This window comes from Eucyclogobius newberryi, unplaced genomic scaffold (assembly GCF_026437365.1).
Source record: "Eucyclogobius newberryi isolate DKJ021-1_F unplaced genomic scaffold, fEucNew1.0.hap1 SCAF_3, whole genome shotgun sequence".
Lineage (NCBI taxonomy): Eukaryota > Metazoa > Chordata > Actinopteri > Gobiiformes > Gobiidae > Eucyclogobius > Eucyclogobius newberryi.
The window spans coordinates 17,013,825-17,158,003 of record NW_027315945.1 but is presented as its reverse complement, the minus strand read 5'-3'; the positions used below and the strand labels follow the sequence as shown (position 1 = coordinate 17,158,003).

The 144,179-nt window shown below is 39.8% G+C and overlaps 4 protein-coding genes across 4 annotated transcripts; 2 read left to right on the top strand and 2 right to left on the bottom strand.

Annotated features, from left to right (window-relative positions):
* Positions 1-11,091: 11,091 nt before the first annotated feature.
* pomgnt2 (protein O-linked mannose N-acetylglucosaminyltransferase 2 (beta 1,4-)) lies at positions 11,092-30,001 on the bottom strand. The gene is made up of 2 exons (XM_072460823.1): positions 29,687-30,001; positions 11,092-13,716 (listed from the first exon to the last, which is right to left on the bottom strand). Exon 2 carries the CDS (start codon positions 13,626-13,628, stop codon positions 11,835-11,837), a length of 1,794 nt encoding a protein of 597 aa, XP_072316924.1. The 5' UTR covers positions 13,629-13,716; positions 29,687-30,001; the 3' UTR covers positions 11,092-11,834.
* A 3,768-nt stretch (positions 30,002-33,769) lies between these two features.
* snrka (SNF related kinase a) lies at positions 33,770-80,285 on the top strand. Its single transcript, XM_072459975.1, has 8 exons — positions 33,770-34,032; positions 35,960-36,673; positions 60,907-61,048; positions 67,982-68,194; positions 73,759-73,893; positions 76,463-76,655; positions 76,744-76,844; positions 76,971-80,285. Exons 2-8 carry the CDS (start codon positions 35,995-35,997, stop codon positions 77,995-77,997), a joined length of 2,490 nt encoding a protein of 829 aa, XP_072316076.1. The 5' UTR covers positions 33,770-34,032; positions 35,960-35,994; the 3' UTR covers positions 77,998-80,285.
* Positions 80,286-84,899: 4,614 nt separating this feature from the next.
* On the bottom strand, positions 84,900-111,990 carry ano10a (anoctamin 10a). Its single transcript, XM_072460101.1, has 14 exons — positions 111,925-111,990; positions 110,124-110,258; positions 109,852-110,049; positions 109,227-109,361; positions 108,465-108,584; positions 108,024-108,208; positions 107,056-107,440; positions 106,641-106,696; positions 106,482-106,556; positions 106,219-106,404; positions 105,580-105,771; positions 104,948-105,076; positions 93,198-93,314; positions 84,900-85,214 (listed from the first exon to the last, which is right to left on the bottom strand). The coding sequence occupies exons 2-14, from the start codon at positions 110,236-110,238 to the stop codon at positions 85,173-85,175; spliced, it is 1,935 nt and encodes a 644-aa protein (XP_072316202.1). The 5' UTR covers positions 110,239-110,258; positions 111,925-111,990; the 3' UTR covers positions 84,900-85,172.
* A 121-nt stretch (positions 111,991-112,111) lies between these two features.
* abhd5a (abhydrolase domain containing 5, lysophosphatidic acid acyltransferase a) lies at positions 112,112-123,503 on the top strand. The gene is made up of 8 exons (XM_072460102.1): positions 112,112-112,204; positions 113,765-113,845; positions 114,667-114,752; positions 116,259-116,634; positions 119,811-119,965; positions 120,568-120,679; positions 122,417-122,603; positions 123,046-123,503. Exons 1-8 carry the CDS (start codon positions 112,173-112,175, stop codon positions 123,133-123,135), a joined length of 1,119 nt encoding a protein of 372 aa, XP_072316203.1. The 5' UTR covers positions 112,112-112,172; the 3' UTR covers positions 123,136-123,503.
* The last annotated feature ends 20,676 nt before the right edge of the window (positions 123,504-144,179 follow it).

The following is a 144,179-nucleotide window of genomic DNA, read 5'->3' as shown; positions in this document are numbered from 1 at the left end:
GAGCCTCCATTTAAGCTTGAGAATTTGTTAATACATGTTTCAGTAATTATATTTTGCCTATAATACGTAACAGTGGGAATTCTTTGTACTGTTCTAAGCAAACTGCCTCCGTAAAAGTTAGTGTGTGACCCTGCTGTGAACCAGATTTAACAGCAGTGCACAAGAATCAAAGTCCTTTTAAAAGCGTCCAAAGATTAATTATTCACTCTGGCTTTATTTTATTACAGCATTTATTTGCTGTGAGCCCAACCTTGCACCATTGTATTGTAAACAGGAGATGCGCATGCCTACGGGTCCATTTAAAAGCATTCATTGCAACTCCACAGTCTGTAACTTTCCATTTATAAAAATAGACATATGAGGAAATGGAACATCACAAATGCATTGGCAGTATCAACAGTAATAACAATCATTTTCCTTTGCTCCAAACAAAACAGTGTTCTGTAGAAGTTTCTCCGATGAATCTGCCTTTCTGGCTTTAATTTTATTTTAAGTGGGGAAATATATACAACTGTGATGCTTCCTCCTAACTCAGAAAACGCCCAGTCTGCCGGAAATGAAACACACACACAAAAATCGGACAAAACTTTGCAGCAGGGTTTCAGTTCTGTTCGCATTTCTCATGGACATATTCAGCCTTTATCATGTAAACTAAAGCAGTGGGCTATTTCCAAAAGCCAGAGTGCACCAGCTCTGAGAGTGCACAGCTTCACTTTTTAATTTAACTTCACGATGCGGTTGACAATCAAGGGGAGAAAGCATGTTGGCTTTATAGATTTATAAAGAACAATGGGGAGTAGAGAGAAGAGAAATGAAGGAGGAGCAGAGGATGAGCAGAGGGAAAGGAGGATGAGTGGAGGAAAAGAGAGGAAAGGAGGATTGGAGGAGGAGACACACACTGTACACACCCTATGCAGCTGCTGCTTGATTTGGCACAGAGGCCCTCGCAGCTGGATTGAGGGCCCTACTGCTACTGAGGGATTTATAAGACACTCGCACACTCTGAGGTGATTGGTTTCAGTTGTGAGAGTGGAAGGGGATGGGGTGAGGGCGTTGACACGGGGTCTTCTACAGTATAATAGAATAGATGCAAACTCTGAACACATCCACATCTCACCACGACGTTATCTCTTAAATATTTAGTTCAATTATGCTATTTTATACTGTATATGTGCTATTGTTGCGCCCTCTGCTCCGACAGTTTGGGAGAGGTACGTGGTGCTTTTTAAATGGGAAAAGTGAAAGACAGAGACGATCACGTCTTTACTCTTCCGTTTTATTTCAGGAAAGAACACTGAAAACTTTGCGCAGGCGCATATTACACATTTCCGCCAGCCAATAGAAATAAACATTTTAACAGGTTATATGTACATTTTTATCATTTACACTTTTTGTACTGAACACAGTCTTGACCACAATAATTAACTTAAAGGTGAAAATAGTGTCTTATGACAAATTTCAAATCTGTGACTCGCTTTTTAACCTGTCACATACTCCCCCTCAAAATAGATGTTGTCCCCAACATAAGCATCTGAACAAAAAATGAATGGGCACATACCACAATCATAACCAATATCAGAATTTCAATCAAGTGCATACTCCCAATTCCAATATTTTGGTTGATCAGAAAATCAAGTCTTTTAAAGTGTCCATCTCACATAAGGTGCCATTGTTTATATACCTGGTATATAAAGAAAACAAAAACACAGTACTTGTGGCGAATCACAGCCTATACCTGAAGAATAACCAATTACAGTCTCAATTCAATAATGAAGAATAAACCCAAAATCAATATGAGTAAAATGTAGACACATCAACCCAAACTCTAGTTAATTAACCCAATCAATGTATTAACATTGTCCATAAAACTCTTGAAAACAATAGGGATGTACACCGTACAACCATGGCATATTCTGCTCTGCACGAAAAGGAAATGTCATAATGTTGTGACAAGTTGGTGTACCAAGTCTATCATAGGTGAATATCTTTGGTTTCCTGTGTTCTCTTCTTGGTCGCTGAATCTCTCTATCAGTATCACTGTAGGTAGGAGAAGGTAGTAGTTGAGGTTCCTCCTCAGGTGGATCTTCCACCAAGACAACTTCAGGCAGATGACATTCTTCTTCAGCTTCCAGCCCGTGCTCTGGCAGTGCATCTGCAGGCTGGTTATTGTCATGAGACAATTCTGTGGTCCCCTCTTGAGTATTTGGATAGTGTGGCACTAGATAATACTCATCTTCCTCATCATCATCCTCTTCTGACTGGATACTTTCTGGTGTTGTCTCGGATTGTCTTGCAGTTGTCTTCCTTTTTGATTGTAATGATGTCTCTAACGGCAAGTGGTCACATGGCAAAAGGAGATTACGATGTAATGTTCTGGACCTGCCCTTTCCTCTCTCAGGTTTCAGTTCATAAACAGGAATGTCCTTGTTTACTTGACGAACCACTGTATGCACAATGTCTTCCCAGTGACTTCTCAATTTGCCTGGACCCCCGCGTGGAGTCAAATTCCTAACTAAAACTCGATCTCCAGGTAACAGAGTAGAATACCTCAGTTTGTTGTCATACAGTCTCTTGCTCCTAACAGCAGCTTTGTTTGTATTTTCTCGTGTGACCTCATAAGCATCTTTCATACCCTGTTTCCACTTGAACATGTAACTCTGATGATCACAGTCACTCTGGTCTTGGTTTGGGGTTAAACTAAACAACATGTCCACTGGTAACCGTGGTGATCGTCCATAAAGTAAATAGAAGGGAGAAAACCCTGTCACCTCACTTTTAGTACAGTTGTAGGCATAGATCAGTTTGTTTAGTGAGTCCTTCCAATTGCTCTTTTGTTTCTCTGTGAGCGTCTTTAACATCTGAATCAAAGTCCGGTTGAACCTCTCGGCCTGGCCATTACCCTGGGGATGGTAAGGAGTTGTCCTAGAGCCAGCAACCCCACAGTACTCTTTCAATTGGGCAAAAAGATGGTTCTCAAATTCACCACCCTGATCATGGTGAAGCCTCAGTGGAAACCCAAACTTTAAAGCATAGTCATTAAAGATTTTGTCTGCAGCGGTTTTACCAGACTTGGACGTGGTGGCATAAGCCTGGGCAAAACGCGTAAAATGGTCAACAACAACAAGAATGTACTCATAACCACCCTTACATTTGTCCAAGTGTAAAAAGTCAACAGAAACAAGTTCAAAAGGCTGCGTTGTGACTATATTAGTGAGCGGAGCTCTAGTTTCACGACTGGGTCTTTTTGTTTTAAGGCACACACATTTCCTCAAAACATAATCCTCAATGTCTTTTTGCATGAAGGGCCAGTAAAAACGGTCCCGTACCAAAGAAATAGTCCTTTCAACACCATGATGGCCCATCTCATCATGAAGTTCTTTTAACACCATTGACCTGTGTTTTTCAGGGAGAACCAGTTGTGTTCTGTTTGTTGTTTTTCTGTACAAAACACCTCTGTCATTAAACTGTAGCTTATCCCACTCTCTCAGGAAACACAAAATATGTGGACTAAGCTGTTTGAGTTCTGACCCTGACGGTTTTGTTTCTGCTAGTTTAAGTCTAATGATATGTCCAACAATGGGATCAGTCTCTTGATCTTGTTTGATCTGTCCAACAGTAAGTGGAGCTATAGGCACACTCATTGACACTGTAGCACATTTTGCTGAAATACCCATAGACCAGGCGGCACTAGCCTCACTCTGATGGTCGACTGCCTGTGTAGCTGCACTCACAGCATCATATGACATTTCTTTTGAACATGCCTCCATGTAAGTCTCCATATCTAAAGGCATCCTAGATAAACTGTCCGCATCTATGTTCTCTCTGCCTGGGCGATACTTCACAGAAAAATGGAAATCGGCAAGTTCTGCAACCCATCGGCTTCCTGTTGCATTCAATTTAGCGGTTGACAGTACATAAGTAAGCGGATTATTATCACTATACACTGTGAAGAATGGTGCATAGTACAAGTAATCACGAAACTTGTCTGTGATTGCCCATTTTAGAGCCAAGAATTCTAGCTTGCCTGAGTGTAAGTTATAGTTTTTCTCTGCTGCAGTTAGGGTTCTTGATCCATAAGCTATTACACGGAGTTTTCCATTTTGCCTCTGATACAATACAGCGCCTAGTCCTTGGTTAGAAGCGTCTGTGTGTAAAACAAACGGTTGAGTAAAGTCAGGGAAACCTAAAACAGGAGGTTGTACTAAACATTCAATTAGCTGCTCCAACACTGACTGATGCACACTAGTCCAATGAATAGGTGTACTGGAAGGGACACAGTTAGTTTTTCTCATTGTCACTTTTTTTCTTGTGTTCGGCTGAGTCTCTGTGTTCGACGGGGCTTTGAGCAAATCATACAAAGGACTAGCAACACAAGAGAAACCTTTGATATATTGCCTATAGTAGCTTAACAGTCCTAATATTGCTCTTAGCTCACCTACAGTACCTGGCTTCTTGTTTTTCAGTGCTCTCACAGCAGCTGTGTCTGCTGGGTCCATTTTACTTCCTTCAGCAGAAACAATCCTGCCCAGATATCTAACTTCTGGTTTGAAAAGGTCACACTTTCTTGGTTTTAGTTTTATCCCATTGTCTCTGAGGCGTCGCAATACTTTCCTGACATCCTCAACATGGTCATCAAAAGTCCTGCTGAATACAAGGACGTCATCCAGATAAGGAATGCATATCTCGTCCCGCAGTCCTTCTAGACATTGTTCCATACACCGCTGAAACGCAGCCGGGGCATTCATGAGGCCAAATGGAATTCGAATCCATTCATAAAGGCCCCAGGGGGTCACAAATGCGGTCATATGTCTACTGTCTTTGGACATGAACCCCTGGTGATACGCCTTACCCTGGTCCAGTAGTGAAAAGGTTGTGTTCCCTCCCAGGCTGTCCATCACATCCTGTACCCGGGGAATGGGGTGTCGATCTGGGTGTGTTTTGCGGTTCAGTTCTCTGTAATCAATACACAAACGCAGTGTGCCGTCTTTTTTTCTTACACAGACTACAGGGGACGAGTAAGAGGAAATAGACTTTTCCACCCACCCCTGAGCTATCAAGTCCTGTAAATAATCCTTCATCTCCCTGTACAGTGGTTTTGGTACAGACAGATATGTTTTAGTAACTGGATCTGTGTCCTTTAACATAATGTCCATCTGCAGATTTGTCACACGCCCTATGTCATCATCAGTTTTCGAAAATGATGGAGACTCTTCCCTTAACATTTGCTGAACAATTTTACTTTGACTTTCATTCAAATGAGACAGGTCAACAGGAGGGTCCCATTGCTCGCTGGTGTGGGGGCATTCTGCGGCTTCACAAATGTGGACTTCATTAATGACAGTAGGTAGATCTTTTTTGAAGATGTTGGCCGGATAAACAGACCCCACTGACTGCACAGTACCAATAGTAGTTCTACCAGATAAAGTGATGTCATGGTTGGTTGGGTTCTGTACACTGACAACTATCTTGGGAATAGACCCTGCTTTCACTGAAACTAAAGTGTCACAAAACTCTAGTCCGTCAGGCCATTGTGGATTTTCTCCAGGTTCAAAAATCAATGTAACGTCTTCTCTGAACGTCTTAGCCTGCACCCTACACTCAATAAAAAGTGAGCTATGACTGGGTACAGTCATTCTCTCATTTGTTGTTCTCACATTGTTCTCGGGTGTTTGTCCCACACTTACGGCTTTTATGAAAGTATCAGCTTTGTTTTTCCTGAGATGTGGAAAAGCCAGTTTAACTGCCCTCAGAAGTTTGTCTTTCCCCCCTGAGTCAGTCCCACACTTTAAACTGTCTAAGACCAAGTGCTCGATGACGTTAAACCCAATAATCGGACATAGCTGCTGGTTACCTTTAAGTACTAAAATTGGTATGAGTAACTCAGAGTCATCATCAGTAAGTCTGAATGGGACCTCTAGCCAGCCCATGTATGGCATATCTGTGCCATTGGCTGCCACAAGGTGTAGGGGTACATTAGGGTCAATAAACTCGTTCACATCTTTTAGTGGTACCTCGGGTAAGTTAGTGTCTCTCCAAACTTCATCTACAGCACAAACCTGTGAGCCAGAGTCCCAAAGTGCTTCAAACTTTTTGTTTCCTAAAAAACACCTAATGAGACACTTTCTCCCAACTAACTCTCTGACAGAAGGTATTCTATCTTCAGAATGTTTCTTGTTGTTTGGTCTTTTAGAGGACATCCTACCCCTAACACTACCACAGATGTAGGGTTTACATTTACTTTTGTGCATGGACCAGTGCTCCTCTTGGCACTCTTTGGAACAGTAAAGGGCACTTTTACACACTGAACAACATTTTAAACTTTGAATTTCCCTATTAGCACAACCGTAACAACACTGGGATCTGTCTGTCTCTGTGGTCACCCCATGTCCCGTTGGAGTGACCCGTGCTAGTTTAAAGCACTAACTCTAGCCTGTCTCACTGGCCTCTGTACTCTACAGCCCGCCCTGAAATGCTCATTGCTCCCACATCTAAAACAGTGCTGACAAAACTCCTCCCCTGCCTGAATGCAAGAGTAACACCTGGGCTGTGGGCGGGGCATGTGGTACCGCTGAGGGGCAAAGCGCTGCTGGAACTGGGTATTCCCTCTCGTTGGTCCCAGGCCTGGTGCTGGGTGGTACTGCTGAAGAGCTGCTTGGGAATGCTGAGGGTAGAAGGTCCCAGCAGATGGGTCGAGCTGGTTCGGCGGTCGTGGCTCCTGGAACGGTGGACGCGGCTGGAAGGTTGGTGCCGAGTAGTGGTCCCCTGGTCCTCCGCTGAAGGGTGCTGCAACAGCTGTCGACTTCTGCATGGTCTCTCTGATTTGGCAAACCTCAGCCTTTAAGTCATTTAAAAGCACCATCTCAGAGCGCATCTTTTTAATCTCTGACAGGAGCTCCGGTGGCAAAGCGGCAGTGCTTTGTTTTTGGACTGTCTTTTTCTCTGCTGGGGCTGGGGTGTCGCTGGGCTGAACGACATTAACTGAAGTCGCTCTTTGGGTAACAGCATGTTTCTTTTTGTCTTGTCGTTCCTTTTCATTTGCACACGCCACATTAACTTTCTCTAACAAGACTTCATCAGATGTGGTTTCCTGGAGAAGGTAGGGCTGCATGTCACTCTTGATACTGTCACTTTGCAAGCCAGTCAGGATGGTATGCATGAATAAACTCTGGACCAAAGCCGGATTATATTTCAGACCTGACTCTGCTTCTTGGGATGCAAAGAGAATCTTCTGCCGAAGGTCCATGGCCCTCAGAAGGAAGTTTTGTGGAGTCTCCTTACTGCTTTGCACCTCAGAGGAGAGCTGCTTGTACAGTTCAGTAGCACCTTTCTCCAGATAGTGAGACCTGAGGATCCTCCGCAGAGCAGGAAGAGTGAGGTCCCCTTTACCTTCTAGGTAGCTCCTCAACTGCAAACCTGGTGTGATGGCACGGATCACTGCATCTATTATCTCGTCTTCTTGGTAGCCTTTACTGAGCCCACTTTCAATTTGCCTGGCCAAACTAGAGAATGTGAGCTTGTCTTTTTGTCCGGGCTCACCAATTTGGCCTGCTATCTTAAAGTCTTTGCGCCACATAGGGTTATCTTGAAGCGTTGGGGCTCGTCTTTGCACTGGCAGGGGTTGTGGGGTCAGTTTTTTTGTAATCTGCTGCATAGCTTCTTCTTTTTCTTGAATCCTGGTTCGTAAATCATTTAACTCTTTTTGTAAATCTTCTCTTTCTTGGTCTTCACCTTGTCGGGCAAAATCCGACTCTGGCATTTTTGCATTTTCAATAGTGTCTTTAATACTGAGCAACTCAGACATTCCCTCGTCTTCTAGCTCAGCTAATTCAGCTCTTTCAACATGGCTTGTGATCAGTGCAATAAGTTGGCCACGACTTTTGTCTGTGAGTTGCTCTTTTCTCTGTCCAGATATTAGTGTCAAACACACGTTTATCAGTTGTTCAACATTCAGTTCATATAATGCACCTTTAATTTCAAGCTGCAAAGTTTCTAGCTCCGACTCCATTTTGATCAGATACGTGGACAAAGCAGATCAACGAGGGCTTATTCAACTTCGTGGTCTTGCGGTGCCCTCTAGTGGTGGTTGTGCGCATTTGAGATACGACCTGTTGCACGTGTTGACAAAGCCACGTTGTTTGCGGTGCCTCGCTGCTGATGCTAGGTTCCGATGCTAGGGTTCGAAGAAGGATATTCGGGTCGAGCTTCCACTCACGGCTGGTGGATAAAACTCTAGCCAAACATCCCAGCGGTGCCTCCAAATGTTGCGCCCTCTGCTCCGACAGTTTGGGAGAGGTACGTGGTGCTTTTTAAATGGGAAAAGTGAAAGACAGAGACGATCACGTCTTTACTCTTCCGTTTTATTTCAGGAAAGAACACTGAAAACTTTGCGCAGGCGCATATTACACATTTCCGCCAGCCAATAGAAATAAACATTTTAACAGGTTATATGTACATTTTTATCATTTACACTTTTTGTACTGAACACAGTCTTGACCACAATAATTAACTTAAAGGTGAAAATAGTGTCTTATGACAAATTTCAAATCTGTGACTCGCTTTTTAACCTGTCACACTATGGCCTGATTGTGGTTTTACAACCTTCAGACGTATCCCTGACGGACATACTCGATGTAAATTGTGAAAATCGCCAGTGCCGCTGCTCCCATTATGCACATTATGTGCAAGACGTAGGGCATGAAGTGTTCCAAGGGGCACCAGCCTGACCAAACAGTTTGGATTGAATGACGTGGGCTATTTGTGCTGCAGCTGCACTGTTCTTTTTGCAATTAAACAGGGAGCTTACAGTAGGCCTATTCTGTCTTTAGCTCTTTATAAATTGAATTCAGCTCTCTCTCGCTCTCTCCATAGCAAGTGTGAGATGCGCAGCTCCACAAGCTACAGTTTAAACCAGTAGTTCTTAACCTGTGGGGAATTGCGGAGTTGCCAAGTGGGGAATGATCGGTCAGACAGAAGAACCACTGCTTCAAAATTTCACTAATTTCAATTTTTCGAATTTTTCAACAAAATTTCAAATCACGACTATTTACAGACTGTTTTAATAACAAAAACAACTGCAGCAAAGGCTGTTTTTGCGGAGAAAAGCCTGAACGTATTCTGGGTCACTATGCATGGTTCGTATCCTCACGTTGCTGTGGCGGCGCTCACATTACTGGTTGCATTTCCCTCCACGTACCTGGACAAGTCGGCGTTTTCGAGCATGCTTGAGATCAAAACCAAATCGCGAAACCGCCTGACTGACCTTGAATCTGATTTGCGCTGCGCCATTTCAAAAGTGGAACAGAACAATAAAGTCTCATTAACCTGTGCGTTTAGTGTTGCATTTTTTTGTATGTTTTTTATGGGCCAAATAAATTGAGAAAAAAACATAACGAATTTTCTCATATGTATTTTATTGCCATGTGATAACTTTTAGTAAAAAATATAATATATGCAGTGGTGGGAAATGGAGAGTTGGCTCACTAAAAAGTGGGGAATTGGAGAAAAAAGGTTAAGAACTCCTGGTTTAAACAGATGCAGACAGATCAGGGGCACAGCTGGGAACAGGTTTGACCCCCCAGAAGTTTTCTAGGAAATACAGTCTTTAGATTATGAAATATGCACCATGTTCAATTAGAAATCATGAAAAAGAGTGAATGAAACAAGACAAGCGATGCGTCCACCTGGCGCGGCGAACTGTAAAGGAAAGCGTCAATAGATTGCAGCCTGTAGTGTTTTCTAGAGCCTGGATTTCATCTGCATAAGAGCAGGAGAAGAGCTCCGGGTGACGAATGTAGGGACTGTGGGTGACCCTCATAATAAACTGAACGAGTTGTTAATAATATTGCTAAAATGCACCAGAATACAGAAAATCAAATGAAAATGTATTTTCAAAAATAATTTGGCAATGTCAAACCCCTACATATTTCTACAAGTTGAAAGTGGGTTGGGGGCATGGGGGCAACGCTGAGCATTAGCTTAGGGCAATTAAATGGCTAGCAACGGTCCTCGGTGATGCAGCCTCTTTGTCAACACAGGGAAGAACAAAGAGATGGTGGTGGACTTCTGCAGATGCTGGTCATCTTTCTCTTCCCCGGTGAACATGCAGGGAAAGGACATTGAGACAGTGAACTTGTGTTAAACCATAGACATAAAGAAGTAGATGCAGCAGTCGATGCTTATGCTACTGTATTAATCATCGAGCAACTTGGCTAGTCTGTTAAGAAGCCGTTAGCATCAGCCCGCAAAAAACGCAAGTTCTGAATAATCCAGATCGTTTTAGCTGGTATCTACCCATTGAGCACTATAATAATATATATAATATAATGGGGATTGGTTTCATCATTCATCCAATGTGAAGGGACGATCAATTTGACGCAACTCCGACCAACATCGGCTAGACAAGTAATAGACTCTGAGCGACGAAAAGAGAATTTAGCCTCTATGAATGTCTCTGATATAACCTGGGTGTTTGTTAGCTTAGATGTTCAATTACACAGGATGGAAATGTATGTAGCTATATGTGATAAGGAGGATGATTTGTCCTTCCCAATGACATCGTTTTGATGGATTGGGTAGGATTCCTCTTGCCGTGAGGCAAGAGTGTTGTTTGAGTACACACTGATATAACAGACACAGCAGAGACAAAAGTGTAAGAAATAGTCTTTATTCAGTCACAGTCAATGAAAAACAAACTCCTCACTATACACTAAAAAACCCAAACTTGCATTCTCTCATTCAAGACATAAAGTTAATCTGCTCTATGTGGATGACGGGGGGAATCTAACCAACATTTCATCAAATACATGGCTAAGTCACATCACAGTCTCAACATGGACCAAAATAACAATAATAATCTCTTAAATGTGCATTAAGTTAACAGCATGCCAAGCACAAACATAACAATGGCAACGGGTAAAAACCACCAAAAACGAAATTATTGACAATAAATACATATTTTATGCCATGTAAACAAAAATTGTTTGATTTTTTTTAATTAAAAAAATAATAATAATCTTGTTCCAACTTTCTCTCATACAGTAAGTTTTTGCATTCCAGTGTCAATAACAAAAATACATGTATTAACGTAATACTATACTAAGAAATAATGTTTACCGTATCATTAAAATGTTCAACAACATTACAACACCCATATGTAGAGAAAGCCAACTGAAGCTCATAGGAACAGAAATCTGCAACACTAATTACAATCGAGTGAAACTGCCTCTTTCCACATGAAATTATAATTATGAGGTGTTTTAATTAGCGGCAATTTGAATATCTTGAATAAATAATTTGTGCAGAAAAGCAGATTTGTTTTGACTGGGCAGGACAAGCGCAGCACACAATAATTAGCAGTGTCGCTGTAGATAACAGTTGAAATGGAGGACGGAATAATTCACCGATTAATTTCTGACAGTCTATAATTCGAAAGACTATCTATCAAGAACATTTATTTTATAGTTTACACACTGGAGTAACAGGACATAGCATAGAACATGATAGGCAGAACTCAAAAACGGTACTTTGGTTTCGGCTGGACTCTGATGAGATTAACCACAATCATTCACAGTCAAACACGCCAAAAAACGTATAAAATCTATGCTAAAGTCTTTCTTACCATTGACAGAAAAGCTACATTGCATACTGTAAAAGTTTAAGAATCAGTGTTTTGTCTACCACAAAAACAACTTCATTTTGCACATAAATAGATCTCTTAAAATCTTGTGTCATTCCCTTATTTGAAGAAGTCTGCCTTCTTGAGGAAACATCTACAACCTGTGGAAAAGTCACTGAATGAAGTAAAAAAATTGAGGTTTCCAGTTGTACGTTACATACTATGTCCTGCACATCAGCACATCTGCAAAAGGTCCAAGTAGATTTTTGTTGAAGATACATCGAACCCAAACCAGGTAAGTTGTGAATGGTTTTATATTTTCTGAAAAGGTATAGTTTTGCTGTGGAAGAATGTAAGGCATGTAGGTATTTTCTCCCTGTTCTTGAATCCAAACTTCATATTTCACTTCTCGTACTTTCAAAAACTTTAAATTCCACGGTATCTGCCAAGAGACTGTGAGTTTGGCTTCGTTCGATGTTTGAACTGAAGTCTGACATTGGGGTTCTCTTACTCTTCCTGGGTGTACCAAAGTTGCCGTTTTTGACTTCTTCAAAATCGGTTTAGTTTTCATGCCTTCCTTCAGCGTATCCAAAAATGAGGGTATATCCACCAAGGTGTCCTGGTAGATTCGGAAAAGCCATTCAGGATTCCGACAACACAAGTGTCTCGGAACATCTTTGCTTGCTAGTATCCTTTCCTGTTCTGCCTTTTCCAGGTGGCTGATGCCTCCTTGCTCCCACGGTCTATCGGGATACGTGACAGTATTTTCCTCGATGTTGTTTCTCCATGAAATATAGTGCAAGTCCATACCAGGTAGGGACGCCAAAGTCTTATAAGGAGTGTATTGTTCAGGGTTAACTGCGAATGGGAACAACTCGACAACTACGGCACCTATTGGTAAAAATAGTGACGTGATTAACTGTGCTCCATGCATGCTAACCAACATAAACGCCCCACTTATGACTTGAACTATGCTAGGGTAAGACTGGTCTTCCAAGGACACAGTAACCACCCGCATTTCAAACTCTTGCGCAAGTGCCATGATCAATTCGGCTTCATTCAAAATGAGACGGGTTGTTGAACGGCTAAAAACTATAATGTAATCTTCCTTTTTGTCTTTTTCATCTTCAGCGCTAACATCAGTTTCTTCTTGCCTTGAAATGTTCATTTTGTCCATCAGAGCTTTGGCAAACTGCCGAACTTCATTTCCTGATACCAAAATGTTGGCTTTAGGGCCTTGTGGTTGCACAAAACCATATTGGTACCACGTCGTCATCTTTGACAAGCCAATATACGATTTTGTAAAACACATTAGCTTGCCAAAGTTCTTTAGTTGTTCTTTCAATAGAGGTTGCTTACTGCTAAGAAGTCTGTATAGATCAAAATGAGGCCCCTCACTCCAGCCTTCCATGAAAACTAATCTAGCTTCCTCATCCAAGTCTGAATACTGCTTCATGGTGTAGTACGCAGGCAAGAGGTCGTCATGGAAAACGTGCATTAAATTATCCGGATTGAAACGATTTAAGATAAGGGTCACATCAGGCACAAATACTGGCTTGGGCATAATTTTCAACGCTGCGACTGGCAACTCTAAAAAGTTAAAATATTGCGTGTTATGATCTTCAACGGATGACAAATCCAGCAAGGCAGGTTGAAAGCGTCTGGATCCTAAATTGGGCAACATTACAGACGAATTAGAGTGGAAAAAGACAAACTCTTCTGCGTCCGAGCAGTAACAGAGATAGTCGAATCTGCATATGCGATCTGTATGCATCTTCCCAGTACAAACCATCTGCGTCCCATGTTGTTGTAAAGATTCGAGGGCGACGTGGTAGTCTATTCGCGCTTGGGACAACTCTTGGGATTGCCGGGTCATGTGGAGCTCTTCCTCCAGTAAATCAGCATGCTCACTGAGTTTGGAGTATTTCCAAAGCAGGGCAGCGACCACAGACACTAGCAGCCCGTTGAGGAGGGTGCCGAGGGTCATTCTACACCCAGCCACTGAAGCCCTCATCACAACAGCTGCTCAGGGCCCACCTTCCAACTCCAACCAGGCTCCACCCGAACTGTGAGGGTGCGAGACATCTGCCAACCAGCAAGGCCTGTGAGAGACAAAAGAGAAAAAGGACATATTAGCAAAGGAAGAAGTTATGTCATTCATAAAATGCAATGAAATTAAGATCCAGTTGTTTCAAATCGTTTTTTATCAAGAGGTATAACAGCCAATCCTCTTTTTGGACTATTTTCTGTGTTAAATGGAGCGTTGTTGAGGAATTAAAATCATTTTTAAACATACTGAAACCAGCAGCCTATAGGAAGAGGGATTACAGCTTTTCAAGAATCAATGCAATCTGGAGGAGAACAGAGGAAATCGTCAAGCAGAAGGAATGGACCAACTCTTCCTCCTCAGCTTCTGCCACACATTAGCGAACCTATTTTAGAGATAATGGGTGAATTGTGTCTAAGGCACATTTACCATTGAACTCGAAATCAATTGTGAGACAGCCAATGTCTTGATCTACGTCTATAACTCTGCTAGTTCTTGAGGCACCACCGAAAACAGAGAAATGATGTGTAATTATGACATGAAAAGAGTGCCCTCTAATGCTTTGTTTCGGTCCATCTGAGCTACACAATGTGATGATTCACCAAGGCAAGTCTTAAACTCCCACCGTCACTAGAACCATTTGTTTACCATGGCAAATAAATTTGACTTTTTTCTTGAGCTAACCTTCTCTGGATATGTCAGGACAAATTACACCGGGAGAAAAGAACAACCCGGCACGGCTCTCGACCGGCTCATCTGCATACCCACAGAACAAGTGAGTCATTGAGAGACTAAATCAAACCAGGGGCTAATGGATAGCAGCTGCCAGCCAACACGAGGCAGCCAGCATGCTAAACAACTATCTGAAGAATTCACCTGGATTCATCTGCGGCCAGGGAAAGTTTTTTTTTTTTTTTTTTTTACAAAGGAATCCTTTCATGACTTAAATAATGAATGTAGAAACTCAATGTTCTAAGTTACAGAGCAAGGTTTTTTTCAGAAAATACATACAATTATGTATTTCAGTGAATTAAAAATTCAAAAAGTTAAAATATTGTAAGTAATAATATATGATATTATTATGAATGTTTCAATGCAATTCAGCATGTTTGAAAACTGCATTAGAACAAAATTCAAACGTGGTCAAGTCATTTCTTTCCAGTGAGAAGCATGGACATTCCTTACAATCTATACGTTAATGTATATGTAGTTACCATAAAACATAGTTTCAATAAACTTCTGCAATATTAAAAGATCTATTTCCATCCAGTGGTGCATTCTTTTTCACCATTTGATCTTGTATTGATGATGTGAGAGAGTGACAGGCAGTGTATTTTATCTACTACAGATAAAATACACTGCCTGTCACTGTTCATGAAGCTGCCATACACTCAGAGCCGGACCAATACTAATAATAATCATCACAGGGATGAGATCATTATTACCGTACATTTTTTTTCTCTCAGCTTATTCTAGTGCAATATTTCACACAATATCACCTCATATGCAACAGTGAATCCAACTGTCACAGCACACATGCTTTTTTTAAATTCTCTCACCTACCAATAATATAATGAGGAATAATAATTGTAACTGGTTACGTCTCATCTTGTACCTTCAGTTTGTCTTTTCCCACTTCCTGTTTTTTTCACACTAGAAACACCTTTTGCCTTTTCTTCCCACAAGTGTCAGGGATGTCTCTCAAGCGTTGTAATCATTTGTACAAGTTTCTAAGGTCCCTGGAATGTTTTAAATACCACAAGTACAATATTTAGGAGGGAAGTGAGAAGATGTAATTAAATTAAAAAGACAGAAATGATTCAATCAGTGATGCAAGATCGATCCTAAGAAATTGTATTAAGAAGCTGCTGTGCTGAATACAATGGGTTTACATTCATTGCCCTTAAAGTTACAGTGAGTGAACTAAATGCTACCTTTGCTGACAGGAAGAGTTCAAGCTGAGAGTGACGGGAGGTGAAGCTCGGGCTACATTTGAAATAAGAAAAAGGGATAATGGAATGTCTGTTTTGCCCAAGGTTAAACTGCAAGCATATTAGGAGGATTTCAAAAGTAAGCTTATATATATATTGTCTCGTGTCCTTGGAAAGATGCTTACATTAGTGTTCTACTAACACCAGTCACACTAATTTAGTTTTATTATTGATGGGTTTCAGATGACATCACAGCATTCTATTCATGGGTTTCAGCCAAAGGATTCTTTGATTTTGTGAGGACCTTTCCCCATTCAAGTCAAGTCAAGACGGAATCCTTTACCAAATGAATGTTGTTAATTTGCAGATTGTTGTTGTAATATCGCAGGTTCTAGGATCTTGTCACTTCAGGAAAATGCCATGTGATCAATACAAAAAGCAAATTGCAGCGACTAATCGTGACAAGTCAACCACCAAAAAAATAATCGTAATATGGATTATACAGACTCTAAAATACATACAAGAATGTTTACAGCATTATTAAATCAAAATGTCAAAAGAGAATAAACTATTTCTGATCATCAACAATACACTATTTTACATGTAGTGTTCATTTAGTTAGTTAGTAGATTAGTTGACTACTAAAATAATCATTGCATCCCTAATAGTAATGGTAAATAAAATGCTACATTTTTGCGAGAACATTATATAAAATGTTACCGTTTATACTATTTTGGGGCTTCCAAAGGGGGAAAAAAGGCATTGGTATGAATCATAAATGCTACACGAGTTCTGTCCTGTAGCTCTGGGTAAAATGGCCCACTTCCCGACACAGCGGTGCAGCACAGGCATCCATACATCAAACCCAACAGGCAGCTCTCTCCGGTTACAGCAAGGAAGGGTTTAGCCATACTTCCTTTTACTTCTGGCTTTGAGGACTTTGTACTGCTGTTAAACCACTCAGGAGGACACAAAATGGTTCCCATTTATTTTGCAGAGACTATTGTGCAAAATATGTGTTGTATGTAAAATCCAAAACACCAGTTGAGACTTGCTTTTTACAGCTTTTAATGCCATTGTCTTCCAAAATGTAATGCAATGTGTCGAATTGTTATAAGACAAATCTATAAAGGGGAACATTTAAATAAGGGTGAAAGTAACTCCACCAAATGACCATGTTATTTACCAAAAAAGTTTAAATCAATGTGCAGCCCTTCCATTTACGATAATGTCTTATATGCAAATCTCAAAACCTATTCAACTTTTTAAGAGATGGTTGAGCAAAAGATAAAGAAAGCAGTTCACCCACAAGTCTCACGGCACAAAAACCATCCATATTTATTATTCTCTGATTGAATGTTATTTGTTCTGTCCCCACAGTCTTTTGGCTTGTGCTAATTTTAACCTCCAAATGGAAAGGTTAGGCCTTTTTTTCCACATTCAATTTACTGGAAATGATGAGGCTTTCAAGATTCAGAAACATTCAGCAGGTAAATTCAACAAGACAAAGACCAGCTCTTGATCGGCTGTTAAATGCTAGCATATTTGAACGATAACACAAAATGGCAAAAAACGTGTGTGTTAAAAAGCATAAAGTATCATTACATTACAATAATGTACAAACATCTCACTGCGACAAAAACTAAAATATGTTAAGAAGTCGGAGGATCATACAAAAACAACTCTATACAACCCAAAAAAGATTGAGTTTTGATTTTGGGTCTGGTCATTGCGAGATAGGACCAGGGCCTGCTTTTGAGTGCTTCACTTTCATATAATTTATTTGGAATATTGTGTATCTTTGATACATTTGCCTCAACTTAAAGACGGTATGGACGATTTTTCGGCGATTTGAGAACGCAGGTGGAAGTGCGCATGCGCACTCCCCCGTGCAGACTGATACAACACACACGTGCGTTTGTTTATTAGCGCGACGGAGCGCATCGCATCTCTCGTCTCCCGTAGATTTCTGTCCACTTCTGCGTCAGCTCGAACTGTCTTTCTCCGTCTTCATTTTGCCCCGTACACTGAGGGAACTATATTATGATAGATCCATGCGCTTAGGCACGCGGAAACGTGGGCACGAGCCTGACGCGGCTGCAGGTGAGCGGTAGGTGCGTTTTATGATTGATACGTGGCAGAACTAATCGGCAGTCCACGCCACGAGGAAATATGATAAAAATTTGCTGAAAAAATCGTCCATACCACCTTTGATTCTGTCTAAAATGTTAAACCTGATACCTAATATGATTCATCAATTTGTCTTTGACCTTATAGTCCACGATTGTTTTAAACTATGTCCCCAATGCCCACTACACAAAGCCTGGTGACATTGAAATGACCACAACAAGCGCTTTTCAATTTCCCCATGTGGGACAATAAAGGAATATCTTATCTTATCTTATTTCAAATCTGGGCCAGGGTTGACAGGACAACTGTGGGCTAGATCTGATGTGTATTTGAAGACTAATACAAAAAATGATGTTGACAATGGGCAGTTGGAAAGGGGGCCAAACTAAGGATATTCATAGTTTATATGCAAATAACTATTCTAAAAATATCAAAAGACAAGTGGGGCCCACCAAAAACAATGCTCTTCACTGCCTTAAAAAACATTGCTGCATAATAAGCACATAAATAAAGGTTAATGTTATTTTCTGTGACAAGATGTCATCCCCAGTCAGAAGAGATTTAAATCAAAGAGTTGCTACAGTACAGTGGGCTCACTGCATATGCAACAGCCAAAAACACAAATGAAATCCAATGCAAGGAGGAAGCTACTGTATGCTGGAACAGCATTGTGTTAGTAGCCTGTATTTGGTGGGTAAGGAGTAAAAAAAGACACTGCAAATTTATTCAAAATATGCCAAAAACAAACGACGTTCAACAGTAATTTAATAGAGGACCAAAATAGCAGCAGAAACATCTTTGCAGAAAAATGTTGCACATTCTAACAAAAATCCAAATAATAAAGTAGAAAGATAAACACATACATACATACAAACATAATAAGCTAAAACTACTAAGTACTTTATGGATGCATTTTAAAAGTTGTGTTGATTTAGACATTTAGTCTCATCAAAACCACTGCAATGCAACAATGGAACCAGCTTCAAAACTGATCGAAAACTGCAGAACTGTGAGCGGATTTTCACATGCAGGTTTTATTTTTGAAATACCTATATCACATTTATGAAACCTTTGTGTATGGCCTGGAGTCCATTTTTTCAACAAAGTTGTGTGAAGATAGGGGGTCGTTGAACAAGGACCTTTTATCACTCAAGGCTCAAAGAATCAGGACAATTCGAGATTACTCAAACATGGCCACAGCTTCAGTATGATCTGAGAATGTAAAACATATACAATCGATATGTTTTTGTACAAACTAAACCAAAAAGATCATTATTCTGACATTGTTCATCATTTCACAATTACAGCCAAATTAAAAAGCCTATTCTCTGCTGTGAGGGAGATAGTTTCCAAACCAAAGCCAAAGGGACCACATTAACGCTGGATCAAACTAGCCTCATAGCGTTTCTCACAGCTCATTGCCCCGCGGTGAAAATACTGCTTTATATTAACACTAGCCACATTTGCATTATGACATCCAACTGGCTCCTTGTGTAGACAATGACAAGGTCGCTTTGTGCAGAGCCAGGAGCAGCAGCAGCTCCTCTCTCCTCCTCCTCCTCCTCCTCCTCTCTCCTCCTCCTCTCTCCTCCTCCGCCTCTCCTCCTCCTCCTCTCTCCTCCTCCTCTCTCCTCCTCCGCCTCTCCTCCTCCTCCTCACTCCTCCTCACTCCTCCTCCTCCTCCTCCTCTCTCCTCCTCTCTCCTCCTCTCTCCTCCTCACTCCTCCTCCGCCTCTCCGCCTCTCCTCCTCTCCTCCTCCTCCTCACTCCTCCTCTCTCCTCCTCTCTCCTCCTCTCTCCTCCTCTCTCCTCCTCCGCCTCTCCTCCTCTCCTCCTCCTCCTCACTCCTCCTCACTCCTCCTCACTCCTCCTCCTCACTCCTCCTCATTCCTCCTCCTCCTCCTCTCCTCCTCCGCCTCTCCTCCTCCTCCTCACTCCTCCTCACTCCTCCTCCTCCTCTCTCCTCCTCTCTCCTCCTCTCTCCTCCTCTCTCCTCCTCTCTCCTCCTCACTCCTCCTCCGCCTCTCCGCCTCTCCTCCTCTCCTCCTCTCCTCCTCCTCCTCACTCCTCCTCTCTCCTCCTCTCTCCTCCTCTCCTCCTCCTCCTCCTCCTCACTCCTCCTCACTCCTCCTCACTCCTCCTCATTCCTCCTCATTCCTCCTCCTCCGCCTCTCCTCCTCCGCCTCTCCTCCTCCGCCTCTCCTCCTCCTCCTCTCCACACATCTCCACACATCTCCCTGTGGGACACACCAAATGCCCTTTGCAGTTTGTCCGCGCCAACAACCCCAGCTCCAGCAAATGTCACTACTGCCGCTGCACCAAGACCAAAAAGAAGAAAGAACAATGCTCCATTTACATCTCCACATGCCCTCCTACTGAAAACAGCTATAAGGACAGAGGGCTGTTTACTAAAGGTTCCACTATTTACAACATGCAGGGGTAGTAGACAAAAGAGAGCATACGAGCCACTTCAGATTCAAATGCTCAAAAGGTTTTGAAAAGGGGATGGGATTGGACTGACCCTGAAGTGACTTCAGACTCTTAAGAACTGAAAACTGGAGCGACAAAGGTCAAAGTGGTTTCTTATGCAAAAGATTGAGCAAACTATTGCAGCAAAATACAGATGATTTATTGACAATCCATGTTGAAAAAAATATGTCATTTGCGCCTTCTTAATACCACCAACTACGCAATTAACCAACAGCAAACATGCATGGGCTCCTTCTTGGCAAATTATTCTGCCATGCTTAAAGAGATCCTAGAACAGGTATAATGAAGGAGAACATCTTCCCCCCACACAAAGGTTGTTTGAAGAAATCAGGTTGCACCAATTATCAGGGACCACACTGTAAAAACATGCCAAATATTCATAGAAATCACAAACCGCAATTTGTAAAGAGGTGAGGAACAAAGTTAATAGTATAGGACAGATAGTGTAGTGATGCGCAACGAATGGAAGAGTTTAACTTTGTCAAAATGGGGCGTACAACCAATGCAGGCTTGTGTTCCATCCAAAACCAAGGCTCTACACCGGGTTTGACCGTGTCTTTATGTAAAGCAGTGAGTTTGGCTGAATTTAGATGCTTCAGAACTGGAAATATATTGTTTTCAATCTTGAAGCGAGCGCCCTTTATCAATAAATGTGAAAAACAGCTGCTGCTAATGTGCACTAGCTTGACTTTTGCCATTTTGTTTTAGACCGAGTCAGTGTTTTCTCATGTCCAATCATTGTGCAGACCTGGCGCCTAAGAGGGCAAGACCCCTCCGGGAGGTTTAACGGACCGGTTCTGGTTTGTCAGACCAGGTCCTGTTCTTTGCTCCGCCTCCACCATTCCAGACCCGCCCCCCTCATCAGCTGCACCCTCCCAGCTATAGATTGGCTCAGGTGTAAAAGGATGAGCCAGCACCAAATCTAGGGCCAGAGGGTCCTCGCTGCAGCGTTGCTTTGTTGATTTATATTAGTTAATTATTTTTGTAGCACATTTATATATTTCTGTAAATACTGGCCCCTGATTTGGTGCTGGCTCGTCCTTTTACACCCGAGCCAATCTATAGCTGGGAGGGTGTAGCTGATGAGGGGAGCGGGGTCTGGAATGGTGGAGGCCTGGGTCCATAACATAGACAAATCAATAGTCAACCATACATTTAATCATTTTGTGTGTAAAAATATCCAGGCACAACAAAGTAAACATGATACACCAAATATATGCAAAGTGATAAGGTTCTTTTTGACAACTGACATAAATTCATCCTACTTGTGAAAAATCTTATGTCAATGTATTAACAATTTAAATTCAAGAGGAGGAGTGACTGACACTCCTCTTTTGATACAACTGTTTCATGATCCGTCGGTAGTGACGGAGCAGAGGAAGTGTTAGCTCCTCACATCTGGGCCCGGCCTGTTTGAATCTCCTCATGTTAAAATGGGAGCTGTCACCAGCCCCCCGGGGCAGCCCTTCAGGTGCTCTGTTAAATCTGTAGCGCCAACACTCGCACTGCTGTTGCTTCTCATACACAATTTTGGTGCAGTGCTCGGCTCTTTCCCCTTTATTTTGTTTGTTTGTCTCATTGTGCAGTCTTCGTCCAACACAATGGTCCACATAGGCCTGAGTCTTGTTGTCTTTAATGAGGAAAGACCATTACAAGATTCTACAACCTGTGGAGAGCTGCAGGAGTGGAGCAAATTGGGCAAGTGACAAGAAGAAAAGCTGAGGGCATGTGTACACAATAGTTCAACAACCTGTACATTTTTACCAACAGTTGTTTAAGTGTAATGAAGAAGCCAGGCACACTGTAAGACGGGAGTTATCTTTCCTCTGTGATTCCATTATTGTCTGTTAATTAGCTCCTCTCTTCACTGGATGTGCCCCACTGCTGAGAAAATCACTGCTTTGGTTTGACCCTCACATTTGCAGCCAACTCCGACCCTGCTGCTGTTTGGTACAGGGCCAATACATTTTATTATAGGCCGTTACAAAATAATAGACTTCTTCAAACCACAACTGATACAACCAGAAGGCTAAATCACGTACTACATTTACTCAGACGTCTACTAACCTGTGTTTCCTGACGTAATGAGAGTTTGAAATGGTGAGAAACTGTTCACAAAGCTGTCCTGATTAAAGTAGTAATTATTTTTAAAAGACTGTCCATAAGATGTGCAATACTCACAATTGGCATGCGTCATTGAAGGTGCACTATGTATCATTTCTGGTAGCTAATTGCTCGTCTGCTCGTCTCCATGTCTCCATTGGTAATGCAAACAAGTGTAAATAATTATTAGCTATTGTCATCTCCCAGACATTGATCTGTCCTAAATAAATTGTAGGTTTTGGACACATGAGCTTGTTGTAGAGGAATTTTAATAACCTTTAGGCGCTAAATTATAAATGGATAACAATGATTCCTTTTTAGTTCATGGATTTGTGCGTTGGTTAGAGTTTACTTCCATTTTGAGCTTTTGATGCAGCTTTTCTTGGGTTATTTGTAGCACACTCCCACATGAAAACAACTCCTACAGCATGAAGCGGTAACTCTGCAACTATTTTTGACTAATATTCCAGCACATTTACAGTAACATTCAAATATTTATCCCAAAGTCTCTGTGATGCCAGCTCAAACACAGTGTGCTGCAGAAGAGTTGAGGGGAGAAGCTCTTGTGCATCTTGACCTTGTAAACCCTGAGGCACGACGCCCACAGACAAGTTCTAGAGTTATTAAAAAAAGAAAGCAAGGAAAAAAACAATCAAAGAAAATATGAACTGCGGATTTGAAGTTATTCAGCAAGCCCCAACAAGGTCAGAGCTGACATAGTGAGAGCCAAGGGATTGTACATTAAAATCAATATGCATTCCAGTATTTTAGTCCCTTTACAGTGATTTTCTAAACAATAAAAGAAAAGAAAAATCATACAGGAATGCTTATAATACAAAATGCAGTATATATAGTAATAGTTATAATCATTGTGAGAAGAAACATCACAATTTTAGAATCATTGACACCATGGCCAAACAGGGAAACCCTTAATTTTCTTTCCATCACAATAATCGAGTTCCACTCCTTCAGTATGTGACCAGGTTTACAAAATCAAACTCATCACTACTACAGAAATAGACTTGCACGAAGTTGTCATACATTAGAGCAGGGCGGGTCCCTTGAGTCTTCCTTTATTTAAAAAACTATCTTGCCTCCACAGTATATTTCAACAACAGAAACAGGGTCAGAATCTAACCTCTAACGACCCGATTTACTAAAAATAAATCTCAAAGTTTGCGCGTGGCCAAAATATTCAGCCTTCAGCGTAGCAATCCCTTCATACTCCCAATTTAAAAAAAAGATCCTTACAGTTTTTGGACCGAGATCTATGTTGCCTTTATTCTCGCAAATAAAAAAGGCAAGCGTTTTTCTTTCTTCCTCAAAACCGTCAGTGGCTGGAGTTTAGCCGGCGTTAGCGGATAGCATCTGCGTTTACTCTGGAGACGATGAGCGCCCCGATGATGTGAGCAGAGAAAGCGGCGCGGCCAGGGCAGCCTAATGCATTTTAATGAGAATCCTTGAAAGTGGAGGTGCTGAAGACGGGAGAAAATAACAACATCACCCCCCCTCCAGCGCTGTTTGTTGTCCCCGGATCAACATATTTTTGCCATTTACAACAAGCTTTTCTGTCTCGTGTTTGCCTTTTCCGAGCTCGTGTTTCCTTCACCTTTCACATCACCTTGCCGAGCCTTGACAAGCGTTGCATTAGGCCTAGAGAAGCGCCCTATCTCCTCTCTCCCGCGTCCCTCCGTTCTCTGCAGCAATTCGATACCATTTGGCCGTCACGGAGCGTCCTCATTGGCTGTCATCTTTATGCCTGAACTAAATGTGGCGTGTCAGTTCACATCAAGCGCTGCGGAGCTCACAGTGGCACGCGGGAGAATCAACGTCCCGGCGGCCATTATCGGGCTGCACAAAGACAACCTTCCCTCGAATCGCATCTACGCTCCGTCAACGAGTTCGGACTAAACATGGCATCTGCAGCGAAGACAGGAGAGCGTTAACCCATATTGTGTTATGGACGCACATACGTTTTTAGGCCCCAATATGTAAAGCAAAAGGTATTTGCAACATGAATCAGCTCAGGTCGGTCCAATGTTAAAGAAATAGCGTGAAAATAGTAAGATGCTGTCAATGTTGTGGTATATTTCATGCAAGAAATAAAGTTGGTATCAGTAAAAATGTACTGAGAAGTGTGGGTCCATCATTTAATCACCCGCACAGAGAGCTGTTGCTTCATAAATGCGGAGCGATGCCATCATCCAGTTTGGAGGTGAGAAAATAGACTTGGTGCTTCACAATGACGACAGTGTCAGAAATGGCCTCAGTCGGAGCCCTTATTTTTGATCATAGATTCACAGGGTGTTTTAAAACCTATTTTCCATCTGAAGGAGGTGGGAGATGTCATGAAAAAGTCGTTTTGGAGAAATGCAAAACCAGAATATTGAGTGTAGTCTGTACTAAAGGTAATGAAAAGGCCTACAAAAGGAGCTGATATAGACACATTTTAGCTTTCTTGATGGACTGCCATGATCTGGACATTGTCATTGGCTTATTATGAATATATGGATTCCAGATATTCATTGTGACGGTGACATCTAGAATATCACCATCATTATTAAGACAATAAACAATTCAGTTTTAGGGCACTGTCACATCAGTCATTATTCGCTCCTAAATTGAGCGCATTTTAATCCTGAAAGTGGATTTGGTTTGGTCCTGTTCTAGTCCTTGTTTAGCCCTACTTTAGTCCAGTTTTAGTTTTGAGTAGAGCCCTTGTCTAGTCCCAATTTTGATGTGGTGAATGTGGAAGTGTGAACGCACCCTAGTCCTTGGTGTTATAAGATTAGTAGACATTTGTATTCCTGTTTTAGGCTTAGCTCTATTTCTGTATTGAATTTGAAGAACTCATGTGACCCTTAGTGAAAAACGGAACGATGCGCAACTCCGGCTCTCCATCATACGTCAATGACACTGCCCTAACCGTCCTTGTGTAAAATGCAGGAGTTTTTAAGACATGCTTATCCGCTGTGAGCTGGCACTGGTCCCAACGGAGTCCAGGCAGAGGCGGTGCTGATGAGGAAGTGACAGACGGACAAAGAGGAACAAAGCGAATAGGACACGAGCGAAAAGGAGAACGCTGCGATTCAGCATTGCCCTGGGACATGAGAGAGATGCACAAAGAGGACACGAACAGACGCTAAAGGGAGGAATGCTCATATTTGAAAAGGTCATTTAAGTGCAAGCTGTACACAACTCATAATGCGAACAATGACAATGTTATACAAGGTCATTTTCACATTTTTCTCCATTTGAAATTCCACATTCGAGGTTTGATTAGGTCACATAACCCGTCTTTGCCAATACTGTTATAAACTGATATTAAACCTATGCCAAGGCCCGCAAATTGAAGTAAAGTTTTAGAAAAGTTCACATCAATTAACTTTTCACTTTTGTCAAAACAATCAAAACAACTTCTGGGTTATGAAACCATTTGTTAAACTTGTGATTCGTTCTTGTTTAAGCATAAAGCCCATCTCCCTAGCTTCAAACGTTCACCTGTTTCTACAAGAAATAGAAAAAATATGTATCAGCAAAAGAAATCCCCTGATATCACCAATATGTATATTAGCACAGATATCCCCAGGCTAGACCGCATTTCTTTCAGTTATAAATCCTAACCTCCACATAAAATTAAAGCAAATACATCTCCATTTCAAATATTGATTTATTCTTTATGATTGAAGTTACTCGTGCTAACTGGGAATCTAGATTAATAATGATGACAATAACATTTGAAACAAAGATCAAATAAAGCTACAATTTCTACCTACAAACTAACAACAGAAACCTGCAGTATTGTCATTTTGTATTATTTAGAACATAAGCATGAATCTAAAAACAGTCGTGCTGTGTATTCTTATCTTATAAAAGAAAAGAAAAAAGGTAATGCAACCAAGGTCTGCTTTCACTGTTTATAACATGATTCTTGAATAAAAGCAAAAAGAATGAGATTTCCCTGTGAGAGATGAAAAGAAAACCGTCACTAAAGTCAGACGAAGTGTACATGTGGTTTGTGTTTCAATCACACAGTACGGCAGTCAGAAAACGCTGAATGAGCTCGTCCTTGGCCTCTGTCCTGACCTCACATCAGTTTTCAATAAGGTGTGATCAAATAGAGAACTCTCACCGCTCTTAGTACACATGAAAGAACGGCCACTAATTGGTTTTCTGAACATTAATAAATAAATACAAATATAATCGCATTTATATGTTCTAACGCTGTAATTTTCATGAAGCCACTTGCATATACTGTACTGCAAGTAAATAATTGACAGGCTTTTGTATATCTAGTAGTTATTATTATCCACTGCAATGCAAATTACTAGAATTTTCGGCAAATGTTGTACTTCATCGATAAACAAAAAGAGGATTTTTCATATGACGAAGAACAAGAAGACTGTCCTTTCTTGATGTAGTATTGACAATGATCTTTTGGGAGGAAACCATAAAGCTGCATATCAGATTGAACCCTGCAGCAACAAATGTGACGATGGTGACTGATTTGAAACGACTTCCATCGCCACAGCTCAACTCACGCACACACTAGGGATGGGACGACAATGATTAATAATATCTTAATGCGATAAATGGTAGAAATAATCATTTGTGCTACATTTTGTATAATCGTGATGATCGCTAACGACAAATATAATCGTCACCAGGTTGTGCAGAAAAAAGCTGCTCATCAATGATGTTGTTCTCTTCTAGATTGTTGTTTTTACTATTCTATAATGATTGTTTGAACGTGGAAATTATTCATAAAAGGTTAAATTATAAATATTAATATCCATAACATTCTAAAACCGTCACCCATTTCAAGAATGATTGTGATATTATTCTTACGTTTGGCCATGATAATTGTGTCACAAATTATCAATATGTTCCCATACCTAGAACACACTCGTACACGGGCATGAAGGGTGAAGGGTCTCGCCCAAGGACACATCATTAATATGCTCCGAGACAAGATCAAACCGTCGACCTACGGCCACCAGAACTCTGCAGTCATGGCTTCTTGCATTTGTTAGACAAAAGATCATTTGCAAAGGGCGCTGGAATACTACAGTTGAATAAAATGTCACAAATGTATTTATATTTTACTATCATCACAGGCACAGCTATATTTTCCCAAAGAGGCTTAAACCCAGCTTTCGTTGCCGAGACGATTATTAGAGTTGCAAAAGCCCGCTCTGAAACTGTGTCTAATATGTTTACAAAAGAACTGTAGTGCATCAGCCGTGAAACTTTGAAAATCAACTCAAATCTGCTCAACCGAAAAGACTGGTGTTACAAATATATACAGCAGTGATTTGGGGGGAGAAAGAGGAGAGCGAAAGAGAGAGAGATGGAGAGATTGTGAGCACATTTCCTTGTTGAACATGTAGTATTCACAGCCGATCCAAACTTGTGTTTTATTTGAGCAAGTCAGCGTTTTGTGAGCTGTGGCGAAGAATAGCTTTGAATTATTCTCAAAGACAAGGGCAGAGATTTAGATGAAAGACGAGGAATAAATGGGAGAGCGAAAGGCAGACGGGGAAATAAAATGTTACATGTGTACTTTAAAAGGCCTCGCAAAACAGAAGCAATCCAAATACAAACAATTATGGATGTCTTAAGAATAATGGTATTGTTACAACCCCTGGCATGATAAAATGATTCTTATAAATAATTCAGCTGGCAAAATAGAGGGCAAGACCTACATTTGCAAAGCACAGCTACTTTCCATCATTTAAAATCATCTGGGTGCGTGCGTATTGTATACGTGTATTGAAAAAATTCACAACTGAATAGTACAAATTATAATAATTATTATATCGTACACTTTTGTTTATTTCAGGCAGATTTAGTATTTGTTCAGTGCTAAATATTGCGCTGGGTTTTGCCTTTTTTAGTCCTGTTGTCGTCCTGAAAACGTATAATGTTTAGCTACATTTAATGACCGATTTTTGCCAGCAAGACATTTCTGGGGGAGAGTCCGCCATCCGCTTGTCTCTAAAGTCATTGTAAAGTAGGTCTTGCCCTCTCTGCTTTGCCTGGAATGTTCCACAGTATGGCCTGAAAACATGTCCATCTTCACAGGTGATATCACACGACAAAGTTACTAATCAGATCTGTGGAGATGTTTGATAGTCGACTGTGAAATATTCCAGACCAAACTACACGGCAGGCGCTACAGGAAAAAAACAAACAGACTCTCTAATATTTAGTTGAAGCGCCTTTAACTTTACACTCATTCATAACAAACAATTAGATTAGTTTCCGTTTCTCCTTAAATGTTTTCTCTTTTTTTGACCCTTCTCAAACACTCTGACATCTTTTTCATGACCACGGGATTTGTCTTTCCACATGGTTGTTTCTGAAATGAGAAGTCATTGCATCAGTTGGATATAAATACCGTGTTGCAGCAGAAAGATCATCATCACCTGCAGCATTTATCCAGCTGGAGGCTCGTATCTACTGTATTTGCTTAGTTGAATCCAAGTGGTGACTTTTTGTTGATTTATTTGGTCAGGTAGTGAATAACCTCAGCATGAAGCGCAAGTGACGGTCCCTCCAACAGAACTGTCCAAGCTAAAGCATCTGGGAGCTGCTGGAATCCTGCCATAGCACTATTACAAATATAGCAAATGCCTGGCACTTAAAATACCAAGACTATTAGAGAAGCAAAATGTGCATGGATTGAACTCAATTACCTCTCTTCAAACAGCATTGGCTCAATAAATAATTCTCCCTTTTATGCAAGATTATTTTGAGCAGTGCTATTTAGACATAGACACAACAAAGCAAAACTAGAATTCCACTAAACGATTGTCAACTTCAGTACACAGCTGCTGTAAAACAACATCAAAAAACGATAGCCTTTGTAATGGATTGTTGAGTGCAAATTTGTCATGACACCCACTTTACTACGTAGACTGAAAGCCTCCAATCATTTAAGGTCAAATAAGAGTCTACAGGTAGTGCAGATTTAATTCAGTGATGAAAACCTAGAAAAACAACAAAAACAAACTAGATCTGTTGTATTTAGATGTTTTTTCCCCGGCAAACTCATACATTGTGTGGATTTTGACACATCAGCAAAGTGTACATTCAACTATATTGTTTGCATGTCACTACTTGTAAAAACAAAGTCAGTAAATACACTTTAATAGCACTTTTACAGCCAACACTCTCTGGATCTCGTGGGTTAGATGTCATCTATGTCTCTACTCGCATCTTGAACAATTACAGTCCGTCAGGTGGAAAGCTTTCACATCACCTACTCTCATCAATAACTCTCAGTTACAGTGACCCCTGCGAACACAGAGACGCGCTGTCACAGGGAAACACATCAGCATTTCATCAGCAAACATCCAGGATTCTTACCTTCAATCAAAACGTGATGAATAGATGACAGGTTAGCTCATTTATTTAGGCAGCAACAGCCTCAGTCCCATTCATTTGCCCGACGATCTGAGCATGGAGATGAAGTCATCTAAAGAGGGAGGGAAAAGACAAATGTCTCCGATCGAAGTGGACTCTTTCCGCTGAAATAACCTCGTGTTAACTCATTAAATGTTGCTCCACGTAACAGCAGCTTTAGGCGTTGTTTACAGCTAGCCTAGCAGTCAGAGAGGCAGCGAGAGCAGCCGCTTTTGGAAAGACTTCACTCGGCTGCGCTCAGGCTCCACCCACTGCCGGGGGAAGTCTCGTGTCAAGTCTCGCGAGAACATCATACTTTCAACATGATCAGCGATGGGCTTTCTCGTCTTCATCGCAGATGGTTTATCTTGTTTATTTTGCTTGGTCTTGTAAAGTGACGAGTCTCATTCTGAAACTTTGTCCACAATTGCTCTAAGGTCTAAAACAATGGCAAAAAAACAAAAACTCTACAATCGACTCGGCAAATGTGAAGGGTATTTTAAAACTATGGTAAAATAAAAATGAATGAAAAATAATAAATATTATATTAAAAATATATATATTAAAATACCATGCAATGGCAACAAGCCATTGTGAGTGACTGCGTAATGCATGGCTGTATCTTGTACAGTTTACGTGACGATGATGTCAGGCCTTTGAAATGATGTCACTGACAATGATGTCACCAATCACCAACATTCTGCGATTCTGAGAAAACAACAAGACCGAGGGATACCGAAGTAACTCCGACACCAAAGAAGAAGAAAGTAACTCAGAGATTCGGCCTCGCTCTCTCTTATTCCCTCTCTTTCTTTCTGTTCTCCTGTTGTTTCCTGTTCAGTTGGCGGCCAACAGCCAATAAAAGCAGCACAACTTAAAGTCAGTCAGAGATTAAGACTTTTTTTTTTTTTTACAGTATAGCGTAAAACACATACTTTGAAGACACACAACTACAGCAGGGGCAGTAATGTAACACTTGGATACCAGCTGCAATAAAACGCCAAAGAATAAGAAGAAAAAGATTCAGACTTAGATTATCTACAAAAAGAAAAACGGACAAAGGGTACAACCTGTGATACGTTCTGAAACACGGGTTGGTATAATAAGAAATAAGAAAATATAACAAAAATAAAGATTTACAAGAACTGTTAGTGACTGTGTCATTACACAGTAAATGCAATCAAATAAAATAGAAACAGTACAAGCCTAGTAACTAACAACAGGTGAGTTTGGTCTTTGTACCCGGAGTGAGAGTAATATGTTGCATTCTATAATGGATATTGTTTACGTATACAACTACACAATTGGCATTTTATGTACTACTGCATATTTTATATACAAACATGCAACCAGATGTTACACAAATTGTGCTCCATGGATTTAAGAGGGGTTATTAAAACAAATAATATTAGAGCAGGCGGTGGACGTGATAAAGGGGTGATGGCTCATTATCGGCCAATTTACTGTATCTCAAACAAAACCTCTGTGGAGTTCTAACGATTGCCCTCATTAAACCAGCCCTTGCGCGCCCAGGGGCTAAATACTGTACAACACCGCCATCTACAGTTAGTAAATTGAAACACAGCTATCCAATCCAATCCATTTTATTTATATAGCACCAGAGGGTTCCAAAGTGCTTCACAGCAAGGTAAAACACTACAGAGGCATAACTAGGATAAAAGTAATAAAATAAGATATAAAAACAAAATCAAATAGAAAATTAAATCAAACAAACACACTAAAATCAATGGAATGAAAATAAATAGAATAAATGTGTTGGGTGCTGCCCTCCCAACACATATAAAACATACAATCAACATACTACATGGTGTTAAAAGCCAGAGAAAACAGATGGGTTTTAAGAAGCGATTTAAAAAGAGGCAGTGAGGAGGCTTTTCTTATGAGGAGTGGCAGTTTGTTTCACAGTTTTGGAGCTGCCACTGCAAAGGCTCGTTCACCTCTGAGCTTTAGCCTAGCTTGTGGCACTGTTCAGCTATTGTGAACCTATTCCACGTTTACCTGTAGTTAATATTATCCAACCCTATTATGGCCTCTTATATTATAATATAACATGTATTATATTGTCATGCAACTTTCTAACTAGAGGAGAAAATGTCCTCTATCCAAGTCTCATGCAAGTAGGATAGATAGAAGTTGGAATTATGTAAATTCAGCTTTAAAGAAAAGCATACAAAATAGTCTTATTGTAGTGGCGGATGTTGAATAAAGTTCTTAAAAATAATCAGATGTTTTATCCGACTTATTTTTTGCCTCACAACATTCCATGTAACAAGTCACTTCACATACAATTAAAAAGCCTAATGGAATATTCCTTTTGGCCTATTTTCACCAACATCTAGATGGCGATATAAATACATTGAATAGTGTGCTGGCCTATATGAAGACATTGATACAAAATTAAATATAGCCCTGAACTCAATTATCTATCAAATGCCTCAATATAGTCTATTTTTAACAAACCAAAATGCAATTTCGCTGATTTAAATTTACACAAGGTTCATCTACAAACGATAATTCATCCAGCCACTGCTATTCACAATAAATGTTTTGATAAATGTGTTATTAGCCTTCTGGTTTCTGGACATTTATGTTGAAACTATATTGCAGTCCTCTAGATGGCGCTGCAAACTATTTAATGACCCAAATAAGTGCGAATGACATTCAAGTGAACTCTGCCGTGAAAATTGCTATTGTACATTTTAGTTACACAAGTTATCACATGTTAAAGCATATACACATGTTGTTGATCATGGTAAACGTGTAGATTTGTAGCGAAAACAAATAATTTCTTACTGTGGAACTTGTTTAGTCACAATCAGTGTAATATATGCATTATTACCCATATCTTATCTTATCTTAGCCTTTCCTGCAGGTTTATGTTTCATGAGGTCAATGTTTGTGCAGTTTGTTTGAATCGATCCCTTCGTATTTTCCCATTCACACAGAGCCTGTGACGTCAGAGCTCAATGCGGTCCGCGATGCTCTTATGGTGCATTCAGGGAAACCATGGAATTTCTAGACATCCATGTTGGAAAATCGATTTAATTGATCAAGGCATTCAATTAGGATGACATTTTCTCTTAATAAAAACATTATTCTCTTGCCCTCTGCACTTAAACTGTACATGCATTCAACATATGATGATGAAGATGATTATTATCAGTTGTATTATTCCCCCCAGAATGTTTACAATCTAAACTACCAGCGTGCATAGACTGACCCAGAGCCGCTGTCATAAGTGATGAAAAGTGTGTAGGTAACACTAGGTAGTGGACCGAGGCTGCATGCAATTGTTGTTTATTGGTGCCTGGGGATTAAACCCATGGAAGTATAATAAGAACATATCAATTGTATATACAGCGCTAATTAAACTCCCAACCTCTTTGTTCACTGCCAGTTGTTCTGACTCTGTGCCAATCCACCCTTTAAACGATCTCATCATATCACAGTAAGTACAACAATTCATAAACTAATATATATCTTGTTTTGTCCAAAGTCAATTAGTCAATGGATTTTAGCTATTAAAGATTAGGATCCTTGCCATTGCAATTAACAATTCAAAACAAAATAGTAAACCTTTTGAATGATAAATAGTCCTCACAGTTGTGCCAATAACAGGAAGCTGATACTCACAAGTAAGTAAATGTATTGCCTTGGTTATTCACACACATTTTTTCCCTCAGTAAATTCTCTCATTATATTTCTCCAGCCAAGACGTTCAAGATATTTTCATTGTCAGCATTAGTGTATATATTTTTTAATTCACTTTGTTTTATTATTTATATACAGTCAAATATATGTTTTATATACTGTTTTAACATTCCAAAGGACCCTACCTAGCATGAGCAGCCTTCATTGCATTTCATATACTGCATCATTGAAACTGAGCATATGTTTTATTATTATTACGTTGTCATTAAAACCTGTGATGAACGTGGTGGTGCTCGTTGATTGTAGAGTGAATTCCGCCCGCTTGTCTGGTCCCTGATGCGGCGTAGTTCTGCGGGGCTGGGGCTGCTGGGAGGAGGAGGAGGAGGAGGAGGAGGAGGAGGAGGATACAACAATTCCGATTAGGTTCTGCCGCGACCAACGATGCAATGCCTCGTTTTACGGATGAGCCATGGGCATAAGCGCCTCCTGAGTCGTCCAATCACCCCGACAAGAGCCCACCACACCGCTTACCACAAGGATTTACCACTGGACCAAAGGGATCGCTACCAGACGACCTGAAGTACCCGGAGGACAGCGCGCTCCCCGGGCTGAATGTTTACCGAAGTGCAGCTGGAGCGGTGAGCCTAGCCAGCCTGCCGTAGTAACTTTAGCCCGCTACATGCTAACTGCTAACTCCTGCTAACTCCGGGCTTTTTACGCAACACCTGCTAAATGGCATTAGCCAAATGAGCCCAGTCGAGGGTAATTTAGTTCATAATAATGTAAATGTGGCTGTTTGATCCTGAGAAGAAATAAGTCTGTCATGCTCAACGCTAATGTTAATCAATGAACAACGAGGGCTAACTACATCCTGGCACCGTCAAGCTAATGTTATGACACTGGCCGTGTGTTGCTCATTTGCACCGGTCACTTCAACTCTCATGCCGGCTGGTTATAAACACCCACATGTTAAACGTTGAGTTAGTGTGTTTTTAGCTCAGGGTGTTTTAAGAGTGTCGTAAAACGGATGCATTTAGGCGTTAACTTTAGTGCAGCTGAATCCTGTCAAAACAAGACGCTCAGCCGTAACCTGCCACAGTAGTGACTTTTCACTTTGGTCTGGATTTGCGGATTGTGCGGAGTTTATGAATGAAATAACGTTTTTTTTTAGATATGTATGGGTGAAAATCAACATGATCGTCGCTATATCAGAAGTTTTGCACACGATCTAGTTCAAAATAGAGTGTGAACATGTGTTTGTCTTTCTATGCAAATGGAAAGGTCCAAGACTATTTGTTACATCTGATTGTTTAGCAAATGACAAATTCCTGTGAATGGTTTTATTTGTGTTTGTTACGGTAGACAAGGTTTCAAATGTAGTCAAATGTTTTGTCATTTCAATATTTTCTACCATGGACCGCTCCTGGACAAATGAAGGATTGCATCGACTAACTTTCTGTTATCGTACTTGCGCATTAAAATAGTGGCTGCTGGCATTAATGAGGTTGTAATTAGGGATGTCACGATTATTCAGGTCACAATATAACCGTAAGAACTAAAAATGAATAGTGATTACAATTTTAGAAGCAAAAGTATTTTTAGTTCAACTTAGCGTCCAGAAAATAGATAAATGTAAAACACTTTTTTATCTGGCTGTTTTTTTCACATTTAACCTTATTTTGTCTTTCAGAAAGTCAAATTTGATAAAAAAAAAAAAAAAAACGGTCACAATTTTGAGGAATAAGTAACATGTTAGCTAATGGAAATGAAAGAAAATGAAAGATTTCACTGTTTAGTCTCAATCATTGGGAATAATCGTTAAATTGTGATGTTTTTTCCTCACAATAATCGTTACACTATAATTTTATATCATGACATCCCCGGGTAGAGACATAGATGACATCTAACCCACGAGATCCAGAGAGTGTTGGCTGTAAAAGTGCTATTACTGTGCTATTAAGTGTATTTACTGACTTTGTTTTTACAAGTAGTGACATGCAAACAATATAGTTGAATGTACACTTTGCTGATGTGTCATAATCCACACAATGTATGAGTTTGCCGGGGGGAAAAACATCTAAATACAACAGATCTAGTTGTTTTCTAGGTTTTCATCACTGAATTTAATCTGCACTACCTGTAGACTCGTATTTGACGAGGCTTTCAGTCTACGTAGTAAAGTGGGTGTCAGGACAAAGCTCGACAAAGTAAATCTGTTTTTAAATGTTAATACTCAAATTAATGCCTAGTTTCAATTCTAGTTGTAATATTGTACAGGATTTTCGATACTTCCAGACAATCCCAGTTTTGTATGGTTTAGGGACAATGGTAGTACATTTTGTATGAGTGTATCTTGTGTTGAAGTGAATAGAGCAGACTCAGATGGTTTGGACACTTTGTCAGCTGGTATAGACAAAGGGGGTATTTAGATGTTGTGAAAGACGACATGAAACAAGAAGCCAGTTTGTGAGACAGTAGAGCGCGTAGAGGATATTCTTTTATTCACACAGAAGTTTTGATTGTACATTTCTAACAATAGCATAACCTAATCCTACTGTTTTTCAGGAAGCTGTGGCCATGGGTTGCTCCTTCAGCCCACGATGAACTCCAATAAGCTGGATCCACAGGTCCCAACCAGCGCGCCCCTGCCCTCCGTGGGGCTCCCTCTCTCCCTGTCCCCTTCCCCAGCCATGGCAGGCCTCAAGCGGGGCTACGACGGCAAGATCGCTGGGCTTTACGACCTCGACAAGACGCTCGGAAGGGGCCATTTTGCAGTGGTGAAACTAGCCCGCCATGTCTTCACCGGGGAGAAGGTAGCGGTGAAGGTGATCGACAAGACTAAATTGGACACAGTAGCCACGGGACATCTCTTCCAGGAGGTGAGATGTATGAAGCTAGTCCAACACCCCAATATTGTCCGCCTGTATGAAGTCATAGACACACAGACTAAGCTTTATCTCATCCTTGAGCTTGGAGATGGCGGAGATATGTTCGACTACATCATGAAACACGAAGACGGTCTCACGGAAGAACTGGCAAAAAAATACTTTGCCCAAATTGTCCATGCGATATCCTACTGTCACCGGCTACATGTGGTGCACAGAGACCTCAAACCAGAAAATGTAGTCTTCTTTGAAAAGCAAGGATTGGTAAAGCTCACCGACTTCGGATTTAGCAACAAGTTTCAGCCCGGAAAAAAGTTAACAACTAGCTGTGGATCGTTGGCTTATTCAGCGCCGGAGATACTACTTGGAGATGAGTATGATGCTCCTGCAGTAGGTATGTAAATATTTTAGATTTGTAGACTCAAAATATAGTGAGTTTTATAGGTGTGTTTTTCTTTGCTTTGGGTTGATACTTTAACGCAATATGTACGGTAAGTTTCTCAAGTTTAAACATGACAATTGTGGTAGAGTGTTCCACTGCAGCTTGGTAATGAAATGGTTCTGAGGAAAATCAATTGCATTTTTATTTGTGGTTTGCATCTTGAACTCTTTTTGTTTCTAATGGCAAGAACAATTGCATAGAGTCAATTCTCTTAATTCTTCTCTGACCAAAGTGGCGTGCGTTTACACTATTGACTTTTCAAGCTGAGTCATAGCTAACCGCAGAGTTGAAAGATCTGCTTTTAATTCAGCCTCATCAAGTTTCTCGTGATATTTTTATGTCCTACCGTGCCGGCATGTATGTATGTAGTATTTGCATATAGTCGCATCATTACCATCTTTGCCTCAGGAAACTCGTATGCCTCATTCACTGTGTTTAGGTATATTTAATCCAACATTTACAGACTTTGCGGGGCATATTATTCATCAAGCACACAGCACAAAGGTTGCAAACTGTGTGTTGTAAACATAGTAATTTAAATGATTACTGGTAAGTATAATGTGCAGAGCGTAGTAGGTGAAAATATCTGGAATACCCAGCAACGGTTTTGATGAATGGAAGGAACTGGCATATAGAATCGCATAGAGTGGCCTACGCCTTCAGTGTTTTTACGTATATTTCTGGACCGCTACCTCGGATGTTTTTATTTGGCATCACCATCAAGAAACAAACATCATTTAACTTCTGTATTCTTGTTGTAATGTAGAGACCGTCACCTGTGGCGTTTGTTTCATCACACTTTGACATTACAACTTTCTTTCTGATGCTGAGGTGAACTGTGCATGTTTTTTTCCAGGTCTTGTCAATAGCCTCCTCCATTTAAGTTACTACACTCTTCTTTGCGTTCCCATTGCTGTTTTGACAAGCTGCCTTTGGGCCCTTACAGTGAGGTCAGTGCTGTTACTACTCTCCCTAATGGGCTCCCAGAGGTGTCCCGTAGCTCTAAATGAACTGTCCCATTGATTGTGTGTGAAGCTGACAAAGTGCAGAGCGACAGGCTGTGTGCCCTGGACTGGCGCGGTTGATATCATAGTCGTCCCATCAGGTGGTTTGAGAAAGGCACACGAGTCCTGCTGCTGTGGGACTGGATAATACTGTAGCGTGTGTATTGAGGAAAGCCTGATTGTTAGCAATCCTCAGAGACTAGTCTTGAATAAGTCAAATGCAGAGAACTAGTTCAAATGTTCTGCAATTTAGCTTAAGAAGATCATCATTACACATTTGTTCATTGTAAACCTCAATATCGATCTAGAACGGCTTAGTGTAGAAACATAGAAACAGTTCCATTGACTTCCCGTTCAAAACAGATAATCTTTCACGTGTCATAGTTGCATTTCGCTGTAACAAGCAGCAGATTCTCATTTAAATGCTTTTAGTGTTGAACATTTTCTTAATTTTTGACTCTCAATTTTTCATGTAGGTGAGGATAGGTGGTAGAAGAAAACAGGAATTTTCTGAGCAGTCAAGCCTCTGTTACAGGACCACACAGGATTTCTCAAACATACCTGTATCAATCAAAATACTACTTTTACAGAACTAATGACACGATCAAAAGTTCATTAAAGTAGATTATTTAGCATAATATGTCCCATTTCAGTGGCGTATAATATTATCATAGAAGGCTCTGCCACTATGCATTTTGATGATACTCAGCCCCTGAGTACTTTACAATGACGATACGAGCATCACGAAACAACTAATTGTGATGCTACATGCTGTTGTTAAGGAGCATTTTAAAATACACACAGGATTGGTTTTAACAGTAAATGTGCATGGCTTTTGAAATCAATAGCTGTTTTGTTATTTTTCTTATATTACTGTCTTGTCTTTGGAGCTGTGAGGAATCAGTCTTTTTGTTGTTTTGTCTTTGAACTTCGCACAGTCAAACTCGGTGTTTGTCAGTGCAGTGAAGATTAAAGGGAGAAACGTGGCGCCGCAGCTGTTGATTTGTCCCCATCAGCAGCAGCAGTAGTTGTTGTTGATGTTTTCCAGAGAGGGGCCATTACATGAGTCAGCTACATCACAGTCATCAGAGCCAAAGAGCCAGAAACACAGCAAATACAGTGTAATGGAGTCTTTTACTCAAATGCTTTCAAAACATTTGTTATATAATTATTAGAGAAAGTTTATGTGTAATTATAATGATGTGTCTTTCGGGCGAGAGTATGCTCCATTCAACAGACAAATGTGCTCAAATGACATATCTATCATTGGCCTGTCATTTTGGTGTACAAAATTATAGCACCTCAAATCATATTATAAGTGAGCATATTCATCGATATAACATCTTATGGTAGTATTATTGTGTTGTGCCAAAGTGTAAGGAGTAAGTAAGACTGAGGCTCTGCTATTGATGATAAAATATTGTGAAGCCATGGCCAGGATACACTGCATATTCTGTCCCAATTCTTCTGCCTTGATGAAAATTAACCAAAACATGAAAGATTTAATACATTTTACAAAAAAAGTTGATCACCACACTGTTTGAAAGCGTTAACTTGTAACATACCTTGTTGCTGTTGACATAGGGATGGGGAAAGAGCTTCTTATGTGTTTTAATCTCAGCACATTTCCATAATATGGAAATGTGTCTCTCCCGAATCTTATACTGTCAACTATTGCAAATAACTTTATTAATAAGCGCAGAGACTGTATGTGCAGAGTGTTGGACCAATCCGCCTCCGTCACCAGTTGATGCTTTTAGCCACAGGTTTGTAAACTCTCCAGAGAGAACGTCCCACTGGGAGCTCTACGGAGAAATGCTCTTCTCCTTTTCTGGTCTGCATGTTCAACCTCGCTCATGCTGTCAGAATACTGTGTGTTGTTTTACCTGTTAACTTTCAAGTAAGGCTTATATATTTTGTATTCAAGACAGCAATTCTCCGTTGCTTTGAAGAATCTTTATGTAAGTTTATACTCTAATGGCAGTTGTGTTTAATCCTTGACTTTAACAAAATGAACATGAATAAAACCAGCTTCCAGCTCAGTGTTTCACTTAATGGAACACTTGACTTATCCGCTAACAAAACAGGCTTGAGAGTCAGACGACTGTTTAAATTTGCTTGAAATCTGTATTTCAGTAGTTAAGATCTAAACTTGATCAACTGCAAATGTTTTATACTGTAGAAAATAAAATACATTTCTACATATCGTCGTCGTCGTCAGCAAGTTGCACAACAGTATATTTCTTCTTGAATTTAATGGTCCACTTTATCCCATAAATATTTAACATTTGTTGTTATTCCAAGATCCAAAAATCACAAAGCGTTATTTTAGTTTCTGGTGAAGTAGTGGGTGGATTTAAGGCCAACACTAAAGCCATTATCTGCCTGAACCTTTTGGCCTGTGCCCATTCTTCACCACATCTGGTTCAGTAGTTGTTAGTGGTGCTGTCCTTTCTGCCAAGTGCCCACTGTGTGACAAACTTAGCCCATGTCGTAGTGGTGGCGTAGTTGGCATCTTTGGCCGTGGTCCGGGACACTCCGCTGACCACACGCCTGTTATATGAGAGCACTTCTGAGGGCAGTCCTGAGCATTTGGAGAGGGAGTCAGTATTTAGTGGCCTGTGGCGCGGTGGTCAGGGCTATTAGGGCTGTATGTTTTTCTGAAAGCGAGAGGAATGATGTGGGGCTCTTGAGTGCTACTTTAGCCATCTGTGTGTTTGCTAACTGTCTCTCTTTGAGACCAAGGCATCACCTATTAACCCTAACCCTATTTCGGCTTATGTGGACAAACTTAAATTACTTGATGCTTTATGTGTTTTGTACTTGAAACTAGAAATTAGAAATTGGACAGTTTTCTATTGATTTTTTTTAAAACTGTTTTGTGGGTTTAAAATGTACCAAATCAATCATAGTTGTATTAAAAGTTTACATTCCCTAAAAGAGAGAACTATTGCACTATGCTTTGGTTGGAATGCGCTATTTTATCAGGGATTAAACTTGCATTCATTTACAAGAGTTTCAAAGCTAGAATACCTTAAAACATGCACCTATAACTTAGCTTTGTGGCCAGATCTGTGACAAGTTCATCACTTAATCACAACTAATACATTTTTGAACTCTAAGTAATCAAGTAATAGTTAACTGGTCCACACATAGGTTCCAAAACATGCCATGAGCTGAGAAAATATGTTTTATAACTCAAATTGAGCCAAAAGAAAATGTGTACATTTTAGTATAGTGTATTTGATGAAAACACTATTTTGCCCATAAATGTGTAAACATCTTTCCATTGCATTTACCGTAATCAAAAGTATAATCACTTCACTGGACTTGAAGCAGTCTCCATGGAGATGGATACGTTTAATCCCATATTGTACAACATTCCAGGCAAAGCAATAACATCAACCACAAACAAATATTTATTCACTTCAGCGCCGCCAATACGGACATGCCATACATCATTTTAAATCTTAGCAAATGTTTAATCCAATCGTTGAGTTTGTTTGACTATTCACAATATTTTTAACATCACTAGACAAAAGCATAAACGCAATTTTATCAAAGTTTTCTAGCCAAATTCAGTAGTTGTTCATTCATTTTAATTGGCATTTCCGGAGCCCCTCAACATTTGGATCAGGCTCGGATCCAGAAAATCCATATCAGTAGAGCCGTAATCTCCAAGCAGGTAGCATACAAAAAGTATGCTTTACAACCACACAAAATACACTGTTTTTTTACAAATTCCTGATTTTTTTTCTGCGTGCTTCCAAGTGTTGCCCATCCCTTTTGCAAAGCCCTTGGACTCGCACTCGTTTTGACCCGTTTATCAGTTGTAGTCGTCTGCTCTTTGGCCCCATCGCAGTGTCCCTGGAGCTTCCTGGAGAAACGTCTCTTAATTGCTGTCCACTGGTGCCAGAGGATGGGGGAACAGTAAATCCCGGCTTTTGTTTGGATCAAGCTCAGGGGACCACTATGAGATTAGGCTAGCTTTGATTAGCGCTGGTTCATGGGGGTCCCACCCCTGGGCAAATGCAGCCCTCTTCAGATTGGATCACTGTTAGAAACTGTTGGGCAGGTGGGTTCTTGGCAAACGCTCAGGTGGCGCTGCTCCTGTGATCATGGTGGGTTTGTTTATACGCCAATTTGAGATATTACTAGTTCTGTTTTGGATTTAAGGGAAGGGATTGAGCCAGACTATTATGTCATGGTTTTATGTATTTTCAGTGTACTCTTCTATTCTGACTCTGCAGCAGTTTGTATAATCCTGTGCTCCTGCAAGTTTGCAAGCAAAATACTAGCTGATGGTCAAAAACATTATCTTATTGTGATCTACACACAGAGATTAATTCTGCTTTCTTTTGAGCCGTCAATAGTCTGTGGGAAAATGGGTATAGTTTTTTGTGCAGCAAAGAATTGTAACTGCATGCATGCATTTCTGAGAATTCTCTCAGTAAGGTGGGGTCAGAGTGATAAAGACTCACAAGAGAATTGTGACCAAACAGGTTAATCAGGGACCCAGTATCGCAGTTTGTTTAACACTGTCACTTTAGCTCAACAAACTATTTGTACCTACTAGCCTTCTGAACATTATTACCTGTCAAGTACTAAAGCTCCCAGAAACTCCTTGAAGAGCCTTGAATCTAAACTTCAAAGATCTTCTTGTTCAGGGGTACATATTTGGGTAATTTAAGCTTGGAGCCATCACATCCTTAAAATAATTAGCAGGATTTTGGCAAAGTTGACATAAAACTCCACAAACTATAAAGTTGGCACAGAAATACAGATATTTTTCTAAAGTATGATGCAAGTTTGATATATTTCCACTACTTCTTTTAACTAACAATTCAAATTCTGGAAAATGTCAAACTCAAATGAATCAAGATCATCAACATTGATCTTTTCAGGGTTTTCTGTACATTTGCAGGTCGAGCAATTTGCCTCAGAGTATTTGGGTCATTGATTATGCAACAAAACTAAATATTGCAAAAATGCGAAAACTTCAAACTTGCCATATATTCCCATATGGAAAATAATTCAAATGTAGCACCTTTATTTAATACTTCTAAACTATGCTGGTGTGTGAAGCATCAGCATTTGTGTGCCTACTTGTCTGTGAGTTGACGCTGAGGAGGAGGTAAGGTAAGTCTCTAGAGAAATGTAGATTGTGAATGAGAAGTTAGTACCATTTCTATTTCTATACACATCACAGTCTCTAATGACTTCAGGAGATGGCAGTTCCCATATCACCCTCCATGCATCATTCCCACAGTGAGATCCATTTCTACCTGCTGCATATTATTTACATTTGAGCGCTTGCATAATTGTTCAGTGCATGGGAACCGAGAAAGTAAAACGGTCGTCATGCGTGTACAGAGATGTTCAGACTTGAGATTATGCCATTGTCAAATTACATGCAATAGTAAATGGCAAGTTATGAACAAGGTTAAAGATCGGTATTAAGGACCCAAAAGGGAACAAGCGGTAGAAAATGGATGGATGGATTAACATTTTGAAATCCCCCACATTATAATTCAATTGAACAACCAAATGGGCAAGGGATGATATTACAATTTTGTACCACAATTATCATGGCCAAAAAAACTGCAATTAATGATAATATCACAATGAATCAAATTTCTGACTGTTTAAAATGTTAATATTATGAATAAGTTCCATGTTCTAAATGAAAACAACTATGATCTAGAGGAGAACATCATGGACAATCTGATTATCTTTGTTGGCGATTATCACGCTTCTACAAAATGTACTTGAACGTTAATTGTCCACTCTTTTTTATTACAATATACAACATTATTCTTTATCATCCCATTCCTACAACCAATTGATTCCTGAATTGATGCACAGAGGCTCATACTGACCATCTATAAATGCAACATAAAACGGTCCAGAAGGTATTGGCGCCCTTAAGGAACTTAGTCCGCTGTGTGTGACTCATTCTGTCAGGAGAACAGACCAGACATGGAGGGAACGGCAGGCAAACTAGGGATAGAAAGGTAAAGCTGAGAGTTGAACCTGAGAACTTCTGTGGCGGTAGTGCAGCCACCACTTTGACTATGAGCGAACTAACAAACAGCTTATTGAATCCCACCAGTTTTAGCCCAAAGCAGTTGTGCAATTTATTAGACATGTATTGCGCAACGATAGGCCACTTTGTTTTCCCATAACCATACTGTCTCTATAAAACAAGCATTAAAGTGAAACTCTGTAACTGTGTCAAGACAAGTGTTAATGTCCTCACAGCAGCGGCCACTTCGGGGAGTTGTATTTCATAGTGACTACACATGTTGGTGCCAGGTGTGAACAGGGCCTCAGTAGATGAGCACTGGTGATCCCACGGTATGAGAAAACATGAGCTGCAAAGGGTGAGTGAGAGTGAGTTTAAAAACCCCTGCAAGTGTGCTGAAGGCGCACATGGGCAGTTGCAGGGATTAGTCCAGAGACAGGACCGGGGACAGAGGGGACAGGTGCAGAGGGTGGAAAGTCTCAAGACCAGATCCCTTGAAGTGACTCAAGGGCATCCTGATAGATCACAGAGATAAACTTAAGCCCGTAAAATGCTGCCACTTATAAATGTTAGAGATGCTTTCTTTGTTTTCAGTGCAGAGGAAATTCAAGACAAAAAACCCAAAATCTATCAATATATCAATCTAGTATGTTCAGTTCCTTAGACCAATTTCTATTACAGTTCTGTTTGAGTTAGTTTTTCTGTTGGTAATTTGTCCCTCGCTAAACCAGTCAACAATACAATAAACCAAAAGCAAAAAAATGCAAAATGACACAACCTGAACTGTACATCCTCAGTTCAATACACATCACGAAACAAGTTATTAAAACTGTAATTTGCATAGATCTTTAAAGAACAGTGAGGTAGTTAGTAATTTAAGAGTCATGTACGACTGCACTTGAACATGCCATTAGCATCCAAAACTAGCAGCTCAGCCCAGGCTGACCCGGTGGCCTGTTGTACAAACTGATGGGCTCCCTTCCACTCTCCTTTTGTCACAGATCACTGAAGAGAACAATTACAACTAATCACTAGTGCTGCCTGGCTGCTGTTCTCTGTCCTTTAAGTTTATTGGAGTGATACTGGGATAAAAGTAGAACCAGCAGCTATTTCTCAACATCAAACACTTGCTCTAGTCTCGACATTCTTCTGCTAAAGACAGATGCTCCCATCCCAATAAAATGAAGCCTGAAAAATATTTTCCCTCTTCACCATAGATGGATGTCTTTAAAAACTGTATTCATTGCCCAACCAAAGTATTACTGTAGGCAAGCATTAAAGTTGAAGCAGCGTAGCGATAAGTGAAAAACATTTTCTATTAGTAAAAGTTTTCCAAACAATAAATACTTTTCTTTTAGAATATATCCTGTAATTTGATAAAAATGCAGACATTTTTTGTGTCTTCTTTCTTATTTACATTTTTAAATACTTATTTACTCCAAATATTAAAATTCAGCAATAAAACAGCCATAAAAGTCTGGAGATAGTTAACCGTCAGCCGGCTTGATAACTGGCTGCCTCACAACTGGTGTCCAGATGCTGTGATGGAGCTGGCAGTTTTATCTCGATGTGAATTCCTGGCTAAGACGAGATCCAGGGAGCAGCAGCGGCCCGCCCGGTGCGTGGATTTAAAAACAGATGTCGCCTACAGACCCAACTGTGCCAACCGCTGCAGCCAGACCAACCACCACAAGTATCAAATGACATCATGGTAGTGTCAGAGTAGAATCTGAAATGTCTGATGAATGAATAAAACAATAAACTGTAAAGCAAGTGTCTAGCAATACATTCACAAATGTACTGTATAAACGCAGATGGCAATACAGTCCTTTCCATTTACCCAAGTTCAGTGTTCTCGCTGAGGGGTTTTAAAACGGCATGCACGGCACGGCATACACACACGGCACGGCATACACACACGGCACGGCATACACACACGGCACGGCATACACACACGGCACGGCATACACACACGGCACGGCATACACACACGGCACGGCATACACACACGGCACGGCATACACACACGGCACGGCATACACACACGGCACGGCATACACACACGGCACGGCATACACACACGGCACGGCATACACACACGGCACGGCATACACGTCACGGCATACACACACGGCACGGCATACACACACGGCACGGCATACACACACGGCACGGCATACACACACGGCACGGCATACACACACGGCACGGCATACACACACGGCACGGCATACACACACGGCACGGCATACACGTCACGGCATACACACACGGCACGGCATACACACACGGCACGGCATACACACACGGCACGGCATACACACACGGCATACACACACGCATACTACTGTGTAGTACCATGCGAGCGCAAAAGGCGCGAGCGGAAATTTTCTAAGTACTTTCACCGCCATCCTCAAACCTCAGCCCAGCTAGAATACTGCAATTTCTACTACTATATGGATTGTTTTCAGATGATGCAATATCCAATATTTGTCTTGCTGTTGTGGCTGATATTTGCTGATACTAGGGTTTTACTCTGTATATCGATATTGTGATATATCGTGACAGACTTCTTGGCAATCGTGATACATTTGAACAACATAAAGTCATTATAAATTGCAGTTCTACACTTCTTTAACCTTCAAACTGTTGCATCAAGGCTTAATCTGAGGAGTTGAAAACTTAACTTCATCATAGGACAATTGTATTCTGATATTAATGAATATTAATAGAAATTCCAAAGCATTTTGCTATTCTACTTAATCAAAACATAATTTTATCTTTATTTTTTGTTTGTCATCTGCTTCTGTCATACTGCACTGTGATAGTTAACTCCACTTGTCACTCACTCAGAGCATGACTCGCTGATCAATAGGAGTGGGGGATGAAATGTGTCTGAGCTTGAGCTTGTAACAGAGAAGCACTGAACCATGAATCATCATTAAAATATTCACAGGATCACATCACGATTACATTTACAAAATGGTTACAACATGTATTTATCTTGGATATAATTTAATTTTAATTTGCACTCGATAGTTAAAAACACTTTTGATGCACACCATGGCGTCTCCTGGTGAAAATATCAGCTCCCCACGTTGCCTAAATTTTCAATACTGGAAGGTTACCAATATCTGGAAAACCATTCCAGTAGCGTCAATACCAAAACGTGTCTTTTTGCAAGCTACAAGTTGAGTTCTGAAAATATCTTTTGACATTTACAGCTTCATTAAATTGCTCGATCTCCTCTGAATAATATAGAAGCTATTGCAAAAAGAGATAATTTTGTCTTTTATGTTAATTCAATGTGGTTTTTAAGGTTTGTGAACCAGACTGGCCAGTCTCCAACTAATACCCAGGAACAGAATGGAAACATCTCACAAGATCAAGTTACAAGAGAAGCGCTTTGGCAGTGCTGCTAATATTACACTTTCCCCCGTCTGCATTTAATGACAACACGGATGAAAGCATGGCTTGCTAATGCGGGTGACACAGCTTTATTTACCACTTTAAACGCTGACAAGCGGCCAGAATAACAACTCACAGCAATTATTACCAACAGATCTGGTGCGAGCGGACGCCAACACCGGCTAAGAGATGAGTTCAAACACAACAGGGGAAACCTACAAAAGGATTGTGGAAGGTACCGTGTCTTTAAATGGACATCTCAGATTAAAGAAACTAGGACTGGGCAATGTGATGATAAAAATGGAACTGTGATGTCCTTGTGATAATCTGCTATTTTGGTGAAATTGTCATACTGTTTTTAAGTAGTTTTGCTTTTAGGATGCAGTATCTTGACTCTAATCCTTAAAGCTACCGACTCGATTTCCCATGATTGATTTCAGCTTCGGTCAGGCACAAAGAAGCTGCACCACATGGGGAATCGAGCACTTCGCTTCCCCATCTCCTGGTTATTGGTCCTGTGGCTGCTGTCATTTTCTGTCCGCTCTCTGGTTTATCAGAGCAAAGCGCCTGAATACAGAGCAGCCTAGGAAAACACGCCAAGAGACCAATCCCACACTCGCTAATTAAAGCATCAGGGTGCCGCTGGGAGGCACACATGGATGTAGTGAAGGAAATAATCCACTTTTCTGGAGAAGAAATGATTGTGTCTGGCAAAGTACGATATTCATATTAAAATGAATTACTATTTTTGGGTGGGCGGTTGCAGATTTGCTCATTAGCAACCGTATCCTCAAAATACCTCATAGAGCTCATTTGTTGCATGACTCAAAACAACTGACTGTAAGACGAGCATTGTACAGAGCACCATTTTTTGGGGGAATTTTGTACCATTTTGACTTTCGGCCAATGATGACTCCAGTCACAAGGGGGAAGTAAAACGTTAATGACTTATTTATTTCTTGCGAAAAGATGATGCAGCATTTACCCCTGAGGTTCCCGGTAATGCAACACCAAGCTAATGCTTATAAAGGTCAGACTGTGCAACTAAGCACACTGTACTCTGTTGGTGATTTCCAGGCAACTGGTAACTGATTAAAAACTCAACTCAAACTGGTCATTTCTACTAGTGAACTCGGCGATGGGCCCATACAGGCAGGACTGGAACCAATCATAGAGCAGCATAGTGGTTTGGGCGGAAGTCAAAACAACCCAAAACAAATATGGCGGCACTGACCGCCGTACTTCAGCCTATTTTAAGGAAGATATGGACTATTGCTTTTCAAAAACGTGCACAAAATGACACTGATTACTTCTGCTGTTGTGACACTTTGACCAATCAACGTTTGTATTATTGTAACGTCCCAATGGCTTCCGACGAGAGCCTTCTCCGATTGATTCATGTGAATAACTTGATTCGGAGTGAGACTCAGATCAATCTGGACGGAGCCAGGTTATCTCTACAAGTGTAGACCAACCAATTTGCGCGTCTCACGAGATTGGCTGAAGCTTACTGTGGCACAATGGACAGTTGCCCTATTATTTTCATCTAAAAGGTAATTTCAGTATGCCATAACCCCACAATTTCTTCAAGCACAATCCTTTTAAAATGTTAATGTAAAATGCAATTACACACTTGACTGATTCAAGTTAGCACTGTGAAAAGGTAAAAGGGATTTTGAGGGTAGATCTTGTCGAAGGTTTACCATTTTGCCGTGGACCTAAGCTTGATGGAGGTGAATTTTTGTTTTGGCGGATGATTCAGTGAACAATCGTTGCTGTGGTAATGCATGCTGCCGGAGTGTGAGCCAGGTGTGAGGTGCTGCTGTAGTGTACGAGTCTGGTCTCTAGGGGCCTGTGTGCAATCTCCTCCCCATATCTTCTCAACCTGGAGGCTGTGGGCAAAGCTGTCAACATATCAACAACTGTGCCACTTAATCTTGACAGTACAATGCAACCAGGCTCACACACCTCATCTGCAATGTACCCTTCTTCAAACTGACACGATATGGCACGAGGAAGCACGTTTTTTTGCTGGGCGAAAATATCTATTCATAAGCCAAGGTCAAATGGTTAATGTGTTCTAAAGTTGTTATTGTTTGTGTTTTTAAATGGATAGAAATCGAAACATGTCAATTTAACCTTCATGCTGCCACTAACAACTTAAATACTTTAAAGTGTTTTTAAACAGCGGGTACGCATTAGTCAGTGTGTGGGCTTCACTTATGCTTGAGAATTTGAGTCTCGCTACAGTAAATTAACCTTTCTTAAAATGAATGGTGGTGCTGTCAAACCTAAGGCAAAAATGTCCTCCAAGTTTCAGTTGCAAGTATTATGTACTATATTTCTGTACTTGTTCTGTACTTTGAACATATTGTGAACTTCTTATGCCATAGGGAATTTTGTGGGGAATGCCCAATCTGGTTAGTACTTGGATGGGAGACCGCTGTGAACACCAAAGGCCACAGTGGGGCGGTAGTGACTCTAGTGGCCTTAGTCAACACGTTTCACCCACATTTCCTTTGAATCTGGTGTGTGTGTAAATGGTTGGTGGTGGTTGGAGGGGCAGAAGACGCAGATTGCCAGCCTCACTTTTATCAGTCTCCAGGTGTGGAGGGAATGAATAATGCACTGTAATGCACTGTAAAACACTATATAATTCAAATGTAAGGTGGCTGGCATAGTGTACAGAAACATCTGTGCAGAGTACAGGCTGGAGACCCCAAGGACAAAGTGGGAAACCCCTCCAAAGGTGGTGGAGAACGACCGAGCCAAGGTCCTCTGGGACTTCCAGATACAGACAGACAGAATGGTAATGGCAAACCAACCGGACATAGTGGTGGTCGACAAGGGTCAGAGGAAAGCCGTGGTGGTGGACATTGCAGTATCATGGGATGGTAACATCAGGAATAAGGAACACAAGAAACTAGAGAAATACTAAGGCCTCAGAGAGGAGCTGGAGAAGGCCTGGAGTGTGAAGGTATCGGTGGTGCCCGTTGTGATCGGAGCACTTGGAGCAGTGACCCCCAAACTGGAGGAATGGCTTGAGCAGATCCCAGGAAAAACATCAGACATCTCGGTCCAGAAAAGTGCAGTGCAGGAACAGCAAAGATACTGTGCAGAACCCTCAAGCTCCCTTTCTGCAAGGAGAAATAGAGACCACTCTCGGAGGGTGAGGTGAGATCTCTTTTTCCTTTTTTTCTCTTGGACACTATTGATTTACTTCAGTCAACTGTGGCCACCTTTTACAGTGTGCAGAGAGCATTACAGGTAATCACCATTAGATGCGGAAATTGTCATGTAGTTATTATAGTGTAAAATAAAAGGGAAAGTGCTGTGACCTCGTTGTGGTGTCGGCAATTAGTTTTTGGCTTTGCAATACATCAATAGCTAATTTTATTGTTCAGTCGCTCCGGCTCCTATTAGGGTACAGTGTAATTCTCCCTAAGCCCCACAATGTTAACGCCATGGTGTGTATTCTCTATGCAGGTCGCTTTAGGGTCACGCTCTTGGCACCAGTTTATTTACCCGGTCTCTGGGGGACCAAATTGTAAATAGTTACACAACCCATTTTTCTGCAGAGCAAAGCCACACAAGTAAGTGAAGGACGAGATCTCAGGCAATGAGTGTAAACCACAGCACAAAGCAAGGCCATTGCAATTTCAAAAGCATTATTTTACTAGCAATACTACTACTACCACCAAAATGCTTTTTTCAAGTAATAAAGTAAACTCTGTTTTTATTGTAAAAGCAGCTATAGGATCAAAATGAGATCACAGTGTGCTGTCTATATCTATAACACATTTTTATCAGCCTCAAACGCGGGCACACTGACTGTTTGAAATAAACTACCGTTAGATCTGTCTCACAAAAATCAGGTACATCACAGTCAATACACAATTGAAATCAGAATTTAAAATGTAACCTTCCTCCTAACTTTTTGAAAATGGTTGCCAGTGCATAAATTAATGTACCATTTTAGGTCTTAATAGAGGCTTAAAGTTTATGAAGTGCTACCTTGAGGAGTCTAAATTTGGTGGATCTGGGTCAAACCGCTTGGCAACGGGACGCTTTTTATGGTACACTGCTTTTTGCATTTTCATCTAGGGCTGCGACTGTACTTATGTCACGCACTGCTGAAGTTACTCCCAAAACTTCAACATGCAAGGACTGTCCTGGTTGCACTATTTTGGCAAACCAGAATGAGTCGAAAGTACCTTTCTTTAGAGGCTGCTTCTGAAAATCACAGTAGATTGATCCAATGTTGGTGCTAGCATTTTACTCTTTTCAAACTTTTTTTTGTTCTTGAAAATAAGGTAGGTAACATTATATAATAGAATTATGCAACAGATACTTTAATACAAACGCTGGCAAGCATTAAGCAATATTATTGATATGTACAAATGAATTGTTCTTTGTAAAAGGTGTGCATATGTCATGGAAACTTTAGTTGGAATGTAGTTATCACAGTCTCTTTCTACAGAACCATAAAAGGCTCAATGAAACTCTATGGGCCTGTTTATTTTTAGTGTCCGTCCTTCTGTTTGTTCTCTGCAGGGCCTCCCTCAGGCCTTGGTATGACGTTTGGCAGGATTTTACATTCAAGCTCAGTGACATTTAAAATCAGGAGGCACTGTATTTTGCACACATGTCACAGTAAGTTAAATACAGTCTTGGAGGGAAAGCTATTTTTATTACCAGCTGGGGTCGGATTGGGTGTTTTTTGTTTAATATCTGGAGTAGAGTATTAGCACTGCATAGACTTTAATGATGTGTAAAAAATGTGCTTATTTACATCTGGTTTGGGAAGTTTGGGTTTGAACCTTTTACTTCTTGTAATGAAATGGTAAATTAACCCAAATGTAAAATGAAACATATGTTATAATAATTATAATCTTAATTTGTACATTTTCTACTGAAATCTAAATCATTAGCAACATGAGCACATGAGAGCTTTGTTGCCAAGGAGATGTAAAATATACAATCTGATTGAATTTTCAGATTTACAATCTGAATGGGATTTACAGTGCTTTGGTATATATATTGTGAACGTTGTACCAATGCTTTGTACCAATCAGAGTTATAGGTTGTTTGTTGGATTTGTTTGTGGTAATACTTTCCCAAAGTAGCTTTATTTCCTTCAATGAATCTCCTCAAATAACTTTGCAAATATTCCACGTTTTCTTACTGAAATGTTGCATATTCCATGGGCATTGAATTCATCCCTCTCTAGGTCTAGTTATCTTATTTTAGCTTGTGCAGAGCAGTGCGCAGTTTAAGCCTGCAGCCATCATGTTAATAGCCGACTGAGGATGCCTGGGAGAGAGCGCGCTTTAGTGCCTCATTCAAATTCAGCCACAGCAGCAGGCCCTGTCAGCCTGACATATTTCACAACATATTCCCCTTCTTTGTCTTTCCTCCGTCACGCTGCCATTCACAGTTATGGCACACACGTACTGTTGTGTCTTTAATGGTTGGAGGGAGCCCAGTGGTTGGAGATTTGTGCTTCAGTGCGTCAGGACTGTTGTGCACGACAGTTCCTTTTGAACATCTGTATCTTCAGTGGAAGATAGGCCCCTGTGATACAATTAACATGGACAGCAAGATGGAAATGTGAAGTCACTTACTGGTGGTCCATAGAAATAAGTAGACTACAAGCCTTATCCTTTTAGTTATGGCATGCACGAGTTAAAATCTAAATGTGTTGCTCAGAGAGAAAAAAAATCCATGTGTATTTGTGTATCTTGATGGCTTTTTCTTTTGAGTGAATTGCTGTGGTATATTTTGGTTACAAATGAACATATACATAAGACTCATTATAATTAAAGGCTTTGATTTACTTTTTTTGATCCATTCTTTGAAAAACAGATTTGGGGCATTCATTTTTCATTTCAGTTTGTGTTATTTGTTTTACATAACCAGAAAGTTGGTATGGCAACATTAGCAGGAGTGTGGGGAACGATCGATGCTGCCCGGGGGCTCAAAGGCGCACCCTCAGAATTATGTCATTTCAAAACAAAAGCTCAGACTTTTACTTACCTTTCTGTTGATGTCAAAATGATTAGTCGGTTTCTTTTAAATCCATTCATTTCAGTGCCACAGGCGACAAATGACTTGCCAAGTGGATCCTAAAGCACATCAATACAAGCAGTGAGAGAAGCTTCTGCCTTGGTTTAAATTCAGGTGTTATTGTGCTTTTGCTGTCAGACATTGTGGCAGGTTTTAAGGCTCAATTGGGTGTGTCTTTTTGTTTTGTTTCAATGCATGAACAAATAAAATGTACAGATAAGATGTCTTTGTAGAAGAAAGCCTTTTTAAAGACTTGCTCATGTTATGTTTGACTTGCACAACATGAAATAAAATGTGAATCTGTAGAAAGACAAATAATATAAAATTCCAGTCCACTTGCATTTGACTTTATTTAAAGTTGTTACTGTGCAAATATTCTGCAGCTATTATCCGTTGCGGTCGTCAGCTACTTAACATCCAAGCAGAACAGGAAAAAACAATCTGTGCCTATAAGCGACATTCTCAAAATTATTATTATTAGTACGTAGCCTTGAACTGTTAATGTCTTTTATCTTTTTCAAATGGAGGAAAACCTGTATCCAGTTCAAATTTTTCCAATCTAAAATATCTCTGTATGTAGAGCGTTCTGCTTTGACAGATTCCTAGTTTTTTTTTTTTAAGTTTGAAAGTGCTCGTCTTCAAATATAAAAGATTAGATGACAAACTACCTTCCTTAGAAAGAACCGCAATCGCTCTCCCAAACTTTTCATGACAAAAGTAGGACATTTGTACTATTCAGGCCTGACATTTCTCAGACAAAAGAAGAAATAACCACTTCGCTACAAATACCGCGGCGTGGCCATTTTGAACTTGAAATGTATGGGCTTTTTACTTGCTTGATGAAGATGTCCAATCTCTGCATTTTGGAGGCTTTGCGGTTTCAATTCTGACATTTTTTGGAAGCAGACACACACAGCCGGTCCAAAACAATTCTCACTGTTAAGCTTGTTCTGAAACGTTCTCTTGCGCTTTCTATTTGTCTGCTGGGTCCAATTTTAGACCATTATATAAACAGCTACTATTAAAAATGACAATAGTTTAGTTGGGATGAAAAAAAAGAGCAAAGTTGTTCATCATCCTTCTCACTTTCAGGCACAACCCGGTATTAGAAATTGCATACTGGCCCTAACTTATCATCCTAACCTGTAGTGCTGTTAAATATGTATATGTGTGACGTGAGAAAGCAGCAGAAATTGTCTCCAAAAATATCTCCAAAGTACCAAAACAAGTTTGTAGATAAACTTTGTCCGAAAATATTGTTCCTGAACAGAATTCAGAAGAATACGAAGAAATCTGAGATAAAATAGAACTGAATTTGTGTCCTTGCTGTCGGCTTCATTCTCTGTAAATGGTCACAAATTCTTTAAAATGTTATGCTTGCCACCTGTCCTTTTTGATTTGTCTCCTGTACCTGGACAAATGTTCTGTTGCAAGATAACACCAGTTAAGTATTAAGTTTGCAGCGATACTTTCTAAAGAAACTAAATTGACCTAACACTATAATGCAAAATCGTAATGTCTACATCTTAACAAGCATTAACCAATGATACATACAAAATAATAAAATATTTTAACCAGGACTAGGTTGAGTCTACGCAAGAGCTAAACACTACCATGTGTAAAGGCAAGGCAAGTTTATTTGTAGAGCACATTTCATACTCAAGGCAATTCAAAGTGCTTCACACAACAGGAAAAAAATGCATTCAAATCACAAAGAAATTACAGAAATCACAAAACCGTTTTAGACATGAAAGAAAAGAGTGCGAAGAAAATCAGTTATATGTACAGCTAAACAAAACTGTTTTTAGCTTGGATTTGAACATTGTCAGAGTTGAAGCCTGTCTCACTAACCAGAAATACTGAACCAGAAGCAAACAAGAACAAATAGGACCAGGAATAAAGTCATGCTAAATCAAACTATCGGTAATCGTAGTCTAGCCAGCGTTCCCTATTAAAAGTCATCAAAGATTGGTAGTCAAAAATGTTCTATACTATCTCGTTTTGCATGTCCATCATGTGCTAATGTCATTGAGTGGTAGACTGTGTGGGGCAGGCCTGCATGTGACAGATTTGCTCTTTTCCACTGGCAGCCGGTGACAACAGTGTTTATGTGAATGTGATGAGTGTCTGGGAGCTGTCGAGGGACTGACGGTTCTGTGCGTGCTACTGACAGCTCCTCAGAAAAGCCTGTGTGTTAATGTGCCTCCGTCGCCCTGTACCGCTGCACCGGCCTTTGCTTTGGAAACCTGCAGGATACAAATGAACCTGTGGCCTTCAATGCGTTGGTGATTTGGCGACGACCCAACATCGCAAAACTTGTCATGCAAGAGTCTCACCATTTTCTGGATCATTGTATAAAGGTATTGTCTCATAAAATCAAGTCGTGGCTGTGATTTGCAATTCATGGTGTATTGCCCACCCCTAGCACTGATCCTGGTACTGAGTTTGCTTGGATAAACCGAGAATTTGGTTTGTAGATTGAGTTTCTATTATTACATCACAGTCAAATTTCTTTAGTGTGCGTCTGAGCCAGCACACAATTGTTTTAGTTCGCTGTGTGGCTCTGTGCTTTTCCTGTCTACTCTGGGATATTTCTGCACGGGCGCTGTGACTGTTACATGTTATGGCGGAGAGAATATTGAAAGACTGTACCATTGTGGGGATAACGCCTTGTAAACGGCAAGTTGTTTTTTTTGTTTGAGCTTCTTTGGCTGTACACCATGTGTAGTATTTATTTTTATTACAAGATGCTCACCCATTGACAATTAACAAACAATTTATTGAACGCAGAATGTAATGCAAGAAATAAACATACAGACTCTTTTAAAATTGCTGAATGGCTTACAGGAAATGCTAAGCCAAAGTGTTAGACAGTGCTGTTTGTCTCGATTGTAAATTCTCACCCCGCAATAAAGATATTTCTTACAATAGTTGGTCATATTTATCCATAAAACTGTTCTATGTAAGTGCTTTATACCATCTTCCATTGCCTTTTCCAACTATAGCTTCAACCAGTGTCCTTTCCCCTCTTCTCTGAGCCTTTTGAATTCCACGCCTGCTGTGTCTGTACTATGGGTCAGTCAAATCAAAGTTGGTTGTATGTTATTCAGAGGCATATTAGACCCCGGTCGCTGGTTATCGTGCGGCTAATGATTGAAGGCCTTCCAATGCCGAGCAAGACCGCCAACAGTGAAGGATTTTTCTTGGGCCTACATCCTTTTTAGGTATTGATCTGGGCTACTGAGGTTGGCTGGAGTCCCTTTTTCCAGTGCAACATGAAAAATGAGAGCATATAGCCAGCCAAGTTTAGAAAGAGGTCCGTTAGGGTAACGGTTTGCCAGCATTTATTGATGGTAAATAATAAACTGTTGTTAAAGCAGTCTAAGGTTATGCAGCTTCTGTTTAGTTATAACAGTAAAGGCTATCCAAGTTACTGTGTACAGTATGAGAAAGTGCTTAGACGAAGCTACACAATCAGTCGCCACCTGGATTCAACTAGGCAAATAAGTATGAGTTTCCTATTGGATGGTTGCTGCACGGGTGATTGTCTTTCAGCTGCAACATGGTATTTCAACCCAACTGATGCAGTGAATGGCTTCTGATTTCTGAAACAACCATGTGGAAAGACAAATCCTGTGGTCATGGAAAATATCTCAGTATGTTTGAGAAGGGGGGGTGGTACAGGCTGTACTTGCAGATCAGAAGAAAATGCATTCAAGCGATAGACTGCGGCCAAAGGCGTTCAGTTTTGTTTGGGTGTTCTGAGCTGTGTGTAATCTGCTTCACTCCATCTGAAACCTTCTGGCACTCACATCTCGGGACTTTCAGAAAGGATGATTTTCTCTTCTTGTGCACAGTACAGTTCTAACTGCACATCAACTATAACATTTCCATTACAAAATGAATTTGATCAGATTTTGTAAACTTGGTTTGCAAATTCTATCAGGGTAACTGAGTTGGTCTGCTATGGTTGCTATAGTGAGTATATATGGGAGCCGCAGTTTCTAAGCTAATGTTGCACTGTGCTTACCGCTCTCGACACAAGTTTAGTGTGATTTACAAATCACATATGTGCAGGTGATGATCCCTGTCAACAAGTGGAGTTGTACCCAGATGTTATTTTAGCTTTAGCATTGTTAGTCTCAACATGGTTTATAGGGCCCAGCTGATATATCAGTTATCGGGCAAACTGCTTGGTCATGTTTATCATTTTAAAGCTTAGACTTTCTAGAATACAGCAATTTGATCCAATTTTCTGACAGATGAATGCCCCACTATTTAGCACAGGTCATATTTTCTGTGTAGATGTTTGGTTGTGTGTCTGAGATGCCGTTGTGCTTCACACAACAGGAAAAACTATATTAAAATTGCAAAACAGATACAGACATAATAGAGCACTGTAGGCTACTTCAAAGTGATTATGGCTGTAGTCGTGTTTATTGAACTAATATTGACATGTAAATAAATTGTGAAAAGAGGCTTTAATTGTCAGAATTTACGCATATTAATTACAGCAACACCTCTAGGAGGTGTCCAAGAGTCATCCAGAACAGATGCCCAAGCCACCTCTTTTGCCTTTCACTCACATTCCTCAAAATATTTTTCAAAGAATCAATCTATTTTTGGGCTCAAGGGGACTTTCCATCCATGCCCCTCATCTCATCGTTGCTCTGTGCGATTCTGTGTGCATTCTGCTGTTATAAGGCTTTGTATTTCACAGCCTGTAAGTGGACTCGAGTAGATGGGATTGGAGTACAATACCTCTGGGACACAGCTCTCATCCTGTGAATGTTGATGTGGGGGGAGTGTGTGACCTGGAGCTGTTAGGGACAGTAGAGGACACTGTAGGTCTGGACTAAAGCCAAAAGACACAAACAGGAGAGTGAAAATGCAAAGGTGAGGCACAGGTATGCATGAGAATGAGAATCATCCATACTAAATGAGTTAGACTTGCTACATTAAGGCAAGTTTGCCAAAGTGCTTCTAAAAACAGTATTGTGTATGGTAGCTGATCACACTTGACATTGCCTGCTGTGCCCTTGAATTTATAGGTAAATGTGGCTCAATATTTGTTGTTGTTGTTGTAGTAGTGGGTGGTAATAGAGATCATGTTTACTCTCAATAATAATTGTTTCTTGCATGAGTATGAATTTGTAATATTGTGAATTGTTTTAAACCCTACATACTATTCAAAGCCGTGCTCTCCTATAACTTCTTGGTACTGCTCAAAACTTTACTTAATTGAAAGTACTTGCCTTGCGTGAGATAATTGTTGGTATTCTATAATGGCAGACGTCAGTTTGGCCCACTTCAGGCCAGCGATACAGAATGTATTTCGTTTTTTTACAGAGACAAAAATAAAAGCTTTTGTCACTTAAATTTGTTAAAAAGTGTGGATTTAGTTGTGGTCTCCTAAGTAGCCTTGTGTTAGTCCTGGTTTGGTTGACATCAGTGTAAACGGTGAAGTTGACAAGTATAAATGTTTGTTGAAGAAAACACTTCAGGGTCAGAGCATGTTTGAAGAAGGAGCACTTTGAAATTAATGGACTTTGTCAAACAACACAGAGGAGACTTATGCATATTAAATGATGTGTACTGTCTCCACTCCAGACGGAAGGCTTGATCTGGCTGTTTAAATTGGATGGCCAAGGGCTCAGTGTCTGGGTCCTGAGCTTGTCTAATGACAAGTAATACAAATACATCTTATCTACCCAAACCAATTGATGTGCCTCACAAAGAGTATTAGGTATTCATTATATGTGTCCTATACACACTTCGCCCCAGCCAGCGATGGTCTGACAACGTCCTCTTCTAATGCGTTTTAGAAAATGTCATAGACCATCGTAGAAAAAGTTTCAAAAGTAGTCATCTGAACCATTTCAAGATGATACACTTCCCTGAGGGCAGGGCCAATTCAGCTTAGAGCATTATATAAAGTCTAGCTTCTCAGACCAACTCTGATTGAAAATGTATTTCAGATGGAAGTCAAATGTTCTTGCTCTGAAACCTACTCTATAAAGTTTCATTTTTGATATTTGTATTGCTTACATCTCCACAAACCTGAAATCTTACTTGCCTTCTTGTCTCCAGGGAAATTGTGTTCCTTTTGCTATAATATTACACAGTATGACATCATGGAACTTCTCTATCTGGTCCCAAGTATGGTTTTAACTTTCTGTTTCCATGGAATCATGCAGGCAACTTTCCACCAATGAGTTATAATATGGGCTAGAGCACGGGTCACCAACCTGGTGCCCACAGGCACCTGGGCGCCCTTTGGGCCTCTCTAAGGCGCCTGCGTGGATCTGTTCTAAATATAGAACAGCTCATTCAAAGCGTAGTGTTTCGGCGAGGCTTATTTATTCGTAAGCTGGGCATGTACATACTGCAACAAACCAGATAACCAGCTCCATGTCACTTTCGATTTTTTCAAAATACTCCAGTAATCACGTAGTTACATTGGCAGCTACTTTGGGCAAAATAACCCACAATTGCTCTAGCCTTTATACTCATTACTTGTTGGTGTGTTTTCCCCCTGTATAAAAAACAATGAGAGAAATTATTTTTCACGAGTACCCTGTTGAATACAAAACGCATCAAACAAACAGTAACACAACAAACACATGTCAATAAAATAGTCAATGAGTTAACACATTTAAAAACCCACACTTAGACATGCACAATGGAATAAAATCATGCAAAGCAAGAGCATTGGCATTGTGGGTAATCTTTAAAAAAGTGCTTTGAATTCATTAAAAGGCACAAAATGATAATAATAATATATTACTGACATATTACTGATATTCAACATAGTTATTAAATGATCAAGCTTTAAATTGTATATGTTTTATATATGTATTACAGTTATTATGTACTGCATGATTGATGTGCAAATAGTAACTAGAAATGGGGCTTATGCTTTGATTTTCTGAATTCCTGAATTTGTTCACATCTTTTCCATTCATGTGTTTCTGTCGTTCACACTTAAAATGCACAGACTCATTTTGCAGTCTCCTTTCTACTTCAATGACACTTTTTAAAATGCACAAACAGTCAACCTGTCAGTGCTTAAAAAATAAACTCTGGGAGAAACCTAATTAACCTAGAGATGGCCTACACATTTTTTTAAAAAGCTACGCTGAAGCACCTCCTTAATAAGATAAGATAATGACCTTGTCCATTATTTACCCTTCCTTACATTGTACTTTACACAATTGCACAAGTAATAGAATGGGCATATTTGTTGGCTGAAAGCCCAGAGCAGGTTTTCGTGATGTGTCGAGCTAAAAATAAGTCCGGACAGCCGCTGGTGTCATGTCTCTATTAAGTCCAACACAGAACGGACATGGTTGGATCTGGGAACAGGAGGTTTTGGCAGGTTAATGTGATATTTTCTAACTGAATGCCTCCTACGGATTTTTGTTGAGATTTGAAAATGTTATGTTTTTTTCCCATGGTTTTAGTACTATATCAAAATGAGATGGTGCTGCCAGTAAAAGTTTCACTCATTCAACCAGAGGATTGGCAGTTCAAACCTCACATTTGCAACACACTTTTCCACATTTTCCAGGTGTGGTAGATTGAAGTTCATATTGAATAAACGGTTGGATATACGACTAGTTTTACAGATGGCATATAGGGGAAAATGTAAATGTAGTAATACTGTTTTGTTGTTGTTGCAGATATCTGGAGTCTGGGGGTGATCCTGTTCATGCTGGTCTGTGGACAACCGCCATTTCAGGAAGCCAACGACAGCGAGACTCTGACCATGATCATGGACTGTAAATACACAGTACCAGCGCGAGTCTCCAACACCTGCAAAGAGTGAGTACACAATACACACACACACAGACCTGCACTTACAGTACATCTGCTGTTTCTCTTAGGTAACTCTACCAATATGATTCATATGTATCTGATGTTGGTGTTGGACTCATTTTACGGCAAAAACTCACCCAAGTTCGCTTTTTTCCATTAGCTTTATTTGCAATTTACTGTAGGCTCTGAAGACTTTGACTTTAAAGGGACTTGTAAATCCTCTGAGAGAAATGTTCTAGTAATTAATAGAAGCGAGTTGATTACTGAAGCTTAGAACTGAAAAAAAGAAAAATACTCTCTAGTGTACCGAAAAGGGCTGGGATGAGATATAAATGCCATTAGGCACAATATGTTGTGGCCTTTTAATCTAGCAGTATCTTTTAGCATGTCACGTTCTTATTCCTTAACTTGCTGTTACATTAGCGTTCTCTTATTTTGTAAACTTGGTAATTGTCCTGCAGCATGGTTTATGGATTGGTTTGACCAGTCAAATAAAATACAACATTTCCCCAAGTCGCTGATTAGTTCTGTTAGAGGCCACATGCATTTATTCCAGACAAATTGAATCCAATGGTAATGTATAGCCTTGAGGCGGCTTGAGGATTTAGCTGCAAAGCGCTTTTTCCAAGTTTGAGTATGATCACACGTGTTCTGACTCAAAATAATTTGGTATTGTGGGCAAATATGCACAGGCTGTTGTTGCATAATTAACTGTGATAGAGAGTAAATTGTGCTCTTAATTTGCTACCAAAAATCTTTTGAGGCAATATAAGTATATTCTAAGTGTAGATGGACAGGGCTGCAGATGTACTAATTATGCACCTTATTGGGATTATTTAGTTATTAGTTTATTAATTTGTTACAACAATTAAGAGAGTGTGTTTTGATCTGATATAATACAAAGGGGAAAAAACATATTTTTTTTTGAAAAAAAAACAATCCATCCTGTTTGTATCTTCAGAATTATATTTTTGGAATGATGTGGCTTCACTGTGCCAGGACCAATGTTTCCTCTCTGCAGAGTATTTTTAGGCACAGGAAATAAACTCTCATCATCGCTGGAGGAGACTGAAGAGTGGGCTGCAGCTGCTCCGATATAAGGTTTTGGATCAGAGTCTCGCCTCTGCATTGGAAAATGTCAACAACCTTTCATAAGACTGGGATTAGACTTTGCTGAAATTAGTTGAAATTTGAATACCATTTATTGGAGAGTAACAATCTCAACAAGAAATGCACTGTGACCATCACAGCAACCACCTCAATAACCACGACAACAGAAACTACAACCTGCACGTCAAGAGCAACAACAGCCACCTGCTCAGGAACAACAATAACAATCAACAGAACCATCACAGTCTCAAGCTGCACGTCAAGAACAACAACAGCCACCAGAACCATCACAGTCTCAATCTGCACGTCTAGAGCAACAACAACAACAACCACAACAACAACCACCAGCTCAAGAACAACAATAACAACCACCAGAACCATCACAGTCTCAAGCTGCACGTCAAGAACAACAACAGCCACCAGAACCATCACAGTCTCAAGCTGCACGTCTAGAGCAACAACAACAACAACCACAACAACAAGCACCAGCTCAAGAACAACGATAACAACCACCAGAACCATCACAGTCTCAAGCTGCACGTCAAGAACAACAACAGCCACCAGAACCATCACAGTCTCAAGCTGCACGTCTAGAGCAACAACAACAACAACCACAACAACAACCACCAGCTCAAGAACAACAACAACAGCCACCAGAACCATCACAGTCTCAAGCTGCACGTCAAGAACAACAACAGCCACCAGAACCATCACAGTCTCAAGCTGCAGGTCAAGAGCAACAACAACCACCTGCTAAAGAACAACAATAACAGTAACTACCACCCCTACTGATAAAACCCATGAAGAGCAACCACAAAAACAACCACCTGGGCCTATCTTACTGCTCCTCTAATGAAGTGTCTGATTGATTCTAGTCTAAAATAGTGCACATTAAACAGATTTACAAAGCGTGTCAGTTGCCAGCGATTGCATGTAAGTTTCATGCATTTTCCTTGAGTATGCAGTTTGACACCCTCTGGCAAAACCTACCAGATAATTTTGTGCTCGTGGAGCAGTTTTGCACGTTTTCTTTTTTACCCACAGCTGATAACGCCACTTATTTAGCATCATACTATTTTTATATTCTAATTATCAGTGTGATTAAAGTGGCTCAGTAAGAAATTGTCTTATCAAGAAAGTCTTTGCAAGGCACGTTTAATTCCTCACGGGCTGTATAAACTTAGAGAGTGTGAAGTACGGCAGGGCTAAAAAAAATGCATCAATATAATCGTGATTATTTCATTATTGAGATAATTGTCAATTTAATAATCAAACTATCTGGATTTTACGGTTTCCAAAACCTAGACAACAGAGAAGATGGTTTACAACTCAGACAAAGCAGAATTATGTCAAAATAACACAGAAAATAAGTACATTTAGTGTTTGTTTTTTTTATGATGGCGTATACTTGACTACAAGTGTTCACCATCAGGATGTCTTGAGCAGCATCACTTTAGCTTCAAATTTAAATCTTATCAAAATATCAAACTTACAGGCTTTTCATGATCTAAACAAATAACTGATTAATCTAAATGAGTACTAGACTAATCAATTTGAGCTGCAGCTAATTGTTATTTCACTAAGGTACAGTTTGTGAATAGTCACCAAAAACAATAAAATACAGTTTTTAGTTTGGATAATAGACATATCCTTCCCGTAGTTGCTCAAAAGTCTCACAGATTTACTCGCAGAAGGAAGACTGCATGCGTGGTTGATATGCCGGTGTGTGTCTAAGCGCATGGATCTATTATAATAATATTATTATAGTTCCCTCAGTGTACAGGACAAAATTAAGACCGAGAAAGACAGTTTGAGACGGATATCTACGGAGATGAGAGATGCGATGCGATCCGTCAAGCTAATAAACAAACGCACTTGTAGCCGCGAGGCTTTTCTCTGCTTCCGCACAGGGAGAGTGCGCATATGCACTTCTGCTTGAGTTCTCAAATCGGCAAAAAATCCTCCATTATTCCTTTCAGTTGTTCAGTTACCATGTACAAAGTCTATGCATTACCGTCTCTTTCTCTCCAATTGCCTTTCCAAAACACATTTTTAGACCTCTTTATACATTATTCATCATCTCCCAGGCCTCCCATTGCTTCCTCCTCTCTGCCTTTGTCTTTGTCACGCTTCTAGATTATACTTTTACATGTCCTTTTTAATCTGTGTTTATTTTTGCACCATTGCTTCAATCATTTTTGGCATAAACCAATACACGCGGCACAATATGTTCTTGTTTAATGTCATGAAGCGGTTTTATAACACTTAATTTACATCAAGATGTGTCACCACTTGCCGATTTGTAGCTATGATGGTTTTGTTCATTTATCTACAGTTAAATTTGTCTTGCTGGTGAGTCTCTTGTTTGAGGACAGACAAAATACAAGAAGTTGCGATTGTGAAGCAAGAGATCTAAGGGCTGCAGTTTAACCTCTAAAGGCGTCAAAAAGAAGAAAAAGAGACTACCGGTATATCTGGGGGTCCTTATTCAGTCCTTTTTAAAACCTATTCTTCAAGGTTTTTAGTTTCTCTTCTTATGCTAAACTTGTGACATCTCACTTTATATTGCAGATACGCTGCTCTTCTGCACACATGTTCTAACGGGGCCTCCTAAGGGGCCACCTGCATCAGACCACACATATTATGATGCCTGTTCACCGCGCCTCTGGGACTATGTAAATGTTCTTTTTTATCTTCCCTGCTCACAGTATTGAGTGAGCCTGTGCACATAACATACTGTAAATGACTTCAGTTAGTTCTGGTCTACAGAGTTTGGATATTCCTGCCTGGTTTGGACAGTAGAACTATGTCAGCTTCGATACAATTCAAATGATCTAAATATTGGGTTGTTTTCAGAATATTGACACGGCGATATATCGTCATGGGCTCTGTGAGTAACAGTATCGATATTTTTTAAATTCAATGTTTTTTTTTAAAAAGATTTTTGTCGCCCGTATGGTGGAATAGTACTTTTGATACGTTTGTGCTGCGCTCCTCTCGGCCGAGGTGAGAAGGAGCTGTGGACCTGATCAGAAGCTGATCTGTGCAGAAGATGCTGCTGCAGCATGTTCAGACCAGGCCAAATGTTTGGCAAGAAACATGCAATACTTTACTAGAATGTGTTCCTTATATTTCTATTTGGATCAGTTGGTTGGATATATGAAGTTATTAGAGCAGAATGGATTTATAAATAAGTGCTTTGTGGATAAACATGAAATTTCATACATTTTCTTATCCAGCGTAAAAAACATTACTCATTTGGTACATTTTTAAGACCCTTTTTTCAAAAATGTATCTGGATACGTATTGTAATGAGGGAATTGTATTGCAATATACAAGTATCGGGATACGTGTCGTATCGTGACCCCTGTATCGGGATACGTATCGTATCGTGACCCCTGTATCGGGATACGTATCGTATCGCGAGGGTCTTGGCAATACCCAGTCCTAATCAATGTAGTGTGAAAATAAGTGAATTAAGGAGTTTGTTTGAACTGTAATCTTATAATAATAAATGACATTGAGACTATCCCATCTCAGTCTGACACAGAAATAATATGTAATAAATCCCTACAGATCAGTGATAATGACTGCTTTGTCGACATAAACTAGAATGTTAGTTTAGCATATACAAAGAAGACTGACCCCTGATCCCATCATGCTTTTCCTGCATTCATTTCCACTCTCCTCACTGCAGTTTATACCAAAATAATCCTATTAAAGTGCAATCTCTGGCGTCATTTGCATGGACTTTAAGCGGACCAGCTGTAGTGTCAGAGAATTGTCCCCATGGTCTGTCGCTGTGATTGTGTTCTCAGTATTAATGCCCCATCTGCTCATGGCTCACTGTAACATATCAAATAAACCAGGCAAGAGTCTCCAGGACCCTGCTTCTGCTTTGGCACATTTTCAAAGATGTCTTTTTGTACATCCTCAGTAAATGGTGCCAACTCATTTAACATGGCAATTGAAAGCCTTTAAAATTAAACACGAATCAAGAATAATAACAAATTGGTAAATATATTTCATTAAGATAAGATAAGATATTCCTTTATTGTCCCACATGGGGAAATTTCATTGGTGCAACGCAGGTAGATACAGAGGTAGATACAGAGGAACAGATCACTTATAGGAAGTCTGAAAAACACTTTCAGTAGAAGATCTCCTATAAACAAAAACTCCCATAGACAAAACCCAACAAGGGATGGAGGGGAAAAAAATAAAGATAAAAATAAATGACTAAATAAATACATAAATACCATTGCACATGAATCACGACAGTAATTGCACATATGATGGAATTGCACATGGTTAGGTCAGTATTGCGAGTGTTCAGGACTAACAGTTTTTGTTATAAAGTCTGACAGCAGCAGGAAGGAAAGACCTGTGAAACCTTTCCTTCACACAGCGAGGGTGGATCAGTCTCTCACTGAAGCTGCTCTCCAGAGCGGACAGACACAGGCACACATTGTATAGCGATAGACTGATATTTGCTTTATTTGAGCACTTTAGTGTGAAGAGGGCTTTACAACTCTAACGGGTTTTCAGAAAAACAGGGTTTGTTCCAGTCTTCATCCTGAGAAGTAAGAACTTAGGACTTAAAGTGAGGTTTTCTGAGTTTCTGTGTTCCAGTGGGGTTGGGGGAAAATGAGTGGTACAGTAACGATGCGATATGGGATAAAAAAAAATCCCGGGCATTGTTATTGCATTTGTAAGTTATAAATCAAGTTTTGAAAGTGAAATTTGGCCTTTGATGTCATCAGCGCTGTGTAGACATTAGCATAACATTTGCATAAGAGCGTTTTCATGTCCACAGAGGCTCATCGGCAGCCCTGGAGCAGCTTCAGACAGTGTGTGGACAGTAGAGCAGAACTAACTTAAGGGAGAATAGCTCTAGGACTTTCCTTTTTTTAACTTGTTGAAAACCAAATTAAAGACAAATGCATGTCTCGGATAAACTTGGTTCTGAAATACACGACTTTCCAAGTAGGAATTCTGATATGTAAGGCTGTTCCGGTGTGAATTTACAAGTTGGAACTTGGGAAATCCCACCTCCGAGGACAACTGGAACGCTGCATAGCTTTGTTGCAACTTCATGGATGATAACATTATAATTGATGATCAAAATCAGGCCTACATATTGGCCCAAAAATATTTGCAGAGATCAGTAGCCACCGTTTGGCTTCAAAACAATCAGTATCGACATCAGCATTGAAAAAAAAAAATCCCTATTCAACAATCAATGACTGAAGCAATGTACTCGAATGTGTATATTTAGTTAGCCAGGTGGTAATATTTTATAATATTACTTATTTAATTACAGTAATGTGAACAAGTGTAGTAAAGTGTCAGTTGTTGTTCCACAGTGGCACCAGGGTCCAGGGTTTGCCTCAGCTGCAGAGCTGGACTGTCAGGGAAAACAAGAGTAGCTGTGCTTGTCTGCAGATGTGACTGTGTGACCTGAGCAGCCCCTTCACTAACAATGCCCACCTCATCCATCTCCAAAGTGACAAAACTCCACCACTGCTATAAAAGAAACGCTTTTACACTTTCTGGACTTTTAATGCATAACGCAACTTTTATTTTGTGATGTAGAGGCTTAAAACGTTGTGGTGTTCAAAAGCATGTTGGTATTTGGGGACACAAACTTGAACATAAACCATTATATTTTGTATGTACGTTTAACTAAATGGACTACTCGGAGAGAGAGAAACCAGCACCACAGTGACTTTGTTTAAGGCTGTGCTATGGATTATTGTAATACTCTTGCCATTGTCTTTGCTCCCACTGTGATTAAGTAGTCTACATGTGTCCTTGTTTCTTCCACAGTCTGATAGACCGGATGTTACAGCGGGACCCGAAGCGCAGAGCCTCGTTGGAGGAGATTGAGACCCACCCGTGGCTACAGGGAGTGGACCCCTCTCCTGCCACCAAGTTCAACACGCCCCTGGTGTCCCACAAGAACCTGTCGGAGGAGGAGCACAACAGCATCATCCAGCGCATGGTTCTGGGGGACATCGCAGACAGGGAGACCATCATAGAGTGAGTACATCTGTTTTGAATAGTTGTCCTGACTGAATATTTTTATTCTTCTGCTGTTCTTGTACTGAACACTGAAATGTGCCCATTGTGGGACAAATAAAGGTTCTCTTGTGGGCCCAGTTCTAACTTTGTATAGGCACAAGTAAGTGTTCTATTGTAGGATCACCTGCATAAATGAAATATTACAATAAGCTTGTGCTTTTAATGTACTGCTAGTTTCCAAGGGTCAGCAATACGAAGTATCTTACTCGATACGTAACCTTTCATTTATTTACATCCATTCCAATTATTTTATGTTCAGCCAAAGCTTATAATGTAGATTTTAAAAAATCTTTATAATGTTCTAAAATGTAGAAAAACGTGAGTCCTTACCCTGAGTGAGCTTGCGTCTCTACAAACCTGACTCATATTTGGCCTTGAGGTGAAGCCTCCTCCTGCTTTTTTCCATGGAAATGTTGTTCCTTTGCGTATAATATTTCATTTTAGTGTAAGATGTATCTACTGTATTTCCATAGATAATGGACTCATGCAGGTGACTTTGCACTTTCTGCACTTGACTTCCAGGGGTTCGTAACCCTAACCCTGTGTCACCTTGAAATATTATAATTTCACAAATACAATATTATACAATATTATATAATACAATAATATATTGCAATTCACAATTAACATTGAAAAAAAAGACAATAGAAAAATGTCTTGCATATAGATCTGGCTGTCAAGTGTTGAACAATAAGACATAAAAATAAGATCAATTCACAGAAAAGACAAGCGCGAATTGTCACTGATTAATTGAATTTCCTGAATCATAATGCTCATTTCGATCTGGCCCATTTTCATGCGTTATATCTTGTTGAAAAAAGGCTGCACTCTTTTCATTTGAGCAATTTCCTTCTTAACAAGTAGCATCTAGGCCTGGCGTGTTTGTGAAAGGGGGACAGCGTTAAAACATTTCATTTCCTGTTTAGTAATTATAGCTTCAACGCACACTGCTACGCGACTCGCAGCGCTGAGCGTCTGAAAAGCAGCGAGCGAGAGATAATGCAGTAATTCATATGAGCACAATGTCCACCCACACACATTAATGAGACAAACCGGACTAACAGCCTGCATACCTCCTCATGCAATTACTGTGATTACACTCTGCACTGGAACAACTTCACATGGGCTGGATACACACTCGTGATGTCTTTGTTTGTGGATGGCATGCGCTGCTCGTTTGTTCGTCTTGTTGGCCGTAATGGAACTGCACTAAGCAAGGATGTCGGAATAATGTTGTTGTATCAGGGTTTTGTGTCTAGAAAACATGGTCAATTCTAAAATGTGTTTTGAGTGTCTAATGTTTAATGAGATTACAATGTTTCTGACGTTACCTCTGAAGTGGCCTGTTCATCTTTAATGATTGTGGCTCAGGATTTTGTGGCAAGTGAATACTTAATATTTTATTTAACTGCTACTGAATAAAAATGCTGATGCACTTTACACTTCTTTTGAATTCATTTTGAATTTTGCACGTCAAAATCGATTAATCGTAATTAATCAGGGAAATAATGCGATTAAAAATTTCAATCGTTGCCCAGCCCTAATTATTATATTTTTTATATATATATTATTATATATGTTTTTATACTATCGTGGTACTATCCCTTATATACAAGTCTCTCCATGGTTTAGCACTGAAGTACATCTCTGGCATGTTATTGCTTTATGAACCATCTCGGATTCTGAGGACCTCAGGGACCGGCCTCCTGCTGGTGCCAGAGTCAGGACTAAACATGGACCGGCCTCCTGCTGGTGCCAGAGTCAGGACTAAACATGGACCGTCCTCCTGCTGGTGCCAGAGTCAGGACTAAACATGGACCGGCCTCCTGCTGGTGCCAGAGTCGGGACTAAACATGGACCGGCCTCCTGCTGGTGCCAGAGTCAGGACTAAACATGGACCGGCCTCCTGCTGGTGCCAGAGTCGGGACTAAACATGGACCGGCCTCCTGCTGGTGCCAGAGTCAGGACTAAACATGGACCGGCCTCCTGCTGGTGCCAGAGTCAGGACTAAACATGGACCGGCCTCCTGCTGGTGCCCAGAGTCAGGACTAAACATGGACCGGCCTCCTGCTGGTGCCAGAGTCAGGACTAAACATGGACCGGCCTCCTGCTGGTGCCCAGAGTCAGGACTAAACATGGACCGGCCTCCTGCTGGTGCCAGAGTCAGGACTAAACATGGACCGGCCTCCTGCTGGTGCATGACGTTTCCTACTTTTTTATTTGTTTTTTCAATTTTATTAAAAAAACAAATAGAACAGAACACAGAATGACCAGAGAGAAAAAACTCAAGTAGACCTCAACTAAACATGAATACAAACAAAATCAAGGCATATTTAAATTAAAATAATGGTCCCATTTGGTCCAAAGTCTGTCAGATTTGATCATTTCCAAATTAAGTCAGGATGTCATTTTTTCCATCCTGTTTATGTAACCTTTTTGCATAAAACACCAAATCAAAGTGTGGGGAGCTCAGCTGATTCTAAATAATGAGCGTTTTCTACACATAAGCTTCTTTTTGAATAGTGCCAAACCAAAGGAGCTTAAAATGTTTAAGGCCAATAACACTGTGTGCCTTTAATGGTTATGCAGACACTGTAGCTTGCTGTTGGGGCTGCGGGCCTTTCCCTTTAGCTGAGCTGCGCTTCACACTGAGTGGATTTGAGAACTGCTTCATGTTTACACTTGTTCCGTCCGCCTGTTTTCTCAGTTCGTCTGTACTTTTCTCCTCTCATGTAGCACACATTTAAAACAGGACTTAGTAGGTGTTGACACTTTCCATTTGCACCTTTTGCTCTTCCTCCGCCAAATCATTGCGAGACTAATGGGATTGTCCATGCCGAAAGATGGTATTATGTTATAGAACAGAGCTCAGGAAAGGGGGATTAAAAGTGAACCTAATTGAATTTAGATTCATACAACATTAGTCCAAGAATGAGAATAAAATAAACAAAGCAGACAATTACATTTTCAGAATGTGCATTTCATTCATGTTCACGCAAGGGCTGTGCAATTAATCACATTTTAATCAAACCAAGATCCAGTTGCCTCAAATTAACGATATGATTAGATTTTTTTAATCTACTGACATTCAGCCAATCCTCCGTCAGTAGGCACGTGGTCTGGAGAGGAGTTTGGACTTTGGAGAAATAAGTGTTTAACAGCACTCATCAGTTCATCTCGTTTACATTCATGTTTAATTTACATTGAACTACAACTCTACAATGCTGATTTTTTTGGTGTTTTTAGCTATTAATGAAAAAGGTGTCTATTACAAATCTATTACAGTAAGAGGAATTGCCACTACTTCTATGGTAGAACACATTACTAAAACGCATATACGGATACTATAAAGAAAAGTAATAATAATACATGTTGAGCACAGCAGTAGTTGTTGCCTTGCCTGCCTGATGCTATAAAATCGAAATGGGTGTAGTCATTTGGCTTATCAAACTATAATTAACTTTTTATGGCCCAAAATGTTCTCTATTTTTATTTGTCATTTAATCTAAAGACAGACTTGGAGCTATCAGTCATTTAATTATGTTTTACTAATTGACAGAGTAAACCTTTATTGCCATTTAATCATCTTTATAGCTATAATCTTCCTGATATCTGGTTTTACACTGACCGCACCAACCCATTACTGGTACATTATTTCTGGAACACTGTGTGAAATGATAAACTTGCAGTTTACAGCTTTTGACATGCTGGGTCATGCAAGCCTCTCCTTGAAAGATATAGATGTGTTATTCCAAATATTTGTACATGCATTCGTTGTACCTTCAGGAAAAAGATATTATTCAATGTCATTATCAGCCTGTTCATGTTCCTGAAATAACTTAACGGTCAGATCGGGTTGTTTTGACAAACCCGAAGCCACAAAATATCCATATGGCAAACAAAACTCATGCATTTTAAACAAATAATGTATTTTTCAACATGCGTGCATAACTACATTTCTAATTGTGATTGAATAGAAGCCCTGGGATATTCTAATGAGGCCCAAAATGGAAATGCCAAGGCAAGATATTGACACTAATAAATGCATGTTCCCATTTGCTGCTGTCATGAGATGTGAGCATAAATCAACCAAAATATGACACCTAAAAACAATATTCTAGACGCCAATAATACAACACACAGCTGTCAAATGGTGAAGGCTGGATTTGTGTCGGGAAACGATGTGCCCGTGCCAGACGAGCTCCCTTGTGGTTACACACATATCGTTATAACAATCTCTGCAGCAGTCGCGTCGAAGGTTTTCTTGAATGTAATAATCGCGTCACATTGTACAATCTGAGATGATCAAACATAACGATATAGAATCGGCTCTTTTCTATCCATTTTTTTCACATGATGTTTTGATTATGTGAAATAACACAATGCATTGGACGTTCATGTTCACACTCTCAATGTCCTTAATATCAGAAGAATACAATGGTCTCAGCAGATTAAGAATCATTGTTTAACTCCACAGTTTATCATGAATGAATGTGGTTTAAACGTCTCTCATCTCTGTATCGATACGTGTGTTGCCAAGAAGTCTGTCACGATATATGACGATAGTATACACATTACAGTACAGCCCTACCTGGTGATAATTATTTAGCTTTCCACCTGGTCTAAGTCCGGACTTTATTACCGGTAGTTATAAATAAAGATGAACCCAAAGCAGGACAAAAACATGAATGTAACTGTCTCAAAACAAAAACAAAATGCTGAAACTGCACACGGACACACACACACACACACACACACACACACGACACACACACACACACACGACACACACACAGACACACACACCGACACACACACCGACACACACACAGACACACACACACCGACACACACACAGACACAGACGCCGACACAGACACACACACACACACACACACACCGACACACACACCGACACACACACCGACACACACACCGACACACACACCGACACACACACCGACACACACACAGACACACACACACGGACACAGACGCCGACACAGACACAGACACACACACACACACCGACACAGACACACACACACACACCGACAACTAACCTCTACGCCATCAAAAACACTATTCACCGAGTTCAGGCATAACCCACTTCCTTCCAGATGTGACTGATTTACTATAACAATGGCGCTCCGTTTGTTATAGCAATAGCACAATTCAAATCACAATATATCTTTTGAATGGGGAAAAGGTTCTCACAAAACTTTTCAAAACAGAAATACCGGTAATTTGTCTGAAATCCCTGAACAAAGACGACAGAAGCAATACAAATACAAGATAACATTGTTATTTAAAACCACACCAAATACCCTTTTGTTTTTCCCATTCTGCAATAACCGTCGGGTACAGTATATTTTGCAGCAGTATTAATTTCAGTCGGGCGGCTCATTTCCCTCCCACGATATTATGTCACAGGAGTGAGACTTTGATTTGATGTCTGTCTTCTTATCAATTGTATGCCAGTATTTATCTAAATGATTTTAATGGCGTCTGATTTGTTTCAGGGCTCTAGAGACCAACAAGTACAACCACATCACAGCGACGTACTACCTTCTGGCCGAGCGTATCCTGAGGGAGAAGCAGGAAAAAGAAGTTCAGACCAGATCCTCCAGTCCCAGCAACCTCAAGGCACACTTCAGGTAAAAAACTAAATGTAGAACACGAGAAATTAGTTTATTATTTGGAACCTTAATATTGTTTCACATGACACGAAGGAACTGAATTTAAATGGAAATTAAAACAAGAGCAATAATAAAGACGAAAAGCAACTTCCACCAAGTGATTACCTCTGTAGTTCCATCACTGACCCCTTGTGGCTGAAGGGCCCGTGCCAAACATATGATTATGTTCTGTTTTCTTGCCAACAGACAAGCAAACAAAGTAGGGAAATACATTTTTAAAGAGTCCCCAGAGAGTAAAGTCTGGGATCCACTCACAACAAACATCATTAAGCGCTCTATCAGTCCTTAATGTGAGAAATGGCATAGACACGATTTAGAAACCCCGACCTTTTCCTCTCTGCAGCTGGGTAATTTAATGATCAGAGTGGAAATGCCAGTTCACACCCCCATAATGATGAGCCAAGGAGATTGTAATGATGCACACCAGTGAACAGCCACGATCCAGATAGAACTACAAGTGTTTCATCTGCATTTAAAGTTCACTGGGTCCATCTCTGCTTCACTCGTCCGTCACTTCCCAAGAATCCCTGAACCCTATAGTGTGAACATTGTAGCACAGTTGTTGTCTTTGGCTTTGTTTAATATGTCATTATTATAGGTAAACTTTACAGAGCATTTGAACCGCATTGGAAGCTTTGTAGATTGAAAGTCTACAGTTTAATTCCTTATGTTGTGCCTTATGTTACTTTACATGGATCTTACTCTATCAACTTTATAGAGCACAATTCAAAGTGATTTACAACATTACTAACACATCAAAAACACAATACAGTGTAAGTCACAATAGATAAATAAAAACACATTAATATGATAAAATATTAAAAACCAGATAAAAGTATTTCAGTCATAGGCTCGGCTGAACAAAACAGTCTTTAGACTGATTTAAACACAGCTGGGGTGGGAAGGCTATTCCAGACCTTTGCCCCATAGAACTGGAACGCTGATTCCCCGTGTCTGGAGCTTATTCTGAGAATTATCAATTCTAAAATAACAATGGAAATAGTAGAATCACAACATTTAGTTAGTGTGAGTAATTAAATTTACTCCAGCGTTAAAACATAGAACCTGTTTTCCAAGTTTATTGGCGCATGTCTGAGAGCTTCCTTCCTGAGATTGTTCCTTTTTAAAAGGAAGTAGGGAGCGTTTATAAAAAGACTGCTTATGAGGCAAGTAAACATTCAGCTGCTGGAAAGAGGCATTTTGAATTGGAACTTCAGACTGACACACTAATAACCCGACAGTATTTTAATCCTATGAAGGATTGAAAACCAAAAATTGTCCTGATTATTCAAAAAGCACAGCGTTGCTTCGAGGCTATTCCTTTCACTATGAATGTATGACGTGATTTGCAGTGACTTTCAAAGCCTTGTTGTGCTGTGAAGTGTCAGCCCCTGTCTGCTCCTCCACATCACTCCCTCTGCACACTCAAACGTAGAGAGAGCTGAGCTGGAGAGGACTGATGTGGGAATTCATGATGCCTGACACATTTCCCATAGTAAGACTCTCAAACTCCACTCTCATCCCGAGAGCAGGACTGTGAGGGCTCTGGTCAAAAGTATTGCACCACTGGTACTCATTTACGTCAACTAAAGGTGTTGGTTGGTTGATTATGTTTAGTAGAACATATGTCACTTTTTCAACAAAAAAAACTGAGCAGTCACCTCCAGTCTCTCACTCTAAACCCTACAAATCAAGTTAGAAATCTGGGGGTAATAATGGACTCAGACTTCAGCCACGTCAAAAAAAAAAACTTTGCCAAAATCAAAAGTATTGTGTGTAAACCAGACTTAAAGAGACTTATCCATGCGTTTGTCTCCAGTAGATTAGACTACTGTAACGGCCTGCTCACTGGCCTCTCCAAACGAGTTGTAAAACAGCTGCAGTACATCCAGAACGCTGCTGCTCGGGTCCTGACTAGAACCAGGAAGTATGATCACATTAGTCCTGTTCTCAGGTCTCTGCACTGGCTCCTGTGGCTCAGAGAAGAGACCTTAAAGCAGTCTCTCCATGGCCTAGCACCAACTACATATCTTGCATGTGGAGACAGGACAAAACTTGGGGAATTAGAGTTTAAATTTTATGCAGCTAAAATCTGGAACAGTCTTCCTGAAGCTGTGAGACGGGCTTCTACTCTGACAGTGTTCAAATCTAGACTAAAACTGTTTTTTTTGGATGTGCATATGACTAAGAATTTTTCCAAATGATTTTATCGGCACTCTTCTCTTTCATGTCTATTTTGGGATTTAAATGCAATTTTTTCTGTTGTGTAAAGAACCCTGAATTGCCTTATGTACAAATTGTGCTCTACAAATGAACTTGCCTTGCCTATATATTGCACTCTTAATTAAATGGTGTAGTTTTCCAGCTGTAAATTATATTGGAAATGTTCTTGGCTCCTAGAACCACACCCCCAGATGGTGCAGTGGGATAAGATCATTTTCCATGATGCTTTCTTTTGTATGCAAAATAAAGATTAGATTAAAACAAGTGAACAGTCAGATTAATCATTGTAACTTGTGTCCCACAGACAGTCTTGGCCGACCCGAGTGGACATGCACCAGGACATTGAGGACAGTTTGGCTGCGTCGTCCATCTCTCATGGAGGAGGACCTCAGTCTTCGGCCCGCAGTGCCGAAAATCTGCTCAATGGACACCGCTCCAAAGGCCTGATGGAGCTTGGGCGAAGAGAGGACACCACAGACTCAACATCAGTGGTGCAGGTATTGACCCCTGAGGGGGGCCTTTGACCACTGACTGTGATATTTTTGTAACACTTGAGGCTTTAATGTTTTTTCTGATCTGTTTCAGGGAGCTCTATCCTCAGGTCCTTCTGCCCCAGGCACTGGGTCACTAAGGAATCCTGCTCCGTCAACATCATCTACAGCTAAACAGAGAACCTGCCTCTTTAGGTACGGACACATTGCATTTCCATTTCCTTGATCCTCTGCAAATATCATTATGTTATAAACTATGAACATTCTTTTTAAAGATAACTAATGAAATGCTAATTTGACAAATATCTTTTGTCATTTCAGGGTGGTAGAAGATGAGGAAGAGGAAGACGACCCCGCCCCGCTGCCATCTCAAGTGGTCCTGCGTAGGAAGCCCCCCTCTATCACAAACCGACTTACCTCCAGAAAGAGCGCTCCTGTGCTTAACCAGATCTTTGAGGAGGAGGGAGAATCTGATGATGACTTCGACATGGACGAGGGACTCCCTCCCAAACTCAGCCGGCTCCGGATGAACATGGCCCCAGGTTCAGGCCCTGCAGTGGGACAAGGGTCCCCGGGGGCCCCTCAGAAACGCTACCACAGGCGAAAGAGTCAGGGCCGCGGTTCCTCATGTTCCAGTTCCGAGACCAGTGACGATGACTCTGAGAGCCACCGACGCAGGCTGGACAAAGACTCTGGTTTGGGTTGGAACAGACGAGACAGCAGTGAGGGCCCCCCTGGCAGCCAAGGGGGCTCAGGGGGCAGCGGGTCGGGACAGCCCCCAGGAGAGGGAGGGGGGAGTTCAGGCCCAGACAGAGGTAGTCCTCCGGGAGGGGGAGGCAGTGACAGTGGGACAGGAGGAGGAGGGCCTGTAGGGGGCAGTAAAGGGCAGCACAGCCCCTCGTCCTGCTGCAACAACAGTAGCTTTTCTAGCCCCGCCCAGAACGTGATGTCACGGCAATCTCGGGCTTCCGTGATGGAGAGTCTGAAACTGATGAGCCTATGCCTGAGCTCACAACTGCAGCGTGGTGGGCGGAGTCAGAGAGGGGGCGTGGACAGTGAGGGTCATTACATCATAGAACCTCGGAGCATCAAGGCCCAGGACAGGTCGACCTGGAGGATGTGCTTTGGCTCCACAGGGAGTTTGGACACAATAACTCTCCCGACCACTGCGGCGTCCTGCCACCACAGCGCCCCCCGCAGGCCACACACACACAGTGCCCCCGCCCTCAAGAATGGGGTACTGCAACTACCTCTGTGCGAAAAGACCATCTCTGTCAACATCCAGCACGGGCCCAGAGATGGACTGCTCTGTACCTCAGGCCCCGCCTCCTGCTGCCAGGTCATATGACCCCGCCCCGGGCAGGTGATGTGACCCTCAACAGGTCACGTGACCGCCTGCTGTATTGTGTCCTGCTTCATGAGTCCGTTTTAAACAGTTTAAATCTTTATTTTTGTTATATATTTATATTAACAGGTTTTAGTGACCCACATGTTTCATTGATGGAGTAATAGTTCACTTATGATGAGTCTTGTTCCATTTTAAGGAATATGTTTTTAATAAGAGTAGTCTTAAATATAAGACAAATTAATGACTTTAGTGGAAGATCTGGAGTAAAAACTGATTTTGTGCTTAAACTATTTTGTTACCAAAGAAAATATATGAGGGCTGCTGGGCACAATAATGTAACAACTTTGAAAGGTTGTTTAATGTTGATGATTAAATTATAGTTGGACACATTAACTAAGGATATGACAACATACCAAATTGGTGTAAAATTGTGACCTATTGGTTCACACTAAATGAATGGAATTTTGCATTTCATATTTGTATATTACTTGTAACATGTTACGTGTCAAATATCCCTTTATTAAACCTGATGTGTGTCCTAATACTCCATCACTTTCCCACAGTAGGATCTTGTTTGGTGAACGATGCAGTGGGCAGCTCCTCTCTGTTTGTCTGCAGCAGGACTGGGTTTTCTGTGACCACTCTGAGCACAAGGTTTTAGTTTAACCTTCTTTTAGCCTGTCTTCACATTGCACTTAGACAATCCGTTTTATTTTTCTTGTTTTTAAGCTTTTTATTCTGAATCTGCTCTCATGGTCACACTACCCCTTTAAAACTTTGCTTTAGAAACGAGCTGCTTTTCACTGTAAAGTTGTACTGTAGCAACAACACAAAAGTTACTGCTAAATGTTTTGTACTTTTCAATTGTCGCACTCTGTTTTTGACTTCTACTGGCTTCTGCAATCTTGTGTAACTATTATTTTAAATGTTATGGTGTGTCAATGTGTCCAGTTTGTATATATGGTATCAGAAATGATTTTATTTTTTAAACTTGTACATCTTTTGTGTGTTGATTTTGATGCTGAACCAAGAGGGGCCTGAGTGAATCTCTCCGGCTGGAGTCAGGGCAGATCTGAGCAGCTTTACGAGCCGAGAGAAAGAACAAATCAGAGGAAATCTTTACCGTGGGAGTCTGGGTTTGGCACAGGGGGCTGTAAGGGATAATAAATTATGTCTCTTGGAAAATCGAATTTGTATTTCCATGTGCGGAAGCAATTATTGTGGGAAACGTATTGATACAAATGACTAGTCACGAACATTCTATTGAGGACACTTTGGTTTGTGTTTGCTATTTGACAAATGGTTGGTGCCACCATTTAAAATAGTTGAATGTAAAAACCATTGACCATTGTTGTCACGTTAAAATGACATTTTTTGGCAATTGAGAAACTGAAAGGCAGTAGTTTAATATAGTCATGAAAGGACAAGCACTTGGCTTTTAGCTTTCACACTGTTGAATTGAAAACCTATTTAAAGTTGTGAAATGGATCGATTAGCCAATTTGCATTTTCCAGCTTTAATAACGTATACTAGTCGCCATTAGATTCATTCCCAGTTTTGAGGTGCACTTTCCTTTTTTAATATAATTCCCCAGCTCCAAAACGTCCTAAATGCCTTAAATTTGTACATCTTTTGACAGTTAATTTAAGCTTAGCAGCAGGAAACGACTACAATCTATTCATGATGGTAAACAATGCATTTGTTTCCTGCATAAATCAGTGTAAACAGCCCGACGTCATCAAACCCACATTCTCACTCTAAGGGCATTGGCAATAAGCTAAGTGTATTGCAGCTACGTGTACAGTTCGTTTGTTCTTCATCCAAATTGGACTCATCTGAAAAAGAGGAAAGCTATGTCTGTCTCGAGTTATTTTTCCCCCTTTTTTTGATTTGTTTTAGTCATCTTTTTAAATACCAAATGTAAATATCAATGTAAATATGGTGCTCTTTTTGTTTTCCTTCTGTAGACCAGATGAGTGAATCTTTGAGGTGCATAGCTGTACAGTTCTTTAGCCTTATAACCATGATTAGTAATGTATGGGTGAAAATAAAGTGAAGAAAATGGATATTATGTTTGACTGGTGTCCTACTGTATAAAGGTGAACGATGTGCATGTGTTGTACAATGTTGGAGAGACAGTTGAAAAAGAAAATAAGTTCCCGGACCAAAAAAAAAAAAAATTGCAGAAAGAAACAACATTGAAATCTTCATTGTATTATTCTGTAGTCAAACTGTTGTTACATATAGCTATGGTAATATCAGAAATAAAATGGTGGCTGTCTCTTGAAGTTTTGTCCCGATTGAAGTTATTCAGAACGACCACTCTTACACTTTTTACACCAAGTACCACAAATCACAAACTATTTAGTACAGCCATTTAATAACTGCTGAACGTTACAAAAGCAGGTCCAGGACTAAACCAGGTATTTAATAAGAACCAAAGCAGCTCTAAACTAGAACATGTCAAATGAATCTCATGTTTTACTGTCCGACGGCAATGGCGAACATCACTTTCTGAAGCTGATCTTAAATGATTTTCACTTCAGTTTATGTTGACAGAGGCGACATTGGATAGGTCCAGTAATTACAGAACCATAAACCAAGTCAACAAATCTGTGATATGACAGTTTAACAGCCCGTTTAGCCACAGAATTGGTACCAGTCTCCAGCTCAAATTTCAAGTCTGTGAAGGTCCTCCTGTTCTAATTATGACTTAGTTTGGTAGAAAAGCACTTGTGGTAAATATTTATCATCGTTTTACTTCCGTTAGGTTGCAGTTTGTGAAGAAATTTTGGAAAATACAAGTTTAAAATGACAGGAAGTTGTTCTAGTTCTAAAACAGAATCTCTCTGTGATGTCATCAAAATGCGACGTGCCATTGAAAATACAGAACATTTTACAACTTAACTGACGGTTCAAACGACAAAATAAAGGTATTATTATTTGTCAAATCATAACTGTTGTGTTGTGTAATTTAAGTGGATTTTGGCTCTTGTTTACAGCATGGTTGCTGGGTAACAGTTGTGGATTTACCTCTACCCATGTCATTTGCTGCCCATGTCCAACCACGAGGTAACATTTAAACTTTACAAAAATGGTCAAACTGGGGACAAACATAAATGTGAAGTAAAATCTGAAATATAATTGGGTTCTTATTCTTTGGTGTTTTATGGCGGTTTGTATCCAAGTGTTACAGTACCACCCACTACATTTCCACGTCTACTCTCTAGACTTTCGATTTTATTCTTCTTCTGTACCGGTAGTTGTTGTTCTTCTTCCACGGGAGCCAGTATCCATAGATTCTTCATTATGTTTTAATGAAATGTGTAATCTAACCATATGGACTTTAAACTATAGGGATTCGAGAATGTCGTGATGTCACATGAACACGTTACTTGTGGATACACTACAGTACGTACCTGCGAAGCTACTGTCTTACAAGGACAAATATAAATATTTTCTGGTAAATAAATATGTTATAACAGTAATTATGATAAAATACTAATTAACATGCTATGTCTTGGAAATTACTTGGGACTAACGAGCCATAGGCTAAGAAATGAGGCTTTAAATATGATAGAACAGTACAATAATTAAATCTTTTGATTTATTGTCTGAAATTTAATTTAAACATATACGTTTTAGTCTTAACAACATAATTTGATCATAATGGCCAAAAAACAAGCCAATGTTAATGTCTACAGAGAAATGGGCATGCCACAGCAGCAGAAAGTAGAGGATCTGTCACCGGCTTTAAGCTCCTTACATTTACTGTTGTTTTACAGAATGACATTCAACTTCTCAAGCAGCTCATTGTGAGAATGAATATTTTTGTTAATATAGAAACATCTCTAATCCACCAATATAGACCCTGAATAATTCCCCAAAAATGTCTACATGAACATTTTGACTTTCTCATGCAGTGCAGATATTTATTGGTCCGAGTTGCCCGGCTTTGAGATGTGAGCCGGGGTTAGAGCGGTGTTGAAAAGTCCTCAGGGGAGATTTATGACCAACATGAAACCGAGAGTTCGCTGCTCTCTAAGCACTTGGCAACGATTGGAAACGCTGAGAAGGACAAGTCTGGATACTTCTATCAACTTTGGCCCACATTCCCTGAAATCACTCTCCCTGTAAACCCAGGATATTGACCACACTGACCAGTTAGAAGAAAATACACTGATTTACAGTTGCAATGTTCCATAGTATGGCTTTTTTACATTGAGCTGTGCCTCTCCGCAGAGAAGACCTGTAACTTAGACCTGGTGATATCCCTTCCTTGTCTCCATGGAGAAAAGTTACATAATGCATCTTTAAATATAGCTCAGTGTAATGTTGTCACATCACATTTAATAGTATTCAGTAGTAAACCAATAGAGATTTTAAGATGTAATTTACTGTAGTAGCAGTCATGTAAAAGTATGTAAAAGTATGTATATTAAGTACAACTTCACTGTGTAAAAAGCATTCACCAGGAGTTTATCCATAGATATTTTGTTAACTTCTTAAATAGTATTAGTTCATATCAAATCATCAAATCAATTTATTTTTGTAAGGCCCAAAATCACAACAACAGTTGCCTCTGAGGGCCACAATCTATGGTTTCTACCTGGTTATAATATAGAAGAAGGAGGAGTTTGCCATAGGTGATTGATATTTGTTTGTGTTTGTTTTTTATTGTATTTATTTATTTACTTTGTATTTTTGTATGACCTCAAAAGTACAAATCAAGAAAAACTTTAGTTCTCAGTCACACTTTATTTATTGTTGAAGTGCATACAGTACATTTGCCTGTGTCAAGAGTATTTGTGGGAAAAGTAAAAACACAGGGTTGCGTTCAAGGCACCAGGGTGGTTCAGAGTACATTACAAGAGCAATACCCTGGTCATGTGACACGCTCATGAGTGACAGGCGATCAACACAAAACATGTTTAATACTATGAGCTGAAGAAGCTTTGCTATTTGGTAGTGTTTGTTCATTTTACTGTTCAGAGGGAAAACAGCTCTTCGCAATTGAATATCGTATATTCTTTGATTAATTACGATAAAGCTGAAATATTACAAGTTTAAACATATGAAGAATGAATGACACTCAAGAGTAGAAGAATACATGTTTGCTCATGTTATTCTTACTGGAGTGTTTTTTACAATAATATGTTGAAATCCAAGGAAACAAGTTAAGAAATGAGTATCTTAAAAATGTCAAAGCGTGGAATCCAGGATGTAAAGCAGATGATGAAATATATTCTTTCTTTTTTGTATAAATGTGCCATGCCATCTGCTACTATAGTATGACTTAATAGATCTGACATGCCACATACAAGTTGTAAACAGGTTTTGAGGTTTAGGATGTGTTTTCTATACTGTAGGCTTGAAATAATGTCAAATTCTACTTTTCTTTGCGGCAGGAGCAGACTGTACCTGCTCTTACAGTATCACATGAAGCTTCATCTTTATAGCGTAACACAAGCCTTCAATAAAGAACCCAAAGTGACTGAGCAAAATGTAAATCAATGCTTTGTCATAAAATCTTACCATTTTAATATGTATATACTGTACACTACAGCAATTTGTGTCATTTTAAATAGCCACCTCGCATCATTATATTCCCTGTATCACCAACAATTACATTACATTCATATTGTACAGTCTCTATAATACATCAGTAATACCTCAGTAATACCTCAGAAATACATCAGTAATACATCAGTAATACATCAGTAATACCTCAGTAATACATCAGTAATACCTCAGTAATACATCAGTTATACCTCAGTTATACCTCAGTAATACATCAGTAATACATCAGTAATACCTCAGTAATACCTCAGTTATACCTCAGTAATACATCAGTAATACCTCAGTAATACATCAGTAATACATCAGTAATACCTCAGTAATACATCAGTAATACCTCAGTAATACCTCAGTTATACATCAGTAATACATCAGTAATACATCAGTAATACATCAGTAATACCTCAGTAATACATCAGTAATACCTCAGTAATACATCAGTTATACCTCAGTTATACCTCAGTAATACATCAGTAATACATCAGTAATACCTCAGTAATACCTCAGTAATACCTCAGTAATACCTCAGTAATACATCAGTAATACATCAGTAATACCTCAGTAATACCTCAGAAATACATCAGTAATACATCAGTAATACATCAGTAATACCTCAGTAATACATCAGTAATACCTCAGTAATACATCAGTTATACCTCAGTTATACCTCAGTAATACATCAGTAATACATCAGTAATACCTCAGTAATACCTCAGTTATACCTCAGTAATACATCAGTAATACCTCAGTAATACATCAGTAATACATCAGTAATACCTCAGTAATACATCAGTAATACCTCAGTAATACCTCAGTTATACATCAGTAATACATCAGTAATACATCAGTAATACATCAGTAATACCTCAGTAATACATCAGTAATACCTCAGTAATACATCAGTTATACCTCAGTTATACCTCAGTAATACATCAGTAATACATCAGTAATACCTCAGTAATACCTCAGTAATACCTCAGTAATACCTCAGTAATACATCAGTAATACATCAGTAATACCTCAGTTATACCTCAGTAATACATCAGTAATACATCAGTAATACCTCAGTAATACCTCAGTAATACATCAGTAATACCTCAGTAATACATCAGTAATACATCAGTAATACCTCAGTAATACCTCAGTTATACCTCAGTAATACATCAGTAATACCTCAGTAATACATCAGTAATACATCAGTAATACCTCAGTTATACCTCAGTAATACCTCAGTAATACCTCAGTAATACATCAGTAATACCTCAGTAATACCTCAGTAATACCTCAGTTATACATCAGTAATACATCAGTAATACTTGCTCATTTACAATGTCTTTGATATTTTTTGTTTTGACAATAGTTTTAGTCTAAAACTCCAGCAATAAGCAATATGTGTAACAACAAATGTGAATATTCAACAAAACTGTTCACATGACAAAGCAGTTTGGTTGTAGATGCTGTCCAAACATAATGTTTCAAAGACATTTGGTAAATAAAGGTCAGTTGTCTTTCTCCTGTTACCTGAGCCTCCATGTTGAAGCCCACAGGTCTGAGCATGTTCTTTACTTTGTGAAGCTCTATGCTGCATCTGTGGGTCGTCACTGCTGGGCTTTACTCAGCTCAGAGGTCTCCAGCATTTTCTGAAAACACAACATTATATGCCGTTATTTATTCACAAATTCATCAAAAGTGTAATAGTAATAAACAACTCAATAAATAATAATTCTTTATTAGTTCTTTGAGCTATCCCAAACATTACGGTATCTGCATTGAGATGTAAACATTGTAAATATGAATCACCAAATTGTAAATATAAATAAAAAATATGCTTTTGTCACCCGAGAACCAATTGCATAACAAAATCCATGTGGGTGATGTTTAGCGCCTCGTTACAAAACTGTAGCAGAATGACTTATATTAATATCTGAATACAGGAAGGATCACTTTATAGAAATATTGACGTTGTCTTTTATAAATACGTTACAATTAGGGGTTAGGGTTAGTGAACTACACAAACGATAATTTGTATAGTACATTGAGACTTTTTAAATACACGATTAATCACATAAAGGCAGAAACATCTCCAATTAAAGTCAATTATGAAAAAAATTATAATAATAATTTAATACAACCACTGTTTTAATCATAACAGGTCTTTTTGTGAGAATCTGTATAGTCCAGATAACAATTAAAATGATCAACATATAATTATGATTGTTTTTATAGTGGATTAGTCAGGATTAGTATTATTTTTTATTTTTTTAAATCAGTCCAAAGTAAAGAAACTTAACAGTTGACGATGCACTCTTAATCATAAATCCTTCGACACAGTATAGATACAAACACATAATACATCATTTTACGCATCAAATGCCAAAAAATAAATTCATTAACAAACATGTTCAACACAGGAACCAAAGCAAAACTCATTTCAACAGCTACAACCAATCTACATCCACCATCAAAACCCTTTGGCTTTTTAATAAATCAGAGTGGAAGACAGCTCTGTCCCACACTTTCAAATTAGCTGAAAGTAGCCCACATTCAATTAATGCTGGTGAGCTCTGGGCCAAATGAGAGCGAGAGGAGCGAGGCGGTGATATAGTTTGACTGAGGTGGTGCTGAGGCAGGGCTTTAGGTCTGAGCTCGTTCAATAAAAACACAAAGGAGACATCAGACAGCTCCTGCATAAGTGTAATGAGGCAAGTATTGATTAAGAAAACTGCACTCACTACAAGTCAGCAATAAGATGTACTTTACTGCTATATATGCAGTATTATTAAGCCGCATAGATTTAGATTTGTCATAGGTTCAAATGGACAGTAATATGCAAAGGTTGTAAGATGCTTAGTGTAGTGTAATGTTCCATTGTTAATGTTTTGTTTCATTCATGTTGTGTTAATCCTGTGATGTCTGGTAAGGGAAGAGTTCAAATATGTCCCTGAAGGAGAGACGAGGCCGTAGCAGAACATATTCACTTTAAAAACCTTTGTCCAGTCGACAGACTTAAACCCTATAAACCCTGTTTGGTGTAATCCCTCATTCGTCCAGGAGTGATCCATTGCAGACGTTCTCAATCTCAAGCAAATTGAGAAAGACTCTTGGTTGAGTCTTATTTTTCCAGATGACCTGAATCTTTTTCTACTTTATGTGTGTTGTATGCCATATCTGGCAGCTAGTCTTCATATTTTCACCTCCATCAACAGCAGTAGAGTAGAGCATATTCAAAAATAAAAACAAGTGAATTTACATCCAACGCTTGCTATCTCATTTCTAGTATTGGTTCCTTAGTAAACTATTTATAATGCATTGATAAAACTTAAACAAGGTTAAAAAGTGGCTTACTAATAACATTATAAGCCATTTACAAATGCTAGTACTTGTCTATGTGCTTATAAACACAAAACAAGTGCTTATAACTAAGGAACCTTATAAGTGATCAATAGAATGATTTACAATGATTTACAATGTTCCATGTGCATTTTAGTTTATTACTAGTCACACGAGGAGGCGTGGCACAAAAATACTAACATAATATATAGTAATAATACAGCTTGGTTCAGGGGCAAAAGTTAAAACTGGTCTCAATTGTAACTTATTTGTTGTATGAGAACATTTGCTATGCGTTTCCCTAAACTTCTCCTTTGTGGATGTGGAGGTGTAGGACCAGTGTTTCTGTACATTTCCTCAGTGTGTTTGTCTTTCTAATGCTACACATGTCAGTTCAGATCAGCTGAGAAGGAACAGAGCTAAAGCAGAGCCAAACATGCGCCATTTCATCCCAACAAACACACAGGATTTAAGGCCTTTTTGTCTACGTCTGTATCTTTGCAGTGCAATGGAAATCTGGAACGCTCCCTGTCGTTTTTGTGAATATTCATCTTGTACCTCTCCTCGCTGACAGAAAATCTAAATAAATCCAATGACTAGCTCTGTCTACGCCTTCAAAATTGAAATGTGGGACAATGAAGGAATTTCTTATCTTAATACAGAAAAAGAATATAATTTAGCTCCATATTTGTCACGGTAAGATCCTTAAACACAAAAAAACGCTCAAAATTAGCCATTTGTGTACAGTATTATAGGGAAAATGTATGTATATGTATGTACTTTACTTATACAGAATACAGAATACTGAATACCTGGATTCAATTTCTAATACTTGGTCCAATTAGGGTACTTCATTCTGAATACTTAGGATACTTTCACTATGAGTTGCATTACATTATGGAGTGAAAACACAACAGGATTAAAAACAACTTAATGTTTCTATTTTTCTCATTAATACGTGCAGTTTGAAGCGTGCATAACAAGTACTGCGATGTATTCCTCAGATTTAGTAACTGTATTCTGAGTACCATCTAATGAAAGATGATAAACAGGATATATTTTTATCCTATTCATTATATACAGTATATTCTGGTCCAGGCCAATTCCTTCTCCTTCCAGGCCAGATGATAATGTTTTGTTCCAGAGCTAAATTGGGCCTGGTACTTTAAATAATTGCAGTAATCATCCTAGCGGTAAAAAAAGAACGAAAATGGCAATATCGCCTGAATAGCTGAAGCTGGGTTATAAACGGACCTAGTGAGAACACGGAGCGGCTCATACGGGTTTATAGCAAGCTGCTTTTAGTCATTGGTGTCATTATTATGAGCCTTGAAGGTAGAAAAGTACTACATTTATTACGTTTACTACCGGCACTTTTGCATGAGGACATTTTGTTGCTAATACTTGCTTTGAACACGTCTCTCTTTCCCCACAAAAGGATAATATTTAAGACACAGCAAACCAAATTCTTGTGACTCTTTAAGATTGCTTGTGTGGCAGGTGTTTCTCAGGCGGGCAGGGGTTATTCTGGCCTCAAATTGGTATTCTAAATGTAATTTTGGTACACTGTTCATATATAATAGGCTAATTGGTCTCAAACTCTGCGCCCAAGTACCAGCGAAGAACATGGTTGGGGTTTTGAGCAGCAGAAAAATCCGAAAGTCTGACTTAAAACTGTGACTGAAAGATGACAAATTGGTGAAGAATGAAACCAAGTCCAGGACTACAGACCACCCAGAGCCCCATCAGAAATTTGGGAAACGCCAATAAAACTAAAACTATGCAGGTGTTTAAGTGCTGGTCCTATCTCAGAATGATAAATATTTTGGTGAACACATTTCAAAGCAAGACCAAAATGATTCTAGATAAAGGCAAACTGTCTGAGAAAAGTAGGTCTAATCTCTCATGTGTCTAGGAGTGATCCATTTTAGGCTCAAATCAATAGACGTTTAGACTTTTTCAATCTGAAAGAGCTGGCCCGAGAAGTTAGCTTCAATGCCGCTCTGAGCTAAATTATCCCTGAAGAAAAAAGACCATACAAAGTAGCTCCAAATGCCAATGTCGCTGGATTTGAATGCATCTTAAAATGGTCATGTCCACCGATCATCCCACACCAGTCTTTCCGTTCTCCTTATCCTGGGTACATGTCACAAGCGCTCCACACTTGTCCAGAGTTGGCCGACAGTGTGAAAGCCGATTCATATTCACCCTGATGAGTCACAAGTTACTGTGTGTTTGCCAAAGCACAGACACTTGTCGTATGCATGAGGCAGTAATGACCTGTCACCATCCACTGACAGCTGTGTGTGGGGAAAAGAGACGGGAGGGAGGGAGGAAGGAGGGAGGAGGGAGGGAGGGAGGAGGGAGGAAGGAGGGAGGAGGGACGGAGGGAGGAGGGACAGAGGAGGGAGGAGGGACAGAGGGAGGAGGGACAGAGGGAGGGACAGAGGGAGGAAGGAGGGACAGAGGGAGGAGGGACAGAGGGAGGGACAGAGGGAGGAGGGAGGAGCGAGGGAGGGAGGGAGGGATGGAGGGAGGAGGGAGGGACAGAGGGAGGGAGGGACAGAGGGAGGAAGGAGGGACAGAGGGAGGAGGGAGGGACAGAGGGAGGAGGGAGAGACGGAGGGAGGAGGGAGGGATGGAGGGAGGAGGGAGAGACGGAGGGAGGAAGGAGGGACGGAGGGAGGAGGAGGGAGGCTGCGGGGGCAATGGGTTCACACAAATCAATTCTGAGCAGTAAGCGGACTGAACAGGCCTCTTCTAATTAAAAGTCAAGTCCAGAAAAATGTCATTTATTATTCTGGGCTTCAGGCCGTGGCGCTGAAACGCTGGATCCGTGGATTATTGCTTAGTTCAACTGAATTTGCTGAAAGACAAAACGTGAAATCCGGACTGACATTGCTTTTCTTTTTTGTACATTTATGCAAGGTCTAGGCCAGGGTATCGTCCTCTCCAATACTCATAGATTAGTATGAATTGCTAATACATTTCCAACATTTTGACAAAACGACAGACTACTGGACACAAAACCGAAGAAGGAGAGGAGATGACCCAGGGTTTTAAATATTTAGAGACCTGACACGAGCACAGTTATCTAAGACACTGCTTCTTAACAGCAAGTAACTCGAGGTGCGACTTCAGTGTGGGTTTGTGGAAGTGTTGTATTCGTGATGTTGCATGTGGACACAGTGGACTGACCCTGCTTTGCTCTCCATGTTGAAGTAAATAAGGTGAAATGTGTGTGTGGGTAAAGTATCCGTGAAGGTGCTCACACTCACTATGTAATGTAAGTCTGCTGCGGTCGAGCGCTGCAGATCTTTATCCAGTGTTTGTGTGAGAAACACGACTGATGGGGGTCACTTAACTCATGTTTACACTCAACGACAGCTGGGCTTAGGTATTCTATATCTATGCTGATTACCATTGTTAAGCTATTCAATATACATTTAGAAATACTTAAACATCTCATCTCAATGGATTCATTTTATAAATAAAGACGGCATGTTATTTCAAATCACTGTTTAACCACTCGCTCAAAGTTGTATTGTTATCGATTTGTGCACGTTTGACTAATCGTATTGTCCCGCATTCAAAGCTTGAGTGCTCGGAAACTTGACATTTTCACCTACCCCCTATCTCCACCCATATCGTTGAACTTACTTGTGATTATTAAAAAATGCAGACAACTTATACGGCTTATACATGTTGAAAATGCAACTTAGACATTGTTCAACGATAAAAACACATACAAATACTGTGAAAAGCCCCATGAAGAGATGGGGCCTCTCAGTTCCATAGTTTTGAGTCAATGGTCCCATTTCAATTATTATTAATCAGTTTTAGATCAATAATGTGGTTTGAACCAACTCGGTACATGGCGTTATAGTCTAATACTAAATACATGAAAAAAGCCTTGTCTTCTTGAATCATTCCCAGTAAATGCACAGAAATTGAACTTGGAAGACATTTTTGTCAATGCTCAGTCATCTGAATATACTTTATTTTTTGTATTTTTTTAAACAAATGTATGAATGCATCAATAACAATTCAATAAGCAATTGTAAAGAAAGAGGGTTGCTGTCTTGGGCCAACTAAAAATAAATTTGAAGGAAATGGGACAAAAATCTTGATAGACTCATTGCACTTAAAGCAGAAAGACAGTCGGAAATTCTCAAAGCTAAAGGACATCCATCATTGTCATTTTTGTCCCTCTCTTTGCCTGTAATAGAGCACTGCTTACGTCAATGTGCTGCCATACTTTGACTTAGCCTGAACTGGATCAAATGAAGCTTTAACGGTTTACAATGTGAAATGTGCACCTGAATAAATAATAACATGTTTTGTCTAATACAATTTTGAATATTAAATGCATAAAGGCCCATGTTGGATTAGTTCATACGTACAACAAAACAACAATGTTAGATATTAATGACCCAAACCACAGCATTTTCTTTCATATGATCAAAGAATCTAAATTACAAACTGATAAGTAATAAGTAATGTCATCTTTGACCAATCAAAATGCACTCACACTCATACTCACCCTTTATACGTTGCTCTCTGTCCAAAAAAAAACATTACAAGAATAAACCTGAGTTTTTAAAAGTGTCATAAATATGTGGTTCAAATTGCCTTGTTGAAGATTTTGCAACCGGGACAGAGAAAGAAATATAATAAGTAAATAAACTATGATTAAAGACTAAACTAAAATAACCCGGATCAATCTAATAAAGGGGGCGGTGGATGACATCACATCAAACTACACTCTAGTTAAAATGTAGCTTTTGTGATAGCTTTAATCAGATTTACATTTCTCACATTTAATCAAATACAAAATAAACTAAGAACAAGATTAGTGTCCAGATGACAACAACTGAATCTTTAGACACTACTTTATACACTTTATACACTTCTGAACAAATAATAGATTAAACAGACTCGTTGTACTAAATATTGTGCTAAATTTTCCCCAGTTTGAGAATTTTGTTTAAGTTTACAATTGTACTTCCTAGTTTGACATGAGTAGCAGACTGTTACCAATTGCTATAGCAACCATACTGTACACAAGGGCCAAAATCCATGTAAATTACACAATAATTATGATTTGACAAAGAATACCTGAATACACCTTTATTTTGTTGATTGATGGTTTAAACTGTCAGTTGCGTGTAAATTGTCCTACATCCTGTATTTTTCATCGGTCAAGTGGCAGAAAAATGAAAAATATATGATAAATATTTACTACACGTTCTATCCTACCGAAAGAGCCATAACTAGACAAACATGAGAATCTGCACATTCAAAGGTTTACAATGGACACAGCATGATAGTGTGTGATGTTTGTCTAAACCGACTACTTTAAGAAGAAAATGGAGAATCTTAATGATGCTGAGTCAAAATGAATATCTGGCTTGATTGGTGGAAGTGTGAGAAGTCATTGAGAAACACATTGAAAAGAGAATAAATGATGGAACAAGAAGCCCGTGCACTCAGCACATCCCCACTGAGCGGCTGTGGACCAGATCAGGTCTATTAACCCACGACGCAGCATTTGTCTTCTGCAAAGTGGTGTGAGACAGGCTCCGGATCATTCTGAGGGGGCTACAGAGAGGCTGTGGTCTAATGGACAAGGCCCCTGTGTGTGCTTTATGATGGGAGGAGGCTATCTGTTATCAGCGCTGGGGATGAGGAGGGGAAGCAATAATCTGACTGTTATCTGCAATTAGCTGTTCACAAAAGGAGCAAAAACAACAAACAAATAGATAAATAAATAGTTTGACAGTGGATTAAAAATAATACGATTTCATTAAAAGGTAAATCAATCATAGAGGTGGGTAGTCAAAATTAGGCTTAATTAATTCAAAATGATATTAAGTAGAAGTAGAAGACTAAAACGTATTTGGGAAACTGCTACTCAAGTAAAAGTAATTGTAAGACAAAGAGTAACTGCTGGGAATGTATTTAAATTCCAAATGCTGTGAACAGTACAGTGACTGGAGAGGCCTGAGCCGTAATGGGGCGAGGACCCATCACAGTGAGTGAGGGACTTGATTGTCTTCTTTCTGATCTATTGCTTTTTATTATGGTTGTCGTGCTGCTGCTGTCAACTTAGAGCCAAAATACAGATGTGTGGCTCTCATTCAAACATGTACGGATAACATACAATAAAAACATCCATCTAATCTCAAGGACCATCCATGACTACTGTATTTTGCTGATGGAGATTATATTGCTGAGTTACCTATAGAATGACTAAAGTCACTAAAGTAAGTAGAGACAAAATAAGACTTTACCTTTTTCTTTAGAGCCTCGAGTGACTCAAACTCCAGTTTGGCCAGTTGGATCTGGATGGGTTTAGGAACATCAGGGATCAAAAAGGTCAGGATGAACTTCATAGCCAAGATTCCATGCTGAAATCAGAGGGAGACAAATCAAAGAGAGAAACAAAACAACAACAAATACAACAGCTCCATTTTAACTAATACAACCGGAAGAAGGATATGACGGCATAATGAATAAGTTGAATACATCAATTGCCACAGAACACAGTGTCAAAGACTATTAAGTAAGTCTTAACTTTGGCTTTCAACAGTGGCAGGTCTGAGATGTCCCACAACTCAAAGGACAGAGTTGCTGAGCACGTCTTCGCTGTACTTTTGCTCTTCTTTCACACCTGTCTGTTTCTACCCAGAGAACAGCAGCAGAGCCTCCTCTCCCTCATCAGACGCTCTCCTGTGGGCCACGCTCCACTGACAAACGACGGGGCTGAAAACAGCAGCTGGTCTCTGCAAAAATTGGAAACCGCTCTAGAAAAGAGCAATTTGGGGTTGTTCCACTTTTATACTTTTTGGATGTATTTGAAATTGGTCTTGGTATTCTGACCACTAAGCAACAAGATTGAAATTGAAATAGCAAAATTGAAAAAGATAAGAATAAATGTATGCTCAGCCTTTCCTTATTGTCACCATCATGTGACTTATTGCTGCGGAGATGAATATACAGTTTATATAAATGACAGCAGCAAATGCATTTATATTACTTTATATTGCTTTATGTTACTATATGAATCCCCAACTCATATTTTAACAATTTATTTGACCTGAGCATTAAAAAACGTAGTTGACTGCAAGAAATAGAACAATACGGGGGGAAAAATACCCCTTTCTTGTTTGGCTCGAGGACACGCTGTGACCACATCAAGCTTCAATCATTAACCGGTCAGCACTCGCTCGCTTTCTAATGATTCATTTCACGGGCTCGGGAGCAGCGTTCCAGCTTTTGTCATTCAAGTCTGCAGCACCGGCCTCTCTGTAATTAACAACCAAGCAGAAAAAGTCCCTGATCCGAGCCACCTGTCATATTGATTGAATAGGAACAATAAACAGTGCGGCTCTTTAGTTGATTGCTAATGCTATCACAGGCTAATTTATATTTCGGCGGACGGAATAGGGTGAAGGTGAGAGCGAAAGTATGCTTGCCGTGGTTTCGAATGAGGAAGGTGCATTTCAAGGACTGACAATAAATTGTGCTCTGTCAGGGGTAATGGGTGCATACAACTAATAATGTAGAGTTTAAGAGGGATTTCATTGCTTTGGCGACGCTAGCGTGTGTAAAAGGGTTTGGCGACCAAGTTAGTGAATAATTTATGGCCTCGTTGTACAAAGGAGTCAAGGGAGGGTTTTGGTAATGAAAAAGAAAGCTGTTCTTTGGTAGATATTTCACTAGCGGAGGTGTATTCCGGTCAAGACTGCAGTAATGAAATGTATTACCTTCATAAGTATCTTTGAACTTGTTGGAGCCAATCTCAGAATTCATGGGTTTTGCATGAGATAAAAAAAGCTGTACCCAATTGTTTTCACTTAAAGGTGCCATAACATACTTTTTTCACGTTTTGTAGTCTATCCTAAGTGTATAATTGATAATAATAAGGGTTGTGCATCACCCTTAACATAATAGTTAAGAAATATCACCCAGACCTTGGCAAACGGCTTGGTTTGATATTCGCCCCCACCCTTGCGAAGAGCGATCTGGCTCCCCCGCCCAACCCGTGACGTAGTCTCAGAGCGCGTGTGTGCCCCGCCCACCCGTGACGTAGTGTGTGCCCCACAGCTGTGTGCTCCGCGCTGCGCCGCTCCTGCCGTGCGACTGTGAGAAACGATAGAACTTCAGATCAACACTACTTTGAGACTAAATAAATCTGGTGTTTATTCTACAGCGTGCGCAGAACACGCTGAAAAAGTCTTTTGTCCATCGCGCTCTTATTTCCTGGTTTTTCGGTATCGGATAGAACTTCTCTCCGTTTATTTTCCCGGTTGCTGCATCAACTGCCACATAAACCTTCACCATTGTGATAATAGTAAAGAGTGCGATATCATTAATGAAGTTTTGGGCCTCTTTGAACCGTGTTTTGTCATAAATCGAAGCAGAAAAACTTGGGAGACGAGCCTGGAGCCAGCGCGGAGCCGGGGGGAAGGGGGCGGGAGGCGGCAGGCGGGAGGCAGGAGGGGGGTGGAGAGGGGGGATGATGACGCGTGCCTGTGGGTATGACGCGGTCTTGTAGCCACCGCCCGTCAGTTTGGAGATTCGCGGAAAGGATATAGTCTGTAATATAGCTAAACACTGCGGGAATCAATCAAAAAAACACTCTGGGTACATATATGAAGCACAAATAGCAATGTAAGAAGGTTAAAAGCTCTGAAAAGTCGATTTTGCATGTTATGGGACCTTTAAGGAAATACAATTAGTTTGGCCCCAGTACAGATATTGTAAAAGCAGTTCTTAGTGTCAAAATGAGACCACTGTGTACTGTTTTCATCAACTTATTAAAGGTTTTTTATCAATGAACCACAAAATATTGCTGGTGTTGTTGGTTGGTTGTTAGCAATGGCCTATAAAGGTTGTGAAATGAGCTCAAGTAACTCAAGAAAGACAAATTAGGATGCTACGAACCCGGCTACGAATGAGTTAACAAAGTGAGGAATATGTTTGGACCGCAGCAAACAGTTAAACAAATAAATGCATTACGTTTTAAGACGGTAAAAACAGGTACAACACATTTCAAAGTAATAAAAATATGCCCAAAACCTTTATGGCTCGCCTGACAAAGCACTTTGTTTAACCAAAGACTAAAACTCACATTGGTAGTGGATTGGTAACCACAGCCTCCATTCTTTGTGACCACCAACTAAGAGAATTGCACAAATAGGCTAAACGTTTAGGCAAGATGAGTGAATAAAATGTGTTACCATCTGCATCACTTTAATACAAAAAGTGACATTGTTATGAGGGTTAGACATGAACAAAACTCATTATTACAGGTAATTTATAGACAACGATAGTTTACATTTGGACTGGAGTACTTTCACCAACTGTAGCAGTAAACCATGCCTGTACAAAAAACTACCATGATGGTTAATGCACAATTATCTAGTGACGCCACAGATTTCTCCACACCAGTGTCTAGAGTTTTAGTAATGAGAAAGATAATCCCCAACCTGGCCACTGAACCGCAAAATCCACATATCACAACATCACAACTAAATGTCCAAATGCCATCTCCATCGCTGTATTCAGCTTCCACGCTCTGTTCCCATGGCACCAGCAAATCTATCACCACTAATTGGAAAATTACCATTTCAATTCACTGTCAATTGAACTGATGAGGAACTACTAATTCAACAGTTTTATGTGTGATCTGACACGAGCAGGATGTTATTATTGCCAGCACAATCACCATTACATACGGCCGCTTCACAAAATGGGACGTATTAAAAGCATCTCGCAGTCAGTGAGGGCTGCCATTAAATAATGTTGTATTGCCGATGTGAACATGGCTTGATCACACGCTGAGGGTTGAAACAGAGTAGAACCTCCTGGATCGCATGACCTTTTTAATTTTTAATTTTATTTTTTAGGATTTTTTGGCCCGTAGACTTTATAGACAGGACAGTTTCAGCGTGAAATGGGGATGAGAGAAGGGAGAACATGCAACAAATTGTCAATGGATATGATTTTTAACTGATACATTGCCCACCTCTGCCCTGAGCATATGTGATGCATCCCAACTACTGAGCCACTTGACATTGAATTGAGAAACCCCAACTTAGCTAAATGGTTTGAGGAGTGTAGGTGCCATATAGGTAAAGAAATTCCCAGTCAGGCCCAAAGAAAACAATACATGTTGGTTCACAGGTTAAGTTGATGTCCACGCGACTGCTAAACTAACTAAGCTCCATCGCTCTAATCTACTGCACGTCTAGGTCTGGGGTATAAAAAATAATCTCCTGACTAGACAAACAGTTTAATGGGATTATATGGGGGAGCTACTGAGACTAGACTAAAACGAGCATCTAAGAGCTACAGTAACAAGTCCTTTGATTTAAAAAAAAAAAAAAAAAGTCATTCAGTGGAAGTCGAGTTGCCAGTTAATTAAATCTAGTGAAGATTAAAGCTTTATTCACCAACGTATCTGAAAGCTAAAAGCTACCTGTAATGGCAATCTGCACTGTACCTTCTCCTTTAATGACTGAATGAATAAAACATGTCTACACTTATCAAGGGATTTATGTGAACTATGCATAAGTGAGCACTTTCAAACTAGGTCAGAAAGTGAAGTTCTTGCACGTAATGAGTACATGACTGCTTTTGTACCACAAAATGGCCAGCGTGACGGTCGCATTGTAATGTTCAAAAATACAATATTTCTCAACGATTAAAACAAGTTCTTGAAATCCACTACTAGCTATGGCCATTACTGTTTAAAAATGTAAAAAATGTAAAAAAATAATGTATGTTTCATTAAAAAAAATCTTCTTCAAGCTTTACAGTACCCAAAATTCCAGATCTTGGTTATGAATTAAATAAATTCATCCCAGGTAAAGCAATAACATCTCTATGGATACAATGCAGGTGTATCCAGAAAAAACATGCACTGCACCTTTATGTGTTTGATAACATGGAATGTTATACATATTGAAAGTAGCTGTCAATATGTGCATTTTGAATTTGAACGATAAGCAAGAATTTCACCTTTCCATAATGCCTTACATTGCATCAATTATTCATGTATGGACATTACTCATAGTTAAGTGACAGGTGAAGCGCAAAACAATCAAAAGAGTGATGACAAAGTTCTCAATATGCATCCCTCAAACGATACTATATCCTATAAAATAAACATTGCATCCAACAGAGATGAAAAATCTAATCAAGTATAATACTAGCTCTCAAATGATCTGACCCATGCAGTGTTAAATTAAACTATGTATTGTTCACTTCCTCCTCCTCCTTTCCCTTGATTCCAGCCTCTTTGATGGTGGAGAAAGGAGTGCGCCTCGTCTGTCTTCACATGAGTGGATTAGACAGACAAACCAGGCCCTGACACTGGCTCTCAGCCTGTCTGCCGTTGCCTGGCTACTGCTCACTCATGTGTGGAAACTATATAGTGAAATTACCCAGGTATCATAGAGCCACTGCTGCTGCAAACGAAAACATTCTTTTGGCAATTACTATGTTTTGGGAGCAGTATTTCTGAAACATTCAGAGTAGACACTTTGAACATATTCAGGAGCAATACCATTTTAACCCTTTTTTGAATGAATCATCCTGCCTTTGCTGCTGTCGCCCTCCACATCAGAAAACAGTCCAGATACAGTAAGAGAGACTGACTGAACCCTTCACTGCTGCGCCCTTCTTCATACAAACATTGCCAGTGGTGAACAAAATGGCAGACTTGACTACAACGTCACACAAAACTAAAGAGTTACAGTACATGTACTGTATCAATAAAGGCTATTGATCACTGCCATTGAACATTAATTTATTTTATCAGCTACGCCTATAACAATGTTCAAACTACAGCTATTTCCATGCCAGTGACATAAATGTACAGGATTCAAAAGTGGTTCATTTGAGTTAGGAAAATAATGTGGCTTTTCGATTGTTAAAACTGACTTCAAACATTATGCAACGTTTCTGGTGGGGGGGGTAAACCACCTGCTTGCCTCCATGGATATTGCGTTTGCCTAGAATGTTCCAGAGTACGTCATTACACAAGCAAGTGATGCCACCGGGCCAAGCAGATCTATGGAAGAGGATGCAATGTGTCGGTGTCTTGTGGATGCAGACAGCTCCTCTGATGACGTTTCCTCAACTGGTACATCTGTACTCAGCCTCATGTTCATTATTTTAGTGAATGACTGTGTGCGTTTGAGGGCGTGCATGTGGGAGGTAGGTTAGTTCTGGGTGAGTGTGTGGGGGAGATGCAAAATAGCTTTGTTTAATGACATGAAACATTCCAGGCAAAGCAATAAGCAAGTGCACTTTTAATCAAATTATATATATTGTTATCAAAAGGACCTACAGTTTACCTAAAAGCAACATTTCCTTCAAAGCTAGCCAATAACCAATTCATAAATACACATCTGAGACTTCCGTGTACACGCACCTACAGTACATACTGATTACAATAAATTAAAACCTGGCCTGACATGTGTCCCGCCTCACAGTGCCTTTGTAGTGTGCTTTGGAGTCTGTTCCCGATGGAGGTAAGCACATTAAAAATGCATGCTGTTGCGGACCTGTTAACAGCTTATATTAAGTGGCTGTGCGATGGTAGCATGCAGCACCACTGTGTCAATAAGCCCCATTTGCTTTGTACTCTCCCTTCCCATTCGGTGCACTTAACATGGTCCAACATGCGGCGCTCATCACTCTTGTTGTCCCATCGCTGTAATAGGCTCTGGCTCTATTCTGGGAAATGTACTGGAGGGGAACACGGAGGGACGTGTTTCGACGTACAATCAGGCTGTTATCAATATGCAGTGCTGTATATAGTCTGAATCATTTTATACACACTCTATACACACTGGACATATGACAGGCACTTGTGTTTTTTCTAATTATTACTTTGTTTGGGAAAAGAAAATCTGAAAAATAAAAGTTAGGAAGTAGCTGAGATCCCTAAAATCCCTCTGTCTATGTCATCAATAAGTAACATTCCATCTAAAATACAGAGACAATTTTGGTCCTTGTTTACAATACTGGTTGCTAGGTAACAGTTGTGGGATTACAGTACCTCTACATTTGTCACATCTGCTGCTCATGTCCAACCAAACTTCACCAAAATTGTCAAACTGCGGAAAAATAGTCAATTTAATTTGTTGTAAAATCTTAAATATGAATCATTTTCATTACATTTAGTTGAAATACATAGTCACGTGCACTTTAAAGTTGGTAGATATAAGCAATAAACAGGCAAATATTCAGTAATAGTAGTTCTTTAAGCAACATCCATCTAAGTTGGACACTGCCTTGTGTCACCTGGCTGTCTCCGTCAACCAGTCAGAAGCTGCAACCATCAACTCTGGCCAATCACCTCTCAATTCCTATACATGCACTCTTTCTCCCCTCCATTAGCAAGATACCAACCCTTACTTCTTGCTAATTTCCACACCAGAACCATCAAACTTCCTTCATGGCAGTTCTGATGTCGCTACCTGCCAGGGTAAAAGCTGATTTAGTTTTAAATTCATTCACTTTACTTGTACATAGAGGTCATTACTTTAATGATTTGCCATCCTCTTCAACATAAAAGAGCTGAGTTAAAGCCATAAATGATGCTCAGAATCTAATGGAGTAATTAATACTGCATCTCTTTGAATCAGAATGTTCCTGTTCCTTTTACCTGTCCTCCAATAATTATCTGGAGGGAGCAGAGTGTAAAAATGCCTTGTTGACTGATGCCACGGCGCACACTTTACACTACAGCATGCACAATGAACTGCTGACAACAACACGCCGCCAGGACCGAGCAGAAATTAATAGTCCAGCGCAGCAGAGCAGCTCCTCTCTTCATTCAGGTGAGAAGAGAGGAGCATAAGTCAAAGTGAATTCATCAACCTTTGGGCCACAGGAGCTTCTATGGCTAAAAAGTCAAGTCCACAGCAGTTCAGGGCAAGAGACGTTTGAAAGAGGCTGAAATGCATGGGAGGGGGACGCACTGCCTCTTAGTATTATAGATCAAGATAGGGCATGAAAGACATGACCCTTAGGCAAGAGTTGATTATAAATCATACAATTATTTGAAAACACATTTGAGCATGTTTCTTGTTGGTAAAATAAACTGTAGTGAACGTGATGTCACTTGACCTCTGCCAAGACATCAGCCCAAACATGCACTGATACCAATACCAATCAGGCCACAGCGTGCCTGCCTTGTAAATGTCGAGTATGAATTTCATACAAAAACAGACTGAAAATGAACTTTAAAATGCAAAAACAAATTCCTAAAAATACACTACATGTGTCTTTTTGTATTTAATCAACACCGCTGATAATGGTGTTCCCTCATTTTCCCCAGCAAACTGAATTATATTTGGACTCATTCATGCATGTTTGAGTCATCTGGTAATGCTCTGCATTTGAGGCTCAAGGGCCCAGAAGCATTCTGCTCTGTACTGGGGGTGTTGCACTTATGAGTCTTGGGTCAGGTCTTGACAAATGTCGACTGTCTCTCCCTTTTCTCTTCCCAATCCCTGCTACAACTGTCTTGTCAAATAATGTCTTCGGTAGTGTTTGTAGTTTGTAGTTTTTCCTGGCCGAGAAGGAGGGTCTAAGGACAGGGGTCTTTGGGACATTGCCAAGTCCCTATGAACATTGTTTATTCACTTTTCACTGTCGCCCTATGAGACAAACGCTGTTATGATTTTGGGCAATACAAAAATGAATTTTATTTTATTTTATTTTATTGTATGTATCGCACTATTCACCTGCTGTTCTTGAATTATGTGTTGCAACACTGAAATTTCCCTATTGTGGGACCAATAGAGGGACTCTTATCTTACAATATGTCTTCTTTAACATGATTTTATGTTTTTAATAGTGCCATGCATAAGCTAATACCTAATCATAGCTTGTGAAACAATGTGCAGCCCCACCACATTAAATGACAGTGAGCATACTAATAGAGATGTGGTTTGAAACTGAGCAGTGTCATTTAACCCATTTATAAAAATGATTCTAATTAGACTTAGCCATTAGCCATAGGGACACTCGGCAGTGGAAATTGTTCAACTCGAGTTCAGTCAATGTCATGGCAATTAGGCATTTACTTATGTAGCTACATATGAGAAAAAGCTGCAGGAAACATGCAAATGTGTATAAAATGATTCTATAAGGGCCAAGGTCGGGTTGGGTGGATTTTAAATTAAATCTGGCATGTGTAAGGGGAGGAAATGTCTGTGTCTCTGCCGGGTCCGAGTTATCATTTAAGACTAATTCAATTCAAGAATACACACATAATACTGTATAAGGAACCAATCTGTAAAGTGACATTCACAGATGACTTTAGCCATTATGTTTGAAGATCCTGGAAGATGTGGAGATGGATGATGGGACACAATAAGGATGAAAAGGACACTAAATATAATTGAGATTTTTTATCATAATGTTAAAGTAAAAAAGGTGTAAAATCAATATTTGGTGTTAATATTGAACCTTATCCAAATATATTTTCAAAAAGCAGATATTAATGTTTTTGATGCACAACATGTATTATTTCTGTGTACTGAACTGTTCCTGCAAATTGTATTAAAATTGAAGAAAACAAACCTATAAGTGTAAGATAATGTGAATGATGGTGGTTGAGGCCACCGATGCAGACGGGCTGCCACATCTCTGTCACTTCGCCCCATGGCAGGTGTAACTTACCACTGTTAATCTGACTGAGGATGGATAGAACACAAATGTCAAGCTTTGTATTGAATTTGTACTTGTTTTTACTTCTTTTAATGCACTAATGGAAAGCACTTTGGTTCAGATTATGTTGGAAAGCTCTGTATAAATAAAGTGTTTGTTTGTTTGTTTGTTTGTTTGTTTGTTTGTTTGTTTGATAAAGCGGTATATCAAGTGGACATGTACGTATGTCCAATCGTACAGGCTTTTAACCACGTTATATAAAGTGTTGAAGTTGTGTCCCCTCTTCATTAATTTTCTCGAAATTGTATTTTGTTTTCACTTCCCTGTAGGTACTTACGATTCATCCAAAAATCAAAACTCTGGGTTATATATTTAAAAAACACATCATTGAAACAATGAAATGCCAGCATGAAAAGCCTCTTAGTTCCATTTATACTATTAAGTATTATTTAACATTTTGTTCTAAAATCAATCTATGTTAAAGTTAAATACTAAATACCCCCAAAGAAGCGTACTAAAATTATTCCTTGAAGAAATCTCAATTTGAAACGCTTTGAAAGGCTTAAAAATACCTCACCGTGCCACTGAGGACCACAGCACTCTCACTCAAAAGGCAGTTTTAATTACACGTCTACAACTAATTCTGACAAAGACTAATTGGGAAGCATGAGCGCCTTCGCTACAGTGGAGTCCATCATTGAGCCTGGCACGGACCACACATTCAATCTAACACACAGCCAATCAATATGACCCAGTTTGCAGATTGGCATCCACAACTGGCTCGCCCGCCTCTCAGCAAGCTACTATACTCTGTTTGTAGTGCATTTGAAGACAAGATATGTAGTAGTTAGCTTGTTAATCTAAATCTATCCTCTGACCTCGATGATATGTCCAAGTAAAGTCTTGTTGCAGCATGCTTGTTATTCTGAAATGTATGTGGTTTGACGCTAATGCAATAAAGGGGGGACTGAAGAGAACGGAAATATGAAGCGCTACAGCCGGGAGATAAGATGAACAGAAGAATCAACAATGACACAGTGGAAAAGCTCATTCAAACGTACACAATCAGTATTCTGTGCATATATCCTCTGATCCACTCCACAGTTTGCACGGCTCCTTTGGACTGTGGCTCCATCTAGTGGGAAGTTCAATAACATGCTAATTGCAGAGGCACAGAAACATTGAAGATCATCTGCAAGCCCAGCAATTGAAGAAGGATGGCCCATGCGGGAAGAGACTAAATGGAATGTACTTGTTCCCTTACTGTGTACTGAGCAAGAGGTCATTTCCCACGCAATATACTTCACATAATTATGTATACGTTACATATGGAAAATGACAGTGTATTTTGTAAATCTGTGTCAAGAGATAGACTTTTTTTTTTTTTTTAAAAAGCCACAATATAGCATGTGTTTTCAAGTTGATCTGGAGCTGAAAGTAATAAAAAAATACTTAAAATGCAAAATTTGTTCCAATAACTAAAGATGTTGCAATGGCACAAAATAATATATTCTATTCTATAGTCTACTGATATCTTTGAATAATATGCAATTGTTGATAGAGTAATTGATAGGCACATCTAGGCTTCAATGTCACATACAACTGGCTTAAAAAAACAAAAACAAAATTGTATTAGCTGGGACAACTTGTCCTTGCTTTCAGAAAACTGGTTAAAGTTCTTCTGAGGGACAAACCGAGCTCTGTTTAAAATCAGTCATACCAAATCAATTACTGTGGGCCTGGTGCACAGCACAGAGAGATCAGCAAAGGAACAAGGAGCCAGTGTGTCTGTGGACATTCAGCCTTGTTTTTAACAAGGCTAAAAGTTCTTTTCATGAATTGAAAGCACTTCTGACGTTTGCTCAGCACTCGCTGCTTGATCTTAGAGTTATGGTTATTTATTGTGACAGTCCTGCTTCATTCGTTTATGTATTACAGTTTTCATTTATTTTCAGGACCATTTAGGTTTTTCCTTATTTCGTAACTCAAAGTTAATTATATGTAGAGGTGGTTGATATTTGGTTTGGAGATATGGAAACAATGAACATGGAGCTCAACAATATGAAAGGGGTTGCAGAAAAAATAGACTAAAATGAAAAGAAACCAAACCATTTCTGTGCATTTGTGCTTAATTATACAATCCTAGACATTCACAGATACAGATATGTTTCAGCCATCAAGATAATTCCACAAAATATTGAAATTCCCCTTTTTGTCAATATCGCTCAACCATAACTGTAATGATTATATTAATAACTAGTATTTAGAGGACTTGTGCTTTAATGTTTTATAGAATGAAAGTAGTGTTAAACATTACGATGTCTTTAGAAACTGGTTTCCGTCTTACCTCAATGGCCACTGTCCACAGAATGAGCAGCATCTCAGACTCAGGGAAGTAGGCTTTGACTTGTGGAGACATGCCGATCAGAGCACAGTTGGTCACTACAGCAATCACACTCATAGCTTCGAAGGCAAGCTGCAACAGAGCCAGAGCGCACAGAGAAATAAAGTCAATAACCGGTTCCCTGAAATAGACACGTAAAAAGCCATGCTAACCAAAGCCTGTCCATATCGCAGAGATACATGACAATATCACACCCAAGGGAGGTTTATGCGTGGATTTCAATATAAAATGATCCTCGCTGTATCAATAGTGGCTTTTGTGGTCTATAAAAGCAGTTAGACTTGTTTCTTTGGATCTACAAAACAAGATGTATAAATAAATATGCAGGAAACTATGTCTTTTTGAATATATATTTAGGCTACAGTAAACTACAGTAGGTCTAGAATTCTTTGATACACTGTAAATGACTAAATTCAGCACTAATGTTTTACTATTAACACGTCATTTCTAGGAAAAAAACTCTAAACTACGTTGGACTAAATATTGACTTTATTGTCGAAATGTCCCACAAGTCAATGAGTAAACCCATTAGAGATTGCAATTGTTTACTTTCCATAATACTGCTCAACACTCACCTGCCAGACTCCGATGTTAGCAGCTGGGTCAGAGAAAGGCCTCTTGAACACGTGGCACATTTTGAAGGCATCAGAGTAAACCTCAGTGATATTGTTCAGCACGACCAGGACAGCAGCCAGTGGATACACACAGGAAAACAGACTGACATATCCGAAGAGTAGGAACAACTCCAGGTAGTCGTCAAACGTGCCCTATAGAGAAGTGAGCAAAGTTAGTTAGTTCTTTGTGATTTTAATGCATTTTTCCTGCTGTGTGAACCTTGTGTATGAAATGTGCTCTACAAATAAACTTGCCTTGTCTTAGTTATAATTTCTTCTCTCTTTTCTAATAATACTCTGCTGAACCATTAGCTTGCTAGCATTATAAAAGTATATTGTTACGTTTTACTTAACAAACTCATCATGCCTCAGGTGCCACTTTGATTGTTTTGCTTAAGGGTCCACTTGCTTTGTCTGCTTCATAGTGACGCATCAGCCTATGCATTAGTGCACATACTCTGATATGATTGGTTGGTTACATGGTCCCTAGACAAGATTATTCTGTTGGTTACATAATTCTATGCATACAATTGTCCTGGTCCTTCCCTGGTTCAATCCAGTCTTGTAGTGGTATCTGTACTGTCTTAACCTACAGCTCACCAGATAAGTGCTCATGTCGGCCTCCAGCCGCACTTGGTCCTCTAAAGGCAGCTCTTTGTACTCCATTGTTTTCTTCGTGACTTTTCGGATCAGCTTCTTATTACGTCTCCTCTGCAGCCAATACGGCAGGAAGGCCTCCATGAATTGATTTAAGATCTGACTGGTGATCAGCAGCGTGGCCAGACTCTGAGTACGGAGAATCCAGAGAGAATGAGAATTTGCATGGCTAAAATAAAAGTAGTCAAACAAAAGATTAGCCGTACATGTCTGAGCAGAGCCATGTCTTGCATTACAAAGGCAATGTAGAAGAGGGAGGCAAAGCAATTGAAGAAGTTGAACTACAAAGGAGAGACAAAGCAGATAAAAGTATTATTTAAAGCAATTCAAAATAAAGCACGGTTATATAGGGATATGTTACTTACTACTAAAACTTTAAGGACCAGGTGGTTTTGATATGAAGACTCCAGCCTGTGATTTTCTGTCTCAAGACAAATAATAAGTACAATTTAATCTTAGATGGCATAGTATAAGAGAACTTTTGGTAAATTAGAGATCTCAATGGCTTATAAAATGCTCATTTGTTTTAAATAACTACCTTAGACTAAAAGACCAGGCTACAGTTTCTAAAAGTGAACAATATTACCACTCTGTGTGTCTGGTACTTATGGGGTGGGTGGTGCCTGTTCAAGCAGGTTAGACGGCTAAGAGACTAAGAATCAGGAAAACTAGGACAGCACATGTTTATTGGGTATGTGGCATGTGTGAGTTTATATCGTTAGCTGCACACTCTCTGTACTTGGGCCTTTCTCTTACAATTACAAAACCAGAAGAGCTCACCCCACTCTGTGAGAAACTCTGCAGCGTATCTGTAGATGAGGTTCATGATCTCGATGACCACTGCATAGATAATACTGGGGATGAAGAGCAGGATCCCAGTCCAGAACGTGGGGTCTTCGTCATGAACAGACAGGGCCCATCCCTCCATTTGGAAGTATATCATCATGACAAAAAGAGACAGGTAAAGGCACAGCAGCACGAAGGGCACGGACACACAGTAGACCCGCAGTTGTCTCTTAACATGGGGGTATAGAGGCTCCTCTCGCCCTGTGACTGAATTGAGTCCCAACACCCCGTGGAAACCCGGTCGAGGCTCTTCAAATGCCATTTTTCTGCTCAGTGTCCCCCACCGATATGCAAGAGTGGCACTAAACCGCTTCCACAACTGAAAAGAGAAATGTAATGATGATTCTTAGCATTAGAACCTATTAGTTCTACAAGCACAGATTTTTTTTGACAATTTGGCTTTAACAAAATCATTATTATAACATCAATACTAAAACAGCTTCTCAGCACTAGTATAGTCATCTTTTACTTTTGCTTTCTACAATGAAAGGTGCACTATGCAGCTTCTCTGCCACCTGCACGTCTCCATCCATTGGGCTGCTACACAGTTAAAGCAGACTGACACTGCTTTTGTCTGCTGTATAATCTAGGACAACCGGGGATATCAATTTGATATTTTGAACATTTTAAATTGCAATATTGAACTAAAATGACTTCTACTTGAAAACTGATTCTCACAACAAAGTGCTGCACTGCTGGACTATGTTGACGCTTCAGTTCACGACAGCAACACATTCAACGACATTCGGAGCAATGGCATCTTGAATGCATAAATATTATTCAAACATGCATGAATACAACATACATACAACTTCGAGCGTGAAAAGGAAAAAGGAAAAACAATCATATCATGGTTAAGACTTAGGAGACATAGTTCACCTTTAAAAGCAGTAATCCCATACCTCGAGTATAACAGTGCACCAGACCAGGTTGAAGACGGCAAAGACCACATATTTGTCATAGTCCTCCCAGTCGAACAGATAATAAGGCACGCCGATTAAAGCCATAGGAATCAGGGCAAAAGTGAAGTACTCGAGGAAGCCAAAGTACATCGCCTGGCCCTCTCCAAAGTAATGTCTGATGTCATCTGCGGACCAAAGGCAAATCATGGGTCAAGGGTCAGGCTCATGTGCAGTTATTAAAGACACATAGGTCAAATTTTAAACAGACAGTAATTAACTTTGTGTGTACTTGTACTTAATAAGTTGTCAAAATAAGTACCAAGAAAGCAAACTATTAATATTACTACTATACATGTTTCTATCTAATATAATAATGAAGGAAAAAATAATAATAAGTATTTAATAATATAAAGTATTGTGTCCATAATAATGTGTTCTTACCCAGTGGTTGGAAAGACAACTTAATCTTTTGGAACCATGAAAATGAAAGTCTCTTAAGTTCTTCCTTTTCATGGAGAGGAAACATCTGGACCATGATTCCTTTGGACAGTAATCTGCGAACTACCAAAGCACAACGTTAGATTTTATACATTTGTATTATAAGTAATGTAAGATTATAAGTAATGTGATGCAAGTACCGAATACTGTAGTTAACATCAGCATATTATATTTCCCTCAATTGACTTCCTACTGCTAATAATAGACACAGTGTATCAGGACAGAGACAAACAGCTGGAATGTCCCTTATTGTAGACAAAACAATTCCCATTGTCTGGTGCTGAGTGACTTAATACGAGTACACGATGACAGTATCATTTCATCTGCCATTTCTTGAGAGCATCATTTGTCCCATACGATTAGGGACAAAGTGCCTTGCCCAGAGATCCAATAACAAGAGCACTGTAAAATTGGCCTTTTTTTACTTGCTAGGATGTACCAGACAAACATAATTGCAACACGTCTGCAAGATAGTATGCGTGAATGGATCGAATTAGAAAGAGCTAATACAGCATGAAATTGATTTTAGTAATTTATAAATGCCCTAATAATTTGCGATCCGGTTGAAATACTCCAGAACAATAGCTCATAAAACTCCATTATTGTTTTAAATCATACGTATATTCATTATCTAGAGCTGTAACTCCCCCTGAACATTATCAGTGCACTGCACGTAACTCTCGGCCTGCGTGAAACTGTACTCACTAATTGATTTTCCAGGGTAGAGCTTGGCCTGCGTGTATCCTGGTATATGAGTCTCATCTTTGGCTCGTAAAGTGTCCAGCTCGTGTTTAATTATGTACTGACATTCGGCCATGCTAAGGAAGCCATCTCCGTCACCTGCAAAAACAATGATGACAGTAATTATTTTCCGGACTATAAGTCGCACCAGCCAAAAAATGCATAATAGAGAAGAAAAAAACATATATAAGTCACACTGGAGTATGAAATGCGGTTGCAAGTGTGAAAATAACAAATAATATCACATATAAGTTGCTCCGGAGTATAAGTATAAGTATATAAGTATAGATATAAGTTTCACCGCGGACAAAACTATGAAAAAAGGTGCAACCGGAAAATATGGCATAAAACTACAGCACAGAAGCAGAAACAGTATGTCACCAAAACAAAAAAGTCTTATTGCCATCAATTAAAAAAGAAAAAAGCAAAAGGACCAGTTTCAAGCATGCTGCTGTAACAAAACAATGCAGACATAAAGTATGCAATTCTATATATCGGTAGTGCCATTTTAGTACATTACTAAATCCTACAAAATGAGTGTTTTAAATAATGTTGCCAAACTCTAAATAAGATAGAAAACAAACCACACCTTGAAAGTCTTTAAAGCTATTCTTATTTGAACAGGTGAAGCCCCTCATGGAGCCATCACTGAACTCTTTGAAAAGACCCAAATCTTCAGCTCCAGATAACAGTCTCTGTAATGACGCGCCGATCAAGAATACGTTTGGATTTTGTTTCTCTTGATCTGCTATTCCGGGTCCAAGCCGTTCGACCAGCAACTCTGCGCCTTCGATAAAAACTGACTATATTAACAATTCACAATCAAAACTTGTTGTTACGAAAAATCGAAATGATTCCAACCTCCATATTGCTGCTTATCTCGTATCCTTTGGAGCAGCCAAGTGATAGCTTCTTCTTTGGTGTCCGAGACCAGCTCGAGCACCACCAGAGGAGTGAAACTTTCGAATGATTGCATTGCACCCCCAGCCAGCCCTCCTATATGAGAAAGAATACAAAAAATACTTCTTTCATTAAACGAGACACATGTTTCCTCACAACTTAAACAAAAGCCATGACAAATATTTATCCAAAAGGTATAAAGTTGTACATTCATTCTAAGTTAACAGATAAATGTGAACTTTATTATTACAGCTAACCTCAAGAGTTTCTACTATTACTTACAAATGATGTTCAAACTGTTTCTTTACTGAAGGTGTAGTGTGGTATGCGCTTAAACATCCATCATGAAGTATAGCACTTTATTTATCTCTAACATTATGAGAAGGCTTTTTTTATTCACTGACATGATGTGTGGAGGCATTAGAGCAGGAACAGATGACAGACAGATACTGACAGAGGCAGCTGGGACTGGGAGCTCCCCCTACGCACACACACTCATGTACACGCCCATTTAGACAGCAGAGACGCAAACTAAAGAGCGAGCGACATACTAAAGTTTAGTTAAGGATAATAATTTATAATAATAACACTGAACTGCCAGTATGGATACTCTGGTACTTTTAATTACAAACTCATGAGCTGGCTAATAAGGTAGAAAAGTTTTTGTATTAACCTCAATGTGCCTATTCTTGAATTAACTAAAAGACTAATGGAAAACTGCCACTATTCCATTTATGGTTTCAGACATATATATATATATATATATATATATATATATATATATATATATATATATAGATAGATAGATAGATAGATAGATAGATAGATAGAGAGAGAGAGAGAGAGAGAGAGAGAGAGAGAGAGAGAGAGAGAGAGAGAGAGAGAGAGAGAGAGAGAGAGAGAGAGAGAGAGAGAGAGAGAGAGAGAGAGAGAGAGAGAGAACTGCATGATTGCTACAAGAAAAGACCATTATAGCATTAAACCCATGAAAAGGGTCATTTCTTTTTTTTAAACTTATGTATGTGTACAATTCATACAGGGCGGTGTCTGGTCATATTTATGTATATCAAAAGACATCCTATTTAAAATGTAAGTTATTTTGATTACATTTAGCCATACTCAGCCAGATTTATCAAAGGAGGCAAAGTCTCAGTCCAACAGCCTTTGTGGGGGATCTGTGGTCCTGAAATAAGATTAGAAACCACATGTCTCTGATTCAAACCCTTAAGTGCAAAGGTGGACACGGTTCATACAACACCACACCCACTGCATGATTTGATCTCAAATGGCTTTAAGTGATAAGATTATGAATAACCACAAATGTATGTGTATACATATAAGTATAAAACACACTTTAGCATGTATTTAACATTGCCACAGGTCATTAACAGTAAATACAGACCTGAAGGTTGTCGTTTGGATTTACTAGTGCAGCACATAAGTTCAGCCTAATAGTGTATACTTTTTCAAACTACATCAAAATTTGAATAATAGACAGTGGGATGTTGAGATGAAAGTTTGCTAGTAACACATTAGTTCGATCAGAAGCCTGTGTGCCTCAGTATTTCCTAATAATGTTAACGTTAGCAAGTTCGCTCAATGGGATACTCTGACATAACTGGACGCTATCTGTTTAAATAAGTGGCTATTTATAGGGCTCATTTTGATGTGCATCTAGACAACGACACATGACAGTGCAAGGTGTGTAAATAACTTAGATCGTGTTACAATAGTGAGTTATTACGTTAGTTTAGCTACTTACCAAGAGAAACGTTTTAGATCCTTGACAGCACAAGCTACATCCGCACTGCTGCCGGACACTTTGAGTGCGCTCGTTTTACTCACCGAGCTCTAAGTGTTCGCGCGGGCGGATACGAAAACACTGCACTACTTTGTCGAATACAGACACACATACATTTAAAAACCAACGCACCCGAGCCACTGTGGAGTTGTGTTGACGTTCTACGTTGGTCACGTGACCGGAGAAGTCTACAGCGTTGTTGTGGAGCTATGGCCGAGCGGGAGGTGGCAGCGAGTAGAGGGTAGGTTTTTCTGCTAAAATCACGTTTATTTACCCGTTCTATTCTATGTCAGTGTAATATACGTATGTTTACATGTGTCATGGACTTCAGGTTTGTTAATAGTACGTTTTTGTATCTGCTTTATTATCCTATAATTACACCAACACTGTTATACTTGTGAACATGTGTTTCCTATAGCTGCATTATAAGTGCGTGTCTGGCTGTGACATAACGTTTTCAGTCAATGGTGACACTAATCAGTGTGAATGTAGGATCTATGAGGGGTTGTAGGCTGCTGACCTTTATTACGGTAATTACTAGAGCCAAGTGACATGTTTGACTCTATAATGGCCAGTTTAAATAATCCCAGAATCAGAATTAGAAAAGCTTTTTTTTTGCCATTGCCAATGAACAAAATTCACAAACATAGGAACTTGCTTTGGTGATTTGGTGCAACATAAAACATTGAACAATGATAAAACAACATATTTGAAATAAATAAGAAAAAAACATTTCAGTCTGTTTTCTGTATAGGGTTGTAATACTATTACTAGATAATATATATTTAGTGGAGGGTGAAACGGGGATTTACTGATAACATAATGTAATAATGCATATTGTCACTGTCCATTACTATGTTGTCAGAAACACACCACATGTTTTGTTTAGTTTTTGCTTAGTGATAATTAAAACTGTCTATTGCAAAGAACCATAATAATAATAGGGCTCCATAATACAGGCTCCACAATACTACACACACCACACTAAAGTTTAAAGTTTTATAAATGTATGTATCTATTATGAAGAATAACTAAATTAATTGAAATGTCCTTCACATACCCAATATAAAACATATATTGTCTTTTTTCCACAGGTTCAGCGTTAATGCTCTAGGCAGCAGATATTTAAATGTATTAAATCTTCAGGTTTGAGTAAATTTGTGTTTTTAACAGTCACAATGCTGCGTCTCTTATCAATATGCATATATTTTAGAGTACAGTCCTAGTGACTAATAAATGGCTTGAATACTATGGATGTATAAGGACCTTAACAACAGTGTTCTCTGCTGAATGTCCTGGTATGTGTCCTTGGTGAGGGTAAACACTATCAGGAGCCTTTGATATTTACCATGCCCATGAAATCCATTCTACAATAAAAAATAACCTCAGGACTCAACTTAAAAATTGACAAATTTAAAAGACAATGGACAAAATGGGACAATTATCTTAAACCTGATATGCAGTAACTCTTCTTTATGTGTGTGTGCGTATATGGGCTTTCCTCTGATGCCACTCCTTTATTTTCAACTTTTGCTCCTTTAACTTATGTTCTCCTGGGTCCTGCTTTGTGTGTGTGTGTTTTTTGTGTCCTGTTTTTTCGTTTTGCTAGCGTTTGTGTTTTATTCCCTCCTCTTTTGTTATTGAAAAAAAGAAACTCTATTATATAAATCTCTCCTCTTGTGTAATTATTCACAAGAGGAATTCTGTTTCTTAGCCGGTCAGCGGTGCTGTAAACAGCCTATGCCCTGATTTGTGCTCTTTGCCCTCATATACTTTTTGTTTCACTCTCTTCTGAACTCAGGGTCATTCACAAAGTGCTGGCTGCAGCTGGAGTTCACAGTCTTGTCAGTAATGCTTGGGGATACGTGGACTCAACTATAAGGTACTATAAGGTTGCTTGAATTTACAAAAAGCCCATTTAATAATTACATTTTGGCCTAGACTTTGATTAACTATATTCCTCTCAATTTTCAATATATAAATAATAATAACAGCAAATATAAAAAACAGAATGGTAAAGAAATGTTTATTAAACCTTTATATCACAGAAGGTGAATACATCATTATTAATTAATTATTCAGATTTGTTTATGTTCAAATAAAATATAGTATAAGTTATTAAATATATATATATATAATTATTATCATTTTTCATTACAAAAGGGCCGCTTTGACATGTCATAAGGTTATACATGTTGTTGTATGTATGTAAGTATAACAAATATACTTTAGAAATAATAATATTATTTTCCTCATATTATACAACTGCGTAGGGTTCAAAATGATCAATAATCAGATGGTAATCGATTCATCACATTTTTATCTTGAAACTAGATACTCATTTGAGCATGCATTGATACTAAAAAATCACTTAAACAGGACAAAATGTTAGCTTTTGTGAAGAGTTATAGAATGATTTTGAGCTTTATAAGAATTACTTTAGCACCACATGGTAACATGAAGACAACACTGTACTTAAAATGCTATAATTACATCCTATATAAAAACTTGTTTTTATTCCATTCTTGTATCGAAATTGAGCCTATTCCTTATTATTGAAATTGAGTTTGAAGTTTTTTATATTGGGACTAGACTACAACTGAGCTATATTCAATACCTTTTATATTTATATTAGTTCAAATCGTTTTTCTAACGTCGTTTCTTTGATATTGTGTCTCTCATGTGATGTTGTGCTCTCTCGAGGTGGTGCTGGCTCCCTAACTGGCTGCCGTCATGGTGCCCCTCTTCACTGAACCAACTGAAGACAGCAGAGGAACAGATGCTGCGATGTAAGAGACATGCAACTTTGTATTCTGTGTATGTTTCGTATGTGTTAAAATGTCACAGTACTTGACCTGTTTGTATGACTATGTGCAATCAAAATGAAATCAGTGCTTCCTTGATTGCTTTGTGGCGTCATGATTAGCTCTGCCCCCTAGCAAGGCCTTGAGCGCCTCCTGTGTTACAATGTGTCTGTGTATGTACTATGCCAGTGTTTCTCAATCTGTGGGCCGCATCTTATGATACATGGGGCCTGCTGCAATTTGACTTCTTGTTTTATTTAAAGACAAAGCTATTTTTCTTGTCTTTCTTTGTGTTAATCATTATTTACAACTACCTTATCCACAGTTTCCCACTTGCAGATTCACCACATCAAAATTGGGACTAAACCAGGACAGAACCTGAAACTAAACCTGGACTAGATCAGGACTAAACAAGGACTAGAGCAGGACCAAACCACGTCCACATCGGAACTAAAATGGGCTTAATTTAGGCCCAAATAACTACAAGTGTGAACAGACCCTTTGTCTCATTTCAGATCTGGTTTAGTGTCACTTTGGTAACGTTCATTTTGTCCTCAGTCATGATGTATATCTTATTTCCTTTAGTCAGACAACTGTGTAGTGAGATGCTTTTCACATGACATGTTTTGGCTGCTAACTGTGAGCAAGGAAGTGAGGCACAGACACCATCAACCGGGATGAAGGAGCGTTCCTCCTCTCGCACACAGGACACTCTTCTCCGAGGACCAGCGGGCGACAGGGGGCGTGGTCAGTCTGAGGGACCTGCCAAGTCTGTCAGGAAGAAACAACAGCTGATAATTGACACGTCACCACCGAGACCGGTGACGGTTCTGAAGATGGTAGCAGCCAAAACACTACAAAGTTGTCTGACTAAAAGAAATAAGATATACTGGTATACATTCTAGCTTGATGTCATTTTAGACGCTTAATTATAATTTAGACCATAATTATATTTAATCAGTTAGATCGGGTAGCCAAATATTATCTTAGGTTAATAACCACTTTACTATACATGTATAAATTATGAATTTTAGTATTTCTCATTTGTTCAATTACTAATCAAGTGCAATATGTATAGAGTAGGTCGTATAGACTGATACAAATGAACAAAGAGGCATTTTGAGGTTATATTAGTTATTATTGATATCACCAGTCTGTGTAGTATCTTTTATTCCAAATGATGAAGTTGCATGCCAAATGGAGAGTAAGTAGCAAGGCAAGTAGTATTAATATTTGAATTTTAGTATGCAAAGCATACATATAAATGTACTTAAATATTCAGTCGGTTGTGTTCATATTCTAGTAAATTCATCCAAAGTACTCTGTCCTCCAGCTCAATTTTAAACTTCTATCATTGTTTGCTGTGCTGATTCAATATTTAGCACTATGTTGATGTAAGCTTTTGAGCCTGAATTGTTTCTGTATTTTTGTCTGTATCGTGTAGCACTGAAGTGGTTGCTATTTCTCAATGACGTCTTCCTCTCTCTCCAGGCGTCTCAAGCCCTTTCTCCAAACAGTACGTCCCCATTTCCAACAACAACCGGCTGTGGACGCTCGCCTTCTCCAGCGACCCGCTCACACGCACGACCCCCTTGGTTCTCCTTCATGGTTTCGGAGGCGGAGTTGGACTTTGGGCTCAGAATGTGGATGTCCTCTCGCAGCACAGACCGGTCCTGGCTGTAGACATGCTGGGATTTGGACTCAGCACCAGACCGCAGTTCTCCACAAAGCCACAGGTGGCAGAGGAGCAGTATGTGGATTCCATCGAACAGTGGAGGAGGAAGTTAGGGCTGGAGACCATGATCGTGTTGGGACATAACTTTGGTGGTTATCTGGCTGTGTCGTACGCCATTAAATATCCAGACAGGTGAGTGCACTGGAAGAAAGCAACTATTTCACATGTTCTCTATTATTATTATTATTATTATTATTATTATTATTATTATTATTATTATTATTATTGTTGTTATAGATACATTATTTGAAATGACATCACTTTGCAGAGAACAAGCTGTGATTTAGAGGGGGGTCTTTCTCAATGGACCATTAGGAAATAATGTTATCCATAAAAAAGGGTAGGACATGTTTTTTCTTTAATTTGAACAATTCCCATTTTAAGTTTTATTTTTACTGACCTGAACATAAGCAATAGACTTTTAATATTTGTCACTTAGCACTAAAAAGTAAGTCAATTTCCTTTCCTTCGAGTCTGAACTCTCCAAACCACATGCTTTTACTGACAGAGAATTAAAAAATACCCAATCTGATCAGCGACGAGTATAAATAACTGGATCTCCAATCAAATCAAGCTTTATTTCTTTTGCACTAACAACACGCTACACTAAAAGTCAACATTTAAATGAAAAGCTAAAGAGGAAAGATCTGTTTCAAGAGCTGACTTAAGAATAGAAAGTGTTGCACTGTTGAAGGGGCCGTGCTTTTTCCACAGTTTTGGAGAAGAAGTGGCCCCTTAAGTTTCTGCTTTTGTTTTTGGGACCACTAACCAGGAATGATCTGCTGACCGGAGAGAAGGGCAGATAAATATCAATTAAAATAACACAGCCTTACATTTTTATTATTATTATTATTATTACTTTTTTTCCTGATATTGTATATTCTTTTGATTCTTTTAATGCCTGGTATGTTTGGAGAAGTCTCTACCAAAAAGTTACTTAGCATTCCTTGGATTTTACTTTCAGTCATTCATTTGCCATATAATTTTATTTAATAATTAGAAACAGCTCTGATGTTTATTCATTTTTTTCTTGTTTGTTGCATGCCACATAAAGAGACATCTCTCTACCTTTAGGAGCAGCTCAAAGAGAACAGATTATCTTATTGTTATGGATATCAAATTGCTTTCACAAATTGGTTTATCCATCATTGGCAGTATGCATGCATGCATTCTAAGTGCATTGTCCAGAAGCGAACAGGTACAGTGTTTTGAATAATGACCCTAACATGGGCAGAGCAAATAGCAGCACTGGATGTTATTTTTCCCTGGATGTAGTCGTGCTGGTGTGGCCGTCTGTAGGCGCTGGCAGACCAAGATAACAGCTCTGCCCTCCAAGTGTCTGAGCCTCTATCTCCCACTCACCATCTCCAGCACAGCACAGCCGCTCCTCCCCAGGGACGCCCAATCCCTTATCAACTCTTTGCATCAGTAACGCTTAAAATTCACTTCTGTTCCCTCCTGTTCTTTTCTTTCTGTTATCCTGCTATTTTACTGAATAGCCTTTAAGTTATTAACAGAGATGCTCCTGACCTGGGGACATTATGTTGTTGTACTAAGCCTGACTTCATGGTCCGACCGTGAATAGATAGCTATATTTAAATTAAAAACACAATAGTTCATCATAATTGCATATTTGTCATACACCAAACTGGGTGATGTTATGTGTCTTTTACTGTTTGCAAATGAAGCTAAATCCCATTTATTGTTTCATATGAAATAGCTTTTGAATTGCATTATTTTAATAGACTTTAAGAAATGTCTGTTTACATTTGACAATAGGAAACCATTTGATAATAAAGTGGAATTTGACTAATTTGCAAATTGTAATGAGGAACAATAATGAGCAAAACTGTGTCACATTGTCGTGTTAAAATACACCACACCACATGCCCCTGACCTGTGGGGTGGCCCCAAGGGTCAATCCTGGGTATTGTGTCTAAACCAGATTTGGAGAGACTTATCCATGCTTTTGTTTCCAGTAGATTAGTCTACTGTAACGGCCTGCTCACTGGCCTCTCCAAACGAGCTGTAAAACAGCTGCAGTACATCCAGAACGCTGCTGCTTGGGTCCTGACTAGAACCAGGAAGTACCATCACATTAGTCCTGTTCTCAGGTCTCTGCACTGGCTCCTGTGGCTCAGAGAAGAGACTTTAAAGCAACTTTAATAGTATACAAGTCTCTCCATGGCCTAGCACCAAAGTACATCTCGGACATGTTAGTGCCATATGAACCATCTCTGACTCTGAGGACCTCAGGGACCGGCCTCCTGCTGGTGCCAGAGTCAGGACTAAACATGGACCGGCCTCCTGCTGGTGCCAGTGTCAGGACTAAACATGGACCAGCCTCCTGCTGGTGCCAGAGTCAGGACTAAACATGGACCGGCCTCCTGCTGGTGCCAGAGTCAGGACTAAACATGGACCAGCCTCCTGCTGGTGCCAGAGTCAGGACTAAACATGGACCGGCCTCCTGCTGGTGTCCAGAGTCAGGACTAAACATGGACCGGCCTCCTGCTGGTGCCCAGAGTCAGGACTAAACATGGACCGGCCTCCTGCTGGTGCCAGAGTCAGGACTAAACATGAACCGGCCTCCTGCTGGTGCCCAGAGTCAGGACTAAACATGGACCGGCCTCCTGCTGGTGCCAGAGTCAGGACTAAACATGGACCGGCCTCCTGCAGGTGCCAGAGTCAGGACTAAACATGGACCGGCCTCCTGCTGGTGTCAGAGTCAGGACTAAACATGGACCGGCCTCCTGCTGGTGCCCAGAGTCAGGACTAAACATGGACCGGCCTCCTGCTGGTGTCCAGAGTCAGGACTAAACATGGACCGGCCTCCTGCTAGTGCCCAGAGTCAGGACTAAACATGGACCGGCCTTCTGCTGGTGCCCAGAGTCAGGACTAAACATGGACCGGCCTCCTGCTGGTGCCAGAGTCAGGACTAAACATGGACCGGCCTCCTGCTAGTGCCCAGAGTCAGGACTAAACATGGACCGGCCTCCTGCAGGTGCCAGAATCAGGACTAAACATGGGGAATCTGCATTTTAGTTTTATGCAGCTAAAATCTGGAACAGTCTTCCTGAAGATGTGAGACAGGCTTCTACGTTGTTCTCTATGTTGCTCTAATGTTCAAATCCAAGCTAAAATCTGTTTTGTTTAGCTGTGCATATGACTGAAAGAACTTTATTTGCTCTCTTCTCTTTTATGTTTTGTGATTTTATACATGTGTCAAGCACATTGATTTGCCTTGTGTACAAATTGTGCTTTACAAATAAACTTGCCTTGTCTTACATGTGTTTTATCTTTGTGTGTAGAGTAAAGCACATCGTCCTGGTGGAGCCATGGGGTTTCCCAGAGAGTTTGGACCAAAGCGACCCGGAGAGCACCATCCCAGTGTGGATCAAAGCTCTGGGAGCCATGTTCAGCCCCTTCAACCCTCTGGCTGGCCTCAGACTGGTCGGGCCACTAGGTGAGAGCCAAGGATCACACAAGACACATTATAATGTGTGATCTTAACAGGCTGATGTTAGAGGGAGGTCAATAGTCATGGCCATGTATTATAAAAGTGAGTGGAATTATGAAAAATGTATGAAAACTTTATAAATGTTTAAATGGCTACAATAATTGCATAGGTGAAATTTGGAGAGTGTTAGGTTATATGTCAAAATTGAAACGTTATGGTCTGATCTTTTCTTTACTAAAAGCATTCTATATATTAAAAAAACACCTTGTCTATTTTTTACTTTAAAAATAGCATGAAAGTCCCAAGAGACTCAAAAAAACATGCGTTTGTCTTTCCAAACTTCTCAGCCTTTTCAAATCTCCCACATTATTTGCTCTTAAACTTTAATTCCAGATAGATTTCTATTCCTATCACATTTTTTCATTAAAAGTTGAGAGCCAGTGAACTGTGAACTGCAAAATCTTAAGCTTTAACACTTCATTTCCGTATGGCTGCCTGCCCTCTCAGTTCTTCCAAATCATGTAAAGGATAATGATGTGTCCTTGTTTCTTAATAGATACATGGTTCATTATGACGGCTGAGCATCTCTGTCCTCTTCTCTCCTTTAGGTCCCACGCTGGTCCAGACCCTCAGACCAGACTTTAAGAAGAAGTTTTCCTCCATGTTTGACGACAACACAGTGACAGACTACATCTACCACTTAAACGTACAAACACCAAGGTATTATCTATTTAGTTAACCTCTTAAAAGTCCAGACGTTTGAATTTATTCTTCATTTATTCCACGTTATATCTTTCCAATTATGTTTGCTCAGGATCTTCACATTTCTATCATAAGCAACCATTCTTTTATTTGATTTAATATTTATTTTATAAATTAGGAATTTTATAATTGATATAACTTGTATGTCATCAATAGCAATACTTTTATAACAGAAATGTCTGGATAAGCATGCTTTTCAATGTACACATATAAAAGTAAATGTGGATGTAATTTTACAACATTTCAACATATAAATTACCTTTTTTTTTTTTTTTTTAACTTTGTTATTGATCCATACATGCTGTTATGTACAACATCTTGCTTGCATCCTGTCCAGAGATCTAATTTTAGTGATGCTGGCTTCAACTTTGCAATGGGACACAACAGATGCTCAGTCTAGTGTCTGTCAGTCCTTACCTCAAACAGCAGATTTACTTTATATTTACCCAAATGTATGAAATATATTTTTTTAATCTGCTCACTAAAATACCACATTCCGGTATTAGTTTTTGTAGATTATTTACGTATAAACTGTGTAAATACATGATGTTATTGTTGTTGTTGTTGTTGTTGTTGTTGTTGTTGTTGTTGTTGTTGCTGTTGCTGTTGCTGTTGCTGTTGCTCTTGCTGTTGCTGCTGTTGTTGCTGTTGCTGTTGCTGCTGTTGCTGTTGTTGCTGTTGCTGTTGCTCTTGCTGTTGCTGCTGTTGTTGCTGTTGCTGTTGCTGCTGTTGCTGTTGTTGCTGTTGCTGTTGCTGTTGCTGTTGTTGCTGTTGCTGTTGCTGTTGCTGTTGCTGTTGTTGCTGTTGCTGCTGTTGCTGTTGCTGTTGTTGCTGTTGCTGTTGCTGTTGCTGTTGCTGTTGCTGTTGTTGCTGTTGCTGTTGCTGTTGCTGTTGCTGCTGTTGCTGTTGCTGTTGTTGTTGTTGTTGCTGTTGCTGTTGCTGTTGCTGTTGCTGTTGTTGCTGTTGTTGCTGTTGCTGCTGTTGCTGCTGTTGCTGTTGCTGTTGTTGCTGTTGCTGCTGTTGCTGCTGTTGCTGTTGCTGTTGTTGCTGTTGCTGTTGCTGTTGCTGTTGCTGTTGTTGCTGTTGCTGTTGCTGCTGTTGCTGTTGCTGTTGCTGTTGTTGTTGTTGTTGCTGTTGCTGTTGCTGTTGCTGTTGCTGTTGCTGTTGCTGTTGCTGTTGTTGCTGTTGCTGCTGTTGCTGCTGTTGCTGTTGCTGTTGTTGCTGTTGCTGTTGCTGTTGTTGCTGTTGCTGTTGTTGTTGTTGCTGTTGCTGTTGCTGCTGCTGCTGCTGTTGCTGTTGCTGTTGTTGCTGTTGCTGTTGCTGTTGTTGCTGTTGCTGTTGTTGCTGTTGCTGCTGCTGCTGTTGCTGTTGCTGTTGCTGTTGCTGTTGCTGTTGCTGTTGCTGCTGTTGCTGTTGCTGTTGCTGTTGCTGTTGCTGTTGCTGTTGTTGCTGTTGCTGTTGCTGTTGCTGTTGTTGCTGTTGCTGTTGCTGTTGTTCGCTCCATGAAGAGAGCATTTACATTGCCAAATAGGACAAAATGACAAAAAAATCTATGTTCTTTCCAGTTATTTTTTGCAATTGAATATTTGTACGTAAACACACCAACCTATCTTTGTTCACAGGCTGTCAAACCCGCCTAGGACAAGGTTATATTTGAACAGTTTGTGATCGTGAGAACACTCTTTTGTTTTGCAGTGGGGAAACGGCGTTCAAGAACATGTCTCTTCCTGACGGCTGGGCTAAAAGGCCAATGCTGCACAGAATCGACAGACTTCATCCTGAAATCCCCATCTCCATCATCTACGGCTCCAGATCCAGTATAGACAGCAACTCAGGCAGCGCCATCAGAAACATCAGGTCCTCCTCACGAGTGGATATCATTGTAAGTTACACACCCCTTTGGAGTTGAAATGATTTAACTATATATAGATATGTATTATGTATTGAAAGGAGCTGGGTTTATTACATTTATCTTCTTCTTGTTCCGTATTTTCCTGCTGATAATAAACACGTATTTATCTTTATTTTTTGGGTTTTGTTTGTTTGTTTTCTTGTTCTGAAAATGGTGCTCGCTAAATGAAATACCGGTAGCATCAACAATGAATTATAAATATTACAGTGTTTATTTAAATGTATTCCTATGTCAACTTCAAATAAGATCTTGCTTTATTTAAAATTTAGAAAAACTAATTTGTGGTTATGTTTTTCATTTAATTTCATTTAAAGTATTTTTAAACTGTTATAGTATGTCTAAATTGTACATTCATTGGTCAATTATTAGTCTCTTAAATTGAAAATAAAAGTCTTAACTGGTCTTTTTACAGACAATCCGTGGAGCTGGACATTACGTTTTTGCAGACCAGGCTGAAGATTTTAACCAGACAATTTTAGAATTGTGTAAAAACGTGGACTGAATCACAAACTGTTACTGAAATGTGGAAAAAAAGGGCAACAACTATAACTGCCTATGAGACGTTACAGGATCTTGTGTAACCCGACTATTTGGTATTTTAACAACACTTTTTATTTGAACATTATGTTTGTCAATTACTCACATTCCTACAGGAAATGCCAAACACTTGCGCATTATGCTCGGTGCCTAATGAACTAATTTATTGATATATTTATGCTCATTAACAGTAAATTGCCTCTTGCTAATTAAGGAATAATGTGCTACACACATAACCAACTAGCCTCAGCCTAATTTACATATGATTGTCTAAATGCAATAAATGTATACTGTGCAGTCAGCTATATGTTCATTATAAATGCACTAATCAGATCATGTAATTTTGATTTGATTTTATCACTGTAGAAGCAGAAAACTGTGATTCACTGTGTAAACAATCATTTCTGTTGATCTATTCCCTGACCACTGCAGACTGCAAACACAAAAGCTATAGTTTGGAGGTGAGCTGACCCAAATGCTCCCACTACTTTTTGATTATTAAACGCACATTTGACTGCTCACTCGCTGCCTAAAACATCCCAAACGAGTGACATTCCGTTAGTGGCTGTGTTATCTCGCCATGATTGGTGCACGTTTAGAGGAATTAGCATTGCCAGACTCAAACTCTCAGTTACAGCCTTGCTTCCTGTTCTTCCTGTATTCTGATAGGACTCTTCAGCGATAAGAAGCACATATAGAGTTTATTAATAGTCTATATATTGTCTTGCATTTTTTTTTGGGTCGAAATCTCTGATCTCTTAAGAATAACATTATAGTGTCTATGACAGGTTGAACTACTAATTGATTTAAATGTTTAATTCCAGGTTATAAAATCATGACATCACATTAGAAAATTCTGTAAAACATGTTTTACACAGGGCCAAAAGTCCTCTTAATGTCACAGAAAATTATTATTTATCAAACAAAAATAGCATTTGTTTTTGACTGTTTCAAGGTTCAGAAAACAGTATTTTTGTTTTATGTAGTCTCAGTGCAATGTTATAATGTTTTGGAACTCTGTTTCCTGTCAACTTCTAATTTTTCAACTTCTCAAACTGGCACTTGATTGGTGTAAAAGCATCTTTTATTTACAACAGGTTTTATTCCACCAAATAAAGTCAAAACTAGGAAATCATAAAAAAAAACATATGCATCATTAATGCATTTTAATGTTAATTTATCATGTCAAGAATTGTTTCATTATTGTGAAAAGCGTAATGGTTCAAATGACAGCCAACATACTGTTTTATTGTGACTAAAATAAACATGGAAGTGGAAGAGAGCGCTGGCTCCAAGAAGCCTGGCTGCTACTGTCAACCACAAAACCATATAGTATACAACACATCTATCTAGGACGACGTGTATGTGACCCACTTGGAATCACATTTTTCTGCATGAAAAATTAGGTTTCACTTGGATAATATTTTTTCAGGTTTTTACATTTCTACTATTACATTAGGTGGCCCACTCCAAATATACAATTCAATTTGCTTTATGTGTAAATAAACAAAACATGTATTACCAAATCTAGATGCTTACATTTTCTACACTGTATGGAATATTAAAAACTGTTTAATACTTTACATAAATGAAAACAAATATGTATTACTTTGAAAACTCCATGAACAATTCGTCAACCGCACCTACCTCTGCCTAATGAAATGTAATGCCTGCTTCACACAGCACTCAAAGCCAAGTGCCTTTAAATCACCACAGCATCTTTCGATAGAAATATGTAACTTACAATGTTTCTTCTGCCTTTGAATTAAGGAAAATCTTCAGTTTAAAAAAGGAGAAAGCTGTATTCACACACTGTTTATATTGAAAAAATGGTCTGTCAAATGGTGCCTTTTAAATATGATACAGTAAATGCATCCATATATGTTGCTTTACTTCCTTCTTGTGTAAATAAAATCATATGCCACGTCGATTGTCTAATATTCAGCAGTCTCTTTTCAATAATTTTTTCCTCATTTTTTGCATCATGTTGTTAAATGATGAGGCAATACTCACTTTTCTCACTTCTTGCACCTTCAGCGTTTCATTATAATGGAGCGGAGGTGACACTTGAATCAATATTTCCCTTCAGCTCTCCTCATCATCTCGCAGCTGTCACGCCTTTTTCCAAAGGGAGAAATGATCCAGTGCCTAAAAAATATACAGAATTTGGAAAGTACCTTCATATTTTTACTCCTAAGTATAAATCAGAGCCATTTTGTCAATATCTCTGTTACAAAGTTAAAGGTACGCTGTGTAGTTTTCCCACGGCCTGCTTGTCTCTATGGAGATGTTATTGCTTTGCCTGGAATGTATGGCATCAAAAATATCTGGACCAGACCAGATTAAAATACATATAGTGCACATTTAAAGAAGAATTTGAGCACTTTACACCTTTATACACCTGACCAGCAATTCCCTTTGCGGCCACTAGAGTGCACTGGTATGTAAACCAGTGCACTCTAGTATACAACCTCCCTTAAACCTTCTATTACATTTATTTACAAGCATTTTTTCCCACTTTTTATTTTTTTCCTAACATTTCAGGATAATAACTTGCAAACCAAATCAACATCTGACATGAATAGTCATTTTGCAGCCTGCCCAGACGTTTTGATTAATATTTTGTCCATTTGGAGGCTATTCGAGGACACCGCTCTGAGGGGTGGACTGAGGAGGAGGCAGACTTCTTCTTCCATCAGTAGTTTCCGGATGGAGCGCGCTGCACAACATTAACGCACATATCGAGTTGATAAGACATCCGATATGTTTTTTCAGGCCCCACCTCTGCCATCAATCCATGCACAGGAAATATGCAAGCTCATGTAAAAGTATTTCCGAGTCCTACTGTCTCGCTCAGCTCTTTGGACCAGGATGATCGAGATGGCTTTAATGAAGTTTCCATAAGGCATTATTAGACCTCTTTCCATTTTCTTTACGATCTACAATAACTTCCACTTGCTGCTACTTTACTCTAATTGTCCTTTCAACTTGAAGTGGAAAGTACAAATCAAGTTGTCCTAAATACACATTATACCAGCAGCAAAGGCAGTGGTAATTACACTGTTTATTAGCAGCAGAATCAATCATACTAAATACTGATAGAAATAAATGATTTGTACATATTTACCAGCAAGACAGTCTGGCGTGTCTTTATGAGGAATATTTTAGATTGTGGAATGTAGCAGCCGTAGGTGCAGTACTAACCTAGTAACATTATTTGAAACAATTTGTAACAAGATTTGTTCCACAAACTTGTTTCATTAATATCATGGCCCATGTTTAGCTGATTAAGTCTTTAGAGTTGAATAATGGTACCACTTTGGGCTGTTACGAAAATGTTCACATTTTTTAGTTTCATGTGGATATATGAACCATAAACAGGTCAACAACTATGCAATCCGACAGTTAAACAACAAATTCTAGTTGGACCTAGTTCAAATCTATTGATAACATTGTCATGAAATATCCAAAAGGTAAACTCACATTTATATTTGTGACGAGACCTACGAATTATTCCTTTTAGCTGCCCTCATTTGTATTAAATATTATTTGCCTATAGAATGTTACCAGCAATTCATGGGTTTCAGGCTCAAGGATTCCCACCTCATTTTGTTGTGACAGTTATCAGAGCCACTGTGCGCTTCAAATCAAAATATGTTTTTTTTTGGACCTGTAGGCTTTATTGGACAGGACAGTGTAGAGTGAAATGGAGATGTGAGCGGGAAGGTCTGCTTCCTGCTCTACATGGAGACATGCGTGCTATCCACTCGACCATGGAGTGGCACTTAAATGTTATCTTTTGAATTGGGAAAACGTCCTCACAAAATCCCTCAAATCAGGAAGGCATCAACTACCTGAAACCCATATAAATATAGAAAATATATACTATGTTTGATTTAGTTCCATTCAGACATCTTTTAATTAAAGCAAAAGCAGAGAATGTAAAACATATGCCAAATTACTGCTGACTACCTCCCTACCTAATGCACAATGATGAATGTTTTGGTTGTGCCAGATTTTTTTTCAAAATGCCTAATTTTCATCTGCTGTCCCAGATTATAATGGTCTCCACAAAAGAACAGTGAGAAGTATAAAAAAACAGAGCTTATTCATCAATTCAGTGAAACTCCACCTCTGGGTCTGATATTAGTAAGCCTAAACTCACCGTGAGGGGGCTGTGCTTTACCAGGCCAGTGAGTCACTTGCACTGATTGACTGAATATCCCTGCAATGAATCATACGATGGGTATCTGTCGACAGCTGAGGTCCAATCACCTCCCAGAGCCACAGCTTGTTGTGTGCAAATTAAATAAAGCTTTGTGCTTTGAATAAGCAGTCTGCTGTGTCATGCTCGGGCAGGAGCCGTCTAACAAGGCAAATATGAAACAGAGATTGTCCAAAATGTGAGGCATGTTTTTGAAATAGACCAGACTAAAATAATTAGGGGAGATGGGAGGATGGTTTTTACAATTTGAACAGGGCCATATTATGCTTTTATGCAGCTTGTTCTTTCACAGTGACTTTGATTAGATATATAATTGCCCTCTACAGGCAATAGAGGGAACTGAAGCATTTTCAATTAGATACGTAGCAGCAGAGGTATCAGCAACATGGAACTAACAGATGTTTCCAAAAGCAACTGCTGCATATATACACATGCACAAATGAAACACATGAGGCATGTATTTGAGGTGCAACAGTGACATTATATGACATTAAACATAAGTAATAATTGAAGTAAACTTTGAACACGCTCAACTTCTTGAAGCGATAAAGAGTTATTCTCTTTCAGGGCCATAGTACAAGGTTGTGTGCCAGTATTTACTGATTTTGAACTTTTCCGTAGGTCAAGTCTAGAGAAATAGGATGGCAAAGGACCAGTAAAAGTCTCTGGAGATTAGAAGAAAGTGAGTGCCAAGACAAAATCGCAGCATCATTAGCCTCATGCAAAGGGACAATCGATAGTATACAGTGTCCAAGAATCTGTCCAGGCATAAATGCAGAGTGTTGTGGCTGATTTTGTTTTGCCGTAAAACTACACAATATAGCAAAAGCCTCTAACAGTGTAGGCCTATTTCATGGAGTGTTTATTTTTAATTTATCTATTTGTATGTATTTATTTATTTTCAACAATAGAACAGCAGTAATGATGTGGTTGGCAAAGAAACTGTATTTGAGAGCACAATACTTCAAATTTCAATAGACATTTGAAAAGAGGCAGGAAGAAGTGAAAACTCACATAAAGGAAAACATTTTTACAACACAACATGAGAGAAATACCACTTACTGGATGAAAACATGTGAACCCTTCAAGTGTGTGAGATTTAAACTGCATATACTTGTCCAAACATGTGTTATCCAGGACCACATATTGAAACACATGTGAAGTGAAATGCAGATTGAGTACCATAGACTTTAACCGACTAAGCCACCAGACTTTATTCAGGCTAGAACCTCAATGGACACTCTCAAATCTTTGTTCATACAACTGAAAAACAGTCACCTTTATTTTGTCATTTCTATGTCTTCGTTTAGTCAACCATTTTGTGCCAAACTAATGAGATGACGTATTCTAAACAGCGTCACCGTTAAATACACATTGCTGGTGTGAACATCCACACAGATGCCACGCCATAGTCCCAGTTTCATCCAGCCCTGCTCTGATGTGTGGAGTGATAGTCCCGCTGCCAACAGGCACAGGATGGACGAGACCTTTTCGTCAGGAGCGCAGACGGGACCAAAGCTCGTCTTGCTGGGTTGCTATGGAGATGGTCTGGGAGCCTGATCTCATTTATTACAGAAGCTGTCTCTCTTTCCTCTCTCTCTTGCCCTCTTTCTCTTGCTCTCTGTCGCTTCCTCTCGACCCCTTTCACTCTCTTCTCTCTCTCTCACTGTCTCTCTAGCTTTTTTTTTTCATTTCTCTTCCTCCCCTCTCGCTCCCTCTCTTTTCTTTGGGCCTCCATAGAGTGTCTCACTATCAGCAGTTATCGTTCCCACCCTCTAAGGCGCTTATCTGCCTCCCTGCTCCTCTCCTCTCTTCTACCCACAGCTGCTGGTGTGTATGTGGATATGTCTCTCTCCCTTCTTTTTCCTGTGTTTTCTCCTTCATTTTGTCCTCGGAGGCAGAGCAGAGCCTCCCCCGTATCTTCACCAGAGAGTAGAGTAGCACCCTGGGGCGACACAGGCGTTTAGTCAGTGTGGTAATATTCCAGAACAGCATTGCCCTATAGTCTTCAACAGTCTGATAAACATTTTAGCCTGGCTGCTGTGTAGAAATGTGTTTTTCTAAATCGGAGTAACTTAAATAATGCAATCATTCACTGGGGTGACAGTGAGCCGAGAAGAGCATGTGGTCTCACAAGGCGGCTGTTCAACCCCAGTGCTCAAGTTCATAAAGCTGTGAGACATACCCCGTCAGTCTGCCCCAGGGCAGCTGTGTCTACGGGAGTAGCTTATCATCAGATGTGACAGGAGGGAATAAAAGATAAGCCATAGCTGGTGCAGCATATGGTCCCTTGCAGTTGTCAATTTGTCACTATGCTACAAAATTCAGACATCCACCAGTCCACCAAACGTTATCTGAGAGATAACACACTTTTTCAGTATTTATAAATACAAAATGCCTTTAAGCATCAAATTAAATTATCAAAAGTTTATATCATTTTAGTCTTATTGTTGCCACTTTCTAAACATTGTCAATAGGAATGCATTACAACATAAGGCTTGATCATAAGCATGAATGTTAGCAAGCATCACCACTGGCTGTTGTGATGTTCTCAGTCTGGCCTACAGAATGTAGAACATACAAATACCCTGACGTTCACTAAAGGGAGTTTTGGTAATGTGAGTTCTCCGTGGCAAATTCAACATTTCCCATCTTCCCATGCCAAAACCGAACACAATGGAAGGATGACATAATCACACATCTAAAGACTAGAGAGAAAAAAGGATCTTCCAAGCTTCATGAATTCAAACTTTAGTAAAGCTACAATCACAAAAAACAGTCCAAATGATTCACTTGTACAGATCTCACAGGTCGTACAAAACCAGGAGCAAGTAGACGTTTGTGGAAGGGAGAAAAGTTTCTTAAAACCTTCTTACAGCGTTTATACATCAGCCTTCTCAATATCAACTCAAAGTGTTCTTATCAAAACAAAGCTGTATGATGGAATGTATTTTATTCATACTGGGGGGACCAAATGAGAGACACTCAAAATACAAAATATCCCGATAAATTATGAAATTTCCCCATGTGGGACAATAAAGGATTATCTTATCTTATCTTAAAATGCAACTAAAACGTCCAATAAAACAATCAATAAAGTTAACAAATACAAAATGGGCTAAAATCATACAAAGTAGGAGCACTTGTACTGTGTCTAGTCTCTAACCAGTGCTTTGTGTTCTTACATTGTTCTCAGGTGTTGCCATGAGGCTTTACTAATGCATCTTTATGACAGTCCTACTCATATTTTTCTCACACGCTCGCTGTATATTCTCGCTATGTGCAACTTGAGGCACTGTCAAGTCATCCACAAAAAGGTATTATGAGTGCGCAACTTTTCATTTTTGCTGTGGCTATTATATGCCTTTTTACGGCTCAAGCTTCTGCATGATTGGGAACTGTTTGTAGCCGCTCTGGTTCCAAGTTCAAAACCTTGGGGACTGTCAGCTGGCTGATGTTATATTACAAATCAACAGAGGAGAGAAGCATACCAATATCCCTTCACAATAACCCTGGATGATTATCATTGATTTAGCAATTAACGATTAGCCAGCAGAGTCTCGCAGTTATTTATTCGACTTTACTGTCCTTTCAAGCTGTCTAAATATTTCCCAAATTTTTGTTAGTCATTGCTGAATAAAAAGCAATACGTAACTTGTGCCTGCTATTATTTTTGTTCGCCACGTCATCAAGATGTGACGCTTGTAGTCCAGTATTTTTGCACTGTACTGCCGTCATAAGAGAGATATGGGGACATTTGTTTGACTGAATCTGATTTAAGAGATCAATAATATCCACTTAATGAGCATGTGATCTCTTTTGTGGAGTTTTCATAAATACTGTGCATTGCTCTTAGGGCATTCGTATGGCGCTCCTTTGAGCTGTAAAATATTCAACAAGATCATCCATCGACCTGGCTACGAACTTAAGAACAGGTTATCAACACAGTGTTTTTGTAAGGCAGCTTCAAGAACGATGTAGGACATTCGCAAAAAATCCCTCGTAGATTGGCAGCCATTTGTACAGGTCATTGTAACCAAGGCTTAAGCTTTTCTTTGTCACTGTAGAACAGGCCGAGCTATAAAGCCATATGTCATTCTTAAACAAACACCTCTTGTGACACTCTGCAGAATTGTCCAATGTAATCAAATAAAACATATTATAAAGCAATAATACAGCCTTTAAGTTCATATATCATAGGCCCCGGATCTCCAATAGGCGGCCCGTGGGCCAACTCCGGGCCGCCAAGCAATATGGTCCTATATATATATATATATATATATATATATATATATATATATATATATATATATATATATATATATATATATATATATAATGGCCCGTGGCCCAGTTTCCCATAATTTAAAAAAACATATAAGTAGTTTTTTTCCCCCACAATGCTCTGCTGTGCTTTGCAGCAGGTCTGCTGCTTGTCATGACAGGTCAAAGATTCATCTGAAACACTGCTCTCTCAAAGCACAAACCAATGGTGCTGCAGATAACAGCTTCATTGATGATTTAGTGTAAATGTGACATGTTTGGAAGTCTGCTTGTTAATGAGGAACATACCATAATGTAATGTTCTATACTATTATAGTACTTCTTTAGTGCTAGACCTAGTTTAGAGTTTTGCATGGTTTAAACCTGAAGTTGGCCTAGTTCTAATTTAGGCCTAAACGAAACTAGGCCTGATAGTCCAAGACCTGTTTTAGTTCTGCTTTATAGCCTATCCATGTTTTTCTGGTAGATATGGTTTGTCTAGTCAGGTTTCTTGTAAACATTGGGTTTGTCATGCCTGGGTTTTAGTGCTTTAGTCCTGTTTTTATAAATGTATGCTAATATTAGAATTATATTCATTTCTGTTGTTGAAATGTGCCACTGTGAGTTGTTTGTGGATCTTATAGAGATAAAACATAAAATTGTGGTGCAATTTTGTAGTCCGGCAGCCTGTAAAATTTGGCCCCCAAATTGTAAAATTTGGCCCCCAAATTTTATAATTGGAGACCCCTGTCATAGACAGTTACTTTTGTAGTGACAGTTTGCATCTTCGAATGTCTGACATCTTCTCTACACAGAAGATTCTCTTATTGACTCGGGTTAGGCATTTGTCCGGCTCTAACTCCAAGTCCACATTCATAAATGTTACTTCATCAGACTTCCTCTGTAAGCACTGGGCTGCCGCTTATTGCCTGAATTATTCAACACCCTGCTGCTATTTCCAGTCCCATCGATGATCGTTCAGGTTAATTGATATGAGAGCTGTATATACCCCGAGTTTGCCTTTGAGTGCCGCAGCCCGAGGATAAAGGCGTATTTTCTTGCCAGATGGAAACTTATTGAGCGTATCAAAAACAGTAACAGCAGTAGCTATTGTGCGCAGTCTCCAGCGAGAATGAAGCAGACAGGAGCTGCGGCATGCTGGGAGGAAAGCTGGTGTGTGTTTACAAAGGAAGGGAAATGCCATCTATTCTTAAAACAGTTTTTCTGTGTGCAATTGCTGAATGCGGCAGACTAAAACTGCCAACCCTTTTAACCGGGTGCACAGCTTTAGTGCACCGTACATCTCAATTAGACAATAGAAAGTTGTGGTTTACACTTTACAGTACGAAGGTCAAATAACTGTTTTTTTGTTTCGTGTGAATGTTTGTCCTGGTTTGATCCTTATATAGACTTTGTTTGGTTCTGTTCTAGGTTTTGGTCTAGTCCGGATGAGCTTCAGGTTTAGCAAGAGGGAATGCATGCTTATCACACTGTGAACAGCACCATGGCATAACTCTTCTGCCTCACAACGATAAGGTCTTGGGTTCCTGGACCAAGTAGTTTTGCATGTTCTAGAATGTATTTACAAGTTTTATTTTGGTGCTATTTCACGTAATATCACTAAAACAAGTGGAAATTCTGCGGCAGTGAAAAGACACACACACACACACACACACACACACTGCCTTATGGAACATTTTGCTTCTGTAGTGTTTAGACTCTGTTGTCATCTATGACCTCAGTTGAACGTCGAGACCAGGGAGCATCCATCATCATTTTGTAGGTGGGTGACTCAACAAACCCCCAGGTTAACTAGACGTAAGGTCTGCTATCTTCAAATGGTTTCTAACCATAAAAGCCAATTAAAATCTACACCAGACTCTTCCTTGCTCTCTTTTTGCCACACGCTGCGGAGACTCTTTCTATTTGGGATGACGCTGACGCCCTTAGGTGCCCCTGAGTGCACTGCCATATCAAAGGGGAGAAATGATGCCCACCCACTGTGTTAATGCCCATATTGAAGTGAAAATCTGAAGTGAAATTAAATTGAGAGATTTTCTAGAAGACGTGGGCAACACCCATCTCTGTTTGCCAATTCTTTTCATTCATTAATTAATTAATAATTAATAATTAAATTTATTTATACAGGGAAAACCCAATGAGAAAAGTATCATGAGTACCCTGTTAAAATACAACACAAACAACATATCATATATGTTATATATGAAAACACATATGAAATAATAAAACATTCAATAAAATTAACCAATACATAAAAACACAGACTAAAATCTTACTTAAGTTACGTGAACGTTCACTTTACTTTTTCTTTCAATTTAAACACCCCCAGACGCTAACGTTACTGCCCCAGATGGAAGCTTTATACAACACATCTGGTGCAAGAAAAACAATAACAGTCAATGGATCTTCTGAGTTTCAGAGGTTTTCAAACTGTGGAGCAGGAGCCGTTTGTGCTTGTTGGTAGAAGACGGTACAAAATTTTTTTATAAGCTGCTGTAATATTATGTTGTATTTTCTTTCCACTATCATATAATGCAAATCAATGTGAAAGTATTCCAGGTATCCAGAATACAGCAGTGTGATTGGACCATGTATCAGAGTCCAAAGCTGGGAAAACGCTCTACCACTGAGCCACTACCACTGAGCCACTACCACTACCACTGAGCCACTACCACTGAGCCACTACCACTGAGCCACTACCACTGAGCCACTACCACTACCACTGAGCCACTACCACTGAGCCACTACCACTGAGCCACTACCACTGAGTCACTACCACTACCACTGAGCCACTACCACTGAGCCACTACCACTGAGCCACTACCACTGAGCCACTACCACTGAGCCACTACCACTGAGCCACTACCACTACCACTGAGCCACTACCACTGAGCCACTACCACTGAGCCACTACCACTGAGCCACTACCACTGAGCCACTACCACTGAGCCACTACCACTGAGCCACTACCACTACCACTGAGCCACTACCACTGAGCCACTACCACTGAGCCACTACCACTGAGCCACTACCACTGAGCCACTGCCGCCAAGCTTCAATTTCAGATGGTACATTCGTGTTTAGTTAGTAGTAATCCATGTTCGTCACTTCATTTAGACCAAGGTTAGTTTAAGTATCATCAAGTCCTAAAGTGCAGCGCAGTACATAAAGCAGATAAAGATGCACCCATGGCACAATTTCCCTCTGTATTTGTTCTTCTATTGGAGCTAAATTGATAGATGAACACTAATCTAGGACCATGACTAGCATCTGGATTTATGGCACTAAAATCAGAATGGGCCAGCTGTTGTCGGCATGACGTCTGAAAAGGGCAATTTAGCTAAAACAGGGAGCTTTCAGTGAAATTATCTGTTTAACTTAGCAGCGGATATTACCACAGAAAAGGCCCAGTTAGCAGTGAAATGATTTGCATATGTGCACCTAATCTGCATGACTGAGAGATGCTGTTTAGGCTCTCTCGACAGTTCAATTAACGGTCCTATGCTATATTCAGTTATATCAGCCTTATTCCGTCCTGTCACTTCTATTCACTTCCATTGTGATCACATTTGCAGTTCAGCAGGAATTGTGTTTGTTTCTAAGTCATGCCTCAATAATAGTATATACCGGTTCTATAAATGTGGCATGTGCAGTGGGGTTACTTTATACAATATTATCCTTTGCTAATAAACAAAGCGGAGGTCCAACAACGCCACCTTGACAATAAGGGGCCTAGGACCACAAAAAGGAAAGATGCACAGACTTGTTGTTTACAGAGGAAAAATGCATTATTATGCAAAAGTTGCTTTATTTAGAAGTTTGTTTTACTTGTGTTTTATGAATAGTAGTTTTCCAAGTATAAGGGTTTCAGTTGCCTTTAATTTGCATCAACCATTGTTCATCCATTGATATGCATTTTCGGTGAGCATTGTCCAGACTTTATCTTTACATGAATATAATGAAATGTTCACTTTCAGTCTACAAAAAGGCATGTTCACAAAAAGGCAAGAGGGCGGAGCACCCATGACTTCACTAGCAAGGACCACGGCACAACAATGAAATACGAAAGAATGTTTATTGATAATAGTGATGATGGATCGATGATGGAGCGATGATGGAGCGATGAGAGTTGGCTGGGTGGAGACTCAGGATGGAGGCTCTGTCTCGGGTAATCAGTCCAGCCAATTCAGAACCAGAGACATGGAGTGGGAGGGTGGGGTCGAGAGAGCAGAGACGACAATAGATGCTGGGATTGGCCTGTGCATATATAGGCCTTCTGGGTAATTAGAGGCGTGGTTAAGGAGTGGAGATGTGATGCTGTAGAGTAAGAGGTTGAAGCGTGGTCCTGCTCCCGAGCCCCAGATAACGAATAACCTCGTCAACAACACTTATGGTTTAGAATTGATTTAAAGGGACAGCAGATAAGGATAAGCCTGCTGTTTTCCTTTAGACTATACCAATGGCAAACCCTTCTGCTATACGCCTTCGTCAGGCAGCTAATGTGGCTAGTTCAAACGGCTGCATGGGACCCAACAGAAAGATGGTACACGGTCAAGGGTCCCGCAGGTGCCGCCCTCTGCACATGCTCAGTTAAGCACAACCTGCAGCCATCCAAGATTCCCACACAGATTTAGTGTGGTTTGAGGCTGTGTGGTCCTCAGGGTGCATGCACAGACCTCTAAAAGAACCTGCTGTCCACTCTGGTTCTAAAAGCTCATGTTAGAGAGCAGAGCATGAATGGGTCACCAAACCAGAAGAGGCTCCCCATCCAGTACTGCTCAGCAGCCTGTAGAGGCCACTAAAATACACCATGACTTCAGCCAAGCTTTGGCAGCAGACGTGAGGGGAAAACAGGCTTATTTGAATATATTTTGGATCAATTCAAATTGTTATGACACACGGTAATCTTAGATTCTATTGATCAATCACTGCTTGCCATGATTACCCCGATCCCGCCACTGGTAGGTATGATTAGCTTTTTAAAATGTGTATTCAAAAGTGGGGAGTTGGATTACTTTATTCTTCTCCATGTCTCGGGTGAACAGATTTTAAAAATGAAAAACTGGGACACACCCGGTTTGCAATGGAGGTAATGAAAAAGTATTTTATATGCACTTGGTCAATTCATGGCTCCTTCACATCTCTATCACGGCTCACTTGTGAGTCAGTATTTAACCCGAGAGACTTCTATTGGTGGAATTGATTGCATTTTTTGGTTATTCTAAAGCAAGATTTTCTCTATTTTGGCTGAAGAAACAACAATACTATGTCTTTACTGTTGCTGGGTATCAAAGTGGTCAAAAACCGGGACATCTGGGACATGTGTTGTATAAAACTGGGACAAATTAATCTTTTTGGATATCACCTAATCCATGTCTTTATGGCTGTACTTTCATGGCACAGGTTCCCTTGGATGCTGCGTCATGCACATGAGCAGTTTGGCCATTGGTTATGCTTGAAGTTTGTTTGAATTTTGGTTCAAGAATGAGACAATGTGTCGCTTTGCGTCATTGATCGTTTTTGAGACCAATTTGAGTTTCTTGCTAACAAACTTGTATATTTTATTAAGTGTTTACCGCAGTCAGTGTCCTCGTCATTCATGGTAATTAGCTGTATTCGTCCCAAGGTCTCACCAGCACAATGCTACATCTAATCGCGTCTACAAAACTTGGACCAGGTTAAGAATATTTTTCATATTGTATTTTTTAAACTACTGTGACCAAGTTTAAGTTTAAGTACAAGCAGAGTCAAATAGTTCCAAAGTATTATTGTTTTTCACCTGTTTGTCTGGACTGACACCAATAAAATCTGTCTTGCAACCCCAAGTAGACTATATTCAAATAAAAAAGTTATTTATTACATACTGTATTTGGAACTTTAAATTAGTCTGTTTATCAACCGTCTCCTTCTCTTCACCCTGCCATTATCCCAGTTTATCCGAGCGCTGGATGTCAGGAGAGCATCAGCGCCTCTACTCATTGTGATTCCTCTACAGCTCCAGTATTTGGTCGAGTTCGCCCACAACTGTCAGACAGATTAATGAATTAGTCCAGTGGTGGCACAAACACACACAAATGCACAAAACACACCCTCTCTTCCTTCATCTCTCTGTTTGACTTTGTGGCAGAGTGAACTAAAAGCATTTTAATTCACGTACCGAAGTGTGCAGACTCTGAATGAACCTGCCGAGAGGGGAGAGGAAGGATGGAGAGTTGCTTTCACTTTGTATAAGGCTTCATCTGTTTCAAGCACTGTTTACTGTCATACAACTAACGGTATGCAAGAATCTGAGCGTATGTGGGTTCTCTGTGGAAATTGTGTGTCTGCACCTGCACTGTTGGATACTTTGGGAGCGCTTCGTACACATGCGTGCCAAAATGACATTAGTCAAATGTGCTGTGCTTGAAAGCATATTAGAAGTGTAATCATTGGCAGTTTAGGCAAATCTTTCCAGCAACCAGAAACTAAAGTGTCAAAAAAGAGCTTTATGTGCTATTATGTCAAGTCTAATGCTTTACTAAAATATTAAAGCTGGAACAATATTCATCATGTATACAGATTTTTTTTGCACTTCTTGGAAACTTTTTCCAATTTGAAATTATTATTTTTTTTTACATTTGAGCTGTTGCATGATGATTCATTTTTATGTTAATTTTTCTTTATCAGAGCTCATGTTTTCTTTACAAAGTTATTAGAAAAGGGTTTCTGGCATTATCTGCTTGAGGTTATTGTGTCAGTGGCATAAAGTAGTTTCAATATTACAATTTATTGTGATATTTTTGTAGCAATATATCGTACTTCAAACATCTGCCAAATCATAGTTTTCTTTGCCATAAAAAAAAGAGGGAGATGTATAGTGGTGGTGCACAAGAAAAGGAATTGTGTAAGTTACCTGGCTCTAATTGAGCTGATAAATTTGACTTAGAGTTTAGATGTACTGCTTATTACTGTGAGTGCTATTTTTACTATGGCGAACATTTCCGCTGTGCACCTGGACCCGGCCTGCAGCTCTGTGATGGAGCCGTGGATCCAGGCAGCAGGGCCGAGATGACAGCTGCAGTCTCACAGTAGTCTCACACTGGTACACTCAGACAGGAGCTGCCACGGGTGTGTTTTTCAGGAACAACCTGCAGAGAGCGACGCAGCTGACAGAGAACGTGAGGAACACTGGCTCACGTGGAGAGAGAGAGAATGCTGTTGTAACTAATGTTATATGAGGCGGTAGATTTGTATCAACCGCCCAGATGCCTTAATCTGGCAAATTCATAAGTCTGTTTTTTAATCAGTGAGGGCATCTTGTTTAAATCAATACAAGAATGGTCTACACAGCTTCATGGACCTTCTACCACATGTACAAAGATATACCAGGGCATTGAGTTTACATGTGATCTCTAATGAAATGAGTAACGGGAATACATTAAAGTAACAACTAAGTAAACTGTTTACCTTATTAAATTGTTTGTGATGGTTAAATTTGTATTTTCGGGGTTTAGAAGCTTCGCATTATGACGGACACCGACCTGAAGAGAAATCTCCTGGGAAACGCTGGCTCTTTTAAAAAAATATATGTACGTTAAATGTTGTTATGTGCAACTATACTGCCTTCCTGTTTCCAGTGTGCCTGATTTTGTAACTCGTGTTTTTCAAGTTGATGGAAAGGAAAAAAAGTATTGTGAATAGTTTACAACTCAAAAAAAGTAATCTGGATGCTGTTGTGGGGGCTATGTTCAGAATAATAGTTTATAGTTTATATTGCCATGGAAATATAAAATCATACACATTTTTGTTGTAATACCTGGAGAAAGATTTGCAAAATGTTCACCACGACTGCAAAATGTAAATGAAGTTCCCTGTTTGGTTTTAAACCAGCAGAAGCTTGAGCAAGCATGAATATCCCTCTTGTCCTCGCTCATATTCTTACAACCGCCACATGAAAGAAACAAAATTACCCAGAGGGCATCCTGGGTAGGGTGCAACTCTTTCACAAACCACTGATATTTCCAAACAACAAAATAACTCACTCACAAAAGGATAAGAATTAGGTACAGCATAAAAGCAAGATGTATTTTTATAACCAGGCAGGGGGTCCCAGCTTATTTGCACTGCCTGTTTTCTTTCATTGCTGCTCTCACCCACCATCACTGCAACATCTATTCTGTGTGGGGGTTTTTCCACAAAGAAATGCAGTCTGTATAGCCTCGCGGATGTTGCTTGTGCCTCCCACCGCAGGACCGCCGGCTCCATGTGTTCAGACATCCACAAGCAAACTCCATAGACAGCCAGGTATAGGAAAAGGGAGAGAGAGAGAGAGAAAGATAGAGAGGCCTTGGCATCAGAGACATGGGTGAATGAAAGCCAAAGGACAGAGTGAGGGAGGAGATGCAGCGCGGATGACGCCAGGCAATGCAACATGTCAGGAGCAGTGCCAGAGGAAAAATAAATCTCACTAAGTTCAGCTACTATTCAATGGGATCATAGCTAAAGGAGCACTTAGTAACTTTTCAGTAACTTTCTTCTTTGGAGATGAGGTGAACTGAGGTGGACCACCAAGCGCAGCCAATCAGAGTGGTTCGGAGTTGACAAGACATAAAATACTTCATTGTAAGATGCAAACAGCGGCAGTCTAATGTAGTCACAAAGTGCTGCTTTTACAATATTCTTTTTGAGGGAAAACTCACATTTTACTCATTTAGAATAAAAAAAAAGTCAGATTCCCCAGCTTTAAGTCTCTTGCCCAGGAATGACAGTATGAATTGATCAGATACTCTTTTTGGGTTTAGGATACCCGATTAAAGCCCCAAAATGAAAAATAATACTGTAATAGTACTTTTAATACAAATGTTTGAATGTAAACAGGAGGATCTGTCATAATCACAAATAAACATGGACTCAACATTTTAATCACACTTCATTATAAACAATCTAGAAGTGTTTTAATAATCCTGACTCAATCTTAACATGGTTTACAAAATCAGTGCACTCCCATTTTAAGAGATACATCAAAGAACACATTTAAGTAGGGTATTGTAAAATAATAATACATTGTAGCAAAAGTAAAGTCTTTAAAACTCTGAGTACTGTCTGTATGTGTTGGAAAACAGATAGTAATCCAGGACTAAAAATACACTGTGAATACCTCCAACAGCAGGGGAGCGCCAGCGCAGTAGGAGCGGGATCCATAATACATGATAGATGTAGTGTTGTATTGTATAGGTGTGAGGTACTAGACCCCGCAGGGACACGCCTACTCTCTCTCATGGTGATAAGAAAAGGAAGTGCTCACCTGCCTGTCTGCTGTGTGTCTATGTGTGCAGTATAATGTGTAAAAGTGGAGTCTGGAGGTGAATCCATCTTTGAGCGGCGTTTCCATGGAGACGGAGGTATAGTCCCGGACGACGCAGAGGACAGAAAAAAGACAGGTGTGTGGAAGTGGAAGCCATATTTATTGCAAGCATTTTGGCTGGTGTTAAACAGTTAAGTTAGAGGGTTGCGTGCTTGATATTTACAGACATTTTTAAAGAATACAAGATTACACATTTAGTAGTGCTTGATTTAGAGCGGGTAAATCTTGTGTGACTACAATCATCAGTCGTCTATAAAGATATTACAAAATCTGGATCTACAGAGTTAATCCTAAAAAACAATTAGAAATAAAACAATAATAAAAAATACATCAAAAAAAGAGTAGCATAAAGCATAAAATGAATCACATCTAATCGATTATTGAAAAAAATAACCAACTTGTTCCGCTTGGTGGTCGAGTGGATGGAGCTCCATGTGGACCATCCGCAGTGTCGAGAGTTTGAACCCCCACCGACAATCTGCATGTCCCTCCCCCAGTCTCACCCCTATTTCACACTACACTGTCCTGTCTAGAGGCCAAAACACCCTTAAACAAATAAATGAAGAGGTTCTTATCATATTCAGACAGAGCTGTAACTGTAACACGGAACATGGGCCACACTTTTGTCCGAATGCCCTCAAGTTTCTTTACTTGGTTAGTTGCAACTCCACAATACCTGCAATGACTAGATCTAAGAATGTGTCTTGCCTGTACGTTTAGGTCTGAGCCTCCATTGTCCTTACAAGGTCGCTGCCGGCTTTCAAGGAGGCTGTGCGAGATGCTTCGTTGGGTCCTTAATTTATTTGTACCATCATCTCGTTTAAGAGAATACCGTTGTATGTATTTGCAATTCATATCAAAGCAGCCTCTAATGAAACATGTAGCTTTTGGAGACCCCTAGTGGCTGATAACCTTCTTATTCCAGACAACACTACACTACACAAGAAGAAGAAGAAGAAGAGCTAGTCTCCGGTCTGGAGAGACGGGAGATGGCGGAGGAGAGTGGATCGGTGGTCGAAGACGTTCTGGACGGCGTGGAGGAGCAGCCTTTTCTGGCTGCACGTGCCCGGAAAAGTAAAAAGTCCCTTAGCTCGTCCGAGGGTTCTGGGATTGAGCAGCAGGATGAGGCTGAAGCTATTGATATCCGGAGTGAGAGCAGAGACTGTAAGGTGATCATAAAGCTTGCACAGGATAGTGCATCCTTTAAGGAGTGGAATTCAGTGGCATTGTCAAAGAGCCTAACTGTAGCTGTGGGAGTGATCAAGAGTGCGAGTGTCCTTAGAGATGGCTCGCTGCTGGTCGTGTGCAAGGACGCGGCTCAGCAACGGAAGGCGATTGGAACTAAACGTCTGGGTGGAAAGGACATTCTTGTGTCTGATGCTGAAAGAAACACAGTCAGAGGAGTTATCGTAGGTGTCCCTACGGCGACGTCTGTGGATGAAGTTAAGGAGAATTTGACTGGAGCTACGGTGGTGGACGCTAGGCGGTTGAAGGTGACCCGGTCTGGGGTAAGATGTGACAGCTTGTCGGTAATGGTAACACTTGAAGGGAGGTGCCTGCCTAGTAAGGTGTTCATTGGGTTCATGTGCCATGACGTTAGGCCATATGTTCCACCGCCCCTGCGTTGCTTTAAGTGCCAGCGCTTTGAGCATATTGCAGCGGTCTGTAGAGGGAGGCAAAGATGTGGTAAATGTGCAGGAGATCACGAGTATGGGAAGTGTGACGTGGGAGCAAAACTGAAGTGCTGTAACTGTGGGGAAGAACATAGCTCTGCCTACGGGGGATGCAGGTTTAGCAAAAGAACTGCTGAGGTGCATAAAATAAAGGTCTCTCAAGGTATATCCTATGCAGATGTAGTCAAGAAAGTTTCAAGTAACGAGTTTAGAGTAAATACAGAGAGAGGAGCCAGCGCTGCTCCCAGCCAGGGCGAAATGAGAAAGGCCAGCGTGGCTCCCAAGAAGTGTAAAGGTTTCAAGAGTGGAGGTCCCAAGTGTGCAGGTTCCAGAATTAATGAGAATACCCTGGTTGTGGATAGAGAGGATTTTGTACTCTTTATGGTGGATGTTGTAAACTGTGCTGCTCAGACTCAAAGCAGAACTGAAAGGATCAGGATCATTGCTAAAGCTGCAGGGAGATTCCTTGGAACAAAGGAGCTTGATTGGGCAGATATAGAAAACAGGCTAAAGGCGCTAAATGGGAGTCGGAGTGATGGGGGTCTGCTTTTGGGGAGTCAGAGTGATCAGAGTGACGAGATGGGGGTGGGGGTGGTCTCCTGTCCTCGCCCAGTCTCGTAGACGCACGGCTACCAAGCAGCGACGTCAGTGGAAATATTAAAGCCTATAGAATGAAGCCTAAAGAATAAAGCTGTACGGTGGAAGCACCGAACGTCAAAGAAGGAGAGGAAGATGAAGAAGAGTCTCCCTGGAATAAAGCCGGTCGGTCTCTGAAACAACAACAACTATTCTAGTCACAAAGACATATCATGACCTCATGGGCTTTGTAACACCAAAGCAATGGAAGGAGTTCTTTTACGGACTACGACAGTCTGAGGACTACGAAAAGTCTGAGGAATAAAGTCTGGCGGTAATGCAACAATTGGATGCCAACCGCCATAAAACAACAACAACAACAACAACACAGCCATAAAAGGATTAACGTTTCCCAGTATGTAAAACAAACACTTCAAGGGGTGCGCTATGTATATCCTGTAACAAACTTGAGGACAGACATAATGCACCTGTAAGAAAGATGTTTTTTTTTTTTTTTCAAATCAATACAAACCTAAATGTACACAGCACATCACTACAGAACCAAGCATCTAGACATAATCTGTTTTGGGATGACAGGACTCATTTAAACCAAGTGAGCGTGCCGAGACGTGTGAGCCAAGCCGAGAACACACACTACATTAACCTCCATCAGTTCTCATCATCTTGAAGCAAACGCCTCTTAAATTGTTCACTGGCCCCATAGAAATTAACAACGCTTTTATACAACACAGAATGTATGTCTTTGTAAGCGTAATCTTGTGTGTAACTTTCTCAATTATGTGGAAGTATGCTGGGAGTCTGATTGCTGGCACTCCACATCAGAATAATTGTGACAACAGGCTGATGAAGGCGACGGGAGGTTACTAGTCTCACTGTCGTAATTGACT

Coding starts and splice junctions, on each gene's coding strand:
- pomgnt2 (XM_072460823.1), bottom strand. CDS start 13,628: ATGAGGGCTTCAGTGGCTGGGTGTAGAATGACCCTCGGCACCCTCCTC.
- snrka (XM_072459975.1), top strand. CDS start 35,995: ATGAACTCCAATAAGCTGGATCCACAGGTCCCAACCAGCGCGCCCCTG. Junction 68,195..73,758: donor GACAGGGAGACCATCATAGA/GTGAGTACATCT, acceptor GATTTGTTTCAG/GGCTCTAGAGACCAACAAGT. Junction 76,845..76,970: donor CAGAGAACCTGCCTCTTTAG/GTACGGACACAT, acceptor TTGTCATTTCAG/GGTGGTAGAAGATGAGGAAG.
- ano10a (XM_072460101.1), bottom strand. CDS start 110,238: ATGCAATCATTCGAAAGTTTCACTCCTCTGGTGGTGCTCGAGCTGGTC. Junction 110,050..110,123: donor AGATAAGCAGCAATATGGAG/GTTGGAATCATT, acceptor TTTTTATCGAAG/GCGCAGAGTTGCTGGTCGAA. Junction 105,077..105,579: donor CTAACATCGGAGTCTGGCAG/GTGAGTGTTGAG, acceptor GCTCTGTTGCAG/CTTGCCTTCGAAGCTATGAG.
- abhd5a (XM_072460102.1), top strand. CDS start 112,173: ATGGCCGAGCGGGAGGTGGCAGCGAGTAGAGG. Junction 112,205..113,764: donor GAGGTGGCAGCGAGTAGAGG/GTAGGTTTTTCT, acceptor TTCTGAACTCAG/GGTCATTCACAAAGTGCTGG. Junction 122,604..123,045: donor CCTCACGAGTGGATATCATT/GTAAGTTACACA, acceptor GTCTTTTTACAG/ACAATCCGTGGAGCTGGACA.